This window comes from Podarcis pityusensis, assembly GCF_964106645.2.
Source record: "Podarcis pityusensis genome assembly, chromosome: 6".
NCBI classification, from domain to species: Eukaryota; Metazoa; Chordata; class Lepidosauria; order Squamata; family Lacertidae; genus Podarcis; species Podarcis pityusensis.
Window position 1 is genome coordinate 16,509,586 of NC_138030.1, and position 138,714 is coordinate 16,648,299.

Here is a 138,714-nt window from a genome sequence, read left to right on the forward strand (position 1 = left end):
CATCCAGTTTTTCACCAGCACCTCCTCACATCGCTTCTCTGGAGAGCTGTATCCATTCACTTCTCTGGTGGGTGGGCTTGGAAGCAGTTTTCTACCACCCCCACCCAAAAAACCCCACATTTCTTCTCCTTTCTTTCCATGCCGATGTTATCTGCAAGTAGGCAGAAGGAAAACAGAAAGAAAGCAAGGGAGTATTTTAATTTCTGGAATGCATGAGTCAGGCTGAGATCAGGCCAAGTCAGGTGGCACATTAAAGAGAAATGTCTGGATAATGAGTGCCGCAGAGGGTGGAATAAACCTCAAGCAAATAAAGGAAAATGAATATCCACCAGGGCAAATACAGCAGGGCAAAGCCCAGAGGAGGACATCCTGCTTAGCACAGGCAAGTTATGGACTGGTCTTATTAAAAGGAGACAAGGTGTATGGACCCAAGCATCTGGGCATTATATATATATATATATATATATATATATATATATATATATTTAAAATAATATTTATTAATAGTTTTCAGAATTATAAGAAGAAAAACATTAAAAAACATTAAAAAAACAACACTATAATAGACAAAAAGAAAAGAAAAAACACAAAAACCAATACAACAATACAGCAAAAAAAGAAAAAGAAAAAAGAAAACAACACAAATCCCAACTTACATATCTAAAACTTCCATTTGCTTGTTTCATTGACTTCCTCACACCTCCCTTTTTGTATTCTAGTTTAATTAGTTATTTCAGCAAATTCTTTCCATCTTTCTCAATTTTTGTTAAAAAATTCATCCTAACCTAATTTAATCTAATAATTAACTTAACAAATCCTTTCCATCTTTCCCCATATTCTATTATTCACATTACCTTAATTAATTTAACCTTATCTTACCCTAAAACACCTTAAAGCTTAAATCTTAGTTATCAAATATACATTACTCCTGATATTTCTGCTAAAGTCATATAGTTTCATTCCAACATTTTCCCTAATATTCATTAATTTTTTGCCAATTCCCCAATTAGAAAATTTTCTTTATAAATTTTCTTCCAATCTTCATCCAACGTCCCTTCTTCCTGGTCTCGGATCGTGTCAGTCCTTACTGCCCATTCCATCTAGTCCATCAACCTGGAAGCCTTATGTCCGAGGCCCTTAAGTCTCTTCCATGTCCCTTCTGCAATTCTTCTTCTTGTTGTTTATACTTGCCCTTTTCCTTGTCTTTTGTTGGTCTCTTTCTTAGTTTCTTTCCTTTCTCATTGAGGGGTAGGCCTCTGGGGGGTTCCAAGCCAGAATTGTCTCCATCTCCCTTCATCAAACCCACCCGTTCCCCACAGTCCCACTCCCCACAATCCTCAATATAGTCCAAAAAGTATTTAAAAGCATATTCCAAGGTCTCTCCATCGTTGGGAACCTCCTCAACTCCAGACTCCCCCTGGCCCACTCCAACTTCAATCTTCAATGACAGCGGCTCATACTCCTGTAGGGCCTCGGGACTCTCCATTTGTATTATTTGGGGTGCAACCGCATCCTCCTCCATTATCTTCTGCACTTGCCCAGTCAGTACAGATTCATAAGTTGGTCCCTGGATAATTTCTGTATCAATATTCCCTGTTTGCCCACAGTTATTAACTGCAACAGTCAAATCCATTTTCTCATTCATCAAGTCCATCTTCTCATGCATCTGTTCCAGCAGGGCACTTGTCTTGCATAAGGCAAGCACCCAGTCTTCTTTCCAACTCATCTTTAGTCAAGGTCAGAAAAGCCTGTTCCCACGGTCTTAATCTCACATCTGTTGAGCCCTCAAATGTACTGCAGCAACAATTTGACAAGCTCCCTCTAGAGGAGGCAATTTCTATTTGTATCCATTTTTTTTTAGGCAAGTCCAACAAAGGAAAATTACTTTCATTTTTCAGATATTTTTCAGATATTTTGTTTCTTTAGGATGCAAAAGGCAACATTGGAATCAGCTTGTTTCTTTTCTTTAGCTATTTGTCAAAATATCCCATTCACAGTCAATGAACCTCTCCAACAATTTCTGTCTCTGACACCCCGTTCCCAGGTTAGAGACGGTGGAAACTTATCCTTCTTCACTCCCTCTCCTGCTAGGGTTGAACAAAGTTCCCCCCCTTTTCTCCTGCTTCCAAGGGGGTTTCAGTAATTCTAAATGAAGAAAATTTAGACTTTTTTGACAGCTTTCCAGGCTTTAGCTTACAAAGTTTTCGCTTTAGTCTATATACGAAAAGCGGAAGGCAGACTTCCTGTTTTGAACTTTCCCGCTTCGTTACCAAATTAAGAAATTTCTTGATCCAATTTTCCGTTTCTACTCACGGGTACTTGTTTTAAATCCAATTGTCCACAGGAAAAAGTCAGCGCTCTCCGGCAATGGCTGTGCGGCTTCACTCCGTGAAAGTAGCAGTCAGTTCGCAGCACCGCACTTCTCACCCCACTTCGCTCCGGAGCCCCTAAATGGGATTCCCTGCGAGTAGGGGGGCGCTCCCGGTGCCCTGCCGAACCCCACGTTCCCAGGTTTCCTCCGCCTGGGATTTCTAGCGGGTCCCCACCTTCGCCGCGGCGGGAAGACCCAGTTTCCACGGAGCCCGTTCCTCCGGACGGAGGAACTCCGCCATTCACCGATGGCGCTGACCCGGAAGTCCAAGCACCTGGGCATTATAGAGTCAGTGGTGTTTCTCAGGCATCTAGTAAGAACAGACACAGATTTGCCAGTAATGAACTGAAACAAGTGAGGTCTATCATTAGCAAACTTTACAATAACAAGGTTTGGTTGGAAGGCACTTGAGGCCACCACCTTTCTGAAGGACTGAGTCTGGCCGGAGCCTGGATGGGTGACCACCTGAGAACCATGGATGGCATCCAGTGCACTTGCTTGGCATCTAAACCCATTCCTGATCCCCTCCCCTAACTTAAGCAGGGGTGGGGAACTTTGTTCAGCTTAAGGGCCACACTGGCCCTTGGACAGCCTTCCAGGGGCCACATGTCAGTGGAAGAAGAAGAAGAAGAAGAAGAAGAAGAAGAAGAAGAAGAAGAGTTTGGATTTGATATCCCGCTTTATCACTACCCTAGGGAGTCTCAAAGCAGCTAACATTCTCCTTTCCCTTCCTCCCCCACAACAAATACCCTGTGAGGTGAGTGAGGCTGAGAGATTTCAGAGAGGTGTGACTAGCCCAAGGTCACCCAGCAGCTGCATGTGGAGGAGCGGAGATGCGAACCCCAGATTACGAGTCCACCGCTCTTAGCCACTACACCACACTGGCTCTTTGGTGGGTCCTGGTGGGACCAGGGCTTTTTTTCAGCCAGAGCTTGGCTCCGGCATCTCTGGTGGGCAACATTGCCATTCTAAGAGAACAAGGGAGAAGTTCATGGTGAGCTCCAGCACCTCTTTTTCTAGAAAAATAGCACTGGGCAGGACCATAAATTGAAGCTGGTAGTGCAACAGATGTGATGCTTTGTACCATAGGCTACATTCCAGCCGTGCAATCAGCAGAGGTTCCACATTCTTCTCTATCCAGGCAAGCAAGAGGAATGATCCAAAACAAGCTTTCAGCCCACGTTAAAGATGCATGTAGCTGGTTCTTTGTGGTTGCTGCCTTTCCAGAAGAATGGTCGCCAGTTATCACATGCTAGCAGTATTGTACCCAGCATTACTCAGGAAATCTAAGAAACCAAAACATCAGAGCCGTTTTAAAAGGTTCGGCTCGCCATCTTGATTCAAAATGGTGGCCTATTGTATCCAAACAAGCTGCTCCTTGATCTCAGGAACCATCATGGAAAATTTGGTTACAATACCTTAAGAGCTGTCCCAGTTCATAGTGAACAAACAAACCACTTTCCAAAATATCTGGTTGGAGAAGATTCAGCAAAAATAATGAATAGAGGGTAATTGTCACATCTAAATATTTATTTTGCAATGCCAAAGGGGGGAGGGAAGAAAGGAAATCGTTCTGTGATTGTAATCTTTGCTGATCTTCAGTGTCCATTATTATTTATGACTTGAAGTGTACAAGAAACGCTAGTTATTGCCCTTTATAAAGATAATGTTTTATTACACTGGTTTGCCTATGAAAACATTGCTCATTATTCCTAATAATTCCTGGAGATCCAGGATGGCCTAAACCATGGGTAGGCAAACTAAGGCCCAGGGGCCAGATCCGGCCCAATAGCCTTCTAAATCTGGCCTGCAGGTGGTCCGGGAATCAGCATGTTTTTATATGGGTAGAATGTGTTCTTTTATTTAAAATGTATCTCTGGGTTATTTGTGGGGCCTGCCTGGTGTTTTTACATGAGTAGAATGTGTGCTTTTATTTAAAATGCATTTCTGGGTTATTTGTGGGGCATAGGAATTCATTCATTCTGTTTTTCAAAATATAGTCCAGCCCCCCACAAGATCTGAGGGACAGTGAACCGGCCCCCTGCTGAAAAAGTTTGCTGACCCCTAGAAATGCTGTGGGCCAAAGGTGGCTCTCCATGTTTCCCTTGGAACTCTCTTCAGCAATACCCTGTGTGTGTGTGTAACCCTTAACTTTTTATATCCTGCTTCCTTTTTATCCTTTCCACCTTTATCTTATGGATATGGCACTCAGTGTGATTTACATGCAAAATGTTCAAATTGGTTATTCTCAAAAGTCCTGAAGCTTTCCTCCTAGGGATAATAGGGATGGAGGTTCCGAAAAAGATGGTTCAACTATTTACGTAAGCAATAACAGCAGCCAGAATCCTGTGTGTGCAGAAATGGAAAGAATGAGAAGTACTAACCAAGGAGGAATTGCTTCAAAAGTTAATGGACTATGTGGAAATGGAGAAATTAACAGCAAAAATAAGAAATAAAAGAGATGAACTGTTCATGGAACTGTTGATGGAAAATGACATTTTCCATTTCAGACTATTTGAAGAGCTGCTACAGTCAAATGAAAATGTGGTCAGGGTTCGAATTATGAGCAGCAGGATGAAAACAATGATAAGTGAAATACAGTGGTACCTTGGGTTAAGAACTTAATTCGTTCTGGAGTCCGTTCTTAACCTGAAACTGTTCTTAACCTGAGGTACCACTTTAGCTAATGGGGCCTCTCGCTGCCACCGTGCGATTTCTGTTCTCATCCTGAAGCAAAGTTCTTAACCCGAGGTACTATTTCTGGGTTAGCGGAGTCTGTAACCTGAAACGTCTGTAACCTGAAGCATCTGTAACCCGAGGTTAGAGGATAATTGTATTAGATAAAAGTATGTTATATAAAGCAATAGTTATAAGGTGGGAATAAAAACATCACAGAGATAAGGGTGGGAAGTCAAAATATTAGAAAAAACATATATTGAAATTTAAGTAAATTTGTAAAGCTTGTGGAAATGAATAAAAAAAATCTTTTTTTTTTAAAAAAGGGAACTTGGTGTGATTTACCTCTGCACAAACATCTCCTTAAGTTGCATTCAGAGTACAAGGAGTGCATGATACCTGACTCTGCAGACTTTCATTTTACTCATACGGAGTTAACAGGCATCATCAACTCCAGAAAAGGGCGCTTGTAACTGAACAGGTTTGGGTGGCCCTGGAAGCCAGGAAGCAAAAATACTTGAGCAGGGACTCCACCCTCTCCATATGTGGCTAACCCAGTGTTTGCGCTATTTCGTACGGAAGATTGCCCAAGGCACAGCAAGGCACCTGTTGGCCTCTGGGAAGGACTTTTGTAAACTGCCAGCACCTCTTCCTGAACAGCTCCGAGAGAACTACGCAGCAGTGCCAGGGTCTTGGCGGAAAAGCATCCAGGGTAAGCTGTCCTTTTCTTTTTGTTGCTATGGTCTTCTCAGAGCTTTCAGGCTTGGAGCATTTCCTCCTCCTCCTCCTCTCTCCCCTGCCCCAAGGCATTTAGAAAGCTGAAGGATGGCCCTTCCTATGGGATTTTGCCAGTTTCTCGAGCTGCAAAACAGTGTTGTTTTGTTTGCCTGTCAACATGGCTGTGTGTGTGTGTGTGTGTGTGTGTGCTGTTCCTTCTTGCTTCTGCCTTAGAGTAGAATCATTCCTCCTCCCCTTGTTGAAATCAGATCTCTGATAGGGGATAAGGCCAGCTCAACTGCACAAGCAATCTCAGATTTCGTAAGGGTCGCAGAAGGAAGGTGGATAAAACGCAAGAGGTGTGCTTAAGGGTCCCTTGCAATGTCACAGAGAATCCAAAGCAGCAATGCTTTAGCTTAGGGCAGCCTACTTCATTCTCACAACAACCCTGTGAGGCAGATTAGGAGGGCGATGGGCTCAGGGGTCACTCTGTGAACTGAGATTCAAGCCTAGGACTCCCCAAGTCAGTTCCAACACTCTAGCTGCCACATCACACTGCTTCTCAGTGGGATATTGATGCGATCCCAGCTCAGGCATGGAAGATCACTTTGCCCAGTTACCATTTCCAGGCTACTCTACCTCACAGGGTTGTTGTAAGGAAAAAATGGACTAAGCTTCTTGCTTGGAGCCCCTTGGTGGAAGGTTGGGGTAAATGAAAATACAACCGGAGAGCTGTATACAGTTTGAAGTGACTTATATAGAACCGTAGCTGTATCTTCCTTCTCATTTTGGTATAGTCTCTGCATCTAAACATACAATAGTAAGTTTTATTGTGATGATGCAGCCAGGAATCCAATACATTGGAGTATTTCTGCTCATTATCATCTGAGTTTTGGACATGACTACCAAAGGTGATGGTGGTATTATATTATCACTATTTGTTATTGTTGTTTTAATTATATTTATTACACACCCTTAAATAGAAGGTCCCAGGTTAGGTCACGGCAAAATAATAATAAAAAAGCATTAAAGACAATTAAGTAAAATAGTAGTGGCAGCAGTTGTTCCTCTAGTTTTTACTTACACTGTGTGTAGCTTAGCTGGTGTAAGGTGTCATCTTTTTTAAAAAAGCATTTTCTTAATCATTTTCGCAACACTCTTCTAAGGTTGATTACTATCATTCCCATTTTATAAAAGGAAACTGAGGCTGAGAGAGAGAGACATTTCAAACGGAGTGAGTTCAGATTACGAGATGTTCCACGCTTTATAATGAGACACGGATAGGAACCTCACACACACCTTTTCACACTTTTGGAGTTTGCACAACTTGAGCATTATGCTGTCGACAACAGAATGCAGCTTGCATACTTCACCCTTTGCACAATACTCAGAAGTGTTGACAGAGGTTGCACAAATGGTTTTGCACATCTCCTCTTGCCACTGTATTGTAATGCACAAATCAACCCTGAATTCGGATTTGATTTGATTTCTTTCATTGAAAAGGGCTGGAGGGCTTCGTGAGAAAGGTTGGCTCTGTGGAGGAATGTAGTGCATTCTCATGAATTATATAAATACGTTGGCTAAGTATGCCATGTTTGGAACCAATTCACATGTTACAACTGGCTGCAAATTTCCTTTTTCTTCTCTCCTCTGGCTCATATTAGCAGCCACGGGTGGCACCAGCAGCCAGAATCCTTGGGCAGCTGCCAGGGCTCCACTTGCCCATTTACTACCTCTGGTGTAGTGTTGCTCTCAGGGCATTGTGGGAAATTAAAATGACAGATCACATTGCCTAGCTAGGTCAAGCCTGACCCTATGACCAGCTCTGGGTAACAATCTACTACCTGATGTCTCACAAAGTTATGGTGCAACACTGCATCAGATGCATTATGTGAGATTAAATTGGCACCTCACTCCCTACATCCAAGTGCTGCCTCTGCGAGGTAAGCCAGACATTGGGCCCCAGTGATGCACAGTGAATTCTGCTAGAGGGCATTCCAGCAATTGCCTGGTGCTGACCCTGCTTGCAACCTCTATGACTTTGCAATGTTGTGAATAGGCCAGGAAATTCCAGAGCATTGCAGCAGCAGTGTTCGTGACACATGGCACTTCCAGATTACCTGCTTACTGAGCGTTCACCCTGATTTGTGTTGAATAAATGTTGTCCACACTTTACAGTGTGTTTCCCCATCATTTTTCATATAGCAAAAAAAAAAAAAAAAAGTCTGATGGGGGGAGGCAGGTTTGTTGCACGAGATCACCAAATCTTTGTGCAACCTGAATTTGCCAGTAATGATGGAATCCCATCTGAAAATAGCAACGGTTTGGAAGTGCCCACAGTATTCTGACTTGCACATTACACTGGTCAGCCAAGTAAACCCTGCATACAAGCAAGCAAGAAACAGAGACAAGCAGGGGCAATGAACGTTATTAGTTAACAAGCCCTGATCCTTGCTTTTTCTGAAGAAAAGGAGGCATGACTAGAGATGTGGCAGGTGAAGAGGGGTTGCTTAACCCTTTCCACTGCCAGTCGTTTGTCTGCTCCAAATCATCCTCCCCTGATCCACTTCCCCCCTTTCAAAGTTCCCAGGGCCTGTTTGCCTGTTGAGTCCAGTGTGTGAGTTTCCCCCGTTAGGAGAATTCAGCACAGGGAATGAGCAGTCTGGAGGCTTGCCTTCAAGGCCAAGCAGAAATCGCAGAGGCTTCAAATAGGACGTGAGCTCAGCTGGGTGCCTGTTTGAATTGTTCAAGGGTGGTTCTTGTTTACTCCGAGTGACTAATCCCAGTCCCTTCCCTTAGCGGTCGGCTCTGAAGGAGGGAAATTGCTTTCAACACAGAGTAGAGACAGATAGAAAACTTTGCCCTCCAGATTTGTGGTGGGCACCACTTGGCACACATTTCCTGGGACCAGCAAGACAATTGCGGAAATGCCAAACCAGTGTTTCTACAGGTTGCCAACTCTTCTTTCCCCTCTGGTGTGTACACAGGCAGTAGCATCCGTCTACTGAGTGCCACTGCTAGCTGCGCAGCCGGATATTTGCTTAGCAATAAGTCACGTGTCTGACATATTTCACATGTTCCACATTTTTCCCCAGGCAGGTTGGCACCTAAGGCTTCTAGGCTCATGATCCAAACTTCATATTCCTGAATTTGGTGATGAAACTTCCTGCCTTTTACATTGTATTAGATATTGTATACATCATGCAGGGTTGCCCATTGCTGAGCAAACTTTGGGCTGCTGACTAACTCTAGTTTGCTTTGTAATGTTATGTACTTAAGCCTAGATTTTGGTTGTGGGTTTTTTTGTGTGTTTTTTGCAGGATTGAATATATTCTGCATTTGCCCAATTGTTGATTTTTGTCATTCTTGAATTTACTGACATGTTCTGCATTTTGTATATTTGTATTTCCAATGCTCTGTATTTTTATGATTTGAATGATTGCTGTAAGCCCCTTTGGGCCCCATTCACTGTGGGAAAGCGTCATATAAATAAACTTGTCCAATCAATCAATTAATCAAAGTGGATGATACTTGATGGTGGCAGTCTCATGCTTTTGCATGTAGGTCTGCCCCAATCATGTGCAAAGGCAGTGCAAATAAAAATACAAAGGTGAACAGTTTGCTGTGGGGTATTAAATTTTCCTGCCTTTCAGGTACTTTTTGAATTATTGCGAAAATCCCTTCCAAGTAAGATCTGCTTGACATTTTCATTGCACCTTTTAAGGGACCACACAATGTCTCTCTTGTTCGCTTCATTTTTAGTGAGTAGTTTGACTTGATTTATTGGGTGCTATCTTTCTTTCTTTGCATTTTCATAATGCTGTAACACCTAGGCTCCAACAAGTCCCAGGTTCAGTCTGTGGAATTTCTGGGTCAGGCTAGGAAAGATTCAGTCAGTGTAGGCAGTATTGAGTTAGACATACCAATGTCATAAGGCAGCTTTCTATGCCATTGGTAAAATACACGCTGTACATTAGGAGTGAGAGACCTCAGCCCTCCTGTCCTCTGTCCAGTTATTGGGGCTTTCCAGGCCACATGCCCGTACCAGCCCTGCTCTGCACATACTCAAGGGATTTTGACCTGGCTCTAGTCCTGCTCGCAGGCTTCTCACAGGCATCTGGTTGGTCCCTGTGAGAACAGGATGCTGGACAAGATGAGCATTTGGCCTGACTCTCCTTATCCCTTACGTTGTGAACATAATTTGCATGATGGAGGCCAGAGGTGTCATGCCTTGTCTCTACCACATGAGCAACAGATCTGGGTTTGAACAGGATAGGGTTAATGGTGTCAGAAGTACTGCTGGAGACTTCCTTAATGGGACATTTATTGTTAGGGGAACTGCAGATTAATGGCTAGGGATTTTCGTGTGATGTTGATTCCATGGGACTAAATTGTTGAACAATTGCTTATTGATAAAGCATCTGTAGTTTTTCAAATGGGAAGGGCAACAACTTCCCCACCCCAGCTAAGGATGATGTGATCTAGGTGTTTGTGTGTGAAAAGAGCAAGACTACATTTTGAAAAAGATGCTAAGACAGAGCTGAGTTTGGGCTCTGTAAGCTAACAGCATCTTGAGGTGCAGCCTGCCTCTCTCAAGAGGTCCTATGTGGGTGCAGTGGATTGCACAGGGGTAGAATAGATGCCCCTTTGGGTCCCTTCCAGGCGTACAATTCTATGAATCTATGGTTCTGTGACTTTCACTGTCTTATGGGGTATTTGTAAGTTAAGCTGTGCTTCCACCTGTGCTCTGCCAGTACATTTGTTAATACATGTAAATACTGCCTAATGCCAGTAAGCCTCCAGTAACCACCTCCCAAAGGTAATTTAAAACTGGGTAAACAGATGCATCTGAAACTTCTCAACGACTCAGAGAAGTGGTGGTGGTGTATGTGAGAATACGAACTACGGTTTAGTGTCTCTCACATCCCCATAGGGTCCTGCGAATACATCCCTGCTCTGAAGTGTGGCTAAAGGCTGCTCAGTCAACCCCATGTTTCCTAAATTCTGTATTTTCTCAAACACAGCATCCACTATGGGAAACACAATGTCCATGCAAAGGGAACCTGAAGACGACGAACCTGTTCACATAACAGCATATTCAGAGGTAAAAATCTGTAGATTTCTTTGTTCTGCTTTGTCTGGTCAAATTGTATTGAAAATGCACAAGCCAGGGGTCAGCAAACTTTTTCAGCAGGGGGCTGGTCCACTGTCCCTCAGACCTTGTTAGGGGCTGGACTATCTTTTGGAAAAATATATATGAATGAATTCCTATGCCCCACTACTCATGTAAAAACACCAGGCAAGCCCCACAAATAACCCAGAGATGAATTTTAAATAAAAGGGCACATTCTATTCATGTAAGAACACACTTATTCCCGGACCGTCTGTGGGCCAGATTGAGAAGGCAATTGGGCCGGATCTGGCCCCTGGGCCTTGGTTTGCCTACCCATGGCACAAACTGTGTCTCTGGCAGCCCCACACTACGCTTGTTGGGCTGAAAGAAATGAAGTCTGTATTTAGAGACTGGGAGGAGATGGTGACCCAACTATGCAGCATCTAAATTTTGCTTTTGTGTTTTGTACCGTGTCAGGAAATTGTAGGGTTATGTGCATGCCTGGATGGATGCCTCTACCTATAAAAACGGCCCATGTAAGGAAAAAGCTCCAGGATGGTGGTAGGGATGGGATACATCAAGCAAGGACTGTGAAGGGCAGCAGTGAACAGGGTGGATCTCTAGCTAAATGATGATTAGGTAAGCAAATAGAACACCAACCAGGGATAGACAAAGCTTTGTGGCTCAGAAGGATCAAGTCCCATGCTATTTGTTTGTCGAAATACCCAGATACAAATGGGAGTGATCCAAGCACAAAAGTAAATTTAAGAATTCCATAGCTGAGTCTCCTCCACCCACACATCTACTTCCAGGATGCAAACACACTAAACATTTAAAGCACACTTGAAGCACATTCTTTCCCTCAAAGCACTCTGGGCATTGTATAGTGGTAACTCGGTTCTCAAATGTAATCCATTCCGGAAGTCCGTTTGACCCCCGAAACGTTCGAAAACCAAGGTGCTGCTTCTGATTGGCTGCAAGAGCTTCCTGCAGTCAAGCGGAAGCTGTGTCTGATGTTTGGCTTCCGAAAAACGTTCGAAAACCGGAACACTTCCAGGTTTTCAGTGTTCGGGAGCTGATTTGTTTGTCAACTAAGCTGTTCGAGAACCAAGGTTCCACTGTAATTTGTTAAGGGTTGCCAGGAATTGTAACTCATTGAAGGGTGAACACCAGTGCCCAGAATTCTTTCATGCTTGAACATCTTAGGCTACTTTCCTCTTCCTTCCTCTACTCGCATTTTCTCATTCTTTCCCTGACTTCTAGTTTAATGGCAAGCCATGGTTTGTTGTTACACACCTGAGCCTGGAAAACTGGTTTGAGCAAAACATAGTTTGCCCAGTTCTGATGTAAAGGGCGTGATGGGAACAGGGAGAGGATAGAGGGAATGCATAAGCCCAAGGTAATAATGAACCACTCTCTTCTGAACCGAGTTAGGGTTTATTACTGCAGTGTTCAAAATTGTGCAAGGGTTTGTGGCCAAGCAGTTTCAACGACTAACCTTCAGTCTGATGCTCTAGGTTTCATCTGAACCTCCTGAAAACCTTAAGAATGGACCTGTCACAATCGCGACTGTACAGACTGTTCCTTCTGCAAATGGTGATGCAGGTATGTTCAGAGAAGGAAAGGCTGTCATGCCCATTTCTGGATGGGCCCCCCCAACTCCAGCTGATTTAAACAAGCCCCCTGTGCAAAGAGAAATCCACTCGCAAACATTTATGCAAATGTTCACTTCCTGGGTATAAAAACGTGCAAGATTTTAGGGGACAGTTGTTATGTAATCTGATATGAGAATGTGCCTTTGTGATGCACATTAGTGGGTCAACCTCTGCTAATCTAGGTGTTCAAACTCTTTGCTAGCTGCAATGGATAGAGTGTTCAGGACAGCTCTACGTGATTGCTACATATAATCCAGCCCTTGTTCTTGAACACATATGGGGACAATGGGTGTTTCTTAGTTATTTCACTTAGATCATTGTCTAGAAACAAAATACTTTTTATTCTATGTCATTCATCGGTTTGCCTCTTCCTATACTGATTGCAGTTCAGACCAATAAAAGATACGATCTCTTTGGCATTTCTCTCTGGCATTCCTTTTCACAGGAGACGTATGTAAATCATACAAATTAAGCAGACATTAATCATATTGGTATACAGTCCATACTATATGCTATAGTATATTATAGGCAAAGGCTGGGAGCCAGAAACAATGACAAGCCAGGAAGCTTTTATAAAACATGCATGAGATAAAACCATGTAAGACAAAACCACATCATTTATCACACCCCCGAGGAAACACCTGCCTGCTTAGTACGAGCTGTGTGGCTTCTGCGTGTCTAGTTTGCTGCATTTATGAAAGTGTGTGCTTAGGATCAAGGTATGGGAATCTATTTGCAAAACAGAGAGCTGCATATGTGTCATGCAGTGAATATTAATGCAGCTGGCCCTTAATGTGATCAAGTGATTCCACTTGGGGTCTGTAATGACTCACTTCCCAAAATGAGTGCAACTTTAGTCTAAAATCTAAAATCATCAGGAAAAGTGATAGGAAAAGAGAGAGGGACATGTTGCAAAACATAAAGTTGGACATGATTTGAGGGAAAGTTGATCATTGCCAGTAGACCGGAAAGGAGGGGTCTGGCCTAGCTGGTTTTGTTTTCCTTTGAAACTGTGTAATAGAAAAGCAAGGCAAAGTTTGAATTCTTCCAAACTCCTAGCCTATAAAGGGTTTGGATGCTTTTTGCTGTGGGCTTTAGGGCAATCTTCCAGTGTAATGATTGGGATGGGGACTGCAGAGCTTCCTGGTTGTGTCTGTGAACAGGTTATGGGATTACTACTGGATCTCATGAGCAGACAAATTTGTGTGGACTAATTTCTGCATAACATTCCCACAAACAGACCTCCAGGGGATTGTTTCAAAATGGCTGTCCATAATCTGATGGCACCAATCTACAAATGAACCCTATTCTCCATAGCCCTGCTTATATTTGATTTATTTATTGGTCACTTGACTCTTCTCTGTGTACAGTACATAGGTGGAGGTTCAGGCGCAGCACAAAAAGCAGATATGTCAATATCATATATAAGTTGTGGGTGTTAACTCAGAGTGATTAATGGTATTTGACTTCTTTCTCTGACTCATTCAAAAGTTGGCTTGTCTGCCAGACCATGCTCTCTGCAAAAGAGGATTGACATTTGCCCTTGCTTATGTCTGCCCATCTTGTGTGTATGCACACTCAAGGACAATGGGAGTGTCCCCCAACTTGTAACACAGAGGTCACCAACATGGTGCCCTTGAAGTCTTTCCCTGGTGTGTTTGAAACCTCTGAGCCCCTATGCCCTGGTCATGAGAGTGTTCTTGTGTTTGAGTCTTGCTCATGGGTTTCTTGCAGACATCTGGGTGGTCACTTTGGGAACAGGATGCTGTACTAGATGGGCTATTGAACTTATCCTGCAGGGCTCTCCTTATGTTCTGATGACAATGCCTATACTCTCCCACCCCCCTTGGAGAGATATGAAAAAGGAAATCAGAAGAGTGCTGTTCTTTCTGGAGCCAGTGTGGTGTAGTGGTTAAGAGCAATAGACTCGTAATCTGGGGAACCGGGTTCACTTCTCTGCTCCTCCACATGCAGCTGCTGGGTGACCTTGGGCCAGTCACACTTCTCTGAAGTCTCTCAGCCCCACTCACCTCACAGAGTGTTTGTTGTGGGGGAGGAAGGGAAAGGAGAATGTTAGCCGCTTTGAGACTCCCTAGGGTAGTGATAAAGCGGGATATCAAATCCAAACTCTTCTTCTTCTTTGTCACTTCCCATTTTACTTTATGTACTTTTCAAAGCTCAGATTAATTTTGCTGAATCCTACTGAATCCTACTGAGTGCACAGCACTCACTCAAAAATCCAAATGTGCCCATGGGCCCAAAAAGTTTGGTGACCCCAGTTGTGTAGCACAACAAGCAGAAACAGCCCAACACCTGGGGGTTGATAAGGCTCCTGTTTTTGTTTTCTGCTGGGACTGTAAAACAGGAAAAGCAAAAAAGCAAAAAACAAAAACAAAACAGGAGGGGATGTCAAGTAATTGTCAGAATACAGACAACAGGTGTGCAGGCTTGGTGGCATTTAACTTGTTTTGTGTTACAACCTGAACAAGTGCAGCTGTTCACATAAAGCTTCTCTGAAGATGGCAACGTTTATTTTAATGGAAATCTTGATTAAAAAGATAAGCACGTACTTCCCTCTGCCCCATGTCTGTATTAAATCAGAAGCATTTCTTTCATTAAGCAGCATGTTTTTGCAGCTGCTTGCTGTCTGTCCTATGGTGCCACATCCAGCACACATCATTCTGATGCATCACATTTTAGCTGAACCCCATTCCCAACAAGACACTTTGCTTATGTGGATAGTTGCTTCCAAGTTGTTGGGTCCCACACGGCATTCAAAACTGTGCATCTCTCAAGGCCTTCCTGTTATTTAACATCATAGCACAGGAAGTACTTTTACACACCTGCCCTATATGCTAAAAGTAAAATCATTCTCTATTGTTTCACACAAACACAAGGAGATGTCAGCAATATAGCAGTCACGCTTTATCCATGTTTGTATCTAGCCTTGCCCACAAACGAAAGTGGGGAAAAAGTTCTGCACTCCCTTTCTCAAAGGCAGTGGTGTGATATTTGGAGTTGCACCTTTGCTTCAAGTGCATGAAGCCATTTATATGCCTCTTAACATGTAGTCATGGCTGAAGGCTCAACTGTGTATTCAAAGCCCTATTCTGAGACGTTGGCCTAAATGCCATGGGTGCCCTTTCTGCCAGGGCAAATAAGTGAAGCCCTTTCTCACAAAAAACAAGCCTGGTCTTTCTGAAAAACTGGCACTTGTTTACTGTACTGGCATGCATAATTTAAGAAAACCATAAATCATTGCAAGATAATCTGAAATGTGCTAGATCTTGAATTTCAAGAAATGTTGCATTACTCTGTTAAGCTACTTACAAATTAAAAACAGGTGCTGGTCTGGTTAAGAGTCAAACAACAAGAACCCTGCTGAGAAAGTTAAGGTGTAGCATGTATCTATAAATAGATATTGATAGCTTCTATTCTGAGGTCTTTGGGAACCTCAAAGTGTTTTCCATGAGGCTCCCAGAAAGCCTTCTCTGCAGGGTAGGGCAGGGGCATCAGATGGGTGAGTTGGTGGGTAAGAAAGATGATGTCTCACTCTTACTCCCACTCCCCACACCATGCAAAGGAAAATTATATGGAGCAAACATAACCAGTCCCAGTTCACAATTACTCCATACACATTTATACCATTTGGAGATCAAGGTCAATAAGTGGCCAAGCTCCAGCGAGGCTTTCTAGATCCTCCTCATGAGCAAGAGAATGAAGTATTCACAAATAAAGTGCCCCATCAAAAAGTGATAAAGAACAATGTATCCCAGTGATGCCAAAGGAAACTATAGAGAAACAAAGACATCTTGCAGCACCATCAAATTTACAATTTCTGATTCTTTCTCTGTATCTTTCATCTTGTTGATACTTTCCCAGACTTCATAGCACCCTGGCTTGTGTGTATTTAGCAGCATATTTAGTAAATGGGTGGCAGTAAGTTTACCAATCTGCTAAAATAACAAAAGCAACCCAGATAGTCAATGTGTCCAAGCTATTCGTGTGTTCTGGTGGAGCTCCGGTGCCTGAAAAGTTGCCCTCTTCATCTGTGGACCCAGTGGAGGCTACCTGCTTTGTTATATGGCCTGATTCTGCAACTAAAATACCCAGCTTGTCATTTTTTAAAATTAAATTTGTATACCACCCTTCATCCGTGGTTCTCAGGGCAGTTCACATTATTATAATAGAAGCTGGGTCATATGAATAGGCTGAAAGCTATGTCTAGACCAGGGGTGGCTAACTTGGGAGCTTCCAGATGTTGTTAACTCCCATCATTTATCATACTGGCTGGGGCTGATGTGAGTCGGATGCCTCTTAGAGGTGGAACTGTATGTGTTCAGTGAAGATGCATTTCTAGCTAGATTCTGCTACACAGATGTGAATGGGGAGGAAAGCCAATATCTGTGATTCTCGTGGGGCAGTTAATTAGCTGGGTTTATTAGCCAATCCTGGATTGTTTGGACCAGCTGCAGAATATGCATCAAACATAAGTACTACTTGATGAAATTCAACCTTGGTGGGTCACAAGCTGTGCAGACATGTTCGTGCAACAGAGCTTGAAATGGAAAGTGGTGACTGTTAAATATCATGTGAATATTGCTCACGATCACTTTCTTTTCCATTTTGCTGATGGTTCTAGACATCCTGAAATAAGCCCCATTCCTATAATGCTTTACTAGTTCACAGCTGCAAAGGCACCATCACAGTGGGATCTTTCCATTTTCCTGCTTTGTCTTGTACACTTGGCTCATGTCTTTCCACAGCTGTTTAAGAAACGCATTTAGAAATGATTTTCATGTCTGTCTTGCCTCTGTGTAGTTTCTGAAATCAAAGGTATGTCAATCGACCGTGGCATGCTTTTATCTTTGTGCTTGATTTCACTTGCGTGAGTGAAAGGACGCCATTTTCAGGCTAGATCCTGCTGCCTTGTACATGCTGATTAATGAGAGCTTATGGCAGGTTTTTTGATCCATTGCTCTAGAACCAGAGTTGTCAAATTAAAGCCTCTCTAAGGAGGTTCAGGGATAGGACAACAGTGACTCAAGGGAGCTTGAGGATTGCAGGGATGGCCCCAGACCAAGGACAAGGTGCTATTAAGGATAACAGAGTGGTAGGAAGTCATGGTTCAGCCCTCCCCAGTCCTGGAACCTAGACTCTCTCTCTCCCTAGAGAAGGAGGAGAAAGAGTGGGATCCCTCAGCAGATTTCCGCACCACTAATGACCCTGAGGACCTTAACAATCTGGCCCCAGGACTACTTGGGTTCTTGGCTGGCCCTTGGATCTTCCCTTAGCACCCACCCCCAGGTTTACAAGGGCAGAAAAGAAAGAAAGTCCAGCTAGCTCAGGATTTCCCAAATTTGGGCCTCCAGTTGTTTTGGAACTACAATTCCCATTATCCCTGACCACTGGTCCTGCTAGCTAGGGATGATGGGAGTTGTAGTCCAAAAACAGTTGGAGACCCAAGTTTGAGGAACACTGAGCTAGCTGCATGTGAGCTACTTGGGAGGAGAGTGAAGCACATGTAACACCTCAAATCAGGACCTGGGCTAAGTGCTAGGAAAGGATGGAGCCTCCAGCAAATATGGCCTGCTCCACTGCTGATCAGCAGCAGCTGGCAGAGCAGGGCAGGTGTGGCTGTGTTGCTGACCTGACGGTCCAACTGGGAGAGTGGGTGGGCCAAGGCAGCAGAGAGTTCGGCACAGTGTGGGCCTGGTAGCAGGAGCATCAGATTCGCTCTGCCACCAGGCCTGTACCTGCCAAGCTCCCTGCTGCCTTGCCACCCACCCACCCTCCTTCCCTGTAAGCGTCCACGATGCACAGTGTTGGGAAGTCAGGAGAGCAACACAGCCACACCTGCACCACCTGACTGCTGCTGCTGAAGTGGCAGTTCCAAGCTCTAGAGCAAAAGACAGTGGAATGCAGGTTAGCAGTAGGCTACTTTAGGGGGTTAATGATATGCTGGTTGGCACACTCAGCTCTGCCATTCAAGGGAGGGGAATAGCCAAAGGTAAGGCTGGCTCTGATTTAAAGGCAGCATTGGAATAGTCACAGCAAATAAAATTCCTTCAGCTATTGTGCTTTGACGGGAGTTAACAATTAGATTATTCATTCTGCAATAAAAGAACAGGTTTTGTTGCATTTCCACATTGTTAATTCTCAGAAACTGTACCTTGAAACCTCACAATTTCCCTTTCCCTTTGAGGACAATTTTACACTGTTTCTGGCAAGGGGAATCTTGCCTTTACTTCTAGAAATCTCATCTTTCTCACAACAATGCAAATACTTATCAGATTTCTAAAGATTTCCATCCCCACATTTTCAGGAACTAGCTACACTCAACTCAAAGCATGCTCTGCTTTTGAATTCTCCAGCATGCAGTTTCTTATGTGGTTTCAGTTTCTAATGATTCAACAAAGAATAATAAGCGGGAAGCTACACTTTTGTAACTTTTGTCTTTAAAAACAAAAAAATAATTATGCCCGTTACCACACAGGGCATGCAGAGACAAAGCCTTTGACAAATCCAAATGATTAACAGTAGGTTCCTTCTAACCCTGTCATTCTATGCCATCATCAGGGAATGTGCTGGTGAAGCAGACCCCTGCATCTAGCAGGCTTGAACCCTTAACACATCAGCTGGTGAGTGGGGAGTTCTATCCTGCTCAATTGGCTGTATCTACCTGTCCCCCTACTGTGAGCAAACATACAAAGCCAAAATACAGTTCTGGGCTATTTAAAAGCCCTTTTGCAAACAGCCCCATGTTTTGGACATTCAAAGTGCAGCATGGGGCTGTTTGCAAAAGAGCTTTCAAACAACCTCCATGTTGCACTTTGAAGTCCCAACAGTTGGGGCTTCAAAGCACAGCATCACCTGCTGTTTCTAGGACACTCACCTTTCCAATTTAGCTCTCCAGAGGTAGGGAGATAAGGATCTGGCCAGCTGGCCAGGAAGAGTTCCTCACCCTTGCCCTATAGTTTAAGGGAGCATTCCAGTGTCATCAAAGCGTGGGCCATAAATAGTCAACAATGACAATACAGTGAGCTTCAGCAACCCATATTCCATGTGTAAGCAGATAGGCCAAAGCTCACACTTTGTAACGAGAATGACACGTACACACTGTGCTTGTTTAGCCATTGCAGTTTACAATCAGTCCATTAAATACACAGGCAGCTATGATTAATAGTGCATCTTTCCTGTCATGATGGATAATTGCTGTTTTCTTGTTTGTACTTGTAGTGGATGCAAGAGTGAGTGTTGTCCAGGATAATGTGGCCGTTTCTTCCCAGAAGACAATGGAGCTCAGCTCCAGCTCCGAGGCCAGTGGAAATAATCTTGGGAAGGAGGCCAAGGCGGCCCCACCAGCTGCCAAATCTCGTTTTGTCTTTGCATTTTCACGGCCTGTACCAGGACGTACCGAAGAGAAAGCAGCAAATGCATCGGCTGGATCGGCTCAGCTTGATGTCAGCTCAGAAGCACCCCAAGCGAACAAAGCCTTGAGTGAGAATGTGGACCTTCCTGCTGCAGCTGCGACAGAGGAAGCTTCAGATAAAAACCTAAGGGAAGAATCTCTCAGTGAAATTGAACTCACAGCACCAGGGAAGGCAGAGGAGGAGGATGCCGCTTTGTCCAAGCCCAAAGAGTTAAGCTTTTTCGACAGACTCTTCAAAGTGGAAAGGGGGAAAGACAAGATCAAAGCACAAGACCAAAGCCAAGGGGAGGTGAAGGAAGAGAATCCAGGTGTCATCATCACAGCAGAAGGAACTGCAGGATTACAAAGCACGCCAGAGAATGTCTTGCAGGGGAAGGCAAGTAAACAAAACAGGATGGTATAATTTGTTTCTAATTAAGTCTGTCTGGAGGTGGTTTTGTTTTTTTAATGGGACAAGATAGCATCACACTGTACAATGTGATAAGAAGCTAAATCCCCGTTGAGTGATATTGGTGGAACAGCCACCTGTTGGAGAGAAATAATAATCCACTGCAGCTGCAGTGTTAGCTCTGCAGCACAATTTGCTAACTACGAGCCCAGAAGCCAAATTTGGCCCACTGAGCATCATTGCCTGCTCCCCGCCCTAGTCTCACTGAATGGTAATTAAGGTGTGGTGACAATTTCAACTACCTGAAATATTTCATTCATAAGAAAAGTTGTGAAAATTGGAGACATTTCTACCAATGCTCTTCTTATGTTTTTGCGTTCTTATCTTCTTTGGGTTTGGTGTTCAAGATTCAGCCATTGGTCAACTTGTGGTGACCTTAGTGTGAGGCAGGTGCCACCAAATTTATGTATAGAGTTTCACCATGAAACTATATACACGCAGAAGGCAAGGTGAAACCAAAGTAGACTTCTTTCACTTTCCTAGAGCAATTTCTGGCTAATACTCTTGAGATTACAACAATTTCTACAGTTTAAATTCAGCCATGCATTTTGAACTAACCCCATCACCTGCTTGTAAAGAAGTAAACTCTATTTATTATGCAGGTTGCTCTTTAAAATAAAAGGTGGAATTACTACTAATAGGATTCTGTGAATCGGGGGGGGGGGTTTAAAATAATCTTTCTTGTACCCCACCTTTTTATTTTTATGTTGTGTTTTGTGTTTGCCTGCTGTTAAATTTTGAGCGTAAAGACCCAATAGCTTTTATTTCTAACAACATATATTTTGGATACGGCATACATAACCCCCAAACATTCTGATGGCTTAAAAAAAAAAAAACCACACACAACTTCTGGGGAATGAGAATCCTATGTGGCTTATTCCATTACTGAGAGTTACAGGGCTTCATTTATTGTTGTTACATTTAGCTCAAGATTATCCACCCTGTCTGGCAGTAGCTCTCCAAAGTCTCATGCCCTTCTATCAAAGGTCAAACTAAATAAGATGTGAATGATTAGATATCCCAACTTTTTTTTTCTTTTTTAAAGCACACACAAACCAAACTGGATTTCGGCTATGGTTGACCTTCATCCGATAACATTTTTCTTATAGGGAGCCATCTTATACCAACTCAGAACATTGATCCACCCAGCCTGGTATTGTCTACTCTGACTGACAGCAGTCATTTAGAATCTCAGAGGTCTTTCTATCACCAGGTCTTTTCCTAACCAGAGATGCCAGGATTGAACCTTGGGTCTTCTGTGTTTAATGTCAGTGATAGGACATAAGTACTTGTGTGTTTTCCATGTTAAGGCAAGTAGCACTTTCAGGGAAACAAGTGAGATTGGGAAAATGTTTTCCCCAGCTATGGCCCTGGTGCAATTCACACCACCCAAGCACATCTGCAATTGCAGGGGGCTGGACTAGATGACCCCCAGGGTCCCTTCCAACTCTACAATGCTATGAATTTGGAGAGTGAGGGAAGTTACATCCCTCTATGTTGGCCCTGAACCTCTGCAGAAAATTTAACTGATTACTCTCCTTTGTCTTTCTGGCATATCTCAGTTCTCTAGTTTAGCTGTTTACTGACATATACATCACACTTTTGTCACCATGCTATGGGACATAGGCATTCATTGTGCAAGAAAACTGCAAAGACCTAACCAGGCCACACTAGACGATATTCACTACTGTGTACAGCAAGAGGAGCCAACACGGAGTCCTCCAGATGTTGTTGGACTACAATTTCCATCATCATTGGCCATGCTGGCAGGAGCTGATGAGAGTTGTAGTCCAACAAAAATCTATACGCCACCACAGTGACTACCCCTATTGATTGGACGAAACAGCATTAGTAGTGGTTCATCCCATGGTTTGGGTTCGCAGTTAGTTTTTTATTGGTCCAGTTGGTAAAGTCAAGTTTTGTGGAATGAAGTGAGGCAGGTGGCTCAAGCAACAGATGTTGGGCAGCAGGAATGGTTGGCAATGTTTTGGAGCTCAGGACTGCATCCTCAAAGCTACCCTGAAGCCCTCTGGTGCAGTGAGTGAAGTTTGTATAGAAGTAAGATTCAGCTGTCACTTGTATAGAAGTAAGATTCAGCTGTCAATCTAGTCAAATTCTTTTCCTGTAATGAGAGGGATTCCATGTTGCCCTGTGCTTCAGGCAGCAAAATGTCCTGGGCATTTCTATAGCTCCTACTTACATATACCAAACCATGGGTTTTAACTGCATTCATGCAATTAATGTTTGCATTTTACTTTGGTCCTTATAGCACTAAAATTTTAAAGAAGGCATACAAAAGAGCAAAAGATAGCAACAGTGAATAATACCCAACATTATGTTTAGAATGGGCCCATTGACTTAGCTACATATCACCCAATTATTTTCCATGGATACATTCCAGAAACAGCAATATTTATTGGTAACTAGAAGCAGTCGGAGCCTAGGGTGCTTACTGCCAGGATACGGTTATTGAGATAATGTATAGGAAGCAGGGTTTGTTTGTTTGTTTGTTTGTTTGTTGAGAGTCTACTCAAAAAAACTGTGTGTAGAACTTGAAATTCCAAGTATTATAAAATGCTAATGATTTTTATTTTGCCATCAAGCTATAAGCTTTATGAGGCAGATCTTTACTTTTCCAGACATATCTTCTGAAATAAATGCAATCTGCAGCTCTTATTTGACTTCCCATTAATTCCAAAGTGGTTTATTTATACAAGTGTTCAGGTGGGCAGAATTAGGTTCAAATAAAAAGCTCAGTGGTAATCAACACACTTTCGATAAAATTGGTATCTTTGGCCTCTGACAGACGGCAGAAAGCCGAACGTCTGATTACTGTATACAGATGAGATATTTATACTGGAAGTCTAAATATTTGATTTAATCGTAATTTTCCAGATTTTGCTTCAGGCACACTTCACTCTTTAAGTAAGCCATGACTGATAGCTTCTGTGGGAGCTTAATCACTTCAAAGCTTTTTCCGCATGTCACAATGCCAACAAACAACAACTAACATTGCTGAGAGGGAGGCAAAGAGAGAGAGGGAGAGATGCCTCCATTTTAGATTCCAGTCCAGGAACTACACAGGCATTCTGTGTTTGGCTGAACCATGGCCTTATTTTCAAGCGCCACAAAACTACATTCAGGAAGCTGCATAATTAAAACAAGGGCAGGATTCATGAACCGATGAAGCGTTCGCTATTCAAGCCAAGGTAAATTATGTGACTGAAATGTTTCACTGAGTGAGCCGTGCTCTTCATGGGAACAAAAAAGGGCTTGGCAAGAATACAAGCTTTTCATATAGCTTCTCATTATACCCACCCAAAATGGCAGAGCTGGTGCTAACACATACACATTTTATAATAACCAGAATATTCTGTATGTACAAAAAATTAAATGGGTAGTGCTGACTCCCCCTCTTGCCATAGCTGTCAACCTTCCCTTTTTTTGCGGGAAATTCCCTTATTCCAGCGCCGTTTCCTGCTGCTTCCTGCTGCTATCCCAGATTGTTAGATATCCCGTAGACTGTCCCTGGGACAGGTGAGGCTGCTGGTCCCTTATTTTCAAATCCAAAAGTTGACAGCTATGCCTCTTGTACTATAGATTTTATAAACCCCCCCCCCAAAAAAATAGATCTAGATGATATAAAGGTAAAGGACCCCTGACAGTTAAGTTCAGTCGCGAATGACTCTGGGGTTGCGACACTTATCTCACTTTACTGGCCGAGGGAGCTGACGATAGTCTGCAGACTGTTTTTCTGGGTCATGTGGCCAGCATGACTAAGCCGTTTCTGGCGAAACCAGAGCAGCGCACAGAAACACCATTTATAGATGATATAGCTATAGATATATTACTGCAGGGCCAGACCATTAAGCAGAGTGACATGGCAGCCCCAGGGCACAGATACTGGAGGATGTGGATTGGTGGTGAGGTTTTGAAGTATGGAGCTGTATGAGCTATGTGGCCTGTTATGCACCCTCTAGATCAGGGGTGCCCAAAAATTTTTCAAAGAGGACCAGATTTGATGACGTGAACATTTGTGAGGGCCGACCAAACTTGTTGAGCTTTTAGCCCAGGACATATACTGCCAGGGGGCCAGATTAAATCGGCCGGCGGGGCGGATTAGGCCCCAGAAACGGACTTTGGACATGCCTGCTCCAAATGAACCCTCAGGTGTGGTGAAGGAGGATGCTCTGTTGCCAGTGCTGAAGTAAGGTTCAGCAGCCAATATGGTTGGATTTTTGTAACTGGGAGAGGTAGCCATCTTGTCTTTTGCCACAGGCATCAAAATGTCTCAGCAGCTCTGAAAGGACAAAGAGTGAAATGACCATCCTTAGACTAGCCATCTCTCTCTCTCTCTCTCTCTGTCTCTGTCTGTCTGTCTGTCTCTCTCTCTCTCTCTCTCAGAGCATTCCCATATCACCTGTTTGTTGAGCATTCATCCTGATTTGTTTTCAGGTAGATGAGACATTGCTGGTTGTTTACTGAGCATTCATTCGGATTTGCTTGTGGGGGTTAGATGACGCTGAATCGAAGCAAGTGTTATCCCACAATTTCTAGTTCATTTCTCCATCACTTTCCTTACTGTAGAAACTCTGGTCTTCGGGAGAAGCGGGTTTGTCGCACGAGCTCTCCTAACCAACCACTGTTGCGCAACCAGAATTTGCCAGTATGTGACTGAATCCCACTCCGTTGCATAGCTCTGTGGCCTTTCTTCAGCAGTTCAGCCAGGAATTTTATTTATCAGAAATGCTTATGAAACCAACAGATGTCTTATTTGTCATCAGCTTACCCCCAAAAGCCCAACCCACTCAGCACACAAATCTAAGCCTTTCTGTTCATAACTCTTTTAGGCCCCTGTTGTGTCAAAGTTACCACACAGAGAGAGATGTACAAACAAGCTTTTAGGCTTCCAGAATGCTCTCTGGCTTTTAGGGACAGCCTCTTTCTCCACATACATCTCCAGTTAGGGGCTGTCTTTAGAGATGTATGCATACTTTATATTATATATCTAGCCCTCTTCGGGCATTGTTAGCCTAGTGCTAAACATGTGAGGGAAGGACCAGTGTGTATGAGTGTGCCACCTCTACTGCTCGTTGCCATACTTGCACCTTCCAATTCATGGAAGGCAACTGAAACCACAATGGAGGGTGTCAGTGGAGCAAGGACACTGCCTTTGCTGCTAGGCTAATGCTTTGCCTGAAGAGGGCTCTTGTCTGTCTGTCTGTCTGTCTGTCTGTCTAATAAGGAGTTCCACGTTCTCTGTGTGTCAATTTCCCTATATAGTCTCCATAGCTAAGGGTGCGTATAAATGTTCATTCCTATGAGAGCCAGTGTGGGTTTTCCCCCCTCTTGTACTTACCTACTTCCCAATTGGTAGGAGGGCTATGGATCAGCAGCGGGTTCACCATGAGCACTTCTGAAGACACCCTAAGACGTAGGGCTATGCAGATGATGGATTAATGATACGGAAAGAGAAATTGGCTCAGTTCTGATTGACTCCCATTGAGAGATGGCAAAACCTGCTTCTCACTACAACCTCTAGGATCTCTGAGCTAGATTTACTTAACTATACAAGCAATAGCGGGGGTGGGAACGGGGACATGTGCACAACCCCTGAGCTCCTTGGAAGAATGGACTACAAATTTAATAGTAAGAATAACTCTCTGTACTTGCCTCTACCCTCCCTGGCCTGGCCTGGCAGTTTAATGTTTATTTATTTAATTAATCAAAATAAAGGAGGGAGATTTCTTCCTACATGGAAGGAAAAGGAGAATGTCAAAGTGATGCTAAAATGCTTGCTTTCCAATAAAGGTGCTGCCATACAAACAATTATTTCTATTGCAAAGCCACAGTTTTATTAGCTGACTCTTGCTACACATTCATTTATATCACAATATCACATTTTGATTCGCATCAAGTGCGGCACAATGACTGCAGGCTTTGCTTGCCTCATTTATATCTTTATCGTTATTGTTACGATGACGAAGAATGGTAAAATATGTGCACATTCTATACGGCACATTATTTTTTCTTGGAAAGCCTTCGCACTACTTTTTGGCAGCTGCTCTTGACCGCTGCATTAAGTTTCTTATTACACGACATTTCTAAACAACGTATTAGGACATTCCAAGCCAACTGATCTGTGTAACTTTTGGAGGTCAGCTTGCAAAATGGTAGGCGGGAGAGATTAAGCAGGCATTATCTTGTGCTTTCGCCTAATAAAACAGATTCATTTAACACATTGGATGCCAGCCGGAGAATGGGCCCTTTCTCCATGAACTTTCCATGAAGCTAAGAAGAACTTTTGTTATACTGCAATTCCATGCATGCAAAACTTCACACATATCAAGAATCTCTGTCCCCAACCCACAGCTGACCCACTCAGATGTATGTTTCCCTCTTAATAATATGTAAACCATTCTCTATAAATTCTTTATAAGAAGGGGAGGGAAGGAGAGAGGGCAGAACAGACTCAGCAATGTACCAAAGCAATATTACCTTTTTATTATTTTACAAATACTAAATAGATTCATAGTAGATTTGGCTTTATTATGTACCCCCTGCAATGCCTGAAGTTGCTCTTATATAGGGGCAAACATCCAAGCACACAAAAATAAAATAAAGTGTAAATATTTGGGATGTAGCAGTTGGATGCTGTCATTTGCAACAAGAACTAACAAGAAATAAAACTTACACAAATATTACACAAATACAAAGCTGGTTTTATCTAACTACTGGGTACCCTAAGGAGAAGCATAGGAACAAACGAAAAAATATGCATATTTCAAAAGGCCATCTGAACGTTATCATGATTTTGAAGGCATTATGATGTTTCTTAGTGCCAAACTGTGAATAAAATCTCCCACATCTTTAGAAGAGTTGGGCTGCATTCAGACAGCACTTAAATCCCTCTGATGTTTCCTTACCTGATAGTTTCCACATTTTATGTGATCTTTCACATGATGTAAAAACAACTTGGAATCTATTGGATGTTTAGCATGTTGTTTGCATGTTAATTGTTTCCAGAGACAAAGAAAAACAAGTTAATAACCTCATTATTAACTCAGAAAATTACAGGAAAGTTGCACTACAATTTTCTGAGGTGAAATTTGGGGTGGTATCCTAGCGTTTAAAATTTAGCATGACATGGAGGTATATCCATCAAAAGGCCGCAGTTCCATAATGCAACAGGTACCGCAGTTTAAAAGGAACACTAGGTCAGAAGCACTAGCGTTATAACCAGGAGAACCAACCCAGTAATCCCCACATCTGACTATCACCTTGATAGCGGCCTATTAGCCCACGTTCTGAGGGCACGTGATGGTTCCAAATTAAAGTTTCCCTGGCTAATACAGTGGCCATATATGCAAAAGAGGACAAGGCTGTTCACTTCTAATAGTTGGGTAGAATAGTTGGGTAGAATAGTTGGGTAGAAAAGGGAAAATTCGGCAAGTGTAGCTACACCTGCTTAAATTCCCTCTCCTACACAACTATTAAAAGCGTGGGAGTCCTGTCCTGCCTGCTGATGCTAATGGCGAGGAGGAGAGCTTACATGGTGAGAGACACATCATAAGACAAGCGTGCTGGATCACGCCAAAGGCCTATTATCTAGTCCAGCATCCTGGTCTCACAGTGGCCAGCCAGATGTCATGGGGAAGCCCAAAGATAGGACCTGAGTGCAACAGCACACTCCCTTCCTGTGGCTTCCAAAAACTGGGATTCAGGCACATGCAGGACTGCTTCCAACCATATAGGCTGGAAAGTAGCAATGTGAACATAGCCACTGAGTTCAGGAAGAGCATAGACATGTTCCCAGGGCTACCAGGTCCTTGTCTTCTTCTTCTTCTTCTTCTTCTTCTTCTTCTTCTTCTTCTTCTTCTTCTTCTTGTAATCTCTCTATTGCTTAAAGATTGAATTTTTACATAACATGCAGGTACAATGAGAAAAAGAAACCCCAGTCACCCCATAATGGATCTGGCAAAATACATTCTTCCGCAAGTGAACATGTGCATTTGGCAGGTTCCAGATGTCTTGTTGCAGTTAGAAAAGGTTATGAATGGATGCCTGGTCTTTGTCTTGAGATGGTGCTTGCTCCTTTAAGTGCACCGAGCCTATATCCATGCTGTTTTTTTGCTCCATTGATCCTCCACTCCTCTTGTCTGTCCTGGGAGAGATCATCAGGGGGTTTGGGCTGGGTGTTCATCAGTATGCAGATGATACCCAGCTCTACCTCTCTTTTAAATCAGAACCAGTGAAGGCGGTGAAGGTCCTGTGTGAGTGTCTGGAGGCGGTTGGAGGATGGATGGCGGCTAACAGATTGAGGCTGAATCCTGACAAGACAGAAGTACTGTTTTGGGGGGACAGGAGGCGGGCAGGTGTGGAGGACTCCCTGGTCCTGAATGGGGTAACTGTGCCCCTGAAGGACCAGGTGCACAGACTGGGAGTCATTTTGAACTCATAGCTATCCATGGAGGCGCAGGTCAATTCTGTGTCCAGGGCAGCTGTTTACCAGCTCCATCTGGTATGCAGGCTGAGACCCTACCTGCCCACAGACTTTCTTGCCAGAGTGGTGCATGCTCTAGTTATCTCTTGCTAGAACTACTGCAATGCACTCTATGTGGGGCTACCTTTGAAGGTGACTCAAAAACTACAACTAATCCAGAATGCGGCAGTTAGACTGGAGCAGCTGCCAAGGCCACATAACACCGGTCTTGAAAGACCTACATTGGTTCCCAGTACATTTCTGGGCACAATTCAAAGTGTTGGTGCTGCCTTTAAAGCCCTAAAAGGCCTTGGTCCAGTATACCTGAAGGAGCATCTCTACTCCCATCGTTCTGCCCGGACACTGAGATCCAGGGCCGGGGGCCTTCGGGCAGTTCCCTCGCTATGAGAAACCAGGCAGAGGGCCTTCTCGGTAGTGGCACCAGCCCTGTGGAACACCCTCCCAGCAGACGTCAAAGAGAAAAGCAACTACCAGACTTTTAGAAGACATCTGAAGGCAGCCCTGTTTAGGGAAGCTTTTAATGTTTGATGGTCTATTGTATTTTAATATTTTATTGGCAGCTGCCCAGAGTGGCTGGGGTAACCCAGCAAGATGGGTGGGGTATAAATAATAAATTATTATTATTATTATTATTATTATTATTATTATTATTCCTCTCTTACTGTGACCACCAGAAGCACAGGCACCAAGTGTGGGGAGCCATGGGAGCCAACCCCCCTAATTTTCAGTTAGAGGGTCAGGGGGCCCCCAAACTTGTTTGCCAGCCATGTGCTCATGCTGTGGGGCGTCCACACACACACCAGCATGTAGCATGCACGTGCAACATCAGCACGCTGCAGTGTACACCAACGTCATGCGCAAATGCCTTAATGATGTCGCACAGCCCTGGACCCCCTCAATCACAGAGGTAAGGTGGTGCATATGAGCAGAAGTCTAAGTCCCTGTCCCCACCACAGCAGGTGTGGGAGGGGTCTGGCAGTGCTTCTGGAGTATATTAAAGGGTTTGCAAGTATGTGTAGAGTAGAGCATCTGCCTTGCAAGTAGATGGTCCAAGATTTAATCTCCAGCATTTCCAGGTAGGCTGGAAAAGCCTCCCTGCCTGAATCCCTGGAGAGCCTCTGCCAGTCTGTGTAGACATTATTGGGCTGAATGGACCAAATGGTCTGACTCAGTACAAGGTAGATTTTAGCAATGTTACAAGCAGGCAAGAGAACCCCTTTCCTCATCTCTGAATGGCTGGAAGGTATGAAATCAATTCAGAATTGTCGGAAGGAGGAGGAGTGGGTGGATGCATAGCAGGTGCCAAAACTGAACTTTGGACTGTGTCTTGGCTTCTGTGCATCATGCCAATCAGCTGTACATTTCTTTGCACACCATTTGAAAGCAAGCTGCAATAAAGCAGGGTTGATCCTAGCCAAAACTGCCACTCTCCCTCCAGCCTACAGTTAGAGACAGAAGAAGGTTCTTAAAGAAAACAAATGTTTAAGGCCTGAGAAAATGTAATATAGTTTCTCCATGCTTATATACTAGAGGAAACCTCATTTAAAAATAATAATAACAGATTTGCCACAGGTTGTTTGGACTTCTTTGGTCAAGCATATATCTGCAGAGGTTGCACTTAATGGATGATTAAACTGTCTATGTTGTTGTTGTTTAGTCGTTTAGTCGTGTGAGACTCTTTGTGACCCCATGGACCAGAGCACGCCAGGCACTTCTGTCTTCCACTGCCTCCCGCAGTTTGGTCAAACTCATGCTGGTAGCTTCAAAAACACTATCCAACCATCTCGTCCTCTGTCATCCCCTTCTCCTTGTGCCCTCCATCTTTCCCAACATCAGGGTCTTTTCCAGGGAGTCTTCTCTTCTCATGAGGTGGCCAAAGTATTGGAGTCTCAGCTTCACGATCTGTCCTTCCAGTGAGCACTCAGGGATGATTTCCTTAAGAATGGATAGGTTTGTTCTTCTTGCAGTCCATGGGACTCTCAAGAGTCTCCTCCAGCACCATAATTCAAAAGCATCAATTCTTCGGCGATCAGCCTTCTTTATGGTCCAGCTCTCACTTCCATACATCACTACTGGGAAAACCATAGCTTTTACTATACGGACCTTTGTTGGCAAGGTGAACATCTCTACTTTTTAAGATGCTATCTAGGTTTGTCATTGCTTTTCTCCCAAGAAGCAGGTGTCTTTTGATTTCGTGGCTGCTGTCACTATCTGCAGTGATCATGGAGCCCAAGAAAGTAAAATCTCTCACTGCCTCCATTTCTTCCCCTTCTATTTGCCAGGAGGTGATGGGACCAGTGGCCATGATCTTCGTTTTTTTGATGTTGAGCTTCAGACCATATTTTGCGCTCTCCTCTTTCACCCTCAATAAAAGGTTCTTTAATTCCTCCTCACTTTCTGCCATCAAGGTTGTGTCATCTGCATATCTGAGGTTGTTGATATTTCTTCCGGCAATCTTAATTCCGGCTAGGGATTCATCCAGCCCAGCCTTTCGCATAATGAATTCTGCAAATCTGTCTATACATCCCATTAATTATATACTGAAAATACTAAAACAGCTTTCTCGGTTGTTCAGTTCTGTTCTTCTGAGAGCATTAGGGGAGACTGTTTTTGTACCCACTCTAAGGAAGCAAGTTCCTCCCATAACAAGGATCCTAAAATGAGCTTTATTCATTTACAATGCATTGTGTCTAAGCAGATGTAAGCACCATTTAGCTCAATGGGACTTAATCCCTAGAACCTGTTCTTAGGATCACAGCATTAGGGTACAATCCTATGCATGGGGAAGGCCACAGCTCAGTGGTGAGGTTTTTGTTATGCATGCAGAGGGTCCCAGATTCAATCCTCAATATCTCCATGTAGGGCTGAAAAACGTTTCCTTTCAGAAACTGTGGAGAGCCATTGCTAATCAACATGGACAATAAGAAGCTAGATAGACTAATGGCTTGGCACAGGAATCTCCTTGTGTTCCTTTTTACCCTGGGATAAGCCCCACTGATCACAGAGGGAACTACTTTGTGGTAGAGTAACTTGCCACTTTGTGGTAGAGTATTTTGCTATTAAGAGTGGAACCCAAAGAACACTTCAAGGGGAGTAAGTCCAATGGAAATCCCGAGTAATCGTGTTTAAGACTGCACTGCATGTCTGCCAGGATGAGAACAAGGATTTTGAAGAGAGTGTTTTGTGAACGTTCTTATGGCCTGTAGGCACGTGAGACCACCACCTTACTGAAGCTAGGTAGGTCTGATCTGTGTATGTGGACCACTTTGGGTTCCATAGTGGAAGAAATAGAAATGTAAGGAAATGCATTTGGGAATGCTCTGCCACTGTGTATATCTGATATATATATATATATAGAGAGAGAGAGAGAGAGAGAGAGAGAGAGAGAATTATATTTACTTTAAATAAACAAAGTAAATAAATACTTTAAATAAATAAATATTGCAGTATTGTCTACACTAACTGACAGCAGCTCTCCAGAATTTCAGTCAGGAGACTTTACCTGGAGATGCCAGGGTTGTACCTGAGACCTTCTTCACGCAAGGCAGATACTCTGCCACTGAGCTATGGTGTTCCAACCTTGAAGGTACATTCCCCTGAGCTCATCCGCTAATGGACTTCACCAGAGATTTAGAATCCTTGTCTTCTGATTCAAACTCCAGAGTGTCCCTCTCCTCAAGTAAGCAACATTGATTTTTTTTAGCTGGTTTTAAACAGATAAGCCAACAAACCTGAACTTGCACAATGTGTGTGTGTGTGTGTGTGTGTGTGTGTCTGCCTTCCTGGAAAAGGATAGTAAACTGAGCACGAGTAAACTGTATGTGGTGTGAACTGACAGTAAAGAATTCAGAGATCAAAGCCGCAGACATGTGTTGCTTGCTATTCAGTGTTCAGCTGCACTGAACAGAAACGGAGATTGCGTGCCATATGCAACCTGGCTTCTTGTATTTGCTATTCTCTCTGGTTTGGAACAATGTTCCCCCGGCCAACGGCAAATGCTGCATATATTAGATGGGGCTTGCATAAATGCCCAATTGTTCTGGATATGTAGGCTGAAGAAATATGGATGGAATTAGGATTGTGGCTCAGAGAGCAACATGATGCAAGTGGCAAACAGGCTACTTTTACAATCTTCTACTGGGCATTCAACAAGCGAGGAACTGACCAAATTGTGCTCCCTTTTTATACAGGACGTAATAGATGAGTGCAATCAAAACACTCTGCAGCCGGATTCAGCAGGTGTCAATTGCTTGGCTGCTGAGGATCTTGCTCAAGGAGACGTAAAGCCAGAGAACGTTAAGACAGCAGCAGCTGGGACAGACTATAACAACTCTGACTCTGTCATCATGAGTTTCTTTAAAACCTTGGTAAGATTTTTGCCATCACTTTATCTGAATGGAATTGGTGTATGTATGAATTGTTGTAAGATAAAATTGCTGCCCCGCGGTTACAGAGAGACATTTAGGAGGGAAGAGGTGCTTTGCATCACATGGGCAGCACAAACTAACACAGTCAAAGCTGCAAAGGTTCAGTACAACGTGAAATTATTGCAAACAATGTATGTGGGGCAGGGGATTCAATTTAGTGTGCATTTAAAGGGAAATTTATTTCATTTGCACATTGGGAAACACTACATGAATCAAACTGTCCTTTGACAGTTGCACTTCTCTGAATTTCGCAAGGCAGTTCTTCCTCCAAGCAATGTGTACAAAAATGCATACAGCAGTGAAAATACAAAAAATGCTTTTCAGACATGGGTATATTGGGCACAATTGCATACAAAAAGTGCAAATGGAGGAGAGGGGGATCACAAAACAAAAACAAAACTGCAAACTGATGTGGAAACATGGAGAACTGAACTTAAGACTAGAAAAACAAGAAAGTGAGGAAAAACCAAAACTGGTATATTCAATAGAATGAGTATCAATTGTTGTTGACCAAGGCAGAAAGTAATTTATTTGTCGTGTAGCTAGATGCAAAAAAATGATGGTAATTCAGCACTTGTAATAGATGTATAGGAGAGGGCATTTCTGTGGGTGTAGCTTATTATGCAAGCTACCCCTGTTGAAACTCCTACACAATTACCTAAGAAGCAGGAGCCCTGCCCTCTTTTGCATTTAGCTACTCTACCTGAATTTTAAAATGTCATTTAACTAGAAAAATATATCTTAAGTGTTCATGGGGATGTTTTATTCATTAGCTGTGAAGGTCAGATTAAAACCATTTGTTATTTTCTACTCAAGCATTTCCATGTAGGCACAACTAAAAGCTCATCTACACTTCCCTTTGCCCCACTGCTTTCCCCCGAGAAAATCCACGCTCTTTAGCACTGAATCAGAACAAATGGCAATTGGATTTTCTGCAGATTGTCATCTGTTCCGATTTAGTGCTAAAGAGCAGGTTTTCCAGGGGAAAGCAGTAGAGCAAAGGCAAAACCACTCTGAACAGTGTATAGAAAGCATGGGACAAATGGAACACTACTTGGACCTGTGCTTTCAAGGCACGGGAAAAGTGGAAGTGTGGACGACGCCTTGGAGAATTGTTCTGCTGTTGTGGAAGGAGAAGGAAAGCTATATTAACAGAGTAATCACAGGCATCTTTATTCAGAGAGAAGGTCCACTGAGCTCAATGGAACTTGTTTCCATTTACGGAGGACTGGGGACTCGTTATAGTTAAAGCTATGGTTTTCCCAGTAGTGATGTATGGAAGTGAGAGCTGGACCATAAAGAAGGCTGATCGCTGAAGAATTGATGCTTTTGAATTATGGTGCTGGAGGAGACTCTTGAGAGTCCCATGGACTGCAAAAAGATCAAACCTATCCATTCTTAAGGAAATCAGCCCTGAGTGTTCACTGGAAGTACAGATTGGGAAGCTGAGGCTCCAATACTTTGGCCACCTCATGAGAAGAGAAGGCTCCCTGGAAAAGACCCTGATGTTGAGAAAGATGGAGGGCACAAGGAGAAGGGGACGACAGAGGACGAGATGGTTGGATAGTGTTCTCGAAGCTACCAGCATGAGTTTGACCAAACTGCGGGAGGCAGTGGAAGACAGGAGTGCCTGGCGTGCTCTGGTCCATGGGGTCACAAAGATTCGGACATGACTAAATGACTAAACAACAACAAAGGGACTCGTTTAGGAATAAAAATGCATAGGGTTGTGTAATAAATCTAATAAAATATCTCTGCAATATGACAGGAAATGTTACCAAGGAACTTAAACTTTTCTAACATGCGCTTTGTCTTTGTCTGCTTTTTAAGTATTAGTCAATTTAGTTGTAGGCAGCATTTGCCACAAAAATATTGTGTTCAGAGTAGTGCACTAGTTAATCATGGGGTGGCCAGATGCAAAAGCAGATAGGGCTCTTAAAACACCAAGAAAGTGGCCTGGCTATTCCAACAATTGAATCCTTGCCGGATTCAAAAATTAGAAGGGACTTGGGCATACAGCCTAACCCTGTCCCTTCAAAACTCACAACAGTATGTTTATTTAGACATATGTCCCATTGAGGTCTGTGGGGCTTACTCCAAGGTCAGCTAGCAAAGGATTGCTATCAAACTTGGTCTAGGAAATCACTATTGCCTGTGATTGCTTAACTGCTGGTGAAACAAGCTTTGCAATATTTTTTTTTAAGCCTAACTAAATATACATGGCTAGAGGCAATGGAAAACTTGAAAAATTGTGTACAGTTATGGCCACTACAGCACTAAAAGAAGATCATCAAGCTAGAAAAGGACAACCAAAATGATCGAGGGGCTGGAGCAGCTGCAAGGGTACAACATTTGGGGCTATGCAGTTTTAGCAGGCAAAATGTGGTTAAGAGGGGACCTGATAGAGGTGTATATGTTAAGTTGTGGGTGAACATATCAGACGACACAGCGATTCTTCAAACAACTATTGTTATTCACAGGCCAGGCCAGAACTGAACTGAAGAGTTCAGTCAGCCTGCTTATATAGAGCCCCAGTACAACGTTACTGTAACAACTTTCTAAAACTATCCAATCATTGAATGTCACTTGCGATCCCTTATTTGCACAACTATCTACAGTATCCCCCTGCTAGCCCAGGGTGAGAACTTCAGTACATAACAGCATAACATTACACAAGGTATGGCGAGAGTGGACAAAGAAGTTTTTCTCCCTTTCTCACAATACTAGAACTTGGGGCCAATCATTGAAGCTGAATGGTGATGGGGGAATCAGAGCAGGCGAGAGAGAACACAACACATAGTTAAGACTATGGAATCGGATGTAGTGACGACTGCCCATTTGGATGGCTTTAAAAGCGGATTAGACAAATTCAGGGAGAATACAGTAAGGCTATCAGTGGCTACTAGACAATCCATTGCCTCTAGTAACAGGGTCAGCATGCCTCTAAATCCTAGTTGCTGGGGAGAGTTCTGTTGCACTCCTGCCTTGCCTTGCCCTGCTTGCAGGCTTGCAGAACCATCAGATTGGCTGCCGAGGGAACACTGAGCCAGACTGGCAGGCAGGCTTTGGCCTGACCCAACAGAGCACTTACGTTCTTGCATTCTTGGAACAGCATAACGGGAAAGAAGAGTGGGCACACCACAAGCCATGATGGCTCTATCATTTACAGCTAGGATTCTGTAACTGGGATTCCTGCATTGCAGAGAGCTGAGCTACAAAACCTTTTGGGTCCCTTCCAACTTTACAATCCTATGTGTCAGGTGCTGGTGTGGTTGCTCGAGAGCAAACAGGCAAGACTCCGACCTGTCTTTTCCAGGCTTTATTCTTAGTGCAAACTATTTACAGTGAAGAGCGTCGTAAGTTCATGTCTGGCTCAGTCACTAGCAGAATCTGGGAGTGGTCGGTCCTTGTACCTCCCCCAGCATAACAGTCGTGTGACCCCCCAACCTTCTCCTCCCCTCCCTGCGCCGAGTGGACGCTGGCAAAGGGGTACTTCCCTCCTCTCCGGTTTGCTCAGGTTCCGTGTTGAGGCTCTCCCTAGTATCCCCTGGTCCCACCACCTCCTCTCCACTGGAAGTGGGGCTTTCCTCCTCCTCGCCAGAAGAGGAATTGCTTCGCAAGATTTTCGGAGGTTCCCTATAACACAACTGCCCTTCCACTTCACGCCTCTGAGCTGATGGCAGTTCCCTGACACTATGGTTCCATCTTACCCCTTTCAGCTTTCTATGGGGGGAGGGTGCTCTACAATCTTGTCTTCATGCTGACAGGTGCCCATTTAATTTGCCTTTGAGGAACACTTCATAATCTCCCTAGGTAGCTTGTTCTAGCTTTGAATTACTTTTACAATTAGGCTGTTCTTTCCAGTGCTTAACACAAGTCTGTCTCTGCATTCAAACACCATTCGCCTTTGTCCAATCCTCCATAGAATTGGAAGGAACCACTAGGGTCATACAGTCCAACCCCCAGTAATGCAGGAATCTTTCGCCTAGCGTGTGGCTCAATCTCATGACCCTGAGATTAGGAATCTCATGTGCTGAGCTATCCCAGTTTAAAATTTGCACACTTAATGTTTTTCTTCCAGCTAAATTCTCATTCAATTCATGTCAAGAGTTTGGTCTGGTTTTGAATATTGCACATTTCATGGGTTGTTTTCTTTTCTTGAATTGAAAGGTATCTCCAAGCAAAGCAGATTCCAAGGGTGACACTGAGGACAAGGTGAGTGATTGGATCCTGGCAATATAAGTTCAATATAGACCCCTCCTCCCTTTTCTTGGGATACTTTTCTAAACTGGCTTAATGTGTACTTTGGGACTGGCTCACACATGCATGCACAACCCAACCTACATTGCAAATAATTGCATTTGATTTAATATCAGGCAATATGAAAGACTTGTGTTATTGGTTACTGCAATTTATTTATCTGACTTGCTTTTCATGCCACCTTTTTTTCAAGGTTCTCTGGGTAGCATACCAAATCACTGCCTTGTTTTATTTCTACAACAACCTTGTCATGTAGCTCACACTGAGATACAGTGACTAGCCCAAGGTCAACCTGATTCCTAGCTGAGTGGGGTTGCTACATTTTTAAGGACTATACCTGGGCAGAGGGTGTTTAGGTGCATGTCAATAATGTAAATTGGCAAATATCTATCTGAGAGTACCTCTTTCATATAGGTGCATGTGTGAGAAAACTAAGGTGTGCTACAACCCCCTGTTGCAGAGGGGTGTATGTCTGGGGAGTTGCTTTTTTCTGTTCAATGTATGAAATGGCCCTTAGAACTAATTTGTTGTTCGCCTGTTTCAGCACTTCTCTTACCAAGCTGGAGCCCCAGCCTATTAAGAACCCAGACTTTGATATTAAATATTTCTTTGGCAATTTGACACATTTGTGCAATTGGTTTTGAAAGCGTTCGTTGATGGCAGAAAACTAAATTCCGCATATAATGGTGCGTTTCTGCAATATGTAAATTTACCTTTTAATGTATAATGTTGTGTCTGAGCACATGCTTAATAACTGGGAGGTCTTTACCACTAGGTGGCACCAACTTTATTAGGAAGCTGGCTGTTCTTGGCCCCTAGATCATTTTCTGGAGAGTACAGTGGCCCACAAGACATCTGTCTTCTAGACAGTCCTAAGCAGGAAGTTAAACAGACTAAAGAAAAATCAGAAAGCTCCCTACAGCATATGACTATCCTTGGCAGAAGGACCAGTTTGCATAAGCAGCAGGAGACTCCCAGCTATAGTATATTGCTTCTGAGCAGCCTTTCTCAAGGAGCATCAGGATACCTGTGGCAAGCTCCCAGCTTGTTTTGGGGCTGCAGGACTTGGGACATTATGTAGGAAAAGGAAGCATCTTTTTGTGTCTGCCACCTTCTTGGTCCTGCATGATGAGAAGCAGTGGCTCAGGAGCATAGCTGTCAACGTTTCCCTTTTTTTAAGGGAAATTCCCTTATTACAAATAGGTTTCCTCACAAGAAAAGGGAAACATTGACAGCTATGCTAAGGAGTGCAGCACACATCATTCAAAACACGTATTCTAAGTTGCGTTCATCCAGGACTGCTGCAAAGCTCAGCATGTGCCTTTTATGCCTTTGCCAAATGTTCTGCGACACCCCAAAGATGTAGCTGTTTCTCAGCAGATGAATCAATATTTGAAAGAGTTCCATGAAGGCTGAAGGTTTGACTAGTGCACAGAATGGTGTGCTTAAGCAGTACTCGTTATAATAGTGATTTCCCCCCCTGCTGTATGATTTACCTTAACACAAGGGTAGGGGGCATTTTTATGTCCTAAAGGCCACGTTTCTTCATGGGCAGCCTTCTGGGAAACACATGACACTTGTATGTGGGGCCCAATGTAATGAAATAATAAAAAAAAAGGAGGCCAATAGATGTAACTCTTGAACTTATTCAGTGGGCTGCGTTCCAGCCACACCAAAGCCAGACGTTTCTTCAGAAATTCATCTCTCTCTGTTTTCCACCCAGGCAAACAAGAAACACTATCACAGTTCAAGGACACATTCCAGTCAGGCAAAAGCGCTGAGGAGCAGGGCTGCTAAGGGGGGTGACCAGGGAGGGGGCTGTATTAGAGGCTCAGCAGCCCAGCCTCAAGAATGTTTTGGGGGAGAGACAGTGAGATAATTCTTAAATAAGTGAAACGCAGAGTCCTTTACATTGGAGAGATGTGTAGATATGGGTACTATCTTATGACATTCTAGTGCATATAATTCTTCTCGTGCATAGGCACATTTACAAGTGTCACAAAAGATTTGTTCTGCACTTGTAAGCAATTGATTTTTGAGTGTGCAGAACCTGTTTTCTTGAACTCCCTGCCTGTTAATATTTGGCCTAGGTTGTACTCAACACTGCTAAAAAGCTTTTTTTTGTTAGGGTGAGTGCCTGTTGCTCAGTCCCTGCTCCTGCCAACCTAGCAGTTTGAAAGCACATCAAAGTGCAAGTAGATAAATAGGTACCGCTCCGGCAGGAAGGTAAACGGCATTTCCGTGCATTGCTCTGGTTTGCCAGAAGCGGCTTAGTCATGCTGGCCACATGACCCGGAAGCTGTATGCCGGCTCCCTTGGCCAATAAAGGAAGATGAGTGCCGCAACCCCAGAATCAGCCATGACTGGACTTAATGGTCAGGGGTCCCTTTACCTTTACACCAGGATGTGTGATTGTATTATGTACATTTGGGTTGTTTTTTTAAGAGAGCTGCTGATTTTTATCTGTATTTTGATACTGTTGTTACCTGCCCTTTTTAAAGGCTTTTTAAAAAAATGAGTATTTTACGCTGTTCTGCAAACCTCTGCCATAGAGATATTTCTTTGATTAAACGGTATATATATCTTGCTAAGTAAATAAATGTTGTGAGCGAAAGGACAACACAGCCTGCAGTGGAGACTCAGCTTTGAATGATGTCGCCCAAAAGGGATCTCAAACAGGCCTTGGCGGGCAGCTTTCTGAGAAGACGGCAGCCGATTCCCACGTGAAAGGCACCAAGAAAAAGAAGCCAGACAGCCCCAGATTAGGACACAGTACATTTAGCAAACTGTTTAGGCATAAGGTTGGTACTGGAGACTAACAAAAATGGAACCCTGAATGGCAGCAGATGAGTCTTCGCATTGTTGACGCAGAATGAAAAACTGCAAGGATCAGACTCCCTGAAGGGCAAAATCTGGCTTAGTGGGGAGGGAGAAAGAAGGCGTCTTGAGCGTTTTAGAGTCTGGAAATCTACTCCTTAAGCAACATCTGTGAATTCAGGGTTCAGGAAGGAAAACCCTCTAACCAATTCATATTGACCATTTCCCATGTTGTGTTAATAACTCCCTCTCACTAACAATGCCCGTGCTGCCTGTAACCTGAGGTTCGATCTGACAAACAATGAAGTCAAAAAGAGACTATTAAAATTACACCTGACCTGCATGTAAAGCGTTCAGAGAATTTCACGTGCCATTATATTAACGATCCTGCAACAGGTAGGTGGCCCAGTGGTTGTGCTATTTGTGGTGTCTCTTTCTAGCAGTCTTGAAGAAGCTCCAGAAAGCTACTGGACCAGCACTGTAAAACTGAAATATAGAATAACAGAATTCGATATAACTCCCATCAGTGAAAGGGGGAAATGTGAATGTGCGCTCCACTCGTAAGAAGCATTCCACACCATAGCGGCCACTTGCGCTTCCAGTGACAATGATGGATCCAAGAGTACCCTCAAGCTACAATCTTGCTCCTTTAGGATAACTCTTCAGATAACTGTAGACAGCTGGTTCCCTGCAACTCCCTCACACTTGTAGAGCAAAGCAGTAGCTGCAAGTCAGCAGTAAAGACCCAGAATGAATGCATGGCTAATTTTGAAGAATTGTAGGATTTGTATTAGTACAGAATCATAGCCAAAATCACGTCAACGTATTATTATTCAATATTAAGTATCAATATTTCTGTTTGGAGGAAAAGAATGGGAGCATTCTATCCTGAGGAATGCATATAGACAAAGAGCCTTGAACTGTGGATGGAAAATGAAGTTAATTTCTGAGTTCAGAAATTCCACTCAGACACCCACATGGAATTTTTGGGAGTAGAGGGGATTACATAATAAGTGCATAGATTTGGAATAGAATGGTAGTGGGAAAGGCACTTAGAATGCTTTGAAATGAAAATATCGTATCGGTTGCTGTATTTGAAAAGGAAAGATCCACACATTCACCTGAAGGGGGATGAGCTATAGAAGTTGTAACTACAAGATCCTATTTAGGGTCAAGAGAAGAGTTCTGAGGCTCCAGCCCTAACCATGCTTAAAAATAAATAAATCTCAGGTAGTTCAAGGGTAAGTATGTCTGAGTAGACACGAGGATCAAGCTGGGGAAAGGCTGCTTCATAGTACGTTTTGGTAATTAAATATATACATTGATAGATGCATGCTCACACATCAGCAAGATGTGCATCTTGTCACAGAGGGAGATGTGCAAACTTCATGCTGAAATTTATAAAGTGGCACAGTGAACAGGAGCTGCCAGACTTGCTTCCTGTTGTCCCTGTACCTCATATCTTCTAAAGCCAGCACATGCTTCCTTAAAGCCATGGTCACCTTCTGAACCAGGGGAACATTGTTTTTCAGTTCTTAATGTTAATACTAATTTCAACCAAAAGTATGTTTTCTAAAAAAAAAACACCCGAAATAACATAAATACTAATAGCTGGATACAAGTTCATTGGTGCATTGGGATTAAATGAGGAGGTCATTATTGTATACAGTGGTACCTCGGGTTAAGTACTTAATTCGTTCCGGAGGTCTGTTCTTAACCTGAAACTGTTCTTAACCTGAAGCACCACTTTAGCTAATGGGGCCTCCTGCTGCTGCCGCACCACCGGAGCACGATTTCTGTTCTCATCCTGAAGCAAAGTTCTTAACCTGAAACACTATTTCTGGGTTAGCGGAGTCTGTAACCTGAAGCGTATGTAACCCAAGGTACCACTGTATGAGAAATTTACAATGGAAGTTATGAATGCATACTATGTTTTCAAAAATGGTCACTTTCACTAGGAATTTATGGTGGAACAGGAACAATTGCAATGACAGTCACTTTGAACAACAACAAAATGTCTAAGCACTCTTTTTAATAACAAGAATGCAAAGCTGAAAATGAAAGAACTGCAGTTAAAATATTATGTTCATTTTTCGCATGGTCTAGTCCTTCCCCTGCCCACCCCCCTAATATTCTTAAGAGGGTCTCTTCTCCAGTCTTCAGAGAGTAGCTGGAAGTGGGAAGGCAGAAAAAGGTCCTCCTTTCCTTCCACTCTGCAGTTTTAATCTGAAATCTTAGGCGCAGTACTGCACCCAGAGCTCAGAAACTGCTTGTGTTAATGAAATCCCCTGTCGCAGAATGCACCTAAAACAATGGGAGTTTTGAACACTTTTCCAAGTTATAGGGTTTCATCATATCTACCATAAGCCAAACTGATCGTGTGACTCTATCTCTGTTCATAATCACAGGTACTGAGTTGTATGGAATGACAAAGCCCCAAATGACTTGTGTATGTGTATTTCCTCTTCTTTTAGGCAAAGAAAGATGCCCAGCAGGCAGCAAATACCAAAGTGAGTAACACTGTTGAAAAGCATTCATGAGTTTCCAGTTGCAAATAACATTTCTACAAGTTTCAGATTAATAGAGAGCTAACAGTCTCGTACCTGGCATTTCTCAGGAATTTTTTTCCAACAAACTTAAAAAAAATCAGTGCCATTTTGAAACTAGTGGTTAAAATCAGTGCAGAACAGTTCAGCCCACCATCTTGATTCAAAATGGCATCCAGTTGTATCAAAATAGACAAAAACTTGCTCTTTGATCTCAGGATCCACCATGTAGAATTTGGTTACGATATCTTAAGTGTCCAAATGTATAGAGAGCAATCATGTGCCCAAAATGTGACTTTAAAAGTCATTTCCTATAAAAGTCATTTTCTTTTCGCCCATGCTATAATCCAGCCTTCCAGAACTGGTACTCTTCAGATGTTTTGTACTACAGTTCTCAGCAGTATCAGCCGGTGCTGCCATGCTGGCTCGTGCTGGTGGGAATTGTAATCCAAAACATCTTTGTTGTTTAGTCGTGTCCAACTCTTCGTGACCCCATGGACCAGAGCATGCCAGGCCCTCCTGTCTTCCACTGCCTCCCGCAGTTTGGTCAAACTCGTGCTGGTAGTTTTGAGAACACTATCCAACCATCTCATCCTCTGTCATCCCCTTCTCCTTGTGCCCTCCATCTTTCCCAACATCAGGGGCTTTTCCAGGGAGTCTTCTCTTCTCATGAGGTGGCCAAAGTATTGGAGCCTCAGCTTCACGATCTGTCCTTCCAGTGAGCACTCAGGGCTGATTTCCTTCAGAACGGATAGGTTTGATCTTCTTGCAGTCCATGGGACTCTCAAGAGTCTCCTCCAGCACCATAATTCAAAAGCATCAATTCTTCGGTGATCAGCCTTCTTTATGGTCCAGCTTTCACTTCCATACATCACTACTGGGAAAACCATAGCTTTTAGAGGGCACTAAATTGGGGAAGGCTGCCATAATGCACGGGGTATGCATAAAAATGTAGGAATTGATGCTCTTTCATAAGCTATAGTTGTGCCATGTTATCTTGTCTCTTTCCCCCCATCCTTATTATTCCCCCCCACTTTTTGAAAACACATTCAGCACACATTACGCTCCCCATCCAAGAATCCTGAGAACTGCAGTTTCTCCATCACAGAACTACAGTTCCCAGCACCGTTAAGAAACTATTGTTCCCACGGTTCTTTGGGGGAAGCCGTGTGCTTTAAATGTGTGTTGAGCTTGAGCTTAATGTCTGGTGTGGGCCAACACCGCCCCATTCTGCAAATCTTTAAATGGCCCTTTGTCTATTTACAAATTCTTGTGTATGTTTCCAGATCGCTGAGCAGCCTGTAATCACTGCTACCGTGACATCGGAAGCAAACGTCGCTCCACCACAGGAGAGTCCAGCCGCAAAGCAGAACACAAGGGCTCCTGACCCTCCTGCGCCACAACCAGCCACAGCGACAGTGGTTGTCACCAACGAAACTCCAAAAGAAATAATAATAACAAAGGAGAGATCTTCTTCTACTCCTACACCCCTAAGTAAATTCTTTCGAAAAAAGGTACATGTGGATTTTCTGGATAGTCGTTTTCATTTCTGGTCATATTGCAGCTAGATTTATTTATAGGAGTTTTTTTCATATATCTCACGATAGGTCCTGGGTTGACCCAGTGTTGAGAGGTTTCTTAGAACGGATGATGCCACAGCAAAGCCAGATTAAATGCAGGTTTTCCATGGGAGAGTCTTTATTTATTTACTTGCACATATCAATGACTTCAAAAATCCAAAAATTGCTCATTGGGCAGCAGAGCTAAAGAAAATAACCGCTCATTTGTCTTATATGCATGCCCTGTCCATTTCTCAAAAGCTCAAAGCAACCTGCAATATAATAGCAACTTGAAACATCAAACGTCGCTTTTATTTGTGCTAGATTTAATTACAGCCAATCTCTTCAAACATACCTCTATTAACACATCAGCTGAGGTATCCCTATCAGCAAAAGTAACTGTCATCAGCAAATGAGAGCCTAATCAGTAGCAGGGGTACCATCAATACAACATTATGTTTTTGGTAAGCCATAAAATAGCCAGTCAGTTAGGCTTCCTGGGTGACTGGATATTTTCCTTGAACCCAGACGTGCCTGGAATTTCCTCCCAGGATACAACTGTTATCACTAGTGAAACTAAACCCACTGCATCAACATAGCATGAGAGACAGTACGCATTTGGGCTACAGCTGTAGCAGCACTGGCTGTAATATGATTGCACACTATACTGTTTTAAAAAAAAAAGAAGTCCCAGGAGATTGCTTCTGCTCTGCCTTATTGAAGATGTATTCTGCTTTGGGAAGAGAACAAACTCCTACAGCTAGATAACTGGTTACATCTGGTGAGCTGGAAGACCAAATGTAACTGCCAATGGCATCAGTGCAACAGCTAATGCCATATGCTAATAAAATTTACATCAATGGGGATGCAGTTTGACAAGCACCACATCAATATTTGTTGTTTTGGAATGGTTAAAGGGCTTTCTTTGAACGGTGCCATTGGATTTTAATGTCCATACTGTATTTTATTTCATAGCTGTGATTTAAGGTATTCTGTCTTTCGCTCATCTTTTGTTGCAATATAGCAATGCTGCATTACATTTTATACTAAGAATAAAATAAAAGTTGAAGATGACATGGTGACCATATCACAGCCGCTAATAATGGTGCTGGTTCTTTTTAAGGTTGTGTATTTTGTTGATTCCTGATTTATTATTTGTTCTAACTGTCTTGTCAGTAAATTGCATCAGTTGAGGACCCCTCCAGACTTTTTGTGGGTGTTCATTAGTGGTGAATTTATACTGGACAGTCTACTTTATTAGTTGTTGGGAGATGCTGCTGCAATGTTGGGAAGGAGTCTGAAGGGGTACACTTGTGCTATGGCACAGCAAATTATGACCAGCAAACATTTGTGGTAGGGAATGTTACAGGGTTTCAGGAGGAAGTTGGGGAGATGCACTGTTTGGAAATGCATCAGTACGTTTGCCCCACTGAAAGCAGGATTGCAAATAATCGCCCCGATACCACCATCAGCACAAATAATCATGAATTCACAGAAAATGGATGTCTGGAGAGGTCCTGAGTTTCTATTACTACTGTTAATAACACGACAGGCTAAGTAGCTAATGGTTACTTCACTCTTGAATTTAAGCGTGAAACTGGACATTGTGATGCAAACAATGGGCTGCTGGCAAGAAAAGCAGCTCTGTGTTCAGTTTTCTACTTTTTCCTTGTGACTATTTTGCTAATCTTGCCCACATGCTTGACAACATAGCTTTATGGGTTTCCCCAACTGTGCTCCACATAACTGACTGCCCCCTGGTCAGCAGCAGGATAGCACATTATGTTGGTCAATACCATGGGAAATTTCACTTCACGCTACCAAGGAGAAATGGGAGAACTGGATCACAGACTGCCACCTTTCAGCAACAACTCTCTGCTGCCTAACATTCAGTTCCTCCCCAACATCTAATGTTAAGGGTTACCACACCAGTGAGTAAACAGGCAATAGGGATTTCATAGCCTACCTCCTTGGCATTTTGTTAACCACAGTGTTGCAGAAATTCCACCATTGCCATGCCAAAAGTGGACTGAGCAGCGATATTTACAGATACCATGGGCATGTGAATGTGAGCTTTGTCCATACATACAAGGAAATCACTTTTACTCTTGCTATACTATACCACTTCACGCTGCAGGTCGGTGGGATGGCATGTCTGAAGTTTCCCTTACATAAAAATAAATGCCATGCATGTAGAAATGTAGCATACCAGGGGAAAAGGTTCTAATTTTCCACCTGGCATGCTAATTTTATTTGGGAAGGGATCTGATGGTCTGTTTGTTTAAGTCATTTGTGGACTATCAACTGATCTCAAAGTGGTTTTATATCACTGAAGCAATTTGTTAGCTTTTATAAGCAGCCAAATATATTCAGGAAGTTACTAGAAAGGATTTTCTCCAAGGAAACTCTAAAATCTAGTTGTGTTTCACAGAAGGTGGGAGTGGCATCCAGGGTGCAAAAATCCAACCTGTTTCCTATAAAAATCTGTCTCTTTAAGTTTGAAATAAATGTTCAGCCTTCTGAGATGATGGCTCTTATTCCCGTAAGTGATTATGAATTTCTAAAATAGGCCATCTTAATTTATCTAAATGCATTCCGCTGTTCCTTAACATTTGTTACAAATAACCTGCAGACTTCAACAGATGACATCGAGGTGATAAACACGGAGAGGATCGAAGCATCTCCCCAAGCCCCAGCTAAAGTTGAAAGCAGAAGTCAGGAAGCAGCAGAAGTAAAGTCCAAAGGAGATGAGAAGCCCAGCAAAACTAAGGATCTGAGGAAATTATTTAAATTGGTAAGAGGGGTATTTTTGAATCTGTATGGGAGGAGGTATAAAGTATGACCTAGAAGGGATTAATTTGTAAAGTATTTGAAATAGCCAAACAGAGTAGTTAGAGTACCGCAACATTTGCTGGTGGCCTATGGCGGAGCAACACCTCTCATGATCTCACCTCATGAGGTGAGCACGTACATCTGCTCCTTCAGCAAGGTCTCCTTCATGATCTGACCAGTTCACCTCTCTTCCTTACTCCCACCCCCTGCAACAGGCATTATATTAGAAACAGTCAGACCTATAGAGTAAACTCACCACCTCCATAAGTCATACAACAGATAATGGGCACTTCGAAGTTCCAGACAGGTGTGTATTGTGGAACCAAAACTCTTCATACATGCAAGTTTCTTGCATTCAGTATGACACTGCCAGCATCAAAATGCCAATGTATAATTTCCTCCCATTTAACCCACATTTACCCTGATTTCTGGAGAACCTTAAGGCCATTCCCTCTTCTAAATGTTTGTTGATTTTTCACCCCATACACTCAGTCAAACAGCACCCACCAGTGAACTCTAACAGGACCTGCCCAAAGTTGTCTGCCTTCAGAATTGCAGCAAGCCTATAAAGAACACTCGAGGAAATGAGAAGTCTTGACATTTGCCCAAAATTGACATGTTTAAGGGGCTCCATAGATTGGAAAGAGGGAGGTATGCATTATCTGGATTGGATTCATTTGAAAAAAGTTCACAAGTGTAAAAACAGAGTTAGGGGATAAAGAATCTAGCTAGCATTGCCTGTTAAAGTCCTCCGTAACCACAGTACTACAGAAACATGGTAAGAAGAAATGCATCTAACCCTTTGTTATTCTAGCCAGTCAGAGGTGACGCAGTAGTAGTTGCTCCAGAAGAGGTAAATGGGCAAGCCCCTGATGCCCAAGTAAGTGTATGGATTCAATCTTCTCTTGGTGATGGGTTCAGCTGGTATCTACTTCTGGAGTCTTACTTTGCTGTTTCTTCTTCTTTCATGGCAGCAAAACTCATCTGTCCATTGAGCATGTTTTGTTCAGCCTCTGACCAATTGTGTTCCATGCTTTACTTTCTTCAAATTTTCAGCTGAATTTGGGACTGCTGGGTTTAAAAACTGTCACTATTGCCTTTGGAAACAAATCTCTGTATCAAAATCAATTTAATTTTGCAATCAAAACTAAAATTAATAAATTGTTTGGGTTTTTAAATAACCAGAACCAGATTTATCAAAAGCACTGCAAGCATATATCCAATAGTTCATAGGTGTATGCATTTTATACATTTCTAAAGAACCTCTAACATCATTTTAAGCTATCAGATCTTTACAAAAATTCAACGTAAGGATAAAGTAAGACAATTCTGTCTTATCTGTATGTTTGTTCTCAAGTTTGTCTTAAAACACTCCCTATGTTCTTATTTTTATGTGTAGTGCATGTCAGTCTGGCATCTGTGTAAAGTTCTTAATACTGTATCAAGTCCATTCACTTCATATTAACTTTCCGTAGTTTCTTCTACAGTAGTGAAATAATACATTTAAAAGTTAATGGGCTGTATCCAACACTGCTGTTCTGCTCACACAGCAGATTTTCACTTATGCAGAACTTCGCTCTCCTTTCCTTTCAGCCCCTGATCACCCTCAATAACTGTTCCAGAGGGTTGGGGGACTTCCAGAGCAGATTTGGGGTGGAGGGCATCGCAGGAAGAGAAGAGGAAGGTCCTATCTTGCAAGTGGAACTCATGTTCCATTGCAAAAGTGAACTTCCAACTAGTATATTAATTTACTGCATTTAATTAAAGGTTAGCTCTTTATCTTGCAACCAGTGATTATAAGTACCTTTGCTTCTTTTTACCAGTTATGTACTGTTAAAACCTTTGCCACCATTAATACATAATGAAGTAGAAATGGCTGTACTGCAGTCTTCATATACTGGATCAAATTATTTGAGATTTAGTACCTAATGTGGACAGGACAGGCAGCAGACTGATAGCTTTCATTTGTGAAATGTGGATACTCCTTGCTGTCCGTTGTGAACCACAAAACACAGGCCTATTGCTGAAGTCTGTGAGCTAGCAGAGGCTTATCTTTTGGGGGCTCAGGGGTCCCATTGGCCCATCGCAACCCCTCCAGGGGCAACATGACATTGGAAGATGCACCCAGTGTGTGGGGTGTGTAAGCTCTCTGGATGAAGGACTGACTGCCCATGAACCATATATAAGCCACTGTGAGCTCTTTGCAGGAAAATAAGTGTAACAAATAAACATCCCTTCTCAGTTTGCACTTGGTAAATAGGGGACACTTACTTTTCTTTACGATGTTTGGTGTGGGCATTGCACTGGTTGTTATCAATTCATTTAGCTGACCGTCCCTTTCAGTAAGCCTTGAGGCCTTACATTATAACACTGTACATATGCAATGTGCCTACAACACTCCACCGTTGCTAAGGGAACAGTTCCCTATCAGCTCCATTTAACTTCATGGTGGTGGCAACAGTATAGAGCCCTGAAAGAAGAGGGGAGAGGTCACCGCACAGCAAAAAAACGTTCAGAAGCAGGCTGTTTGCCTCACCACTCCGGAGCACTGCCAGTGCAAGGGTCCATTTGTCCTCTGGTGGGGGCATCCCCTCTTTGGATGCTCTGCTATCACTTTCCTGATCTTTACCAAAATGCAGTCCATCAAAGGTCGAAGAGTTTGATTGATTCAGGTCTCGAGTCAATTAAAATCTCTGGGGCAGACGTGAGTAGAATTCGTCGGGAAAACTATGATCCCGTTAATCTGGTTTTCCTTTCTCAAGAAATGCGAGCTGCCTACAAGCTGAGACAGATTGTTGGGTCTGGATCAGCTGTTAGGAAGGGGAGTGATACAGTTCATTATTTACAGCTTTCCTTTTCTATTTCCCTGTGTTCTTTCCTTCAACATTAAAATGTGCCAAATTTGCTGCTTTGAAACATGCTGATATTCTTCCTGATTCAAAGATAAGATGATATCCTGAACATGCTCTTTCCACTTAGCTCAAGGGCAACCTTTTCTTGACACCACCATTTGTTCTTCACAGTCAGCTGAAACTTGTGAAGAGAAGGAATGGGATGATCTTAGAAATCACAGGGTGGTTGCAGTGGGGTTGCATTTTAAAAAATGCAGAGCTCCTGTGTTTTTCACAGTTTCACGGCAGGTGGAAACGGGGGAAAAACCAATTCTATCCTCATAACTGTACATCCTTAGTAATTGCTAGAGGCTCACATACTTCCTTTAGTGCTTCCCCACCCCACCTTTCCTTTATGTCAGTCCCTCAGTTTTTAGTTCAAACCAGCCATGAATAGCTTGTGTAGACATAATGGCCCAGTCTGCATGGAACACTAAACCAGATCATGGCTTAATGCGAATGAGCAGGCATGTGGGTTCCTGGAGAGAACTGCTTTGCTTCTTCGCTGGTCCTGCTGCTGCCCCGCTGCAGAGAGCCAAGCCATGGTTTGGCTTAGTGTTACATCCTAACCCAGGCTCATTGTTTAACTAGCAGACAAACCAGGAACTGAAGCCAAAATTTGTTCTATGGCTTACTGCTCATAGTTTGCTTGTAGGCATGAAGCCATGGTACAGTCAGCCATCCCTAGCCTTTAGTCATGGTTTGTTGTAACCATGGTGGACAATGATGCACCTAAGCTAACCTTTGTTTCAAATACTGGGCTTGTGTTATCACAGTGGTTAACGGTGTGGCTGATAAGAACTGTAGGTATTGGGAGAAATTGAAGAGCTACAGGGAGAAGAAGGGAAGAGCTACAGTGAGGGCAGGAGTGCCAGCATGGCCCCGCGACCATGGTTGCCATGCAGTGTGCATGACCATGGCACCAAAATTTGTAGGTGCCCGGCCCCTTCATGGGGAATTTTGTAGGTGCTCCCAGGGAGTTGGCAACTATGAGTGGGGCTCTCTGCAATCAAGCAGCCCACACCTACATCTCTTAAATATGGTTTGAGTCTTGAGCAAGGCACTGCTTGTGCACCAGCCTAGACAATAAAGTAGGGATGTTTGAAAAGAAACAGCATGGGAACTTTCTTCATGCAGACTCCAGAAGCTGATTCTGCAATCTGTAAATGTTATTATGTCAGAGGTATGGATTCAGAGGTTTCATACACCAAGGCACGCTGCCTGAGCAAATTAAAGAGTTTTATGTTAACCCACAGGTTGCCTATAAACCCTGAAAATATCATGACCTGTGACTTTCAGCCACCTTTAAAGCATGTGTGTGGCTTCCAGATGTGTAGCTTGGGCATAACATCCCAGATTCACAATAATGGCTAAAGGCAGGGAAAGGGGTGCATATTATTTCGTTTCACTTTGTAATCTAACATTGCCGTTCACTTCCTCTTTCTTTTAAACAAACTGTAGCATTTTGTTGTGAACCTTTTTGAACTTTGTCCATATCCTGTTCTTATTTCACTCCCTTTACTATAGTGAACTGTCTTGTAATTGTTGTTACTTTAGAAACAACAATAATAATATTTTAAAAATGAATGAATGTAAGAAGTCATGTTTTCTCCATTTGCAATTCCATGCAGAATTTTCTATGGCATTGGACTACCTTGACCAAATCATGGCTTGTCAATCTTCTGGTGGAGTATTGTAATTTTACACTGTGGAAATTTGTCCGTGCAATCTTTCTCTTCTGTAGCCCAGTGTTATTTATTTGTTATCTTGATCTTTCAAATCTTTCTCTGTCTCTGTCTCCCATCTTTTGGTTTCATGCTTCATGGCTTGGGAAGAGAACACTGTTACTGCTTTGTTGTAATGTTGTTGTTGCATGCATGCATGAGAAAACATTGTGTCTCTAGGGTTGTGTTTAGATGGTAACTTCCTAGGCTCCAGATTATAGATCCTATTATTATGCAAATTATACCTGATGACATTTCCTCCTCTGCATAACTATGAAAGGTGCAGGAGCCCTGATCTTCTTTGCATCTAGCCAGCCTAGCTGCCAACATGAGAAACTGCATTATACCAAGTCAGGCCAGCAATCTATATAGTTCAGTACTGACTACACTGATTGACAGTGGCTCTGCAGGATTTGAGAAAGGGGTTCTCCAAGCCTCACCTGGAGATGCCAGGGATTTAACTAGGGCCTTTTGCATGCAAATAAAGTGGTCCCATTAGGGATTCCAAATTTTAGGGTTAATGTTAAGTACGAACCCTATGTTTGATTAATGTTAAGTACAAACCCTATGTTTGATGTATCAATTACTCATTTTGTGGGTGCTGCGAAATGTGGGGTTTTCGCTGCAAAACAACTGCAGAGGTTTGGCACAGGTTTGGGGGGATTCCAAATTTGGGGGTTCATAGTTCATGTCCAGTACGAACCCTGTGTTTGATGTATCAGTTACTCAGATTGTGGGGTGCTGCAAAACACAGGGTTTTCGCTGCAAAACAACTGCAAAACTTTGGCACAGGTTTGGAGGGGATCCTAAATTTTGGGGTTTGTACTTAATTTTCAAAAAGAAACTGCCCTGTCACAAAAAGGGGGGTACCTTTTTGTTTTAGGAAACTGTGGCAGTTATTGCAGTGTTAAGCAGTACACCATGCAAATCCCACGTTCATCTGCAGCTGGTTCCAGTCAATTGGGTGAGCGGCATTGATTTAAACAGCCCATGTGTCTTGCCATGTGGTTCAAATATTGCCGCAGCCTTGAAGTCACTAAGCAGCCTTCAGCAAACTGCTACCTCTTAGCCTCAGAACTCCATCTATAATATGGGAGTGGCAGTCACCCTGGGCTGATTTAGAGGATTGTTGTAACTACTACCAAGGTTATATTTGTGGCGTGCTTTGGACACTCTCTAAAAACATGTTAGGAAACGCTGTTTGTGGGATGCCTGAATAAGATCCATCTAGACATGGCCCTAACTTAAGTGCCTTCCTCAATTTTTTATTATGCATGGAGAAATATAAAAACAACAGACATGTGTAAAAAGAAATGCTTTGCAGAAAGCCGCTTGTGCATTTTCCTCCACGAGAGTAGTCCCACAACTGTAAAAAGGGCAACTTGTGTGTGAGAGGGGGGGGAGGGTGGCAGGCTGAACATTATGATGTGCAGCCCGATCCTATGCATGTGCAGGGAGAAGTAAGCCCTACCATGGCTCTTATTTCCACATTAAGTGTGCATAGGATTGCAGCAAATAGATTTTCCACCATTTGGGTTGCATGTGCATTGGAGGCGAAGTAGTTTTAATTTTAAATAAACTGGGGGGCCTCCTGCCAAATGCATTTCTTTCTTTCTTTCTTTCTTTTAAAAAATAACTGCTGTTTGAAACTGCTTTAGACACTGGACTTCAAAGACAGGCCCTTGACCCAGGCTGAGAACAGAGAACCTGTAGCTGAGAGGAGCCAAGAGAGTTCAACAGAGAAGCAGCAAGGAAACAAACAGGAAGCCAAAGACCAGCCAGACTCCACAGAGCAACAAACAGCCGAGACAGACTCCCTTCAGAATGGAGGGGAAGCTGCGAAGGAAAACACTGTGAAGAGGATAGAGAAGAGACAGTCATTCGGAGGGTTTTTTAAGGGCCTTGTACGTTACCTTTCATTTTTCTTTAGCAATCCTGATGTAGCCACCATTCTGGGAAGCTTTCGTGTATAAGCATGTTGGGTCTTAGCCTCCAAATCTGTTCCCAGGAGTTCACTTGTGTGCCACAGTTTGTCAATTGGGGTTGTTATGCGTTTGGTAAAGAGCAGGGCCAGTGCTAAATTTGAGAGGGGCTGGGCAAGGAGCCTTCTGCTTAGGCATGGACAAATCTCTCAATTTTGGTTTCTCATTTTTCCAAACTTATATTCAGTTCTCCATATTTCCATAGCAGTTTTCAACTTTTTTCTTTTTTAAGTCCACTGCAAAAAAAAAATATCTGGGTTTTCTCCTAATCTATACACTTTTGTGTGCAATTTTGCCTTATATACACATTTTTGCAAACAATTTTCCTACTATGATGCATTGTTGCATGGTGTTTCTGCATTTTAGTACACATTCCCCTTTCTATACATTTTTGTAAACAATTTTTGGTTGGAGAACTGAATTGCAAAATTCAGAAAAGTCTCGATTTTGATGGATAATTGTGTTATGGTTCATGCATTGTTTGGAGACATACAAATTAGATTTTTTTTGCACTAAAATTGCATTAAAATTGCATTAAAATGCAAGTAAGGTAAATTTCTCCCTACTACTCCTTCCTCCTTCCACCCCAACCCAGTGCCACCCCTGGTGGTCTCCTAACCTTGTCCGGTGGCAACAGCAATGGGGTGGCACTTAGTCCAGTATTGAATAGAGAAACACTGGGTAAAAAGGCTGATTCAACAGCCGCCACCATCATACATTTCCTGTGAATCTTGGACTGTGAACCTGACTGCCTGTTTTACAACTTTTCTTCTGCTGGATCAATCCCACTTCTGACCCTTTCCCATCTCCTGTTCATATATGTGTCATGTCTTCTAGATTGTGAGCCTTTGGGCAGGACACTTTGTGCTTTATTTTTTTTCCAATTGCTAATCATTTAGCAGAGGGCACTAAATTAACAATAGCAATACATATGTGTATATACTGAAAGCACTTTTACTTCATCTCTTCCAACTGCTTGCTCTAAGGAAAGTAAAAGGAATAAGCAGAGACTCCTGGAACTTCTTGGGGCAACTGCTAATAACATCATTTATTTGAGCCTACCTTATACATGTGAACGCTAATGGTGATTTATTTTTTTTAACAATATATGTACGTAGGGTTAAAACTTTTAGAACTGGCAAATCTACACTGGTCTAAGCTCTTCTTGCCCACCAGATCACATAAGGCCCCACAACATACTGGCTTTCTGCATGAATAATTCAAACCACATGAAGGTTATCTTATGAATGACATTAAATGCAAAATAAACTTTCCCAAGACATGAGCTTTCAGATGCTATAGCCAGGACTGTATGTTTTCTGTGATTCTGCACAAGCACAGAGAAAGTGCAAAATGGGATCACTGGGTGCATAACCTTGTCTTTCTTTTCTTAAAAACCCAAGTTTCTAGTCCTTTTGCTTACCAACCTTAAGTTGCAAGCATGCAAGCAGTTTCTGACTCAAGAGGTGCTGAATAAGATTTCCAGTAGTCTAGGTGTGCTATTTCAAAATCCTAGCTCCTCCCCATAACTTACTAGTTATGGACATATTACAGGTTTTCTTTTGATACTGTTTTTGTTTTACTCAGCATTGTGCAGAATTGTTTTTAAGTGAAAATTTACACACAGCCTATTTCACTGTCTGTATAAAATGGGCTATAAGCTTAGTAAGAATGTAAGTGGAAAACGCCTATGTGAGGCTCCAACATAATCAGCATTTTAGCATCTTCATCAATATCTTTACATCTCTCTCTCTCTGTTTTTTTTCCCCGTCAACAGAGCCCCAAACGGATGTCCGATGCCGAAGTACAAACAGATCCAGTATCAATTGTGCCTTTTGTGAAACCCAAGTAATGAATACACCGAACCAAATGACGGATTGTTGGATCTCCGCCATCATTTCTCCCCACCCATGCAGTGTAAAAAAGGAGACTTGCTTCGGTTCATTTCTCTTCCCTTCCACCCCCTTGCTTCATATGGTTGTTGCCAAACAATAGCTGTGCTAGGCTCAACAAAGACTGGTGTACATTCTGGATTTCTTCAGAAAGTTTTCTTCAAATAGGCTAACTCAAAGGTCGCAGAAAAGCAGTGGAAAAACTCTTAGAGTTGAGGACAGCTCAGCTGCTGGGAAGGTTAATGGGGAGGGAAAAGACAAGAGAGTCGTGTCAGTCCAAGGGGTAGGGAGAGCGATATTGACTATGGCCACCAAAATAAAAATCCTCACTGCATAAAAGCTCACCATTCTTAGGGCAAAGCCAGATGTTACTTTAATAGCTCTATTATCAACCACATCTGTGTATGTGTGCATTTTAAAATTGAATACCAGGGGCATGTGGGGAGGGGAGGTTTATCCCTCCTTCCCAGCTACAATGCTGATTAAAATTAACCAAAAGGAGCGTCTTCTCCCACTCTGTCAAAGCTAATTGCTGTTAGTGGAGGGCAATTTTTGTCAGGATTGCATCTGGGAAGAGAATTGTTAAGGTTCCCTTTCCTTCATGCTGCAGTCCCTATGAAAATTGGGGAGGCGGGGCAAGCACGTGCCTGGTCTTGAGTTTTTCAAAACAAGATGTGGTTGCTAATTAGAGCATTAAAGTAATGCTTGGTTTCGACCGGAGACTTCTGCTCCCACATCTGGCTCTGTCATGCCATCTTATGGCAGGGTCTCTCCCCCCCCCCCATACTCTGTCTCTGGGCAGCCTCACTGAACCAAGACATATGTCTCTGATGACCAGATCTTAATGTGCATGCCTTTGTCCAGGGCTGAGCCCAGCAGATTAATCCACTTCACATCCCCTGCAAGGGGAAAGCAAAATTATGAGAGTCTCTTATTACCCCCAGCTGCAATAAACATGTTGGGCAGTTAATTAGAGCTTCCAAATTTAGTGCACCCAGTTAGCATATTCATAATTTGTATCTTCATTGCTTTTTTCCTTACATTGTGTTTTCCTGGTTTGCGGGCTGATCACAGCCTTAACCGTGCCTTATCCCAAGCCTGTATTCCAAGCCCTCCCTGCATGTGTACCTATGCAGATAAGGTCTACTTGTATGTGTACCTATGTGTACCTGTGCAGATGTCTACTTGTTAACAATCTTTACAGCACATCATACCATTTTAATCTGGACTGATTAGAATAACAGTGAGCACGCAGCAGTGTTGCAGTCAAGTGGTGTAGAATCCTTCCTTGTCATAAGCGTGGAGAATAGCACAGACTAAATTGGTCAGGAAGATGGTGTTCAAAGCACAACGTTTGTGTTAGCCAGCAAAACTGCAACCTGAAGGTTCAGATCTTCCCAGTTGTCTATCTCTGAACATGGGGAAGTTATCTTATACTTTGTGAGACCATTGCTCCATCTAGCTGGCCTCCTCTAAATGGTCGCAGCCCTCCAAGATCTCAGGTCTTTCCCATCCCAATATGTGAGATTGAATCTGTCACCTACAATATTGCAAAGTATGAGTTCTCTCACTGTGCTGTTGCTCCTTTCGATTGCCTGTGGTTACTCTAGGAATCAAAATCAGTTTTGTAGATGTATGGTCAGGTGAGATAGACAACCTTTTAAGACGAGGCAGTCTTCTTACACCTCTCTGTAACCTGGTGCAGATATAATGGGCATGGTTAGCATTTGTTGCTAACCCTGGTTCTATCCTTTGCAGTGAAAAGATCTAGTTTTCCTAGTTATGCTCTATAACCAGAGAATAGCTCAGTTCAGTTAATCAGTCTCAGCTTCATAAATATGTGGTTTCATAATCTGTGGTTTATGAAGCCTGAAACAATTGTCCAATGTATATAGGGAGAACCTGTTGCCTTAACCGTGGTTTGGTCATTACAGATGCAGTACATAACCACAGCTAATGCAAACTATGGTTTGCAAACACACTTCAGTCCATAGTTTCCCACCCTATTTTCCAGGCAACTCTTAATGATCATCTAATTAATCAGATGCAGTGCTTAACCATGGTTAAGAAAACAAACCACAGTTAAGTGTTATGTCTGCATAGGGTAAAGTGGAAGATGGAATGATTATTCTAACAAACAAGGTAAGAAAACATTCTAAGCCTACAATTCTAAGCAAAATACAATTACTCAGAATTAAGATTTATTGAACAGTAAACATTGCATTGGGTTGCACAGCGTAATAAGGGTCCTGTTTAAAATAATTATAGTTAGATGGAGGTGATAAGAAGGATTCTGTTTTTGTGGCAAAATTATGTGGAGGGTGGAAGAATAAGTATAAAGCTTTTAAAATCATCATTTGATAAATTGAACATTGACAAGATTTTTTTTAAAAAAAGTTTGTGGTTATAAGTGCCAAGGTCATATAACTCAACTTTTAAGAGTGTGCTTCAAATTGATTTTCAAGTTATTAATATTGAAAAGGCTGAAATGTACAGGACTTCTAACTCATTCTCATCTATTTTCTTCCTTGATGTAATAAAATGGGGGGAAATTAGCTTTTGAAAAGAAAGTGATTAAAGTATTAACAAAAAGGCAGCACAATGGAGCCCTTTATATCACTAACTCAAGGGATGTATTTACTTTTGTTATTAATTTTTTTCTTATCATTAAAGAAAAGCACTTCAGTTTTACAGAAACATTTTTTAGTTTATGCCTGTAACTAAACCTAATTCCTTAAATGAAAACTATACCAGATTATAAGACTGAACAAAATTTTGCCTGCTTCAAAAAGATCATATGAGATGCAAGTTTAATAGTGTTCGTGGAAAATTCAGATATGTGTGTTACTGTAAAAGCAAGGAAGAATAAGACTAATGATATAAACTAGCACCTGAATTCTAAATAGTTGTATATTTTGATTTTCTTCTGATTCAATAAACATTCCTGAAGAGAACCCATTTGCATTTTTAGTGTTTCAACTGAAAGTCATCATTCATGGTCACAGTTATTTTAAATCTGATATGGAGTTGATGGAAGAAGAAGATTATACAATACAGTGGTACCTCGGGTTACATACGCTTCAGGTTACATATGCTTCAGGTTATAGACTCCCCTAACCCAGAAATAGTACCTCGGGTTAAGAACTTTGCTTCAGGATGAGAACAGAAATTGTACTCTGGCGGCGCGGCGGCAGCAGGAGGCCCCATTAGCTAAAGTGGTGCTTCAGGTTAAGAACAGTTTCAGGTTAAGAACGGACCTCCAGAACGAATTAAGTACTCAACCCGAGGTAACACAGTAGTATTTTAAAAGTGAATGGATGTGTTCCTGGAGATTAACCACCACACAGACTGTTTATATACATTGTACCTAAGTCAGTTTTTGCATATCCCATTTCTACTAAACTGAATGGGACAGGGTGGTGGAACACCGTATCAGCTAATACACACATTAGCCACAATCTAGCATAGACCCTAGAGCTTGCTAGTTGAGGAAAACAGAGCCATTGCTTAGATCCAGGGCACACATTTGCATGCATAATACATACTCACCCAATTTTGCATGTCAGTGCACATGCAAGTTTTAAGCAAATCTGTGTGCTCTTTCTTGGCAATGTGTAAGTGGCCCCCCTACGGTACTATATGCAAGGCTACTTTACCCTGCCAGTTACTGGTGTTTGGTAAATATAGTCTGGTAAGGTAAAAAGTAAAGGTAAAGGACCCCTGTACGGTCAAGTTCAGTCAAAGGCACTCAGCTTGCTTTCAGGCCGAGGCAGCTGGCATTTGTCCACAGACAGCTTCATGGGTCATGTGGCCAGCATGACTAAACCACTTCTGGCACAACGTGACGGAAGCCAGAGTGCACGGAAATGCTGCTTACCTTCCCGCCACAGCGGTGCCTATTTATTTACTTGCACTGGCATGCTTTTGAACTGCTAGGTTGGCAGGAACTGGGACAGAGCAACGGGAGCTCACTCCGTCGCAGGGATTTGAACCACCAACCTTCTGATCGGCAACCCCACGAGGCTCAGTGGTTTAGAAAAGATAAAGATTTAAGATAAAGATTTATTACTCATGGTAAATAAAGCCATTCCAAGTCTAAGTTTTAAATGTGACCAATATGGATCCAAGAAGTTAACACCAGTACATGCTAACTCATACTGACTGAACTTGCAGAAGAAGCAGGAAGGAAATAAAGCCTGAATAGACTATCTGCTCATGTTGCCTCTTATTCACCTTTCTTCTAAACTAAGAAATCCCAAATGCTGTAACCCAGGGGTGACCGACTCCCAAAAGACTGTGATCTGCTCACAGAATTAAAGATTGGCAGTGATCCACACCCTTTTGGGGGGAGGGGGGTTTCAGGTCAAAGTTGTTGAGCTTTTTTTAGGGGAGCCAGTGATCTACCAGTGATCTAGCAGAGACATCCAGTGATCTATCGGTAGATCATGATCTACCAGTTTGACATGCCTGCTGTAACCTTTCCTCTTGGGGGAATCACTCTATCCCCTTTTATCATTTTGGCTTACCTGTTCTGAACTTTTCCCAACTCTACAATATTATTTTTGAGGTGAGACAACCAGGGCTAGTATAAGCTACTACAAGAACTTCAAACCTAGCCCGGTACCACACAATTGGTAGCAAAATAATTTTAATACCAAAAGTATGTCTCGCAAGGGGAGAGGAATGACCATGTTCTCTGTATTTTGGAGGGCTTTTTGTTTTGTTTTTGTTTTTTGCAGGGGGAGTTGACAAGTGTGTTGGGTCATTTCATTTCACTTGTATCCTGTCCTTCCTTCTCCTGCACTAACTGTAGTTGATGCGGTTCCCTTTAAAGCAAGAATCATCTGACTTCGTGAACAGCAATTAACAAGCATTAAGTGAATTGGGAAACGACTCCCAAGCAATTTCTACAGCACTTGAAAGAAGACATGTGTGCTTTCCTTTCACCCTTCATCTCTTCCACACACTGGAGCAATTGCAGGGCAGTTTTTTTCCACCTAGTGCATCTTCAGCTCCAGATGTGCTTGAGCGCAACTGAAATCTGAGCCTCGCTTTATAGTGCTACACAATTTGTCGCACCACAGAACCTCAGTCAGGCCAGTGGAGTGGGGGAATTCAGTTTTCCATAACAATGAAATAAAATGCTCCTGGCTCTCCCTGTGACCTCTGTGATGTTTCTGAAGGATACCTTCAGTTTTATTAGGTTAGTTCGTGAACTTAAGCACAGATACATGGATGCAAAGTAACTTTTAAATCAAGGAGACTGCTTAGAGAAGCATGACTGCGAACATCTGTCCTAAGAAGGAGGAAGGGACTGCATGAACAATTCAGAATTGGCTCTCGCAAGAGGTAGAGAAGGTCGCCAATTTGCATTGCTTTAAAAGATTAGACAAATTCAGGGAGGACAGAGCTTTCAGCAGCTACTAGTTAGAATGGTTATGCTCTGCCGCCACTGTGGGAAGTTGTATGCCTCCCGGGTGAATACCAGTTGTTGGGATTCACAAGTAGGGAGAGCACATGTCCTGCTTGCAGGCTTTCCATGGGCATCTGGTTGACCGCTGTGAGAAAAAGAATACTGGACTAAATGGGCCTTTGCTAAAAGGGAAGTTGAGGCTTTTGTACAAAGTAAGTTGATTAGAAAGGAAAAGTAGATTGGAAAGAATTTGAGAGGAGATCTTTCAGGTAAGGCAGAGAATGCTGTCCAGGAAATGGTGGGAGGGAAGTCAGAAGGAAGAAAATGAAAAGGAGCTTTGGCTATCATAACATAAAGCAAATTTAAAGAGTGAAAGGAGTGGAGATGCAGGCCAACCTGAAAAAGGGCAGCGCAAGACAGAAAATAATGGAAAGTTTGATTGGGATACAAGATACATTCAGGCTGGCGCTGTGCTCATGACACTCGTGCACGCTACATGATGTGTCACATGCACGGTGTTCACGTGACACATCAGCAAATCTCCCCTCCTTGAAAATTTGGGGGGCCCTTGGCTCCTCTGCCCTCCTTAGATGGCACTCCTGCCAGCATTGCAGTGATACTTGGGCCCTGTTGCAAAGATTAGGGACGGACAAATTGGTTTCTCTCCATTTCTCATTATTCCAATCTTAAATTCTGTTGTCCACATTTCTACATCAGTTTGCAATTTCTTTTTTTAAGGTTTCATTAAAATTCATCACACTTTTAGTGCAAATTCCCCCTAAAATACACATGTTTGTATGCCATCTTGCCTAATAGATGGAATTTTGCAAGCGATTTTCCCCAATAGAGTGCATTCTTGTAAGTAATTTTCACTAACACATATACATTTTTATCCATACTTTCCCCAAATATGTGCATCTTGTACGCATAATTTGGCTGGAAAACTGCATTGTAAAATCTGGTGAAGTGCAAATCTTGAAGGATAGCTGCATATTGGTTTGTACCTTGTTTTGGTAAATGAGAATTAGGAAGGTCTGCCTTTCAATGCGGACTGAACCAAATGTCTACCCCATCCCTAAAAGAGATATACCGTGACACAGGATTGGTTTGCTAACTGCTATAAATCCCAATACTTCAGCTTAATTAGCTCATGTGTTTGCCTTCAATTGTGTTGGAAATGAATAGAAAAGAACACAAGAATAAATGTTCTCTTCTGTACTTCCTGTTTCTGTTAAAATTCTAACACAAACCTTTTCCCAGATGACTCAGGATGCATTTTTCACTAGAAATTACATTTCTGGCTCACCCTGATTTTGATTCACAAGAAAGTGGGTGTTCCAATTACATGTAGCTTACTCCGAACAGTTGTCCCTCTCAATATTTCTGTATGGTATTTGATTGGGTTTCCAGCTCTCCACCTTAAAATGGATCTCAATGATGTATAATACCAGTCTTGTCCAAACACTTGCAGAAACACAAAAGTAAAAACCCCAGCGAACCTCTAATTCCACTGAGAACCAGTGTAACAAAGTAGAAAAGTTTTTTGGAATATGGGCAGGAAAGCTCTGGGCTGCTGCTTGAACAGAACTGATGACTAACCATAAATAGAGCAAAAAACATGGCCTAAAGTAACTTTCCCTTCTCACTGCCTTCAGCCCGCAAAGTAGATGCTATCTGATACCACATCTTTGCTCTGTCTTAACGACAACAACAATAAAGAGATGCAGCGATGTTGTTTATGGCGAACATAAGATGCCCACCCGGAATCCCGTTTCCTGCCCTGGCCACCAGATGGCAGAAGTCCACAAGGGGGTTGTTGTTGTTTAGTCATTTAGTTGTGTCCGACTCTTCGTGACCCCATGGACCAGAGCACGCCGCTGCCTCCTGCAGTTTGGTCAAACTCATGCTGGTAGCTTTGAGAACACTGTCCAACCATCTCGTCCTCTGTCGTCCCCTTCTCCTTGTACCCTCCATCTTTCCCAGCATCAGGCTCTTTTCCAGGGAGTCTTCTCTTCTCATGAGGTGGCCAAAGTACTGGCGCCTCAGCTTCAGGATCTGTCCTTCCAGTGAGCAAGTGGGACATGAGGGCAATTAGATCAGACACTGAGCGAGTGCTCCCTCCTCTGTCTTTCAGCCAGCCAGCTAGCCAATCCTTCTTTAAGAATGCTCCATTCCGTTTGCCTGCAGGATCAGACAATTGGCCCATCTATCCTAGATGGTTTCTTTCCAATATCTCAGGAAGCAAGAGGATTTCCCCATCAACTGCTACCTGCAGCCCCCCCCCCCCCCGTACTCACCAACGCAGAGTGCCAGCACCTCTTTATTTCCAGAGCAACCATATTGTGCCCCCCACCCTCTTATTAATATATGAGTACTGGCACCTCTTTTTTTACACACACCCCCAAAAGCACTGGCCACCTGAGATCCTTTTCTCTAGTGTGGTATATTGCACACTGTTGGTAACATAAATTATATTTCCCTAGTAAATTTCTGCCCAGAAGAGCAAGCACCCTTTTTGACTTTAAATCAAAGCAGGGCAGGCTGTTGCAGAGGAAATTAATTCAGCACACAGTAGGTGGATAACAGGTTTGAATTGTATTTTCACTCCATTGTGTTTAATTATATTTTTATGATTATATTTAATGTATTGTTTATGTAAGCCAGCCAGACTACAAATGTGGAATAATGAGATATAAACATTATTTACTTACTGAAGCAATGAGTGATACTCAGCATGTATGGGATGGGGGGTGATGCTTCGTGTGAGAACAGGTGTGCCACAAGTATACAGTATCCCTATTTTCACCTTGTCCCTTATGCACGTGCTGCTTGCATACTGGCCAAAGCACTAAAAAAAGATAAAGGTAAAGGACCCCTGATGGTTAAGTCCAGTCAAAGGCGACTATGGAGTGCGGTGCTCATCTCGTTTTTCAGGCTGAGGGAGCTGACGTTTGTCCGCAGACAGCTTTCCAGGCCATAGACAGCTTTCCAGGTCATGAGGCCAGCATGATTAAACCACTTCTGGTGCAACAGAACACCGTGACGAATGCCAGAGTGCATGGAAACGCCATTTACCTTCACGCCACAGTGGCACCTATTTATCTACTTACACTAGTGTGCTTTTGAACTGCTAGGTTGGCAGAAGCTGGGACAGAGCAACGGGAGCTTATCCTGTCACGGGGATTCGAACCGCTGACCTTCTGGTTGGCAAGCCCAAGAGACTCGGTGGTTTAGACCACAGCACCACCTGTGTCCCAAAGCCAAAAGCACTGCAACCATCTGGAGAAGCCTTCCTGACGATCCCAGTTATGTCATATTCATTTACTTCCTTTTAGCACAATGACACCAGTAATTTGGAGTCCCATGAGGGGAAAAGGTGGCGTAAAAATAAACAGAACAACAACAAAATTTGGAGCACTGTTCCTATGGAAATCTACCTACAATCCCGATATTTCACCACTTGCTGAAAATGTATTTGTTTCACCAAGTATTGGCCAGATTCCATATTGGTCTTTTGTTCTGTATTTTATGATTTGATAATTTCATGATTTTTTAGAAGCTTATGGTATTTAATGATTTCATTGTGCAGCAACATGAATCTTTTGTATGCTCTTATAAACAAATAAAATAAAATAGGTGGAATTTTGGGGAATACACTGTTGCTTTCTGCTGCTTGAAGGGATCCTTTTTCTTCTGCAGATGCAGATTTTTGAAAACATACATACAATTAATTATGTGTTCATGACACAGAAAGATAAACACAAAAAGAAAAGATAGTCATGTTGCTCATAAGAAAAATGTCTTACCTCCACATTAGGGGTAAACAGTTATTAGCCCAACCAAAGTGTTATAAAACTCTGCCCATAATAGCCTTTTCCTCCTCATTACAGTCATGGATCCTGATATATAAGAGCCAGCATCCATAAAATATGCATGGGCCGCCTATGACTATCTCACAATGTCTTGCGACAAAGCACATTTTCGCCTCTTTCCTTTGATTAAAAAAAAAACCCTACTCCTGCTCTATGAACTTTAAACTATAATACATCAATTGTACACGCCTCTCTCTCTCATTGCTTTGGCTCAAGGAGTGGCTGACAAGGGCATTGTAAACCAGCTGGTGCTTAGTGTTTCCATTTAAATAGGTTTCAGAGTGAGCTGCCAAAACTGTAAAGACGTTCTGCTTTGTGCGGAGGAAAAGAAAGCAACTTGGACGATATCTCAGTTCCATTTTTCTAGAAACTTCTGTCTCACCATCTTTAAATGTACAGAGAGAAAGAGAGAGGTGTTAGCACAAGGCCTGCTAACAATTGTCCTTACTAATACTGCGATTATAAGTTGCCAGGTTTTGCCCGGTTTCATTAACAAAGATCCTTCAACAATTGCTTCACATCACTTCCACCCTCCAGTTTCTTCCTGCTTTCCCCCCACACAGAGACTCCCTTCCAGAGTTTTAACCTTCCATGACCAGTAGAGGGGGCCTTGCTCTAATTTCTGGAGACCTTGATCAATAATAGCTCTTTTTTTCTCTCTCTTTTTCAGAAAGCATGCAGGAACACTGTGGAAATGCAATTATTGTGTCTTCGTCGGATAGTTTCTGAAATATACTCAGAGTCGCAAAGTGATTTCATGCTCTTTATTCAGCTCATAGTGGTGAGGAGGAATGAATGAAAGTCCCCTCAAAGTATCTGCTTTATATACATTATTTACACAATGGGCTACACATGATTGGCTAATTCTGGAATTCTACTGTAAGCCAATCAGGTTGTGGATTCACTTATATCTGGAGCATGATTGGGTGGTTCCTGCCAACCAATCATACTGCTGCATTGTTCTAGGACCAATCAGACTGCTGCATTCTGAATCCTATTGTTCTAGGACCAATCAGACTGCTGCAGTTTGGATCCTGTTCAACTCAGTACATAACTCCTCTAAGTTCCAGTCCTGCCCGGGAGGTCGCATTCATAGTCCTCAAGGTACGCCGGCAGCCTACATGTGCGTTGCGGCCTGGGGTGTTCCCTGGTCCGGGGTTCAGGTTCTGGCTCATGTTCCAAGGATGCTGGCTGTGATGGGCCTGTTTGGTCTGGCGCAACCGGCTCGCTCAGTCGTGGTTCTGGTTCCGGTGTCCTTTCGGCCTCGCGGGTCCTCTCTGTATTTACTGATTCTGCCTCTCCTGCTGGCCCCTCCTGTTCTATGGGCCTCACTGCCCCTCTGTTCCCTTGGGACTCCTCTGACCTGTCCTCCTCCTGGTTTTCTCCCGTGAATCATCGCCGTATCTGGTCGCAGTGGCGGCGCCAGCATTGCCCCCCATCCGTTAGCACCTCGTATGACACGGGGCCAGTGACCCTGGTGACTGTGGCGGGTACCCATGCTGGGCCTGCCCCAAAATTCTTTGCGTACACTGGGTCCTGGGCCTCGAAGGTCCGGGGGTTCCTGCCTTCCCCCACCATACCTCCATCAAGTTGCCTTGGTGCATTGGGCCCCGGGACCTGGGGCTCTTGGAGTGGTCATCTGATGCCTGGCGTCGGGTGGGCCGAGCTCGACACACCCGGGCGATGTGTCCCGATTTTCTGCACTGCCTGCACTCTGCGTTGCGGAAACGGCAGGTCCTCCTCTCGTGATTTTCCCCGCAGCTTGCGCAGTTCCCTCCTTCTTGTCGAGGCAGCTGTGGTATGTGGGCTGCTTGAGTGCGCTGCTGTACTTGGTGCACCTCCTCCCTGTCAGATCCTGAGTCGTCGGTGAGGTCTTCGTGGTGGACCCTCGGTTGGGATGGCAGGCTCGGCCGTGCCTCTTGCGTCGACCTCTTGGCAGCTTCCGTTGCCAGGGCCTCCTCCAGAGCGACCTGGAACGTTAGGTCCTTCTTAGCGTAGAGGCGTCGTTGCAGCTTCTCATCCTTCAGGCCACCGACGAGGCGGTCACGAAGCATGTTCTCCAGCTCTGAGAAGTTGCAGAACCGGGCGGCTTGGCGGAGAGAGGTCACAAACCCAGTTATGGTTTCCCCAGGGGCTTGCCGCTTTGCGTAGAAGGCATTTCGACAAGCCACCACTGAGGGCTGAGGCGAAAAGTGCCCCTTCAGCTGTTCCATTATTGTTTTGTATGGAACAGTAGCAACGTCTTCAGGTGCAAGGAGAGCCCGGGCGATTTCAAACGTCTCCTCTCCGCAGATGCTGAAGAATATTGCCCTCTTCTTGGCGTCATCTTCATCGGTGACCCCTTTGGCTTCTAGGAGGAAGGTGAAACGGGAGGCGTACGCTTCCCAGTCTCCAGATGCTGGGTTGAATGGCGAGAAGCTGCTGTCGGTTGCCATTCTGAGTTCCTTGTGTCCCGGAGCTGAAGCCTGGATACACGGTGCGAGGCAGCGGTGCGGCAGGTGGCGGTGCTGCGGTGCTGTGTGTGGCGGTCAGCTCAGCGGGATCCCACCTTCGTCACCAGTGAAATATACTCAGAGTCGCAAAGTGATTTCATGCTCTTTATTCAGCTCATAGTGGTGAGGAGGAATGAATGAAAGTCCCCTCAAAGTATCTGCTTTATATACATTATTTACACAATGGGCTACACATGATTGGCTAATTCTGGAATTCTACTGTAAGCCAATCAGGTTGTGGATTCACTTATATCTGGAGCATGATTGGGTGGTTCCTGCCAACCAATCATACTGCTGCATTGTTCTAGGACCAATCAGACTGCTGCATTCTGAATCCTATTGTTCTAGGACCAATCAGACTGCTGCAGTTTGGATCCTATTGTTCTAGGACCAGTCAGACTGCTGCAGTTTGGATCCTATTCAACTCAGTACATAACAGTTTCCCTTCCAGAAACAAGCTCAATGCAACTTCTTTTTTTGGTCAGTTTGCTACAAAAGCCAGTACACAACCTTTTCTTCTTTCTTTCTTTTTGGCCAATTTGCAGCAGAGGCAAAGAACCGTAAGACGAGAGAGCTGAGGGAGCCCCATCAGCAGTGAGTCCCTGACCGCAGCTGTAGCAGTGGTTCTCAAACTTTTTTCTCTGGGCCATACTTTCAGAATAAACATTTGCTTGCATCACAATGAATTTTTTTTATTGGTAAGAAATACATTGGAAATATATTAGAAAACAAAAAGAAACAATTCTCATCAGTGTTTGATTTATAATATAGAACACAACTACTTTATAATATGATCATGAGACATCCAGAAAGTATATAACAACGCAGCTACATAAGAACATGAATCATTTCCAAAATATAATTATAAACAAGCCTCTTACATATGTCCCTTAAATATGTATACAAATTCAATGAGAGGTGAATTGGCTTTTGCTGGGTCCCCTCATTTATATTAGGTTTAATTTGAGAACAAACTCCCATCTCCTCATCAACACAAAGAAGCCTTTCCCTTTTCTGATCTTTCGTATTTGTCATAGTAGAAAATCGCCATTCACTACAATAAGTCGTGGAAAACTGTAGAAGAATAGCCAGTGCTCTTGAATATCTACCCATATCCTGCAAATAAATATACTGATCTGATACTATACTATACCGAAACGTTTAAATGTTTCTATGATTGTCCTTGAATCTTCCTGCCACACTTGCCATTCTCTCCTGCCACGCTGAGAACCACTGTGCTATACTGCGATGTACTCTGTCTTCTGCTTAAATCATAGCAATTAGTTATAATCTAGACAAACATATTAACACACATAGATTTTTATGCAAACCAGTATCTTCTTTTTCTCTTCTTTGTTGGAGAATGCATTTCCTACTTCTTTTGGTGATGCCTATGTGGACGCAGGTGGCGCTGTGGGTTAAACCACAGAGCCTAGGGCTTGCCGATCAGAAGGTCGGCGGTTCGAATCCCCGTGACGGGGTGAGCTCCCATTGCTCGGTCCCTGCTCCTGCCAACCTAGCAGTTCGAAAGCACGTCAAAGTGCATGTAGATAAATAGGTACCACTCTGGCGGGAAGGTAAATGGCATTTCCATGTGCTACTCTGGTTCGCCAGAAGCGGCTTAGTCATGCTGGCCACATGACCCAGAAGCTGTACACCGGCTCCCTCGGCCAGTAAAGCGAGATGAGCGCCGCAACCCCAGAGTCAGTCACGACTGGACCCAATGGTCAGGGGTCCCTTTACCTTTACCTTTTATGTGGCCACTCTATCCTTGGCTGGCTTCTGTGAGTCCACCTCTGTGGAACCAACTTTCTTGGACCCCCTTTGCTGGTAATCCAAAGGAGTACTAAGCAGCCCCCATTGCAAGAATCCAATATATGGAGTCTACTGGCTGACTTGGAGGAAACAGGCTGATGCAGTTTGTTAGAGTGGCCCATGCCAATCCCCTCACCCCCATTTTAGAACCAGTCCTACCACCTCCACCCCCAGAATGCCTTTGCAACTTTATTATCTTACAAAAATCACGGGATGAAGGTACATTTAATATAGAGATGGGCAGGTTACTTAACGCTTTAAGTGTCATGAGTAAGGTGCTTTAAACTGAAAAGCAAGGAACAAGGGGAGGCTAACCTAAAGCATGGTGGATGACCAAATCACAGTCTCATTGGTTGGTATTTACGTCTGTCTTTCAGAGCAAAGTTGGGTGCAGCGGGGCTTGTTCTCTGAAAGGAAAAACACAAAGTCCCTTGTTTTTCTATCAAGAAAAGCAGCTGGGTTGTCTGTTTTCCCCAGTCGGTTTCTCACTCTGCAATAAAGCACTCTATGGTTTGCACCTCATTGTGGGCCAAACTATGGCTTAGTGGGCCGGTGCAAATGTGCTGCCTCTCAGGGAGGAGCTCTCACCGACTTTGCTCCTTCCTGGTCCTTTTAGCTCACTAGCTAAGCCAAGGTTAGTGTGTCGTCCAAAGCAGGGATCGTGGTTAAGCTCTTTCCTTCTTAACCATGAACTGTAGCCAAGAACAAACATTAGCTGCAGCCTCGTAGCTATAGGAATCTCCAGCTGCTTCAGTGTTACCTTCTAAGGCCTCGGAAAGACTATTTAGGTTACAATGTAATGTTGCCAAATCCTTTGATCCCGATAAAAGTAAAGGGGGAAGAGACGAGAGGGAGTGGGGAAAGGAAGCCCTATCTGTGGAGGCAGGAAATATCAGCCTTTATTTGTTTATGGGTTTTGCCACACCGTTTTTGAAAAATTACAACAGAGAGACTTTCACTATGATGCCTTTCCTGGAAATCAGTTTAGGTTTTGTTGCAAGTAGTTACATGACTATGTACTATTTTCACGGAAGTTGCCCAGTGGAAAAAAAAATTCTTCTGGGCAATTTCCTCCAGCTGATAAACTCTCCCCCCCCCCCCACCACCACCATTGGTAGGGTGGCAAGTTACACAAAAATGAGGAAATGCATCACACACAAAAAAGAGAATGCAGACTTGCCTAAAATTAGCAGTTGCTAATGTACAGGTGCAGAATTAGAAGCCATTACTAAAATTCAAACAGAAATACAATAGTGGGAAAGACTGCGGCCAGGTGTGCTGTGTGCCTGCTCAGTCTGCTGCCCAGGTGATAACAGCTGAAGGCCAACTCCAAGGCCCTTCCTGTTCTTATTTCTTAGGGCTCTTTGTCTTTAAAAACAGACACGTGCCTCATCCACACAACACATTTGAAGAACTCTTATACCACTTTTGACACTCATGGCTCCCCCTGCAAAGAATCCTGGGAACTGTAGTTTGTTAAGGTTGCTGGGAATTGTAGCTCTGTGAAGGGGGTCTCCTAACAACTCTCAGCACCCTTTACAAACCACACTTCCTGGGATTTTTTGGGGGGTGGGGGGTGGGGAGCCATGAGTGTGAAAGTGACATAATGGCACTTTAAATGTAGAGCGGGTGTGGCCTTGGACTTGGCAGTTCTTCAAACACAGCCCTTTTCAGGGCTCCTTCCAAAGGAGCAGCCAGCCATGCTGTACAAGAAGGAATAATGGAAGACCATTCCATTGGCCTGCTTTGACTTAGTTGCATTGCTTGTATTCAGTTTTGGAAAAGAAAGGAAGCAACCTATATACTAATAGTAAACTTAAATTCCTCAAGTGTTGATCTATTTGTAGTACTAGTAGTAGTAATAATAATAATAATAATAATAATAATAATAATAATTCGTTATTTATACCCTGCCAATCTGGCTGGGTTTCCCTAGCCACTCTGGGGGGCTCCCAACTGAATAACAACAACAACAACAACAACAACAACAACAACAACAACAATAATAATAATATAAAGCGATAAAACATTAAAAAACCCCAAACCCTTCCCTAAACAGGGCTGCCTTCAGACGTCTTCTAAAAGTTAGAAAGTTGTTTACAGTCATACCTCTTTTTACATTTGGTTCAGGTTACCTTCTTTCAGGATACGTCCTGCGGTAACCCGGAAGTAATGGAACAGGTTACTTCTGGGTTTCGCCACTCACGCATGTGCAGATGCTCAAAATGACATCACACGTATGCGCAGAAGCAGCAAATTGCAACCAGCGCACACGCAGACGCAGGTTGTGTTCTGCTCATGTTGCGAACAGGACTCCGGAACGGATCCCATTCGCAACCAGAGGTACCACTGTATTTCCTTGAGATCTGATGGGAGGGTGTTCCACAGGGCAGGCGCCACTACCGAGAAGGCCCTCTGCCTGGTTCCCTGTAACCTTACTTCTCGCAGTGAGGGAACCGCCAGAAAGCCCTCGGTGCTGGACCTCAGTGTCTGGGCTGAACGATGGGGGTGGAGACACTCTACCAACATGCAAGAGAGGTGTTACCAAGCTGCACGGAATTCCAAGATTTAAAGAATCATAGAACTGTAGAGTTGAAGGGGCCCAAGGGGTCTTCTGGTCCAACCCTCTGAAATGCAGTAGAACAAAGCTTTAGACATAAAATCCTTAAGTGCAGCAAAAAACAACAACCCCCAAAACCCAACCCAGTAAGGACTGAGAATGATAGTGGCTGTGGAATGCAGATGGAATGTTGTGGGAAGAGGGAGGGGAGAATGGAGCATCCCTGAAGATGGCATCTCTGGAAGCTGGAAGGGAAGCATCCTGCACTGTTACATTTTCATACAGGTCCCCTTGTATCCACAGAATAAACAAACTTTTTATTCTGCCTATTGTTCCCACACCCCTTTTCTCTCACCCTGGGCTCTGAGACTTAGTTGAGAGGGGATGGAGATGGCCTGATGGTCAGGGAGAGGAAATGGAGGATGAAGGAAGGGTTTAGCACACCTCCTTTCACCCACCATTTTCCCATGCAGAACTCTGCATTTTCCTACCCACACACTTTTACAGATATTTGGAAATGTGCACATGAAGGTCAGTGTCTGTTATGTTCACATAATGTAGTTCTCTTGCTAAAAATAGTCTATAGGGTTTCTGGTTAGTGTGGAATTCCCATGGTTCAGGTGCTTACTGAGAACGCAAAATGCCAATTCTAGCTGTTCCCTTCCAGCTTTCTTCCTTCTAATCTTGTGGGACCTAGCTAAGGTGCTGTTTCATACATGTAAAGCCCTTACATGGACCAAGCTTTCTCCCTGCACCATTCAATCCATGAACTGGGCCCTACTGTGTATCTCACAACCTGTAGAAGTATCAGGAGACAGGTATTGCCAGTTTGCTTCCAGAGATTCAAGGAACTCACATGAGTGTTTAAAACCCTAAACAGCTTAAAAGGTAAAGGTAAAGGGACCCCTGACCATTAGGTCCAGTCGTGAACGACTCTGGGGTTGCGGCGCTCATCTTGCTTTATTGGCCCAGGGAGCTTCCGGGTCATGTGGCCAGCATCACTAAGCCGCTTCTGGCGAACCAGAGCAGCACACGGAAACACCGTTTACCTTCCTGCCGGAGCGGTACCTATTTATCTACTTGCATTTTTCTGTGCTTTCGAACTGCTAGGTTGGCAGGAGCAGGGACCGAGCAACGGCAGCTCACCCCGTTGCGGGGATTCAAACCACCGACCTTCTGATCGGTAAGCCCTAGGCTCTGTGCCAACAGCTTAGCCCCCCTGAAAGACCACATCCTTTCCTACAGACCCTCCTGAGTACTTAGATCAGCAGAGGGGGCTCTCTGGGTGGTCCTGCCACCCTTGGAAGTTCACAGGGTGGTGGCTCAGAAGAAGTTATACTCTGTGGCAGCACCTAGGCTCTGGAACTTCCTCAGCAGAGGAAGATCTCACAGGCCGTGCTGGTGCTATGTACACAGACACAGAGAGAGTTTTATTGATTTTTACCTTTGTATGTGTCATTGATGTTTTAGAATTAGTTTTGAAAACCTGGTAGAAAGGTGACTCAGAAATGTATCCATAAAGAAATAAGCCAGCCAGCTGAGGCCTTGTGTAATGCTAGAAAATTACAGCCATTGTTTCAGGCTGAAGCCTTCTTGGTGTGTTTAGTGTATAGATCCGAGGACGTGTGCAACATGCTTTGTATCATGAAAGATGGGGGAAGATGAAAAGGAAAACGAGTGGAAATGTTGACAATAGATATCAAAAGAGTCTTGAAACAAAAGCCAGAAGAACAATCAGAGCCTTTCTCCCTGCCGCAGGAGGTATTCCTCTATTGTTGAAGTATCACCTTGAAAGCATTCCATTACCAGCACACGCCTAAATGCATAGAGGCAGACACGGGCGATTCTTCCAACATGACATTTTATGGGTTGTTTCTTGCCATGAGTCACCCCGGGTAAGTTCACCGGTTTTAGCTGTTTGTACCACACCTGTGGTTTTTATTTACCATTGCTAAATTTGCGGCAAGTATCGCTGTCACTACCTGATAAGCTGTTAAAGGGTTTGCTACATCATTTGCAGAGGTTACGCAAGTAGAACTTGTGAGCTGGCATTTGAGCATGCTTGATCCAATTTGGCTGCTGGGATGGTGTATGCAAATGTACTTGCCTCATGAAATGAGGATGGATGCAGGCAGTTATCCATTGGTGACTTAGCTTGGTAGACAAACATACAGAGAAGTGCTGAGCTAATCGTCTGCCCACCTACGTGGAAGAGAAGAATTTTACCACTATCCTGCCTCCAATAACATATGTTAGGGTGCAGCCAAGGTCACCTCCTCGAAAAGGAAGTTGCCTTATAAGGAATTGGACCATTGCTTCATCCAGCTCAGCAGTGTCTCCACCAACTGAGAGTGGCTTTCCAGGATTTCAGACAGAGGTCTCTTCCAGCTCATTGAGCCTTGGACCTTCTGCATGCAATTCTCTACCAGTGAACTACAGTTCAAAGACAGCGTTCCCAAGTGTGTGCATGCATGCATGCAGTGTTAGCAAGTGGTCAGCTGGCGTGCCTCTACTCCTGCAGCAAAACAAGTCTTACATGACTCAGATTTCTTCCACTTCTGTTACCAAACACTTACACAGCACAAGATCGACCCACTTTATACTTTGGTTCGTTTCCTCTCCATTTGCATTACTCATCCCCCCTCCTGAATGCTTATACCCTAAATACTTCTGGATAGTCCTCATATCCTCTCTTAGTCACTGTGTCATCAGTTTATATGACCCCAATTCCAGCCTCTTTGCTTGCAAATCAAATCCCAGAGGTATAAATCTGCTCCTGCTTTCCAAATCATCCACCACCACTCTGTTTACCAGTAGAGGCATTTGGTTTTCTGGTCCTGTAAGGCAAGTAAATGCATTTTGGTGAGTGGGCAGGAAGATCAGGGCAAAGATGGAGAGGAACCTTTTGCAGCATCAAGTCCACATTCCCTCATGGGCAACCATCCACAAGCTGCATGCCAGTGGTGGGTGGGGCCAAATGCAAAAGTGGGCAGGGCTAAAGTCAAAAGTGGGTGGAGCAAAGGCTCTTGCTACATTCCGGCCATGCATAAGTTAGAGGTTTCTATACACTCACCCACACAGGTCTCCAGGAAAACAAGAGGTAGTATTACTATTTAAAGACACATTCCTGCCAGGCAAACACAGGACCAGTAAGGGTTGTGGCCTGAGGACAGGGGGTGTGGCCCAGCAGTGTGGCCACAGTGGGGAACACATTGTGTGTGCCTCCCCAGTCTGCTGTCATGGTTCCAACTACTGATATTTTGACTACTGTATGTTTTCAGTTTTTTGATAGATTTTATTGTAATTGCATTAAGTATTTCTGTTGTGTCTGTAAGTCATTTTTTTATGAGTAAAGTGACTAATGAATAATGAGAAAGATGTGCAGCCTCAAGCTCCTCACTTCCCTTTCTTAGGATTCTCTACCTTTCAACAAGACTTGGACCAGGCAGCCTTCAAACAGAGGGCTGCCCTCTGTAAAGCAGGAAACTTCGCCACCCCATCAATCCCTGTCTCAAAGGGCCATTCCCCTAAAAAGAGAGAGTTCCTCAAATGGCTGCTTTTCTTACGATACTTCCTCTCTCTCTGAACCAACCCACTCTGTAGCTATGGAATTGTGGCTTACTTATCTCACCGCAGCTGACTGCCTGTGGTTAGATGCATGTGAGAATCAGCTTTGGCAGTGCTAATATGTAGCGTAAAGATTCAATGCTGACCTCAACCGACAACATGAAAAGAGAAGTCCTCATTCTCACAATGCATTCATCTATTTAGTTACACTTCTATTCCATCTTTTTCTCCAGTGAGGCAGTGTACAAAAGTCTCCCACGCCTCCATTTTATTCTCTGAACATCTATGTGATGAAGGATAGGCCGAAAGGTCACCCAGCGAGGTTCACAACAGAGGGGGGGGGATTTGAACTTGAGTTTCCTCAGCTCAGCCCACTGCTCTAACCAGTACACCACACTGTCTGTAGTACAGAAATGATAATGTCTCTGGGTTATTTATTTGATATTATAATGCATATACCAGCCTTCTTCCTAAGGTCGCGGGATGGGTTGCATCAATAACAACAGAAACAAATTACAAACCCGAAGTCTGGATGCAGCTGTTTTTCCCTGTAGTATATTCAAGACCTGATCCAGTGGATCAGGGAGAACTTATTTCCCTGTAATTATCACCCCTGCTAGATCAGGGCAATTGCTTGTTAATTACTGGTCTACTTTTTAAAAATATTGCATCACCGCTATTGACCACAGTTACAAGAAAGCCTGGTATCTTTCCCAGACTGTGAGTCTATAAATTACTGATTACTCTCTCACGGTTTAGCAGAAATAGTAGTGCTTTGTGGGGAGGGCCCCAGGGCCTTAAAAGAGGTTTGAATATTACCAAGCTGGTTTACAGGAAGTCTAGATTTGGGTTGGAACTGCCATGCACAGAGGAATTTGAAACAAGACACACACACAGAGAGAGAGAGAGAGGGGGGGGGATCAGTCACAAACCTACACTTCTGAAAACCATCATTGGAAAGTTCCTGTTCCCTTCTTCCCCCTTGCAGCTCACTACTTTTCAGTTAATAATTGGTGTTCTCTGCCTGTCTGACCTTCTGCTTTGAAAGATTTAAAGCTAATTTGCTTCATCCCAAGTCGCTGTTCTACTTGTTAGAAAAGTTATAAAACAGAGAGCCTTCCTTCTTGCATACTCTCCCGTCCGTTCTTATGGATTATGTGCATTCCCACATTGTCCTTGTATACGTGATGTGCAGCCAGCACTGCAATCTGCTCTATGTATAATATTTCAGGACAGGGACAGCTCTATCAATGTTAATGAGATTAATGGTTTGCAAGGACCAAAATATTGTGCTAGCTAAATAGGAATGTTGGGTGGATTAGCAAAAAAGTGGGAAGGGAGAAAGCAGGGTCAGCTGTGCAATGCAAAAAAGGATGGGATGCACACCCCCCACACACACCCCAGGGATATGTCTAAATGCAAATATCCTGTGCATCTCCCCATTTGCAATTCTGCCCTTTGAACAATACACAAGAGCTGAAACTCCCCCTGCTGCTCTCTCTATCTCGCCTCTTCTAAGCATACTCATTGGATGTTTCCAGACCATGTTTATTGATGGATGCCTGCTCATGTATGCAAATAGTACCAGGATCAAAATCCCAGCCTGCATCCCCCCCACTCTGGTTTAATCTAAATATTTTAAAGCATTGGTAAACTGCTTTTAAGAACAAACAAACCAAAACTCTGATAGGTATACAAAAATGCAACATAAACACAATAAAATAGTGTCCTAAACACCAGTTTTAAAAAACCAGAGATACAACATCAGTTAGGCTTGCATTATAAAAATATGAATTCAAGGATAGTAGTCTAGTCTTAGGGACGCGGGTGGCGTTGTGGGTTAAACCACAGAGCCTAGGATTTGCCGATCAGAAGTTTGGCGGTTCGAATCCCTGCGACAGGGTGAGCTCCTGCTGCTCGGTCCCTGCTCCTGCCAAGCTAGCAGTTCGAAAGCACGTCAAAGTGCAAGTAGATAAATAGGTACCACTCCAGCGGGAAGGTAAACGGTGTTTCCATGCGCTGCTCTGGTTCGCCAGAAGCGGCTTAGTCATGCTGGCCACATGACCCGGAAGCTGTATGCCGGCTCCCTCGGCCAGTAAAGCGAGATGAGCGCCGCAACCCCAGAGTCAGCCACAACTGGACCTAATGGTCAGGGGTCCCTTTACCTTTATCTTTAGTCTAGTCTTATGGGTCGTGGAAAGCATGGACAAAAAGAGATGCCCAAAGTAATAGATGGCTGGTGCTTCACTTACGGTAGAGAGAAGGGCAACAGAGAACACAGGGGAACTTGCAGAAAATATCTAGTTTTGAGTCACCAGAATTTACCCTTTCTGGGACAAATCTGGTAAGGTGTTGTTGCTCTTGATTTTTAGTATCTGTTGCCAGGAACCCATTTGCAAGACTGAGCTCTCATCTAGAAGCACATGCATTTCCTCAACAACTGCTTCCTTCTAACACATGAAACTACCTGCAGCAGCAGGTGGAAATTCAGACCATACCAAGGATGCACCCCCCCAGGAGGTGGAGGGGGGGGTAATTCTATACTTGTTGGCATAGGCAGGGCTGGCTGGTATGCTTAAACAGTTGGCTTCAGTAGAGCACCACAGATTTAAATTACTTGTGTTTAGCTCCAGTTCCCCCATGTGTGAGTCTCTGTAGTGCAATACATTATAAGGGGATTGTGGCAAGTTGGTTGCTTTGTTTCTGATTTCCCCAATCTAATAGTTTGTCTGGAGACAGGAACAGAAATGCACAGCGGTCCCTCTCTCGAAAATACAGCTATTGTCGGCCGCAGTGTGAAGCACAGAAGAGGAAATGCAAAGGAGAACCAGCACACTGAAGTTTTAGAGAGTTTCTAATAGATTTCCAAATGGCAGGAAATTAACAGGCTTTCCATGAACATCTGTTCTACCTCAGGCTCAAAAGGTGGAAGGTAAATGCTATCTTGTTAAATTCAACAGCAGGCAAGGGTAAGCTTATTCCTCAGCCTCCATACAAAGGTTTTCAGATTTCACCTATTAGTGACTTATGTTATAGGGCAGCAGAATGCTGCATTCTCTTTTTATTCTTTATTTACTTGTGGTACCATCTATTAGGGACACGGGTGGCGCTGTGGGTTAAACCAGAGAGTCTAGGACTTGCTGATCAGAAGGGTGGCGGTTCGAATCCCCGCGACGGGGTGAGCTCCCGTTATTTGGTCCCTGCTCCTGCCAACCTAGCAGTTCGAAAGCACGTCAAAGTGCAAGTAGATAAATAGGTACCGCTCCGGCGTGAAGGTAACGGCATTTCCGTGTGCTGCTCTGGTTCGCCAGAAGCGGCTTAGTCATGCTGGCCACATGACCTGGAAGCTGTACGCCGGTTCCCTGGACCAATAAAGTGAGATGAGCACCGCAACCCCAGAGTCGGCCACGACTGGACCTAATGGTCAGGGGTCCCTTTACCTTTACCTTTACTGTTAATTAATATACACTGCCAGGGCCAGCCTGGCCATGAGGCTTTGGTAAGGCAGTCACTTCAGGTGGCAGGCTGGGAGGGACAGCAGATCTGGGGCCCAAGGAATGTGCCACTCGCCATTTCCTGCGCTCGTTGTCCACCGCCACCAGCAACCACTGCTGCCACCACCTGCTCCTCTCCAGCGTCATGTTTTCTCTCCCAGCTTCAGCACACCAGGGTTTCCCCAGTGGCAAGGGGGCAGCAGCGGCAAAGAAGAAATCAGGTGGCACCATTTTTAGATTTGCTTCAAGCAGCAAAACGTCTCAGGTTGGCCCTGTACACTACTCCAAAAGATGACGAACTGATAGAGGTTGGGAACAACTGCATTAGAGCTTAGAGCAAATGGCTTAAATATCATATATAGATCTGAACAACTACTAGCCACATTTTGGCTACAGGTTTCCAGTTTAAACAGATGACTGTATGCATGTTTATGTCCAGGAGAACGCAGATCTCTTACGTACAGCAGGGGTTCCTCTGGAAATGCGGTGGTGTGGTGCTTCGATCGAAATCAGATCAGAAATGGTAGCCAGCAATTACTGCATGAATGAAGCTTCTCTGCAATCTCTGGGAACGGCAAAACAATTAGTGCACTGCTAATTAACACTAATGTTTTAAAATATCTAGCCCCTACATCTCATGACAAAAATGCACACATTAACCTTGTAATGAGGTTGTGCATTGTGGCTCTGATAGGATTTGGAAATGGGAATCAGATCACTTCCTCCTCCCAGTTATAAAAATGCACATTATTCTCAGAGGAATAGCTATGTTTAGTGCTTTTTTTCTACCAAAAAAAAAAAAATGTTTAGTGGTACTCTCATTTTCCTACTCATATTGAAATACTGCCCCTCAATGGGGCCAAACTTAGATTCATAAAATGTTTAGGGGTATGTGTCCCCCCAGAAAAAAAGCACTGGCTATGTTAGTCTGTTTCTGCAACAAAAGCAACATTTGAATCTTTTAGCAATTTATAGGCCATCTCCAACTTGGTTTCCTCCAGAGGTTTTGGACTACAACTCCCATCTGCCCACACTGACTTGAGCTCCTTGGAAGAAAGGAATGAATGAATGAATGAATGAATGATGCTACTGTGTTCTGTCCAGACTGTGGTCTGGACTGAGGTATGGAGGATTCCACCCGGGTCTGAATTCTGTAAGCTTCTGTGGTTACATAATGCTATCACTGACAATGAGTCAACCAGACTCTGCATTACTACTGAATCATCCTGATACAAGGGGAAATATTTATATGCAAACACATTACACACTTATTTCCACTCAAAGTGGTAGATTGCATCTCTTTTTGAAAAGGTGAGTGTGTGGGGAGAAAATTGTCATCTCTTTCTTAGGATATGTCGGAGCATACATCCCAACTGGGGCTGAAAGAAATTAAGAAGATCCCAGCTAATCTTCAGCCCCATCAATGTGCCTCAAGGCATCTTCCATCAAGGTTCATCTTTTCAACAGGTCCATGGTGCTATGCAGTAGTTACTCTTGCATTGTAAACTACAAGAAAAATGCAACTGACTTTCCATTCTAACAGGGATTTTACACTTCTTTGTGTACATCCTGCTGTGTGCAATTCACACCAGTGGGTGTGATGTAGCTGCGGTGGATGGAGCCATTTGAAGCTGAGAACACATTTGTTATAATCCTTGTGATGGGTACCAATTTGTGACTCCATTTCTTAAAACGAATCTTTTAATTAGCAGTGATGCAACACACACACACACATGGCAGAGAGACAGAGAGAGAGTGCGCATCATAAGACTGTGGTGGCATGGTTTTAAGGTTCACAATTTGAACTTGTCACTGTCTGTGTCAAAACCCCACTCTTTTAAAAAGATGAAAGTGTAGCACTAAAGCATTTACAAATGTGGTGGTTTCACTACTATTTTTCTTGGCAGGGGGAAGGAACTTTCTGCAGTCTAAGAAAAACAGAAGAACTGCAAAGAAAATTCTGGATGCTGATGACTGGATGACAGCGTTATCAGGATGCCCCATAAAAAGTGAGGGACCAAAGCGCTTTGTTGTTGTTGTGGAAAAGGGTGCGGGAAACTCTTTCTGGAGATGTTTGTGGGAAACAATTCTTGCCTCTCAGGGGCAGAGCCTGGGTGAGTTGGAGAGTGGGGATGAAAGGTATTAAGCTGTTCAAACGCCACAGAATAGGCATCTGTTGGCACAGAATGGGGCTTCTCAGAGTGTGAGGGACAGAGTGGGCAGCACCAGGAAAGAGATGGGGAAGTGTTCAACTAAGTTTTACTCACCAACCCCGCCTTCTCTCCCACAACCCCCTTCACCAAAGCAACCCTCTTCTTTTACTCCTCACCAAAGCCATCTTTCTTGCCAAAGCCACCTACCCCTTTCCTTTATACCTCGCCAAAGGCACTTCCTCCCCTTAGTCCTTGACCTCTGCAGCTCACCTTAGCTGCCCACAAGCCTGGTTTGCCCAACCACTTACTCATTCACCAGGGTGAGCCACTCACTTGCCTGCCTGCGCCTCCATTTCTCCTCCTTGTCGGCTTCCCTCACACTACAGTGGTACCTCGGGTTACAGACGCTTCAGATTACAGACTCTGCTAACCCAGAAATAGTACCTCAAGTTAAGAACTTTGCTTCAGGATGAGAACAGAAATTGTGCTCCGGCAGCGCGGCGGCAGCAGGAGGCCCCATTAGCTAAAGTGGTGCTTCAGGTTAAGAACAGTTTCAGGTTAAGAACGGACCTCCGGAACAAATTAAGTACTTAAGCCGAGGTACCACTGTAATGCCATTCTTCATAAGACACTAAAATACTAAAAGTCTCATGCTCTACCAACTGAGCTATCCCAAATAGCGTAACGCTGTATTTTAAAACTGGGGTTTAGAATCATTAATCTATTTATTTCTGAATACCCCAGTAATCAAAACTGGTGAGATTTTATTATTCTGGGCAAATAGTTACAGTGGTACCTCAGGTTACAGACGCTTCAGGTTACAGACTCCGCTGACCCAGAAATAGTACCTCGGGTTAAGAACTTTGCTTCAGGATGAGAACAGAAATCACTCGGCGGTGGCACAGCGGCAGCGGGAGGCCCCATTAGCTAAAGTGGTGCTTCAGGTTAAGAACAGTTTCAGCTGAAGAGCGGACCTCCAGAACGAATTAAGTTCTTAACCCGAAGTACCACTGTACTTTGACTTGAGTGTGCCGGCACCCTCTCCAGCAGCAGCGTGACAATTACAAATATGGTATGGGCTTATCTGCACTTAGCTTTTTCCCCAAGCATTTCCATTTGCTCTGGTTGAGCTTAAAAGAGCGGGTTTTTCACTTTTCTGGGGAGAAAAGTAAGAGCGGGTAAGCCCAGAGACAAGTACTTTTAAATCCAGTTTTACGGAGCAGCCTACACTGAAATGATTATAATACCCAAATCCTTATATTGTGAGTTGCATTGCATGGTATGATATTTTCCAGACTGTATTTCAGCAAAGTATAGATGCCAATGTAGCATGCAGTTGGATGCTTAATAATTAGGCCAATTTTAGCAAAGGTAAATCAATGTTACGACCAACAGCTCGAGACTGACATTTTAATGAAAGGTCAAAACATCTGTAGATTAATGAAACTATGAAAAGCACAATTTATCATTTTTGGATTGTACATGCTAGGTATTTTCAGTGCAAATTGATATGCAGATCAAACACACAAACACAAAAGGCTATCTCATATTAAATATATGAAATAAAGCTGGTACACGGGCTGCCTGGCATTTTATTCTCTGTCATTTTTATTTTTTTTAAATAGAGGTAATTTTCTTTCAGCATAATATATTCTGACTTCCTAATACATGTATATGTGACTGTTTTAACGATTCTTATTTATTTAGATATTTATAAACCACACTTCCATTTAAAAAAATAATGCAGCAAGGCAGAGTACATCCTATAATATTACAGTAACAGCAATAAAATGGCAGTAAAGCATCAATGAACACCAGCCGGTAAAAATAACTTCACACTGTAAAACCTGGTCTGAATTACGAACCGCAATATATGTATGCAATTGTTTTATATATGTTGTTATTGAATGCCGAGATCGCTTTGAGATGCATCATAGGAAGCAATACATAAATGAAATAAACAAGTGTAAAAATGATAATAATATTATCCACTAAGGCCATGACCAAGACAAAGGGCTGGATCCAGATTTCACTTTCCGTGGACAGATGGGCTCCGTATGTCCCCATAAGGCTTTTAATCCAGCAGAAGAATTCTGTTGGAAGCGTAGGAGGATTTCCCATTTTTTCCCCAATCCCTGCAGACCCCAACACCATCTCCCACACTGATCTGGAGTATTCCTTAAGTGGCAACAGTCACCTTCCCCTCTCCAGGGAAGAAACATCCCCTGAACAGAACTCTGCTCCCCACTGGCAGAAGGCACATCTAGATCCAACACAAAATTTAGTTTTGATTGCTGTCTATTCTAATGTTTGTATTAAACCCATGCATAGCGCACTCTCTCATTTAAATCAACAAGAGTTAGTGCTTAACTTTATTTGCATCGTGCTCTAAAAGACTGCAGTGATACATACGCCTACTTTACCGGCACTTACTCACGAGTAAACTAGCTTAGGATAGTGCTGCATATGACTAAAATAGGAACGACTACAAAGGAGTTAAAACATTTATTACTTATTCATTTTTTCCGCTTTTTAAAAAGTCTCAAAGCAACTTACAATAGATGGAAGTAGATAAAGGTTTTTTATTGATCTAGTAAATACTGGAAAAAGAGGTAGTGTCATTTTTTTATTTGGATGCCCTTTAAAATATGAGCGTTCCAATGTTGTTGTTGTTTTTTTTTTTAAAATAATAATAAATGAGGAGGGCTTTTTCATGAATGTAATTAGCCATTGAATGCATAGTCTAATTAAGGGGAAAAGAAGCTCTTAAGCTGCAGATAATTACACTTGAGTAACTTCACACAAAGGAGGAAGCTGTGGTTGTGTTCAAGAGGATTATTCCAGTGAGTTCACTTGGTGTAACAGCTAAGCTCAAAGTCTACAAACATACTTTTGATTTGCATCTAAGGTGCCTTAAAGATCAGCAGCAATTTGTAAAAACTTCAGAGTGATGAAATATTACATGGATGCTTTCTCACCTCCAGCCCGTCAAAATATCTCTTTGTGCTTTGCAGCTGCGTCCTGACTGCAGGTGTCTCCTGGATATTGTTACAGCAGACAGTGGTGTTCCATCAGGGCAATTAGGCCAGATGTCCAGAGCAACACACAGCAGAATGGGCAGGAGTGGCCTCAATGCAAGAGGGCTGGCTTGCCCCATTTTGAAGCATTGCTGGTCACTGAGTAAGACCATGTCAGAACGCCTGTGCTCAGAGATCTACACTGGATGCTAATTTGCAAGTACAGTGGTACCTCGGGTTAAGTACTTAATTCGTCCCAGAGGTCCGTTCTTAACCTGAAACTGTTCTTAACCTGAAGCACCACTTTAGCTAATGGGGCCTCCCGCTGCTGCCGTGCCGCCAGAGCACGATTTCTGTTCTCATCCTGAAGCAAAGTTCTTAACCTGAAGCACTATTTCTGGGTTAGCGGAGTCTGTAACCTGAAGCGTATGTAACCTGAGGTACCACTATAGGCCCTTAACAGTTTGGGGCCAGTTTCATACCCTCCAACATTTCTCCGATAAAATAGGGACAGCCATTCTGAGCACCTTCCAACATACGCATATAAAAAACATAATAAAACATTAAACATCAAAAAAAAAAAAAAAACCTTCCCTATACAGGACTGCCTTCAGATGTCTTCTAAGAGCTGTATACAGTGGTACCTCGGGTTACATACGCTTCAGGTTACATACGCTTCAGGTTACACACTCCGCTGACCCTGAAATAGTGCTTCAGGTTAAGAACTTTGCTTCAGGATAAGAATAGAAATCGTGCTCCAGCGGCGCAGCAGCAGCGGGAGGCCCCATTAGCTAAAGTGGTGCTTCAGGTTAAGAACAGCTTCAGGTTAAGTACAGACCTCCGGAACGAATTAAGTACTTAACCTGAGGTACCACTGTAGTTACTTATCTCTTTGGCTCAGGCACCATGTAACCACTTATCTTCCAACATTTCTCTAATGGTTACTGTAAATCCAGGACTGTCCCTGGAAAATGGAGACACTTGGTAGGTCTGTAGTTCACCTATGAGATCACCTTACCCCATATAGGCCCACTTGACTGCTTTGACCTGCAAAGCTGGCCACATACTACTTGTTCCGTATGTCTAAGAAATCAGTATTTTAATGCAGAAGCACCTACACTTTGGAACATCAGGGAGGCGCCATTGCTGTACTCCTTTTGGAGCCTGCGTAAATCATGTTTGTTTAGGCAAGCCTGCCTGGACGTGCAGAATGTGCTTTAAGCTATTTTTAACTTACGGTTGATTTTATTTGTCTTTGATTGTTTTTAAACACCTGTTTTAAACAATACCTTATTAATAATTTTGATATTTTTTTGTAAAGCGCTTCGAAGTTTTATTGCAATCAAGTGGAATATAAAACTTGTTGCATAAGTACCATCAAAAGAGAGCAAGACATGGAAGACCATTAAGACCAGAACATATAATCACGTAGCTGTGCTAGCGGGGAACATAGGATTCTGTGCCCCAACTGATGCTGTATCCCAGGGGTTGTTGACCTGGTCCCTACCACCCACTAGTGGTAGGGTTTCAGGATTCTAGGTGGATGGTAAGGGGTTCTACAGCACAAGCTGAATCCTCCTTCCATCAAGCACTGGTGTGCAGTAAGGAAATTTTACCATCAAGAAAGATGTACTAGTGGGTGGTACGTATAAATTAGAGGGACGCAGGTGGTGCTGTGCTCTAAACCACTGAGCCTCCTGGGCTTGCCAATCAGAAGATCGGCGGTTCGAATCCCTGGGTGAGTTCCCATTGCTCGGTCCCAGCTCCAGCCAACCTAGCAGTTCAAAAGCACGCCAAAAAGTTCAAGTAGATAAATAGGTACCACTCCGGCGGGAAGGTAAACAGCGTTAACGTGCGCTGCTCTGGTTTTGGTGTTCCGTTGTTCCAGAAGCAGCTTAGTCATGCCGGTCACCTGACCTGGAAAAACTGTCTGCGGACAAACGCCGGCTCCCTCGGCCTGTAAAGCGAGATGAGCGCCGCAACCCAGAGTCATCTGTGACTGGACTTAATGCTCAGGGGTCCTTTACCTTTACCTTTTAGGTATAAAAAGGTTGACTACCCCTTCTGTATCCAGAGGGAAAGGGATAAACTCTCCACTTTTCTCAACGCAGTGAGAGTAAGCACAAATGCAAAATTGAAGTATCCAATTATAATCTTTCTCCTTAGATAAAATCTATGGTTTGTGCTTCCACCTGATTACTTAGACTATGTGTGATGAGCCCCTTAGAACTGGAGCTTCAAATTTCATTAACGACGTTTGGTAAAATAAGCTGCGTACGAAATGCCACCTGCTGCTGGCTGAGAGGCTTTCAAATGTACCTCACTTGTGTGCAAGAGGTTTCGGATGTTTAGATGAGCATTGAGCTCTTCATAATCTCTGTGCAGTTTATGCAGAGGGAGTATTGTGGTTGTTCCAGTCTGCCTGAGTCCAGCACTGAATAAAATGATGGCAACCCTGATCTTTTAAATAATAATAAAAAAAGAAAATTGAGATAAACAAATGACATCATTCTGTGTGTGGATGTGGGGCTTATTTATAAGTAGTAAGCGGGGAACAATGCTTTCAGATTCAGTATGTATAAGAACATGCTACCTATTCCTCTCTAAAAGAAAGTAAGGAATCTTACTGAATTAGTTCTGGTACAGTGGTACCTCGGGTTAAGAACTTAATTCATTCCGGAGGTCCGTTCTTAACCTGAAACTGTTCTTAACCTGAAGCACCACTTTAGCTAATGGGGCCTCCCGCTGCCACTGCACCGCCACTGCACGATTTCTGTTCTCATCCTGAAGCAAAATTCTTAACCCGAGGTAATATTTCTGGGTTAGCGGAGTCTGTAACCTGAAGCGTCTGTGGCCTGAAGCGTATGTAACCCGAGGTACCACTGTATTTCTGCAGGTCTGAGAAAGAAGCAAGCCCTTAGGTCATTTCAGCTAAGCCTGATCCTATACATGTTTGTGCAAGAAGTAGCTGCCATTGAGTTTAATTATTTTCATGCAAAAGTTTGCAAGCGATTGCAGAATGATTGACTTGTTTCAAGCCAATATTGTAATTCTTGGCAAATCCTTGTGAGCAGTAAGGGAATAATGGAATAGTATATCTTGGCAGATGGCATAGCTGGCTGGCTGGCTGCAGCACTGTGTTATAGATCCCGCATGTTCTTCACTAAACTCAGGTTATTATCAGCTCTTTGTAACCCCAGATCAGCTTGCAGCAGTGCAGATTTCTGCTTCTTCATTCAGGAAGTGGGCCGTCGTCTAGAGAGACTCTTTCAGGTTTGGGGTGTGTGTATATTTGTGTGTGTGTCCCTAAACATGCAAAAAGGAAGTCAGGTTAAATACCTCTTGGTTTCTACAGTTCTGCAAACTAGTGTTAAGAAAATGCAACAGGTATTTCTTGTACCGCAACACTTCAGGACTGAGAAAAAGCTTTAATTCCTTCCATTTACTACTATTTCTAAGCCGCTGTTCAGAACCGTAGCTTTCCCAAGACAGTTTGCATGAATAACAAATCCAGAGTTTTATCAATATCCAACATTAAAAACAAACAATTCCATTTACATTAAAATGAGCCAATTTAAGTGAGGGCCATATCTAGCATCTCCCAGGTTCATTCTCTGCCATGTCCAGGTTGGCTGGGAATATCCCATGTCTAAAATCCTGGAGACTCAACTGCCTGTTGGTGCAGACCAAGGGTAGAGAACATCAGGTCCAAGGGCCAAATGCATCCCTCTGCCTGGCCTGGGGAACCCTCCTTAGGCCACACCCCCTTTTCTCAGGCCACACCCTGTCCACCATTGACACGTGGCCATTAGAACGTTGACCAGAAGGGAATATGATTCTTAGGCTGAAAAGAGATTCCTCATTCATGATGTGGAAGCACGGAGCTAGGGCCCCTTTTATAGTGAATTCATTATGATTTGTGCACATGATTGTATCAAGGTGGCTATATACGTATGCGTTCCTATTTGCCCCTGCAAAAGGTTTGGGGCAGGTACACCAGTTCATTTACAGTTACTGCATGCCCCATAACTTCCTGCTGAAATCCCGTGTCATATCATAAATGTTGGGCTGGGTTTTTTTGTCCCACTTTTGTCATACTACAGCACAATAATTGCCTTGTAGATGGCAGTAATGTGGTAACATTGTAGAAGAATTGCATAACAATTAATACAATGGAATGCTGTGTGGGTGGCCCAGCATAAATCCACTATTATTGCATCAAAGTCATGCTGTAGCTGGGGAAAAGATCTGCAGAACAAAAGTAAAAAATCCACCAGTCTAGTGGTCCCCTAGGTAGACCAATTGTTGATTCCGTATGAGGCACATAGCTGTCAACTTTCAGAATTGAAAATAAGGGATCAGCAGCCTCAAAAATAGGGGATCAGCAGCCTCACCTGTCCCAGGGACAGTCTACGGGATATCTAACAATCCGGGATAGCAGCGGGAAGCAGTGGGAAACGGCACTGGAATAAGGGAATTTCCCTCAAAAAAGGGAAGGTTGACAGCTATGATGAGGCAGCTTCTGATGTCCCTTCCTAGTTTACCAGCTACTCCTTTCTTCCATTTAAGCACAAAGCTGCAGGTTTTAAGGCACTGCCTGAAAGTCAAAGCAATCGCGTTTTCTGTTCTGGATTTCCCCTCCATGCATTTCTCCTATTAATCTTTAATAAAAAAAAAACAGAAAGAAAGAAAGAAAGAAAGAAAGAAAGAAAGAAAGAAAGAAAATCCAATCAAATGGCAGAACAGCCATCTCTCCCAAGGCCATAGACCAAAGCAGGACAAAAGCAGAAGAAGAAAAACAAAATGAAACATGCATATCGTACTACAAATGCTAAAACCTGACTTTCCTATAAATTCATATGCATGCATTAGGAAACAATGAGAGAAAGAAATAATTGCAGGTATAGGACTTAAGAAATTTACCAGACAGACTGGAGACAGCTTATCTCTTTGATCAACAGATACCGGTTTTAAATCGCAGTTTATCAAGCTATATTGGAGACATTTACGCTACATGAAGAATGCAAAAAGTATTTTATTCTATCCATTTTGGGGGTGGGGTGGGGGAAAGTGAGCGGGTAGGAAAATGAAAATGTGGGTTTCTTTTCCCCCCTTGAATGCAAGATTATGCAGTATGTGCTACATCCTCTGAGTCCTTTCATTACTCAACATGATATTGAATAACTGGCAGGGGGTGGAGAGAAAGAGAGTGAGTTAATGAACGGAGGTAACAATCTTTCTTGGGCGTTTCTGCAAAACACACATGAGCAATTTTGATAGCTGTTAGCATAAGCATCCAGTTCATCCAGTTTCTTCAAATAATTCATGTATACTAGATGTTTTGTGAGGAATGCCTTCTCATTTGCTGAATTGCCCATTTATGGCCACTAGCCCTACCAGAAACATACTGAGTATCCCATTAGGCCAAATAAGATATTTATCACCTCAAAATCTGTACCACTAAGGAAAACAACATGACAGGTTTATTGATCCATGCCTTCCATTGTGACAATCTATCTTCTCCCCACAAGTCTCAGATGTTCTGTTCTCTTTTGGGGGACCCACCCACCTGTTTGGCAGTCAGAAGGGGCAACAGCATCACTCTTTCATGCTGATTTCTCCACAGGTGACCGATGGATCCAGCAGGGCTGGGTGGAGGGACACTTCTACCAGTGGAGGCTGGACCATTAAGGCAAACCCCAGTCTGTCCTCAGCTATCCCTCAACCTGCCTGCCTTCTTACAGCCAGTCCACCTACAGTTGACCTCCGTGCCTTCCATGCCTCCAGACCTAGCTGGCCCCAGCCTCCACTGAGCTCTGCCCAATTCAAGCCCCCCAGGGCAGAGCAAAGAGGGTTTGGCTTGCTTTGTTAAATCTGTGAAGGGTGGTGGGGAAGGCACATGCAGGTAAAGGCAGACACTCGAACATGATAGCGCCCTGCAAAACACACCCATTTCACACACTGGTGAGGCTCGTTTTGAACTTCTGATCAATGGGATTGTACAACAATTAGGAGGAATTCAATATAGCGCTAAGCAGGTTGCGCCGTCAAGACAAGCAATTCTGCTGCACTGATGGATTGCCCTCTCCTCCCACTGCATGCTATTTGGGGGGGGGGGGTTCTTCTATCCCACCCCAGCCAATTTGGGGGGTTGGGGGGCGGGGAAAGGAAGGAAAGATCTATTGAGGTAGCAGAAGTCATTGCTTGGGCTTCCACTGGTGGGGCTCCTTAGCTGAACTGCACCCATTATTTTTTTCCTAGCCTATCTTTAACTCAAGTAACACATTATTGGATTTTAAAACACTGCAGGTGAGCCATTCCAGAGTAAACAATTACAGCAACTGCAGCAGACCTTTTAGTAATGTGTAATGCTTTGGATAGATGGAGCTTCAGCGCTGAACCTTGAGATGACAACTGAGATGTTTAACGCATGCCCTATTTTCGTTTGTGATTTCCTAGCAATGCTGCCACGGCCTGTGCCACTCTACACAGAGGTAAGTCCCATTGAGTTCAGTGGGGTTTAATCCATGCACAAAATTGCAACCTAAATATTTCATAGAATCAGTGCTGGTAAAAGGTAAAGGACCTCCTGGACAGTTACATAAGTCCAGCTATAGGGTGGGTGGTGCTGTAGTCAAAACCACTGAGCCTCTTGGGCTTGCCGACTGGAAGGTCGGCAGTTCAAATCCGCGTGATGGGGTGAGCTCCTATTGCTCTGTCCCAGCTTCTCCAACCTAGCAGTTTGAAAGCACACTAGTGCAAGTAGATAAATAGGCACTGCTGCAGCGGGAATGGAAATGGTGTTTCCGTGTGCTCTGGCTTCTGTCACGGTGTTCCGTTGCACCAGAAACGGTTTAGTCATGCTGATCACAAGACCCGAAAGCTGTCTGTGGACAAATACACACCGCTACACAGTACCAGCACCTTTCTCCTCCCCCCTTGCATCTCCTGTCCCAAAACCGCCCTCATTTTTTCAACACTTTCATAACTGCAAAAAGTCCATTTCTTTTTTAAAAAGTAGATTTGTTGTGCTAGGTTGACATCTTATTTTAATTCACTTTTATAGCAGAAGTCTAAATATCCTAGAGTGCGCTTGAATTGCTTCTGCAAAATACCGCCAGTCTGGGGGTGCTCTTAGGCTTTTCATTTGATTTCCAGGTAGGTGTACGATTCCACCCTAAGGGTGCTTCCTGGTGATCTGTTTATTTAACATTAGTCCTGATTTGTCAGCTGGGAGATTCAATGATGTGGGCTATTTGATGAGCATTCCTTCTGAGCCATTTGCAGGGAGGTTAGATGACGTTGTCAATGCAAGCATTATCCCACACTTCTTGGTGCATTTCTTGGTCGCTTTCCTTACTGCAAAAAGCCCAATCATTTGATCGCCTTGCCCTTAAGTGCAGCTTGATATGAAAACAGGAGCATGTGATTATGCCCCCCTCCATGCTGTGAAATGATTCATTTGCTGCTTTCAAGATCTCAAGCTGTTCAAAAAGTCACAAAAGCAAGCCAGGCAGTTCCAATGTTTCTGTATTTGTGATCGGCTGGCAGCCCCACCAGTAAGTGTGTTATATTTGCAGCCTCAATAAATGAGGTGGAAAAATGCGGCCCTACCAGCTCCACCCTCCACCATATTCATTTGTTTCTGTTCTAGTCACTTTGCAGTTTTTTGTTTTGCTTAGTTTAGATTTAGCTCTTCTCTAGAATTTATAAAGCAATGTTAAGCACACTTGTATGCGTTAGAGACTTAAAATGCAGCGAGGTCATTTCCCCCCTGCTGCTTTTGAGTTGCATTTGCACAATGTGCATACATCAGAGAGGGGGTGGGGATGTCTTTCATCCAACACACATGGCCAGTTTTGTTTTTTCCCCCCATGGACCCCCCCAGCTCCTATTCATGAAGCTGTCATCTGCGCTTGCATGCTCATCTGCACATGTGCAGTAGCTGTCCCAAATGCGGACTCCTGGCTTAAGTATAAAATGAATTTAGCTTAAGTTTTCTAGTTGGATTGAAGTTGATTTTGGGGAAAACGCACCAAACAGCAATATTTCTCAAGAAAGGATTGGTTTGATGCACTTTGTGGCGTCTGTATGCACTTCAAGAACTAAAAATGGGAGCACACTGGATATGGAATAAATGGTAATGTGCACATAAAGGTAAAGGTAAAGGGACCCTGACCGTTAGGTCCAGTCGCGGACGACTATGGGGTTGCGGTGCTCATCTCACTTTATTGGCCGAGGGAGACGGCATACAGCTTCCGGGTCATCCAGGTTTTGCTTCTGGCAAAACCAGAGCAGCACACGGAAACGCCGTTTACCTTCCCGCCGGAGTGGTACCTATTTATCTACTTGCACTTTGATGTGCTTTCGAACTGCTAGGTAGGCAGGAGCTGGGACTTAACAACAGGAGCTCCTGTCAAGTGGAGATTCGAACCGCCGACCTTCTGAACGGCAAGCCCTAGGCTTTGTGTTTTAACCCACAGCGCCACCTGCGTCCCAATGTGCACATACCCTAGAGCAAAAGGAACCACAGCCATTTAGTGCTGGCCACTTCTCAAGAACTTATCCTGCTGTGAGATAAACTTTGCAAGAGGCCAGTTGAAAGTTAGCCTGGATCAAGATTTACAAATTCTAAAATATATCACACCCTCCCTTGGAAATAGCATACAATATTAGTTAGGGTGTGTATTATGTGTGTTTTAGTTTTATGACGTATGCCTGTAGGAGTGGGATCTGAACAAATGCAAGTATTGAAATCCCTGACCTAGATTTCTTGGCTTAAATTTTCCACATGGATGAGGGTGTGGACCGCTGGGTTACGGAGTGCTGACAGTAGGCAGGAAACTATGAAGAGTGAAGCAGCTTAAATTTACTATTACAGGATTTTGAAATGTTGGCAGGCGTGAGTAATATAGCCTAAAATGCCCTGGTTTCACCTTAAAGATTAATTTGGGTTGTTTTATTCTCCTCTGAAGCCTCACCCTGCTACAAACTTTTCTTTTAATGCACTTAAATAATATGCAAAACATGCATATTCACAAGGCAGATCTTTATCTTTGATCTCTGTGGTCTGTAAACCTTCTGCCTTATTTCTTTAAACCATACCTGTTGTTAGCGGCAAAACTTGCTGTATCTGTAATGAATTCTTTCCAGGACGTGCAATTACTGTGTGCAAGGATGTCTGCCCACAGTTCAAAGCAAATTGTTACTCACTACAGTGTAGTAAAAAAAACCCCATAAGCTCAGGGGGTTGGCTCCTCTTTTACTGTGTAGGTTGATCTGCTGTCCTACTTGCTACTGTCTTGATTTTGCCCACTAGTTGGCTCCTTATCTAAAGCAAGCTGATTACACTCTCATTTTAGAGAGGAAGCAAGAAAGGAACTGATTCAGTGCTTAGATGAAAAAGAGAACCGTGGCTTTAAAAGGGTGGTGCTGTAAAAGCAAGTGTTTTTTAAACAAAGAAAACCTAAATTCCTCAAACTAAATACCAAGATTTTATATGAAAACAGAAAATCCCAATCTAGACTGTGTACACACTCCCATTTACTTTGTATTCAGTGATTTCCCCACTTCTGGTTTGGGAAAGTAGTGTACACATGCTAGCCACAATCCATATCTACCCTGTCATTTCCTTATGAAATGCTGTGTTTTGATCCAAATAGAGAAAAAGAACATCTTAGTTGCATTTTAAGACAGTAATGTGCACACAGCCTCAGTTATCACCTAGTGATTATGTCATAGTGTTAGGGTCCAATGTGCAGTAGATGGGTCATATTTACATTTCCATTTGTCTGATAAATCAGGTCTGGCAATTTATATTTGCAATAAGCACCCCTTCCCCCCCCCCCCAATACATAGCGAAACTTAATTTTACCTAAACGATAAGGATTTCATGCAAAATATTTCATCCTTCAACTTTATTCTGACACCGAAGCTGAGTCATCTGTAGCTGTAACCAGGGATTATACAGTGAAGGGGGGGGTATTCAACTAAGTTTTACTGAGAGTAGACTTGTTGAAATTAACGAACATAACAAGTTAGGCCCATTAATTTCGATAGGTTTACCCTGTGAAGGACTTAGTTGCTTACTATCCTGTGTTTGTAATAGCTAATCTCTCCCCCTTACCTCTCAAAAAACCAAACACCAGCTCTGTCGAAGATTTGCTGAAACAAAACCCACAATCTTACATGCAGCTGAATCAATGTGTAGTATTTATTAGCCAAATGGCACCTTGCCAGGATTCTGGGCACTCTACTCTCGTAACCTATTTAGATTTATAAAGGTTGCCCTTATGGGATTCATAGCTAACAAAAAGAAAGCCTCAGCAAACCGGAAAGCATTTGTATTTCTTGGTATTACTGGGGATTTGGAAATGGGTGGGTTTGTTCCTCCCTTCCATGAAGACATTAGCCCGTTTAAAAAAGTCTATCGTTGCAAGAAGACAAATGATGAGAGGCTATAAAAATTGCACACGGTATTTGTGTGCTGCCTTCTGCATTCCTGGATAAGAACCGTCCCATCCAATGAACTGGCACCACCTTTGCTCACTCTTTGCTACGGGACACGTTGCACTCACTGGGGGCCTCTCCCGCCTTTGCCATTCTTTGAATCACAGCCAGGAATTAACAGCAAGATGTGGTTAACCTAATTGAGTCTTGCTTTCGAGCTTTTGAGCCTCAGATTTGTTTACTGTGGAAAGAACAACTGGCTGTGTACACTGTACACTTCGAATAATTTTATAACTCCCTGCTGTGTAAACCAGCAAGCAACACTGTCAGGAGTTAAGGCAACCTTACACTAGTAGGTCAAAAATTAGAGTTTGAAAGCTTTCTGAAAAAGTTAAAGAGGCACATCTTCCTTTCCAACCTTAAACAGGATTGCCAAACCACCTCCATCAAAACAATATCCTCAACTCCACACACATTAATCTGAAGTGGTTTAATTATTTTACTTGCAACAGCAGACAAATTTCAAATAGCTTGATGCTGGAAAAGCACAACAACAACAGCAGCAGCTTCCATCAGAGGATGTCACATTAAAATTTGGGGCAGCCTAAGTTAAAATGGATAAGATCTCAACTCAGTTGAAATTGATATCAAAGCCTAAAACAGAGAGTCCTGAAAAGAAGCGGTTTCTATTCTTAACTGGCACTGACTCTTTGAAATCCTTTGGTTAACAGCTTCTAAAACATAGTGGCATATTTTAGCATACTTTGTAGTTAATTTTCATTTGTAATATTTTATTTTTTGAGGTTTAGAGGAAATTATGTTTAGTGGTTTACTATGTTTTACAACATGGAATTTTTCTTGTATTTTATATTGAAGCTAAAGATGATGGTCTGTTTGTTTGTTAATTGTCTTATAGAACATGAAAATTTTTAGGGGTGCATGTATTTTTTAAAATTTATGATGTTTTGACCTTTGTTAAATATGATGTTTAAATATAAACTGTCCACATTAAAAAAAATTATTAACAATGTTTATTTCCCTAACAAAAAATGCACATCTATGAGGTACACGCAGAGATTTTTTTCAGGAGGAACTCACCTCTCAGGTAAGTGTCATTGCAATTCTAAGAGAAGGAGGGTCAGGCAAAAATACTTGCACAACTCTATCACCTAACAGAAGGGAATCTAGACAAAACATTAATCATATGATGCATACTTGGGCAGCAATATGCTCCAAAGACAGTAATGCTTTTGCAATGTAAAATATGTGCACATTTCAACATTTACACCACACCTTTATATAATTAAAATCATAATCAGATGGGGCTTACAAATAAAAATACAAAATTAAAAACAACCATAAAAATATCACAAAATAAGCAGTCGTAAACATAAAAAAGCATCATGAAGGGTGTGTGTTTTTGCTAAACGTTAGCATTAAAAAAACCTATAAAGTTATGGCACAATGGTACATCTCACCAATGTTATTAAATAAGGGAAATGGAAGCTAAGTACCCACGTGCTGGAAATGCCCCAAACAGGAAGAGATTGTTGCATGGCGAGGCCCCACGCCCCACCCCCTTTCTTAGATAATGAAACACACGGACACCAATATTTTGGGTTAATGGGATAAATAAGGCCACAACTTCATTGGTTACAGGTGTGAGGTATTGTCTTAGGCCAGGGGTCAGCAACCTTTTCCAGCCGTGGGCTGGTCCACCGTCCCTCAGACCACGTGGTGGGCCAAACTATATTTTTTGGGGGGGGGGATGAATGAATTCCTCTCTCCTCCCCCCCCCCCGTAGGCTTTGGTGGGACTTGCAGTGGAAGAAGAGGGAAGAAAGTCCTTTTGTGCAAGAGGAAAACCTTCCTCTTCCACTGACAGGACTCCTCAGGTGGATCCCGCTCGATACAAGGGTTATTCAAAAGAAGAATACGATGTGAAACATTCCAACTGCAATTAATCAAGATCCATGCTAGGCATAGGCAAACTCGGCCCTCCAGATGTTTTGGGACTACAACTCCCATCATCCCTGACCACAGGTCCTGTTAGGTAGGGATGATGGGAGTTGTAATCCCAAAACAGCTGGAGGGCCGAATTTGCCTATGCCTGATCCATACCATCATGTGGGCAGGGGCTAATTGGAGATAAAAGATTCTTATCACGCTACAAGTGTTAACAGCACAATCTTTACCATGTCTAATCAGAAATAAATTCAGTGGGGCTTGTACCTAGGTAAATGGGGTTAGAACTCACCATTAAGATGGTGTTCATGGAAGACAATATTACAGTGGTACCTTGGTTTACGAACTTAATCCATTCCAGAAGTCTGTTCTTAAACCAAAGCATTCTTAAACCAAGGAGTGCTTTCCCATAGCAGCGGGGGACTCGATTTACAAATGGAACACACTCACCAGGAAGCAAAACATGTTCTTATTCCAAGACAAAGTTCACAAACCAAAACGCCTACTTCCAGGTTTGCAGCATTCTTAATCCAAGTTGTTCATAAACTAAGCTGTTCTTAAACCAAGGTACCACTGTACTTGGCTAGGTCGCCAAGGAAGCAGCAGCAGTAGCCTTAAATAGCTTATCATTGCCAGGATCTGTTCTATTTATGTGAATATAGCACCACTGCAGGTGTTAATGCAATCATTTCAGCAATGCTAAGCAAATTAATCACTAACCTGCTATTGCAAAAGGTGTGTCAATTTAACATACATCTCACTGGCTGTAATTTTTGAATCTATTGCCATTCTACTACAAGCTTACAATTCTGTCCTCCATGCATCCATAGTGGGCTGGACTCCACAAAACTTTATGACACTGTTGAGATGTTTGTCTCTAAGGTGCCACAAGCCTCTCTGCTGTTGCTTTTTGATAAAAGTGCAGTAAGAAAAAAATGTGGGAATTTGTCTTAATGGCTAAACTCACACATTTTGTAAGATTAAAAGAAAAAAGGCAGCAAAAAGATACACTGATCACAAACCAGTCTGTTTTAATTAATTACTGTACGACGCCTCTGACAAATGCAATATGGTTTTTCAAGCAAAAATTCATAGTGATTTAAGATCTTCTATTCATAGGTTAAAGGACTTTCTGTTAAATTGTGTTATTTTAGTATTGTAGATTTTTTTCTGATACGCATTTGTTTATGCTCAATATAATTTGTGTATATTTTCAGTTTTTGAATTTAATTCATTAATTTTAAATTTAATAGAAAAGGAGAGGGGGGAAATTTCAGGATCATTAAAGTCCAGTTGCACGACGGCAGGCTAAAAACATGATCAAAGACATTCTCTCTTGGGAGCAGTACAAAGATTGGAACTGTACAATCTTAAGAGCCTTTTAAAAACTGGGCAAAATAAACACCTCCGCTTAAAATTTGTACTATGCACCATAAGAAAATGCAATGAAATCAATTAACTCTGAGCCATGTACAGTTTGGGCTGTTGGCTGGTCTAAAAAAGTACTGGAAGTAAAGATTACCCAAAATCAATACTGACATTTCTAGTAATGATAAGATGCCACCCTTTTTTCTTTTCTTTTTAGCTCCATAGTCATCTAAATAACAACAGCAAATCAGGGGTCATTATTAAGGGAGCATAACTTGTAGGAACCAGTTAATTTGTTTCCTTCACCCATTTAAGAGTTACTGAATAACCCTTTTTTGCTTTCAGAATCTGTAAAGCTTGATGTTTTGTTTTTCTTTCAAAAAATAATAATAGCAGTCATAAGATGAAGCACAAATTTTGGTGATGCAGTAGCTGCCTTTGCTTGCACTGTTAACAAATGGAGATGCAAATATTGTCTTCCCATCTTGGCTCCTGGAGAGGCAGTTCCATTGATATGCTAATAGAGTCTTTTCTCAGATTCCTGTGACCCAAGACTGTAGAAGCTTCAGCACTGAGTATGACCCAAGGAAGATATCACTTCTATATGGAAATTAGATATTTTTCATGATTATGGATTAGGAAACGGGCGGGTGGGAGCCAAACCTTTATAAAACACTGGATTGATCAAAAGATGCTTTTGAGGTCAAGTAATAAAAAATATTTATTTATTCAGTTCTCAGTCCTTGGCCAAAACGCCTCGAGCAACTAGCCATAAAAAGTACAGTGAAACTTTATCACATGAGACACTAATAAAATGAATGTTTTTCATGATTGTGTCAGTATTTCTGATTGAATCAATAGCTTGGAAAAGCTTGTTGCAATCTTAGAACCTGGCAGCTGAGATGCAGAAAGTAAAACAAAATGTAAGAAGAATAAAAGTGAAACAGAAGTGCCTTTTTAAATTTTGGTTTACACTTTTAAGCACATTTTCATGTTGTCACTGCTAATCAATACTAAACAATTCCATTCCATTCTATTTACTCTTCCCCTCATCTTATTTAATAGGTTTAAGAGTGCAAGAACTCTTTCAAGGCAACCAGGCTAGATAGCTTTAAAAACACCAACTCAACCACACAGACTAATGACAGATTACAACAATTTACCAGATAAAGCCTTAAGAAATTGGATAGGTGGGCAGTCTCTTGTATTACCATAATGGTCTTTGTTACTCTTTTAGCCTGCTTTAGTTTTTCCACCTTAATATTGGGTGATTTATTATAATTATTTTGCAGCTAAACTGTAGGAGATTGAAGGTTAATCATACTAAGAGGAGACCCATTGAAATAAATGGATTTAAGTAATTTTAAGGCCTTTGATTTCCATGGGCCAAACTCTGGACATGACTAACTTCAGATCTCACCCTGTTTCATGTTACAAACAAGCAATTGTAAACTGCTCTGAGAATTTTATTAAAAGGTTTTATATGTGGGGTGTGTGGGTGTGGGTGTACACACACACACACACACACACACAAGCAGAATGTCATGCGGAAATGGCTGGGTTTCTTATTTGTTTTGTTTTTCGGAAGGAGGATGTCAGGGAGCCGGCTGCGTATATAGGGAGGGAATGTATCACAAAATCCAATGCTTATTCTTATGGAAGCGGCCTGAGCATTACTTGCATATTTATTGATTTTTTTATCAAAATAAAACAAAGGAATAAATAAATGTAAATTTAAAAACATATTTCAACATCTTGAAATAAATGTGGAAGAAGAAACACATACATCTGGGTTTTGCTTTTCCTTCCAAAGGATGTCAACAAGAATAAATGTCTACCACGGTGTTGTTATTGTTTTATCGTTTTCCCAACTGCCTTTGAAAAGTGTGTAAAACAACAATAGCACAACTACAATTCAAATTGCTAGAAATCTCAAACAAGGGGTTTTGCCTTCTCTCCCTTTTCACCTTTGTTTATCTTTTGTCTCCACTTCCACAGCAGATAAATCATAGCTACAATGAACACATAGGTTCAAGTCTAGTGGTGGACATGCTTTCTGTATATACAATAACATGCAATTGTTATATAAGCAGTTGATGATTTAATGTAATTATCTATAACCTGCTTTTTTGTTGCTAATTCATGATTTTACAACAACAACAATAACCCCACTAAGTTATATTTAAAAATACAAACACGAGATTTTGCGCACATCTCTACTTGTTGTATTTTCTTTGATCTAATATGTTACTTAGAGCAAACTTCAGCAGTTGAGTGAGGGAAAATATTTGTATTTGCTCCTCAGCAAATCAGCTACTTGCATTGTAGGAGAAAAAGATCAGCTCTCAACCCAAAAGAAAAAGGCATTCATATCAAGTTTCTCTATAAATATGATCAAAGAGCTAATGAGGGACTTCCTTAGCAATATACTGCCATTGCAGGAGAGGTTGGGCGGGAGGAGCCCCCCCCCCCCCCACACATGGGATGCAGCCATTATATAAGCCTGACAACCCACTAGAGGGAATACTCTCCAGGGATTGCTATGAAAAGAGAAAGGGGATGCATTTTAAAAGTGTGTGTGTGTAATTATTTATTTTTTCAATCCTCATCATATGGAAATCTTAATGCAGCTTAGACAAAGCCTGAAATACTGATCAGTTCTTCCTGAAAGCTATTTTTAAGCAGAATTTGCATACTGCTCTGCAACAATGCCCAAGCTTGGCAGTGACAAAAGCCGTACTTGAGTGATGCACACACAGATGCCACACAAGGGGCCCTTTTGAAATGTGACATCCTGGAATGCACATGCCAAAAAACGGGGTTTCACTTTTGGGGAGAAGAACTCAGAGGAAATCCAGCTTAAAGAACATTAAGCATCCCACCCTTCTTCCCTTGGCTTTCTTTTTTGTTGGGTCTCCTTAAACAAGGCAGTCTTTTTAGGCACTCGGGGTGCTTAAAAACAGTCGCCATTTATCCATTTCCTACACTTTTCATGTAGGATTCAATTAAATTCCAGCTGTAGTTGATCAGGAGGTCTTGTGCAACAAGCCTGCTTGCCCAAAAAAGGACACAGACTTTTTGAGATAAGGAAAATGATGGGAAGATACACTAGATTCTAGAAAGATAACACTTGCTTTGACGCAACACCTCCTGCACACAAATCGGAGTGTTCGTTCTGAGTATTCAGAGCGTTCACTCAACAAACTGGGCATCTGGAAGTGTCAAAGATCTCACTATAAATGTACATTTAAAAAAGCAAGTAAGATGGTGTGCATGTGTGAGAGACATGGGAAGAGCAAAGGAAGAACAGTGTGTCCTGCATATGCCTATACATCAATGAGGGGTGGGGAGAGAAAGGCACACTGACTTGAATTTGTTGTTGTTCTTTAGTCGTTTAGTCGTATCCGACTCTTCATGACCCCATGGACCACAGCACGCCAGGCACTCCTGTCTTCCACTGCCTCCTGCAGTTTGGTCAAACTCATGCTGGTAGCTTCGAGAACACTGTCCAACCATCTCGTCCTCTGTCGTCCCCTTCTCCTTGTGCCCTCAGTCTTTCCCAACATCAGTGTCTTTTTCCAGGGAGTCTTCTCTTCTCATGAGGTGGCGAAAGTATTGGAGTCTCAGCTTCACGATCTGTCCTTCCAGTGAGCCCTCAGGGCTGATTTCCTTCAGAATGGATCGGTTTTATCTTCTTGCAGTCCATGGGACTCTCAAGAGTCTCCTCCAGCACCATAATTCAAAAGCATCAATTCTTTGGCGATCAGCCTTCTTTATGGTCCAGCTCTCACTTCCATACATCACTACTGGGAAAACCATAGCTTTAACTATACGGACCTTTGTTGGCAAGGTGATGTCTCTGCTTTTTAAGACTTGAAATACCCAAGAATAATTCTGTTCCGACAACACATTGCGAAAAATAGTTTATAAATCTGAGCTCTTCCAGGTATTGTTCCGTACGTTCCTGAAAGCCAACCTGAACATCATCCCACTTACATTGCCACATAGAATCACATAATTTTAGAGTTGGAAAGACCCCAAGGATCATCTAGTCCAACCCTCTGCAATGCAAAAATCTTTTGCTTGATGTGGAACTTGAACCCATGACCCTGAGATTAAGAGCCTCATATTCTACCAACTGAGCTATCCCACACAGGAGTGACTTACTTCTTCAGTATCGCTTGCTAGCTCCCACGTTTAGGCTTTTCGCACATCTGCAGAGACCATCATGCAGAATCCCTTATACCTGGGTCAAGATGTGAAACTATAAGGTGGGGTAAAGGGGGGGGGGGAAACCCTCACTCATCACTTCTAGATGATCTCTTTGTTGAGCATTCATCGCATTAACTATGGCCCTGCCCTCCCTGCACTGACATTTCATAGTTAAATCTCTTGCCACGGTAAGAGAGGGTGCAGAAGCCCAATATTTGGCTTCAGCATGTCTGAACAACACGCTGGGACAGTGTGTCTCATGACATAATATCAGGAGAGTCCATGGCAAATAGAGGAAGCTGGAGTATCTACTGCATTCATTATGATTAATGGCACCGGAGCACAGACAGTTAAAAACAACAACACGTGCTAGACCTAGAAGTAATTAAAAGTTTTAAAGCATTAGGTGTTCAAGAAGGATCTGTCAATTTAAAACAGGGAGAGCAACCTGACTTGGAAGTGAACGATGAACAGAATTGTCAGTTCCACCGATTGTCACTGCAGTTCCATGTGTCAAAATCACTGGTGACATTTGGGTGTGAAGGATCCTGCACATTAATCCCAGTCATGTATGCATTTGTTTGCTGAATTCATATCCCACCCTTCCTCACAAACAATCACAAAAGTGATGCAAACAATAGTAACCGCTAAATAGTAATGTTAAAACTTTAAAAAGCTTTTACATCCCACAATAATAAGTCAACCCTAACCTCACCTCCTCATGAGTACTCCCTACAAAATACCTCCTGGACAAAGAGGTAAGTTTTGTAGGAGGTGCCTAAAACTTACCAGAGTCAGCACCAGTTTTGATTGTGGGTGGAGAGCACTCCAAAGCCAGGCTACCACCATGGAAAGGCCTTCGCCTGTGTAGCTGAACAATGTACATTGTCCAGGGATGGAACCACAGAAGAACTTAAAGCCCAGGCAGGATGAAGAAGAAGAGTTTGGATTTGATATCCCACTTTATCACTACCCGAAGGAGTCTCAAAGCGGCTAACATTCTCCTTTCCCTTCCTCCCCCACAACAAACACTCTGTGAGGTGAGTGAGGCTGAGAGACTTCAGAGAAGTGTGACTGGCCCAAGGTCACCCAGCAGCTGCATGTGGAGGAGCGGAGACGCGAACCCGGTTCCCCAGATTACGGGTCTATCGCTCTTAACCACTACACCACACTGGCTCTCTATAATAATACAGGGAGAGGCATTTCTTCATATACCTTGGTCCTAAGCCACTTAGGGACTTACATAATATTACTCACACCAAAGAACATTGTGTTAAGAATGTAAGAAGAATCTTGCTGGATCGGGTCAAAGGAGCACCAGGTCCAGCTTCCTGTTCTCACAGTGGCCAACCAGATACTTAAGGAATTCACTTAAGCAGAATCTGAGTTCAACACTCTTTAAAATGTATTTTAATGTAGTATCTTTGTTGGAAGCCGCCCAGAGTGGCTGGGAAAGCCCAGCCAGATGGGCGGGGTACAAATAATAGATTATTATATTATTATTATTATAAAAACAGTTATTATGTAGTAGGCTAAGCCAGTCAAGAGTCTGGCAGCCCCTTTCTGCACCAGCTGCAACTTCTGAATAGTCTTCAAGGGCAGCCCCATCACAGTGCATTATAGTAATCTAACCAGGTTATGGGAGCAAGGAACCTTATGGCCTCTGTGTATATGTATTTCTGTGTACAGTATATGTGTTAGTGCCTTCTTCTCCAATGAAACTGATTTGCATGCTTCCTTTTAACCTAGCAGAGGCAAAAGAAAGTATTGTACCAAATATAGCTAGTTTGGAAATGAAAAGGTTGCCACCAATACTAGTCCCACTCAGAGATAATGGACATTACTAACTTAGGTTCAATAATTCCTACTCTCAGTAGGAATATCATTGGCTATAACCCAAAACATTTTGCATGGGCCTTAGTGTTATTTTACTTTTAACCCAACTTGCCAATAGTGACTAGTACAAGTATTTAAAAGATTAACAGTGCATCCCTCAGCATGTTTACTTGTGCCTAGTTTAATCACTATACCACCCAGACTTGCTGTCCTTTATGAAAATTTCCAACTGTGATATCAGTACATTCACCCTAGGGAATAGATGCCTGACTTGCTTGTTCTGTTCTGTTCTTTTCCTGTACTGAAGTTCAGGGCGATTTTTAGTGTAGTTTCTTTCTTAATGTTGACTAATGTCTTTCTTCTGTTTCCCACTTCCTCCTTTGATGGCACACGGATGTCATAGAATTGCTAAAGGAACTTCAGCCACTAAAGTATTTCTGTGTCTGTGTGCTACTTCAATAACTGTTTTGCTCACAGATTTTATCTCTCAGCTTGAATGCACATGGCCCACAAGGCAATGCATTGGCCCTTTTATTTTTTTTAAGATTCTGGGTTGTTGTTTTTTACTCTCCCTATCCCACCCACTATGTCCTCACCCCTTCTAGTTAATGTTTGACTTGTGATCGTGTGCATGATATCTGATCCCGTTTCACTTTTTAAATCAGTGAAAAGCGATCCAGTTTCAAATTCACTTTCAAGTTGCATTGCACTTCCTCTGTTCTATAAATCATGCTATTGCTTTTAAACTTTTGATTAATAGCTACATTTGCCACCTTTTTTACTGACCCTGCTCCTGCGCTATTAACAGCAATCTAGCACACAGAAATTGATTTTATGTAGCATTTCCCTACTTCCACGAGAAAAGCACCCACAAAATGCTTCCTGCACCCACTTATTTATTCGGGTCTGGCTGCTGCTAAAAACACAGGAGCAGGACTAATTAAATGATATTTTTTAAAGCGTCAACCTTAAAAAAACATTTTTAAAGGGCCAACCTCCCCCCCCCCCCTTCACATCTTCTTTTACCCTGTGCACTTACAATATTTTATATAAAGGGTCAACCTAATAAACATTGCCAGTGTGATACAACAGAGGCAGTATCTGGTGTAGTAGTCAAAGTGTAGTAGTCAGTATCTGGTGAAATCCCCACTCTGCTAGGACATTTTGGAGTTTGTATTCATATCATACATGTACAGCACACAACTTCCCTAAATAACCCTGGGAACTGTAGCTTACCCCTCAGAGCTACAATTCCCAGCACCCTTAAGCAAAGCGAGGAGAAAACCTGGTATGGGCACTGAAACTGTTATGTTAGCACTGGTCAAAAATTCATTTTGGATAGTCTTAGAGCAGGCGTGGCAATTGGAGTTGTCATGGTGAGCACCTGAACTTCAGAATCTGCACACATTTAAAGCACTTTGATACCATTTTAAACAGTCACGGCTTCCCCCAAATAATTCTGGGAGCTGTTGTTGGTTAAGGATACTGAGAGTTGTTAGGAGACCTCCAGTCCCCTCCTCACAAAGCCACAATTCTCAGAGGGGTTTAACTGCCAATCCCTCTTCCCAGGGAACTCTGGATTCAGACCAATATAACGCCTCCCTCTTTCCAAGTCTCCTGAATTACAGATATTCAGTGTTTTGCTATTCCAATTTAATTAATATTACCACCATACAAGATAGAATATCAGTTCTTGCCTTCTCTCAAATGTTCCCCTTTCCTCAAATGCATCCCTAAAGGGTTGTCTTCTGAGCAAGAAACATATGGAAGCCGTATACCACACCTCAAGCTGATGAAGTCACTATCCGATTATGAGCATTTAGGCTGGGAATGAAAGACATGGTTGACAGAGAATTGCTCATGAAGTCTTCCCTTTTAATAAGCTGGTGCGGGATGCTGTACAGAGGCCTTGGCATCAGCATGACTGATCATTTTTGAACTGGAGGAGGCCATTTTTTCTCATCTCCTCTCTCTCCCATATCTTTTTGTTGTTGTTGTTGTTGTATAACGCTTTCTCTCAGGGAAAGGGTGAGGGAAGCCAATAGAAACGATATGAGATTATATGCTTCTCCTTTCACGGGTCACCTCAAGAATATGGAAACTGAAGTTTTTTTGGGGAGGCTAATTAGATCCATTTTCCTCCAATAGAGAAGAGAGACCCAGCTGATAAGCTTTTCCCTGCAATGTTTCATAGCAAAATTGACAGATTGAGAAGTCCTATTTATTATCACTTTTATTTAAAGCCTTTTGACCCTGATGGTTAACCACAAAAGGCTTACAGAATGACTGACGTGTGATTAGTAAAAACAAAACAGTCCCTACACCTCAGGGTTACTGTCTGAAAGGTGGGGGGGACTTTCACACTTGTGGGATCTACTTCATTATTTCTTCTACTATAAGGTTACCAGATGTCCCCGTTTCCTGGGGACAGCCCCCGGATTTACAAATCAGTCCCCATACAAAATCTATTGAAGTTGAAAAGTGTCCCCGGATTCATTGAAAAAAATCTGGTAACCTTATTCTGCTAGGGTCCTGACAGTGCCAGGTGCAAATAATGGCTCGGCTGGGTGGATGTTACAGGTAGGTAGCCGTGTTGGTCTGCCATAGCCAAAACAAAATAAAAAAAAATTCCTTCCAGTATCACCTTAGAGACCAACTAAGTTTTTTATTGGTATGAGCTTTCGTGTGCATGCACACTTCTTCAGATATTATCATACCAAAGCTCATATCAATAACAAACTTAGTTGGTCTCTAAGGTGCTACTGGAAGGAATTTTTTTATTTTGGGTGGATGTTGTTGTTGTTGTTCCACTTTATATTTCAACAGAAATCTCAGAGTGGTTCACATCTCCAGTCAATAATAAGCTATACTACCGTTAATTATTATTTCCACATTTCAAGTAATTAAGCAATAGTATCTCAAAAGAATGTGCAAAAGTAAAAGAATGGTATATCAGTAAAATAACGGATGCCACTAAAGAAAATCATGGGCAAAACATCAAAACACACCAAGATAACAGCATCAAAATGCAATCTTGGAAAAGAATAAACATCACCTGACAAAAAGGCCTCACATGTAGTATCACCACAATCATTCACATGACACAATCTAAGAACACAACTCCCACATGCCCAGTGTCTGAGAATGAGGGGGCCGGGGACCTTTGTACACATGCCCAGTCCAGGAATTTGCAATCAGTACCATAACAAAACTCCCTACATGAAGATCCCCTCCTGGTTTATCCTTCCCATCCACCCCCACACTGTTATTTTTCAGGATGTGTGCGTGTCTGAGTAGTATATATTCAACATTTGGGAGTCAGATGCCGTTACCTATTTATTTCAAAACGTACCAGTAGATCCTGATCTAAAAGACATGAAACAAAAGTAGAAAATGAATGGGGAGAGGAAACAAACTCAGGCACCATCCATTCTTTAAAAAGTCACACGGGGATACTTCTGGTTTGCTCTTTTTAAATGACACACAATGTACCGAGGCCGAGATCTAGTTATTGAACCATCTCATCTGCCCAATTTTATACGCTGCCTTGTTCTTCCCTGTAGTCTCTCTCTCTCTCCTCAGTCCTTTCAAAGGTTATTCCTTCTGCTGGGCTGGCTCCAGGAAGATTCGGAGAGATCAGATTTCTTTGTTCTAGCCCAACAGTTCAGAGAAGTGAAACGGCCTCCCCCATGTAGGGATGTAAATGCAATTTAGTGAGAAGTTGTAAAACAGGCCAGGCGGGTTTCAGCTTCAAGCCTGGAGAGTTTAGCTTTATTTACTTTACAGCTTTCCTCTGCTGCTGGTTATACTAGAGTGACTTCATTAAGTGAAGGTAGTTACTTAATCACGCAACTCATACTGTCAGTGTCCTTTTCAGCTTCGTGCCATCTCTTTTATTCAAAGTGCTGAGCCCGTTCCCTCCCAAACACTGTTATTGCTCTGCCTGCCATTTTATATGAACAAAATGCCTCTTTGATCCCCCAGCAGTCTATGTTTCAGATTGAAATGAGGCTGAATTGGAAGAGAACCTAGGAACAGAGGAAGCTTTCTTATATCAAGACAGACCACTGGTACATCAGGTATGGGTCAATATTGTCTACACTGACTGGCAGCCACTCTTCAGGCTTTCAGGAAGGGAACATTCCCAACCTTACCTGGAAATGCTGGGGATTCAATGCTGGACCTTAATAATAATAATAATAATAATAATAATAATAATAATAATTTTATTATTCATATGCAACCCGTTGACTGGGTTGCCCCAGCCACTAGAGTGCCTCCAAAACAGCTGTTCTACCATTGAGCAACATAGGGGAAAATAAAAAGCTATCCTAATACCAGAGGTCAAGGTGAACCGTTTGTTACTTCACAGAAGTTCTTAAATGACAAGATGCAAAAAGCAAGAAGCAAATGATCTCCTTGGGGATGATTAAATCAACGGTCAGCTTAGATGCTTCATCCACGTTTTGGCTCCCTACCCTTACCCAACATGTGGCCCCAGAAGCAAATGTGGTTCTTATGATGCAAAATTATGTCTATCCCTTTTTCCTGGCATAGCACATACTTGGACCTTCATTAATTAAATCACTCTCTCTTTGCCATGGGCAAATCTGTCTGTCTGTCTGTCTGTCTGTCTGTCTCTCTCTCTCTCTCTCTCTCTCTCTCAGCTTAACCTACCTTGAAGGGTTATTGTGATGTTAAACTGCTCTGATTTCCTTTGAGGAAGGGCATAATAAACAGATAACGACTGATGCCTCGTGCTCCAAACTCTTGGTAGATATTTCTCAAGACTTGCCGTTTTTCCACAGTTGTACCAGTTCTGCTGAGCAAAACCAGTTACACAGAAAGCTGCAAAGCTGCGGTTCTATTTTCCAGAGAATAGGTAAAGTGGACACTTGCAAATCTTCGAGCTGTTTCGTGGGGGTGTAGCAAACCTGAGCTGGCCCCCTCTCTCTATTTTTTTGCTTTATTTCTGGAATTTGTCTGAACTTTGCAAATGTTACCAAAAATATACAAATCAGAACAATGTGTGTGCACTTTGCCTCGAGAAATGCACTGACAGCCTATATTGTGTGATGATCACTGATTGACTCAGAGAGGGAATATCTCCATGGGAACAGATGCATGCCTCATTTTCAGCAGGCAGAATCCACAGTCCTGCCTATAATTTGTTTACAACATGAAGTGCAGTGGAGGAACACAGCAAGGGCTTTCTATACCTATTCCCTGGTATATAATCTTCTCCTGGATTTTAAACAAACCTTAATAGTTTGTGCTTTCAACAAGCAGAGGAAAACCAGGATGCAACAAACATTTTATTATTTATTCATTCTGGGGTGGGTATTAAGCATCATTTAAAGATGATGCATTACCTTGGTGGGCAGGGTGGGTGGGGAAGATCGTGCCATTGTTCCAGACTTTAAAATATATGCAATTTCTAGCTACAATTCTATGCATGTTTACCAAGGAGTAAATCCCACTGAATTTGGTAATGCTACCTGTGAGTCATTATTTATAGACCTGGGCGGTGCAGGAGATGGAGGTGATCCAATCAAGATCACAGCCCAGGTTGGGAAGATCAATGCCTAAGTATTAAAACTCGGATCTTATGTAGACCAGCTGCTTATAATGTCGGTGTGGAATGTTGCTCATCAAGTACGTGAACACTGCAGCTATTGTACCCTAAGCAGGCCGACTGAACCCTAGATAATCGGCATGTAACCTTCTCTATTAATAGTGCAGACAGATATGTGAATTAGCTGAATGCCGCGGACATATGCCATGCATTAACTCAAAGGCCTTACAATCCTCATAACAACTCGGGTAACGATTATGCCAGTAATTATTCTTTAGAACTTGATAACATCAGAGGAGTAAAAGAACAGGGTGGGGGAGGGAGATCAATAAATGATTTGTCGAGCCGATGAATAATCAGTCACATAATAACAAGCTGTTAAGGCTGAACTTTGTGGGTTATTTGGCCTCTAAAACGTATAGGTTTTGATATTTAACAGCTGCTGGTCTGCCCTTATTTTTCTCTATTTCAACTCAGCAACACCCTACTAAAGAAAACACAACCTGAATCATAAACCTGCCATGATTTGCATTTCAGCACAACTTGTTAAAATATCTTGCCTGGCGTTTCCTGGAACTCAGAGGATGCTGGATCGCAGTAGCCAAAGTAATATTGGTGGTAGTAATAGCAGATAATTACTGGTAGAAGTATTAGTATTGAATGTAGTTGTTCTGATCTTATTCAGAAAGTCTTTCAGCAAAACAAGATGGTGTGGACGACCCATGGTAGTCATCACCCATGAATTCCCCATGCTATATTTTTATAATTTTCATATTATTAAGTTATTTAGATCCTTTCTTACCACGTAATATACAAGCATTGTACAGAAAACTAAAGCAACAACAGATGGCTTAACAAATGTTACAAAAATACAGTTACATGCACAAATGCTGAATGAAAACCAATTACTGATAAATATAAACCAATATCGGTTCCTTCTCTTTCTTTCACTGTCCCTTCTCCGCCTCCTGGCTCTCACCCAAGACTCTGCCCATTGACCCTGGTTCTTACAAACTTACAGACTATCCCAAAAAGAGGAGGGTTCCTGGAAACTGATGGCATCACCTAGCTCAGTACTGATGGCATCACCTAGCTCAGTACTGTGCACACTTATTGGCAGCAGGTCTCCAGGTTAGGCAGGACATTCTTCCAGTCCCTCCTGGAAGTGCCGATGATTGAACCTGGAACTTTCTGCATCCGAAGAAGATGCTCCACCACTGAGCTATGGCCCTTCCCCTCCAATCACAGCTGTTCTACCCACTTCTCCTCCAGCTGCTATTTAAATATACAGTGATGTATTCAATTGGATTTTAGATATGCCTGAAATATATACAGTGGTACCTTGGGTTACATACGCTTCAGGTTACATACGCTTCAGGTTACAGACTCTGCTAACCCAGAAATATTACCTCGGGTTAAGAACTTTGCTTCAGGATGAGAACAGAAATCGTGCTCCGGTGGTGCGGCAGCAGTGGGAGGCCCCATTAGCTAAAGTGGTGCTTCAGGTTAAGAACAGTTTCAGGTTAAGAACAGAACTCCGGAACGAATTAACCCGAGATACCACTGTACTGGAAATGCTCTCTAAAAACAACAACATGTAAATGCATAATGTGGGACCCACTGCTAGTCTTCCACAGAACAGACCAACTGTAGACATGGCTAAGGTTCATTAATTTCAATGTGTTTACTCTGTATAGGATTAGGATTAGATAGAACCCTATATATTCTCCATTATATAAGACCCTATAAATACTTCTACACAGTATTTGTATGATGAATACCAATAAATAATCAATTTCATCCCCCAAAGGTCCGCTCCTCCATTGTCTCCCAAGACAGACGGATGCGAATAATAGAAAATATTTGTAAATCTATAAATATCCTACAAAAGCTTATGGAAGCATTATGTGCAGATATAAATTCCTGTTTTTATTTTGTTACAACAACATGAAATCTACCCCAGTGCCAGCAATCTCCTGATTCTCACTTCTTTGGATATAGAATTTAGATGCCCAGGTGTGTCATACATGAACTTCACATATGTGTGAAGAACAATCCTGGCTATCTATCCCTGCCCCTCCAAGGCCCTTAAAACTAAGTCGTACAGAATTGTCTCCACTCTCAGCAAAGCTGCAAGAAAACACTGAGCTAACCTCAGTTGGCTAAGCATTTGGCTGAACTCTCTTTAGGACAAATGAGGAATATGCTGCTTATTTTGCAAAACAACAGGAGCTACTTTATCTTTCTTGGATAAGCCTTCATTTCCCCCCACCTCCAAAGGAAAGAAGAAGTTATTCTTGTACAGTACAATGTATGACTCAACTTCTGGCCTTTTTGGAAAGAAAGAGACATTACAACACTGGAAGAGGAAAGAAATGTTCAGATTCAGAGAACTCAAGCCCTGGAAGCAGAGCAGAGGTCGGAAGTAAAGCTGGAAAAGTGGCCAAACCTGTTTGGGAGGGTGTTAGGCAGCCTGACAGTCAGTCAGTAGCACAGAACAAACTGACCTGGAATACCAAAAATACAGAAAAGGAAAATCAATAAAAGATTGCATGCTGGAGGTGGGGTGGGGACACCAAAAAAGCCCTCTAAATCCCCAGCAACATTACCGTGTAGTTTTATTTGCAAGTTATGTGCAAATACAAAAATTTTGGAACTTTCTTTTGAAGCTTTGTGTGAGCATGCCTTTTCTTTCAAAGAGTGCAAAACAGGGTGTGTACCTTATTCCTCCTTAATCATGTTGGATGGTATTTTTAGGGCTAAAACTGAAGGCATTACAATTCGACCTGAGAAGTGGGGCTTGCAACAAAATGTTGCAGAATGGACTGCTCCAATTGGGTGTCTCATTCAGCCAGCCATGCCCTCCACCAGGACACTTCATTCCATTCCACCTTCATTCCATTCCTTGTCTGTGAGCTATCTGCTTCTGGATACCTAACCATCTACACTCACCCCTGAATTTCAGAATTAGAAGGAATTTTTGCTGCAGATCTGTGTGTTGTAACAGCAAAAGGAACGAAACTCTCCTCTAACCATGAATCACCTCCCTATACTCTTTCATCTCCAAACTTTTTCCTCCTAGAAATTCATCGACTTCTGACAGTTGAGTGAAGGAATACAGTGGTACCTCGGGTTACATACGCTTCAGGTTACATACGCTTCAGGTTACAGACTCCGCTAACCCAGAAATAGTGCTTCAGGTTAAGAACTTTGCTTCAGGATAAGAACAGAAATCGGGCTCCAGCGGCGCGGCAGCAGCAGGAGGCCCCATTAGCTAAAGTGGTGCTTCAGGTTAATAACAGTTTCAGGTTAAGTATGGACCTCCGGAACGAATTAAGTACTTAACCTGAGGTACCACTGTATGTCAAAGAGAGATGGGGTGGGAGATTCTGCATCCCTCCTCTTCTTTTTACTTGCTTACAGGAAATATTCTGGATGCTCCAAATCCTGCACCTACTTGCTGAGTATATAGCAGGGGTCAGAAAACCTGATCAGGAGGGGGCCGGTCCACTGTCCCTCAGACCTTGTGGAGGGCTACACCCCCCCTCCCAAAATGACCCCCCCACCGCCACCACTCACGCAGGAGTCTGCAGGGTGCAGAGCCCATACCACTGGCCTGGGCAGCGGAGGCAGCCTCTCCACCGCTTCCTCCCGCTCGGCTCTTGGCCATACACGGCTGCCTCAGCGGGAAGAGGTGTTGCCCAGAGGCGTCCACAGCTTCGGATTGGCTGCAGGAGCTTCCTTCAGCCAATCCAAAGCTGCACCAGTGTCGCCACCTGCCCAGAGGTGCCCACGACATCAGATTGGCTGCGGGAGCATCCTGCAGCCAATTCGAAGCCGTGCTAGCATCGCAGAAGTCAGACACCGTGCTGGTTTAGGGTCCACTGGCCAGATTTATGAGCCCGGTGTGCTGCATCCGGCCCCCGGGCCATAGTTTGCCCCCACCCCTGGTATACAGTGTAGGTGGCAGGGTCTTCTTGATGATAGCACCTTGGCTCCCTCAGACAATTCATGATTAGATTTTAACCACTTGGCCCCCAGCCTTACAAATGTTGGCTAAAACTCTTATGTATGCATATGCTTTTGCTGGGTGTGTTGTTGCTGCTGCTTCTCTCTCTCTCTCTCTCTCTCTCTCTCACACACACACACACACACACACACACAATTACTGTTTTACCATTCTTCTGTGCTGCTTTGGGTGTGTTTGGGACTGTCTGTCTCCTCGGAGGGTTTTCTGCTGGTTTCCTCACTGCGAGAAGCAAAGTTACAGGGAACCAGGAAGAGCGCCCTCCCTGTGGAAAGCCCTGCCTTCAGATGTCAAGGAGATAAAGAATTACACAACTTTTAGAAGACAGCTGAAGGCAGCCCTGTATCAGGCCTTGATGCTTTTATTATGTTTTTAGATATGCTGTAAGTCACCCAGAGTGGCTGGGAAGCCCAGCCAGATGGGTGAGGTATATATCAATAATAATAATAACAATATCATCTATCTATATATAGATAGATAGATCAGATGGTTAGAGCATGGTGCTGATAATACCAAGGTTGCAGGTTCGATGCTCATATGAGACAGCTGCATATTCCTGCATTGCAGGGGGCTGGACTAGATGATCCTCAGGGTCCCTTCCAACTCTATGATTCTGTCACCCAGAGCAGCACGATAAATTTTGCCACCTGAACTACAGTCACCCTTTGGCTTACATCTTCTTTATCTTCTGCCAGCAGCAATGTTCTCCACCTCTTCCCTCCCAGTCTTGCTTATGAAGGACTAGAGGTCCTGCTCTCAGCCATACTTAAAATTTAGCAGGTGGTTAGTGATTGAAAGATGTATGAAACTGACCTGAGTAATCCTGAACGGTGTTATTGCATTTAATGTGTTTATTTTTATTGTAAGATGCTTTGAGTTTATTTTGTAAAAGGAAAGCCGGTATGCATTGTTCAGCTGCTCAAGCTGAATGGGGAGGGTCTGTACTTCAAAAGAGTTTCTGGGGAGCTGCAGCAAGAGAAGGCTGTTGCTGTGAAGCTCTCCTTGTGGCCTTTTCTAGAAGCATCTCCTAGGCCACTGTGGGAAACAGGCTTTTATCATTAGTTCATATTGACCTTTAGTCTGATCCAACGGTGCTCTTCTTATGCAACCATTTGTAAACCACTCTGAACTGCTTGGGAGAAGAGTGGGCTATAATTATAACAAATACATACTCTTGCTTTCTCCTAGGCATCTGGAATGGCTGCATCAAGGGACAGACAACTGCTCAGAAGCCAAGCATATTTTAATGCTGGGTTGGGTAGAAGTAGGTAGATCAGATGCTATGATTGCTGGCTATAAGGCAAGACTTTTTGCTACCCAATTGCTTTATAACAATGACAATCAAGACTAGCACTATGTTTGTTCTGCCATGACTTGGGCAAACATTCACCAATGTAGGTTTCTAGGCATGTGTTCACATGGCAAAAGCATGTGCTCGTCACATAGCCTGTATCACTTTTTTAACTTGACAATAAAAAGATACTTTGATGACTGGCAATAAGATTATCCAATCTGAAGAGGAAATGGGTTGCTCAATTGTGGGTTTTTGTTTTGTTGTTTGGATCACTTACCTAAGCCCTCTGAAAATACATCACCATGTGTAATCAGTCCCATGTTTTGCAAGACATATTTTCTGCATAGACTCATTTCTCTCTGACACGTGCTGGTGAACATGGTCTGTAATCCTAACCATGTCTACTCAGAAATCCCATTGAATTCAATGGGACTTACTCCCAGGTAAGTGTGGTTCTTTACCCAGAAACCCCCTTGAACTCAATAAATTTACTTTTGAGTAGAGAGGTACAAGATTGCATTGTTAAGAACATAGGAAAATTTTGCATGTGTGTATACTTGAATCTTCTTTAAGGGAGTGAGACATAATTTGTATTTCTGAAGATTACCAGCTCTTTCCCCCTTTGAGGGGAAAAACCATAGCTCAGAGGGAGAGCATCTGTATTGCATGTACAAGGTCCCAGGGTAGGGCTGAGCAAGAACTCTGTGTATAATACCAAAGCACTGCTGCCAGTCAGTGTAGACAATACTTAACTAAATGGACCAGTGGTCTGATTCAGTATTCCTATGCTTCTAGGAAAGGATCCCATCCTCAGACACAGTATTTGGACTTTCCGTTTGAGGAAACAAGAAATCATTACATGGTCTCAGCATTAGTCCAAAGCACAGGATACACAATTCATAAATCTATAACCAGGTGTCTAACATTTCGTTCCTTGACACACCCATCCTGCTCTACTTTTGAAGCGTGGGGCAGGACTTTTCATTCACACAGATCTCGTCCCAGTTGAGAAGATGGTGCTTGCAATTGTTTGCTCCTGTGGGTGGGCTGTTTGCACTGGTGCAGACAGTGGCATGTCTTTGATGATGCCCTCTACCTCTCCCTCCACCTCTGGTTCAGCTGGTGGTATTCAATTCTAGTACTGCTCAGAGTAGATCCATTTCAGTGTGTCTGCTCTGGGTAAAACTTACCGTATTTTTTGCTCTATAAGACTCACTTTTTCCTTCCTAAAAAGTAAGGGGAAATGTGTGTGCGTCTTATGGAGCGAATGCAGGCTGCGCAGCTATCCCAGAAGCCAGAACAGCAAGAGGGATTGCTGCTTTCACTGCACAGCGATCCCTCTTGCTGTTCTGGCTTCTGAGATTCAGAATATTTTTTTCTTGTTTTCCTCCTCCAAGAACTAGGTGGTGAGTCTGGTGAGTCTTATAGAGCGAAAAATACGGTAATTGAATACAACCCATTGTAGCTGAAGAACATGAGTTCTATTTGTAGTGTTATACCAGGGGTAGTCAATATGGTGACATCCACATTTTGGATTACAACTTCCATTAGCCAGCATGGTCAGAACGAAAATTGTAGTTCATAAAATCTGGAGGGTGCAACATTGGCTATCCCTGGGCTATACCATAGTCAACACTAGATGTTGCACTCAATTTTGCATGAGTCAATTCAATTTGCATGAGTCAATCAATTTGCATGAATCAATTTGTATGCTGATGGTAAGACAGATGTGTATATCCATTTTACATTTTCTGATTCTAATTGTTTCTCATTTAATTGTTTTTAAAGTCTCTTCTAGCCTTTTTTTTGGGGGGGGGGTAAAAAAAGTAACCAAGAACTGCAAGAAATAAATAAGTAAGTAATCAGGGGAATTAGAGTCAGAAACGAAACCCAGGCATTGTGTGGTGAGCCAGTGTGGTGTAGTGGTTAAGAGCAGTAGACTCGTAATCTGGTGAACCGGGTTCGCGTCTCCTCTCCTCCACATGCAGCTGCTGTTTGACCTTGGGCCAGTCACACTTCTTTGAAGTCTCTCAGCCCCACTCACCTCACAGAGTGTTTGTTGTGGGGGAGGAAGGGAAAGGAGAATGTTAGCCGCTTTGAGACTCCTGAAGGGGAGTGAAAGGCGGGATATCAAATCCAAACTCCTCTTCTTCTTCTTCTTCTTCTTCTTCTTCTTCTTCTTCTTCTTCTGTTCTTTTCCCAAGGTCAAAGCTTATCCATGTGTGTGCTTGTAGTAAGCCCTTTTGTTTACCCGAATTTTTGTTTCAATATTTAAATTCCCGGTGAAGACGACTGTGTGTTCAATTCAGCTGATGAAGCAATTAAAAAAAAAAAAGTATTAAAATGCATTTCAAAGTCCTCTTGTTCGGGAATTTATGGCTCAGAATTTATTGCCTGCGAACAGGCCAGCGCCATGCCAGATCACCAAATCTGTAAATAATTCAAATTACTGTTATTGAAGAAAGAATATATGTGGCAAGTACAATATTCACAAATGCATAAAAATCCAAAGTCCAGCTATGAAAATCAAAAGTCATGGTATGAGCATAAGAATAGCCCTTTTGGATCAGACCAGTGACCCATCTGGTCCAGCATCCTGTTCCCATAGTAGATAACCAGATGCATATAGAAAAACCACAAGCAGGATCTGAGCATTCTCCCTTTTTACTGTTTCCAGCAACTGGAATTCATAAGCATACTGCCTCCAGCAGCGGAATGTGGCAATCTTTTGTAATATGGTGACCTGCAAGCCCAAAATTTGGCACCCCCAAATGGATCTTCTCAATTACTATATGGATCTTCTCAGTTTTGTATCCCCCTCAGTGCTGTGTGGTGCCATACACAGTGGCTGAAATATTTCTTTTCCTTACCTGCACTGATGATAGTCATTGTTTGGATGGGAGGCTTTTATCCATTTCCACAGTCACACAATCAATCAATCAGCAGCTGAAAACGGACTTCCAGAACAGATTAAGTTTGGCGCTTTTGCTATTTATTTTGCGTTTTTGAGGCTTTTTCAGTTAATTTGTTTTTGTGACTGCTGAAATGGATAAAAGCCTCCCATCCAAACAATGACTATCATCAGTGCAAGTAAGGGGGGGAATTATTTTAATTTTTATCATCTACAATACTGTCTTATTTATTTTATAGTACAGTACATTGATTATTGCTTTCATTTTATGGAAAGTGTGCCTTGGTTTTGGAACACTTTGGTTTTGGAACAGACTTCCAGAACGGGTTAAGTTTGAGAACCAAGGTACCACTGTATTCTAAACACACCACAGTCTCCATTAGCTTTCATTCCAAGGAAACTGATCTCTGGATAGGCACAGGAATACCTGAAGTGTTTTACTGCTCAGACATTGGGGTGTTCACAACAGGATATTGTTTGGCACTTGCAAAGTGTGACTTCCACAGATCAAAGTGGGCGTACACGGGGTAAAAAGATTCCTCAAGTAAACAGGCTCAGGCTGTTATGGGATTTATATCCAAACCTTGCGTTTGACCTCAGCATTTTTATTCTACCCTCCTTTGTAGGGTAACAGTAAGTAAAGGTAAAGGGACCCCTGACCATTAGGTCCAGTCGTGGCCGACTCTGGGGTTGCGGCGCTCATCTCACTTTATTGGCCGAGGGAGCCGGCGTACAGCTTCCGGGTCATGTGGCCAGCATGACTAAGCCGCTTCTGGCGAACCAGAGCAGCACATGGAAACGCCGTTTACCTTCCCGCCGGAGCGGTACCTATTTTTCTACTTGCACTTTGATGTGTTTTCGAACTGCTAGGTTGGCAGGAGCTGGGACCGAGCAACGGGAGCTCACCCCGTCACGGGGATTTGAACTGCTGACCTTCTGATCGGCAAGTCCTAGGCTCTGTGGTTTAACCCACAGCACCACCCGCGTCCCAACAAATCAGGAACAGGCCATATTTTATTTCTTTCATCGGAGCCACAAAATTATTAAACTCTTTTTTTATATATATTGTAAACTTCCCAGAAAACTTCTTGTCATAGGGCAGCCTACAAATGCAAAAATATCTGAACCAGCTCACAGAAAAGAAATAATGGACAAACAAGGCAGGATACTAAACTGGCCACTTGAAGGTATGTCTTGGGTGGGGTATAGTAGAACCACTTCCTCCCTATCATCTGATAACATTGATTCTGCTGCTGATTTAAGTATTAAAAAATAAAACAAAACTTCAAGAGGCAAGTTAGGATCCAAGACAATGTCACTTATACAATACTAGGTTTTTTTCTGGGTGATGGGGACAAGGATTGTATGAAATGGTGATTGGCTAATCATTAGTTACTAATATGAACAGTGCTGACCTTTAGACTCTGGATTACTTGGTCTGTTAGATGTGTGGCGTTAATGATGGACTCTTGGAATTGCTGCCTGTATCGTAATGGTGATCCAGAGACTTCCTATGGAGGTCTGAAGCTGAATTTGCAGTCTTAACACGGGATTACAGAAGTTTATCAACCTGCTTTTTTCAAATAAGTTACAAAATGAAATGCCTGAACATATATATGGGTTTTTAGCATTCTGCATTGTAACTGCAAGAATGCAGGCAAATGGTTTCGAGAATCCCAACTAGCAAAGTCAAATTCAAATTTTGTAGAATTACAAAACAATACTTCACACAGTCTGCAACATAAGAAAAACGACCACATGCAACCAGTAGAAATTAGGACCAACTTCTTTTTTAAAAAAACTCCATTAAAAAAAGTTCCAGTTGATTTATTATTTACCTAGGTAATTTATATGCTGCTTATATTTAAACAAAACTCTTAAGCAGCTTACAACATAGGTTAATACATCTTAAATAAATAACAAAACAAAACAAAAAACACCAGAAAAATTCTACATTCTACAACACAATTAACCACTAAATAGGGCATCCTCTTTGATGCCAAAATAAACACTAGACGTAAAAACTAGCCACAAAAATAAAAGGAAAATTCATAATGAACATAGTTAGCAAGTGAAATATCACAAATAAAAATAAAATAAGTAGAAAATTCAACCTTCCATAATAGACAATCACTTCCCAACCATCATATGTCAATCAATCATACCGTTAAACAAACCAGACCAATTAAATTTCCAACCCTCTATGTAGCAGTAAACACAATGTAATCTAACTGCAGCTGGATCGTGGCCATAGGCTTAGGACCTTGACCATAAGATACTTGGCCACAGGCCCGGTTTGGTTGCTTTTCCAGGTTCACTAATCAAATGCAACATTTTAAACATGAAACTCAAAATTGAAAGTTTCATTCCGAAACTCAGCTGCTTTGTGGATATGTATCTACTTATCCCAAAACTCATCAGCCTTATTAGTTGCACATGGCATTCTGTTGCACTGGAGACCCTTTTTGCCAGTCTAAACAAAGGCAACAATCCTACATGCTGTTACTCATGCAGCAGTTCCATTGCTTCTAGCAGACCGTATAGGTGAAAAACAATCTGAAGGACAGCAGCCCAAACATACAACATCCTGAAATGCTTTGACTCCGCTCAAGACCTCCATTTACCCTTCCCTGCATCAGTAGCAGCCGGGTTACATCCTCAATAAATTCATACAAATGTGGTGATACAAAGTGAAACGCAGCCCAAATTTCCCAGATCCATAAATATTTTAATCTAAAGCAGTTCCTCTTGGCATGAAATGTCACAATAAAATGCCTTCCGTTCAGCTTAGTTTTATTACAATTATGCACTGTCTAAGCTTTTAGCAAAAGTAAATTAAAAGCAGCACCATGGAGGGTGGAGTAATGGATGCACGCTTATTAAACAGTAACAGGAAAAGCTTGTGGCAAGAAAACAGGAGGGACACAATCCAGCCAAAGTTTACACACATCTAACTCTTGTTGATATTAATAGGGGGAGAGTTCAGAATATGAACATAGACAGAGTCAGACCATTGGTCAATCTGGCTCGCTACTGTCTACACCAGTGATGGCCAAACTTGGCCCTCCAGCTCTTTCGGGACTACAACTCCCATCATCCCTAGCTAACAGGACCACTGGTCAGGGATGATGAGAATTGTAGTCCCAAAACAGCTGGAGGGCCAAGTATGGCCACCACTGGTCTACACTGATTGGCAGCAGCTATCCGGGGCTCAGGCAGAGTCTCTCCCACCCCTACCTGGAGATTCCAGGGATCGAGCCCAGGACCTTTTGCATGCAAAGCAGATGCCCTAATATTGATCTATGACCTTTCCCCTAGGTTTAAGGTGGTCCTTGAGAGGGCATCCCAGGCCCATAGAACAGAGCCAGTTCCCTTCTCTCTGGATGGAGAAGGGTAGCTGATGGGTCTCAAACTCTCAGTGAGTTAGGGACATCCCCTGCCTGTGAAGGCAGGATCCAGCAGATTGAGCAGATGAGACTAATAGTGGGTCCAACGGTCAACAAGGCAGTTTCTGCATGTGCTGTGGAGGGAAGTGGGGGCGATGGGGCTTGTCAACCTGGAAAGGTAGCCTATCTGGGAGAAAGGAAACTCTGATCGTCAACCTCCACTACCTTGGGAGAGGAAAAGGCTGAGGAGTAAAGCCTACACAAATCCAGAGTGGAGTCCGCAAGATGGTTGGATGGTGACTTGTATGCAGTGTTTGAAACTTCCATTGTTCTAGGCACATTTTGTGATGGGGAACATTAGTGCAAGCAGTTTCTGAGTTCTGAGAGCAGTGCTGCACCTAAGATTTCAGAGTACAGAATGGAAGGAAAGGAGGACCTTTTTCCACCTCCCCACTTCCAGCTACCCTCTGAAGACTAGAGAAGAAGCCCTCTTAAGAATATTAGGGGGGTGGGCAGGGGAAGGACTAGACCATGTGAAAAATGAACTTCATGTTTTAGTTGCAGTTCATTCATTTCCAGCTTTTTATTCTTGTTATAAAAAAGCACGTCAAGACATTTCATTGTTGTGCCCATAACCTAGGTTTAAGGTGCCATTTAGCTCCTAGCTTTCATATCTCAGTTTCTAACACTGCTTGTATGCCTCCTTCCAGCAACTCCTAGAGCCAAGTTGGTGACAAGTGTATTGCTCTGCTTTCCTTTGGACCACATTAGTGAGGCCGAGAGTGAGGTCATGTTGTCTGGGCAGCCCAGGACCTCCATAAACACTCCATACTTCGCCCAATGGAGGTCACTTAGGTGCTGATAATGCAGCAGTTTGACTTCACCCCAGGAGGCACACTCCATTGTCTCTCAAGACAGATGGATGCAAACAAGAAGGATGGAAAAGAAGGTTTGCAGCTGTGGAAACCTCCATCTACTGGATCCAAAGATCTACTAGATCCAAAGATATTCCCCTAACACACACACACACAGAGATAGGAGGAGGAGTACATATATATACTTTCCCTTCCCACTGTGATCAACAGAAGGGGAAATAATCTCAGTCACTGAGAGGTCATATTTGCCCATCAGTTGGGCAGCATGATGTACCCAGTTTTTAAGGGGTAATCCATTCAAGAGCTCAATCAGGCATTTTTTTGGTAGCCTAGTGTTGTCCATCTGTTGAACTCTAAACCAGTAACAGAGAATTCTTTTATCTATTTGGCTCTCTATGCTCAACATGTGAGTTTCCAACCTGACCATGGTAGATTGCACGACTTTGGGTAAACCTAAAAGAACTCTTAAAAAATAATTCTGTGGGGGTTCCAAACCAGAGACCTTTGAGGTACCCCAAACCTCTGCACCATATAAAATCTGGGCCATTGTTTTTGCTTTATACACAGATAGAGCTGGGTTGACCAGATTTCCACCTTTACAGGCAGCGAATTTCAGAATAGCTTTTGCTGATTTAAAGGTTTGCAATTTAATATTGGATAGCTGTATATTCCAAGATGCCGTTTCTGAATAAATCAATCCCAGATATTTAAACGTATTTACTTGGTTTATGATGTGTTCATCCAGGTGCCAAACATGCTTTTTAGGGCGCTTCCCAAATACAATGACCTGCGTCTTATCATAGTTTATAGATAAAGCATTCCTCGTGAAATATGAGCTTAATTTTGCAAGCAGCCATCTCAGGCCCACCTGGGTTCTAGATACAAGTACTAGGTCATCAGCATACATTAATACTGAGAGTTTTTGGTTGAGAATTGTGACAGGGGCAAACTGTAGGCCCTCCAGTTCTTTAACTATGTCATTAATATAAAAATTAAACAGGAAAGGTGCCAAAATGCATCCCTGTTTGACTCCAGTAATGGTCTTAATTCTAGTGGTGAGATGGCCAGCCAGATCCACCTTTACTTGTATTGATGTGTCAGTATATGTTTTGATGAGAAATAATAGACAGAGATCTATATTTGTCTTTTCCAATAATAATAAATAATAAAAACCAATGGAAGAGAGAGAGCAAAAAAGCAAAAACACTTCCCACGTACCTTATATGCTGGCATGAGGCTAACAGGGCTTTGGCCACTGATGGCTATGGTCTACCTCCACGGATAGTAGTGGTGTGCTTCTGGAAACCGGTCTCTGGAAACCACAGGAGGGGTTGACCTCAGCTCCTGCTGGCGCGTTCCCCATAGGCATTGTGAGAACAGGATGCTGGACTAGATGGGCCACTGGTCTGACCCAGCAGGGCTCTTCTTATGGATTTGGTGGTTTGTCCAGCTTCAATAGTCTCACTGCTTCTGGATAGCTCTGCCTCTCACACATGGAAAACAGTAGGATTTTGGCATGCTGCGCAATTAATTTTGGCTGGATCAAACCTTAGTTATTTCCTGTGGCATCTAATCATCTAAAACAAATCCTTATGACAGCTGGTCATCTCACACAAGAAGGCACACACAGCATATAAAAAATAGAAAGAGAGGTCATGGGGTGACTTTGAGTTAATCTCTCTCTGTGTCTCTGCCTAACCTATCTCAGAGGACTGTTACCTTGATCTCTTAGTAAAAGTAGGAGAAAAACATAATACAGTCATACCTCGGGTTGAAGTAGCTTTGGGATGAATATTTTCGGATTGCGCTCTGCGGCGACCCAGAAGTAACGGAGTGCGTTACTTCCAGGTTTTGCCGCTCGTGCATGTGCAGGTGCTCAAAATGACATCACGCGCATGCGCGGAAGCGGCGAAGGATTGGCCATGGTATCTTTCATGATAAGATGGTTCACATTATATGCTGTTGCTCAATTCAGAAAACAAGGGATGATGAGAATAAGGGAGGGGAGTGGGACAATGTTCACTCGCCCCACTCCTGCTGTATCCCACAATGGCCCCTCCCCAAGAATGTCTAGATTCGTCTGTGATGGGGCATGACTGAAGAATGTGCATAGGCTGTCCCCCTGGCTGCATTTCAATGATGTGTTTCCAAAGCAAGAAGCTATTTGAAGGACAACTGAGCTTTCTTCCTCGTCACATCCTATTGCCGTGCTCTTCTACATCATGCACAGCAGCTCCACTCTCTCTCAGCTCCTCCACAACTTGTTATGTCGGGTTAGCCTCAGAGTCTGAAATGAGATGCAAAGCAGTAAATCTCCAATGGCAGAACACAACAATGTCTTATTAACCCCTCTCCTGCCTTTTTATGCACGTGCAGAAGAACACCAGAGCCAAAGCTATGCATACTGTGTGCTTTTAAAAGAATTTTAAAAGAATTTGGTATCCAAATTCTACACACAAATAAGCTTAATTTCCTATGGATTTGCTGATGGTGCGAGGACTGAGCATGCTAAACCATCTGCTCCCAGCCACTGATAATCTTATATTGATCCTTTCCTCATAGATTTGCAGAGCCATTGCCATGTGCTTTCAGTCAAATGCTCAGAGTCGTAAGGATTTTCCCCTCTCTGAAATACAAATGCTCCAGTAGTTATATTCTGTGCCCACTGCTGCATTCCACACCTCTGCACTTCTGCTGCAAAAAGACAGGTCAGTTCACAACATTCTGTTTCTGGTGTTTTATTGCAGCTTTTTTCTGCCACAGACTCTTGCTTCCCCAATGCTACCACATTATTGCTGTCCAGCTTAGCACAGCAAAAGCAGGAGAAAACCAAACCAGAACATTTGTAGTATAAAAAACAAACAAGATTTGGGTAGGAAGTTACAGGATACACACTGATTGGAGATGAAATAGTGTCAGTGGCGGAGGAAGGGGGTGGGGGGGTCTGCACCATATGCCATCTCTGAGGGGGGGACAAGAAGCCACCCCGTGGGGTGCACCCCACCACCAGGACTGTGCCGCCGCTGCTGCAAGTGGAGGATTCCGCCACCGCTGCAGCCACGAGTGGAGGACTGCGCCATCGTTGCTGTGGCCACGAGCGGAGGATCCCGCCGCTGTCCGTACGGTGCTCAAGTGGCGCCATCGGTACTGGTGCCATGTGTGCACCATACGTAGCAGCGCTGCACATGCGCCACCGGGTGGTTTGCCTTGCCCCGCCCCTGTGGGCAGTTTGCCCCGCCCCTCCGGGTGCCAGAGAGCCTTCCTTCACCCCTGAGTAGTGTGACCCTTGCTGGCACAAGCAGTATTGAAAGTGGGATTGCATGTGATCACCCTGATAGCATCACAATCGTCATGAATGCACCACAAAAAGGATGTCTGTGATGAGAAATTGGGACAGCATGTTTCCAATTTCTGCGAATCTGTTCTTCTCCCAGAAGAAACTGAGCAACCAAAACCCTGTAAATCAACCAAATCTGGAATACAAACAAAAATGCAGTGAAAATGTTTTTATTTTATTTTATTTTGAGCAGTGCTTCACTCAAGCTCCCTGAAATGGTACCACTTTCTAAATGAATTACCACCACCAGAGAAAAAGGGTGAGGTCAGAGGCAAAAGCGAGTGGAGCAACAAATGTAAATTTCACCTTTGTACACTGGGCTTGCTTGTACACACACCCTTCTTTACTCTCCCATCCAGGGAAGCAAGAGACGTTATCGGAGCTCAAGGACACATTCCAGCCAGGCATAAACACCCGGGAAAGGCACAAAGCATGGCCAATGAGAGTGTGTGGCCTGGGAAAATTCTGGAGGACCAGACCGAAGGGTGTAGAAACCACATTTGAGCTGGGCCTAAAGTCCCCCACCTCTAATCTACTTGATATTCATGTTTGCAAACTAGGATTTCCGCATTCATGCTTCATCACTTGTAGTACATCCTTAAAAAACAGCCCAGAGCCTTGGCTGCATAAAGTTCTGATAACCCATATTTTGTTGATTCATTGCAGCTATTCTACATTTCCTTAATGGCTGTGTACACACCATACATTTAAATCGCACTCTCCCCCCAAGAATCCTGGGAACTGTGGTTTGTTAATGGTTCTGGAAACTGTGGCTCTGTGAGGAGTAAACTACAGTTTCCAGCATTCTTGGAGTGGATGGGTGCTTTAAATGCATAGTGGATATGCAGCCATTTCCATGTTTAAGAAAGACTAGCAGCCATTTATCCAGTGTCTAGCCACGTCCACAGAGCCTAGGATTTGCTGATCAGAAGGTCGGCAGTTCGAATCCCCTCGACGGGGTGAGCTCCCGTTGCTCGGTCCCAGCTCCTGCCAACCTACCAGTTTGAAAGCACGTCAAAGTGCAAGTAGATAAATAGGTACCGCTCTGGCGGGAAGGTAAATGGCGTTTCCGTGTGCTGCTCTGGTTCGCCAGAAGCGGCTTAGTCATGCTGGCCACATGACCCAGAAGCTGTCTGCGGACAAACGCCGGCTCCCTCGGCCTATAGAGCGAGATGAGCGCGCAACCCCAGAGTCAGTCACGACTGGACCTAATGGTCAGGGGTCCCTTTACCTTTACCTTTGGACACGTCCACTTGGCAAAAGGAGGGTCTACAGTACCCTGCCAAGTGGTGATGAGCTTCTCTGGATTCCCAATTCAGTGCAAAAGTGCTGTAAGATTTTCCTCTCCTTCCGGCAGCAAAATAGGTGAGGGGCCGCATCTATCTACATGGTAGAACATATGATCTGCATGAAGAAAGGCCCAAAATCAATTCTCCACATCTTCAATTTCATGGATGCTTTAGCTGAGATTCCTGTATTATAGGGGGCTGGATTAGATGACCCTTGTGTCTCTTCCAACTCTGCAATTCTATGGTTCTATGATTCTAATTTTAAACACACACCCCTTTGGGTAGCAGGGCTGGGAATGTTGCCTGAAATCTTAGGATGCAGCTATCAGAGAAGATGGGCTAGATTAGGCCGAGTAATCCAATCACAGCTTCATGGGTTCATATGAATGGATTATACACACAGCATTTTAAATTGGCTAATGATCACTTGTAGTCACCCAGTGGTCTACAGGAATATGGTGTCATCCTCACTTTAAAGTACAGAACACTATGCTTGAAGTATAAAGTTTAAGCATGTTGTACTTCTAATGTCTGGGTGTTGTGACATCCCTTGTAACCTGATACCATAAGATCAGTGTTAACTATTACTCATTCTGTGTAATGTTCCCGATCCTCCCACGTAAGGGGCAGAGGCACACTGGGGAAAGTGTTGGCTATGGGCATGTCCATGTGACTGTGGTTTATAAGCCTTTAGCATGTGCTTAGATTAAGTCCATCACAGCTGAGCTCTTGACAAATGACTCCTTAATGACAGCTTGCCACACCCCTTAGAACTGGTTTTTAAGATGTAATCTTCAACAGAACAAGACAGATTGCCTGCTAGAGTATTTGACTGAGTTATGCAAAGCAGCAGGAAGCACACAGCATCAACCTGAAGCAGTCTTAAGTCATCAGTTCAGCTGCCAGGAATCATGGCAATCTTTGTTATAAAACGCATTAAGAAAACGGTGTTGAAAATTCTTATATTCTATGGAATTGTAAGTCCCTTGCAGGAAAGCTGTGACCATTATAGCAATTTAAATATGCAATTTAATACAGGCACATCTATCCTAAGATGACTACATCATATGTTTAAGAGGGACAATGCCTATTTCTTACTATGAACTGGATAGTGAGCAAAAACTAGTATTTAACACTGGGTCATCTCCACCTTAATCTCTTTGGATGCCAAAGTATCACCTATCCTAAGAACTGAGCTTTGCTAGCTTCAACTTTGAAAATGTTAGTATTTTGAAAGCAAGATTAATGAAGACACATACGTATATACGACATCTTAATATGAAATTTGGGGTAGTAAGGAAAGTGTATGTGGTAAGATTATTTCTTACGTTATTTATCCCACTGGTCCTCCGAGGAGTTGAACACAACACACAGGGTTTGCTCCATTACTGTCACAACCACCCTGTAAGGTGGGTTAGGTTTAGAGAGTGCCTGGCTCAAGGTCACCCAGGAAGCTTCATGGCAGGGCCAGAATTTGAACTCAGGACCTCCCCAACCTTAGTCCCGCACTCTAGCCATTACAACACACTGGATCAAGTTTGAGCTGAAGCTAACAATTCAAAAAAAGGGCTTGTGTCACCAGAACTCCTAGACACAGCTTGTTTATTTGGGCTTCCCATTATAAACAAAAACATTTCTCAAACACTTAGCCATTCAGGAGGAAACTGCCAACAACAGAATGTGTGTCAAACTCTGCAGCTTCTGGAAAGAACAGTCAGTTCGTTTTTGTTTCGCAATCCCCATATAAAGGAGGACTGTGTTGTTGACAGCGGGAGAGGATGAGGCAAGCAAAGAGCTGGAGATCCAAGATTCATGGTTGCAGCCGCAAGATCAAAGGGAGATGGGGCCTGAATCTGACCTTTTTCAATCGAACAAACCTACAAGCCAAATCTTTGGGTTTTTAAATATTTTTTTAAAATTAGTTTTCCAATATAACCCCAATAATAGCCAAATTATAACAACAACAAATCTTTGGCTTCGGGTCTCTTTTATTTCTTCCACTCATTACTTCCCCCTTTGTCCACAAACTGCTGCATCATTTCGGCCCCTAGCAGAAACTGAGTTCCGGAGAAGCTGACCCTTTGCTTTTGGCCGCAAAACCTGCTTTCATTTTCAAAACTAGGAATGGAGCCAAGTGTGTTGTTTGCGCTTGCTCGCTGCTGCTGCTGCTGCTGCTGCTTCTGGAATGGTGACTCATCACATTTTGTCAGTCCAGCAAACAGTAATGCATTCTAATGAGACAGTAGTGTATTTTAGCAAATGCAAGGCAGAGGGAGGTAATGGAATGTGGCTCAGTGAAACGCGGGACAATGGATCGATGGTGATCTCTGGGTACAGGATGACTAACCATCCTGTCATCCTGATGCCACTGTGCAGAGATACTGTCATATCAAAGCTGTTATGAATCCAAGAAGTTTCAGGGTTTAACGTATCAGTGAGATGTCTAAAGCTGAAGACAGGTGTGGAGGTGGAGAGGTGGGCGGCTTATTTGGAAACCGGTTGCATAAAGGCCACCGAAAACTGAAACCCTGAGAGTCGATCAAGCAAGGGCAGCTCTACCATTAGGCGAAGTGAGGCATCTGCCTCGGGCAGCAGATTTTGGGTGTCATGAAAAGGTAGCAAATGATTATTTGTTTCTAACTGATAAAGAAAGGGAGAGGTGCTTGTGGGACATTCTTCCTCAGGTGCCTGTATTGGGTATTTTGCACCTTGAGATGGTGAGGGAACAGGACACCATTTGCTGCTCTTCCTTAGACGGCAAAATGTCTTGGAGGAGTGTGATTTGAGAAGGAAGGAGCCAAGGGTCCTACTGATTCCTGCACTGGATGAGGTTGGACTAGATGACCCTTGGGTTCCTTCCAACTCTACCATCCTATGATTCTATGCTACCCTGTGCCCAAGGGCCCCCTTAAACCTGGAACTGGCCTTCGCTAATACATTGGGGGCGGTGCAGGGGGCCAATCCATATACAGTGAACCAGACCCAGGAAATCCTGCTGGCATCCCTGGTGTGCACCATACATTTAAAGCACATTCAAAACACACACCCTGAATAATTCTGGAAAATGTAGTTTGTTCAGGGTGCTAGGAACTGCAGCTCCCTGAGGGATAAACTAGAGTTCCCATGATAGGTTAGGGTGTGTGTACTTTGAAAGCATTTTAAATTTATGTGTATGCAACCAGAGTCAGACCATTAGCCCATCTACCTTGGAACTGCCTACTCCAGGGTTAGACAACATGGTGTTTTTCAGATGTGGTTGGACTCCCAGCTCCTACCAGCCTGAACCAATATGGCCAGTGGTCAGGGATGCTGTGAGTTGGCATCCCAGTACGTTTCCAAGCACAATTCAAAGTGTTGGTGCTGACCTTTAAAGCGTCTCCACCCCCATTGTTCAGCCCGGACACTGAGATCCAGCGCCGAGGGCCTTCTGGCGGTTCCCTCATTGCGAGAAGTAAGGTTACAGGGAACCAGGCAGAGGGCCTTCTCGGTAGTAGCGCCTGCCCTGTGGAACGCCCTCCCAGCAGATGTCAAGGCAATAAACAACATTCCCAGCTCTACCTGGAAATCCTGGGGACTGAATGTGGGACCTTCTGCACACAAAGTCGTTGATCTGCAACTGAGGCACAACCCATCCGCTTAAGTTCTTAAAACAGGAAATTATTTGATATCCTGCTTTATACTCTTGCTTAACTTAACAGAATGTATTCCCTCCACCCCGTATGATGTCCTTTATAAAATCCCTTTCTTATTGACTTGGTAGTTATAAAAATGCTCTTGGCAAAAAAATATGCTCAGAACAAAGCAACAGCAGCATGCACACACCTACAAGCAGTTTCGCCTCTGCTTGTTTTGGAATCGTCATAAGCACTTCTTTTTATGAAGACCAAAGTGCAAATACCTCCACACTATTGCTGCCTTGCGACAAATATCCAAACATTCTTGTGTGTGAAGGTTCTCAAAAGACTGGCCATTCTGCAGTTAATGTGTTTTTAATAATGAAAAGAACCCCCTCCATGCCCAGGCAGCTGGCTCATGGACTTAGGAACAACAGTATGGTGTCAGCACATTTGGAAACAGCCACAACCGAAAGGCTAATTGAGTGTTAGGAGGAAAATCATATATATACACACATACACAGAGGAAATGCCTGCTAGATATTTGAGTAGAAGAAGAATTAGGCTTTAATTCTAGTATTAATATGCTTGGCTCAAATCGTGCTCGTTACACAGTCCTGCCAGGACAAAGAATTTACTTGACTGCAGTTACTTAGACCAGCTTTCTCTGATCTGGTCCCCTGCAGATGTTTTAGACTACAACTCCCATCAGCCCCAGCTAGCACAGACTGAGGCAGCGCCACTAGAGACAAAACAGAAGATACCGCCCCCTCCTCCTGGACTCTCTCTGTGTTATTTAAGTGACCTTACTAACATGGGCTACCTAGAGACCTGCACTATGAGTTTAGCTCCAAACTACACAATGCCTGGTCACATCTAACATATCTGGGTTTGTTTTGCTTTCTTTTGTTAAAATAAGTATCTGGGTTGGGGGAAGGAGAGATTTGAACTGCAGTGGGTGAGAAGGGGAGGGTTAATTCTGGAGAGCCAGTGTGGTGTAGTGGTTAAGAGCGGTAGACTTGTAATCTGGGGAACTGGGTTCGTGTCTCCGCTCCTCCACATGCAGCTGCTGGGTGACCTTGGGCTAGTCACACTTCTTTGAAGTCTCTCAGCCCCACTCACCTCACAGAGTGTTTGTTGTGGGGGAGGAAGGGAAAGGAGAATGTTAGCCGCTTTGAGACTCCTTCGGGTAGTGATAAAGCGGGATATCAAATCCAAACTCCTCTTCTTTTACCTTGTGCTACGGTCCCAAGAAAAACCACTCCACCTCCCAAAATTGCTTTTTTTGTTGCAAGTGGCAAAAGTGTTGCAAGCTCCTTCCCGCTGCCAGCATTCCCAGTGAATTGTTTAGTTATACACAGTAGAGCCACAATTTACACATTTAACTTGTATGCATTCAGCTTTATGCACTTGGCAAAGGAATTAAGAAGGAGGCAGAAGTCCATGGGTGGGGGGAGAGAGAGACTTTGGTAATCTCATGCACCATTGCACCCAATGTGTTTTGACTATGCACGATTTTGGCTTTATGTGCTTATTTCTGGAATGCAACACCTGCACAAGCTGAGAGTCTACTGCATTAGACTCATGTTTCCAGAGCCCCTGGTATTCATCAAATGCAACAATTCAGTTAAAAGGTTTAAAAATGAAAACCATAAAAGAAATGGATCCATGGAAGAGGCATTAAAGGGAAGGGAAAGAAGAAGAGAATGGTTGAAAGACCAATTTTTAAAAATAATACCAGCAAAGAAATTATAAATTATCTTTATAGACTTGGGCTGGCTATATAACATCTTACATATGCACCAATTTTTCTCTGCTTGGCTGGAGAAAATCTCTTCTCTACATTTATATGTTTTAGAGGTCAGATTTACTACTGTACTTTAATTACCTGGGGCACCTCCAGACATCCTTTTTATCGCACGTTTGATGATTTGTGCTTCTGATGGTATAGGCAACTGCAAAATGGACATACTGCTTTGTTTCCAATCAGTGCACATCCTTTAACAACCTGCTGAATATTCTATGCCACAAATGTTCTCTCTCTCTGTGTGTGTCCTGCTTTCATCATCATCATCATCATAATCATTTTTATTTGTATGCCGCCTTTCCAGAGTTAAAAAAACAATGCTCAAGGCAGCCTACAGCATAACAAGATTTACATAATTACAGAAGTCATAAACAATAAATAAACCACATCAAAAAAATACACAACCAAATGGGAAACAATTTCCACATAAATCAAAATCTAAAACTAATACTGTAATACAGCATTAATATCACAGTTTAAAATGACATAGGTAAAAAATAACAGCAATTTAAAACAGGAAGAAGAACAAAACAGAGCCCTCTCTGCCCAGCAGCAACAGCGGCAGCAGCAGTCCTTTATAGAGCCCATCAGGCCCCACCTCAGGCCTGATGTTGAGTGACAGAACTGGGGCCCTCAGGCGCTGAGCAGGGGAGTCCTCCTGGGTGGTTGCTGCAGCAGCAGTTCTTATAGGCCTGTCAGGCCCCACCCTGGGCCAGGTGGTGAGTGGCAGGACTGGGGTCCTCAAACGCTGAGCAGGGGAGTTATAGTGCAAGTGGGTCCCTCCAGAAGGCAAACATGCATCTATATTTTTATTTAAGAGGATTTATATACTGCTTAAAAGGGACGCAGGTGGCGCTGTGGGTTAAACCACAGAGCCTAGGACTTGCTGATCAGAAGGTCGGCAGTTCGAATCCCCGCGACGGGGTGACCTCCCGTTGCTCTAGTGGGAAGGTAAACGGTGTTTCCGTGCGCTGCTCTGGTTCGCCAGAAGCGGCTTAGTCATGCTGGCCACATGACCCGGAAGCTGTACACCGGCTCCCTCGGCCAGTAAAGCGAGATGAGTGCCACAACCCCAGAGTCGGTCACGACTGGACCAAATGGTCAGGGGTCCCTTTACCTTTATACTGCTTAATCATCAAATCCCAAAGTGGTTTACGCTGTGGAAGATTACAGAACAATTCCAGTGTGGTACAGTGGTTAGAATGCTGGACTAGAGACCATGACTTGGTCATGAAGCTCACTGGGTGTCATTGGGCCAGTCAATCACTCTCAGCCCTACCTACCTCACAGTGTTGTTGTGGGAATTAAATGAGGATGGGGAGAACCATGTACGCCACCTTAAACGCCTTCGAGAAAAATGGTTGGATGTTAATGCAATAAATAAAAATAAACTAAACAAATAAAGTGGAAGGAAGTGTGGACTGGTATAAATCCACCACTACTGCACTATGATTGTGTCAATGATGTGTTGCAGAATACACCTGCCCCAAAAAACCCACCAGTCTGGAAGGGGCCCCTGCAGCAGATGAAGTGGATGAAATAAACAAATGGGATTCAGAGCCTGCTGGAGCAAGAGATCTGTGGACTTGAAAGCGCCCCTGCCTGATGCTACAAGGAGGGACGAAAACCGCTGTTTTCAACCTATGAGATGTGAAACCAGCTAGGAAATGAGATTAGCCCTGCATCCTGGAGAAATCCAGCCAGTGTGTGAATTTTCACAGCACTTCCGGAAGGCCTTAAGCAATCTTTAATATCTAATGGGGGGTTCTTCCTCCCTTCCCCTCCTATTCTAACTTCCTTAGTTCCTTAATAGGTTACAGAAAAGCCATTTACCAAAGTCCCTGTATCTGGTTCGGCAGATGGGTTTCTCGTTTCCTTAAGGTTTTCATTAGGCTCCCCATATTTTATGTCACTCTCTCACACGCAGGTGCTTAAGCTGTGATCCTCCCCACCACACACACACCAACACACCTCCACCCCCCACCCCCACAATTAGGCTTGTGTTCCCTTTTCTCAAGGCATCATCCATATGGCCATAATCTAGGGGATCAGGTGAACTCAGAGAACAGCCAGTCTCCACAAGAGAAACAGGCAGGTGCTGCAGCTAAATGCTGGGCTGCGCACCTGAGATGAAGGTAACTAGGCAGAGCTATTGGGCAGAGCACCTGTGCCAGGTGCAACCTGGACAAGGGCACAAAATGAACACCCAGACTCCTATAATATATAAACAGTTGTGCTCTTCTGTTTTTAAGAAAGAATAATGTAACTAGTGTGTGGCTTTTGGGATGGAATAATTAGGCACGTTTTCAAGTTAAAAGGCATACAGAGCTGATTCCTCAGAGGCTAAGTGAGGGCAACAGACCAGAGACCCACCCCATGCCTGTCATCTAACATAGTACAAAACACCTTCAGACACTGAGGGGGGGGGGGCGGAAATTAGAAGTATAGCCAGCTGCTGATCTAATAGCAGCAGGATTTTTTTTAAAACACACACACACAATTCCCTTTGAGCAGGAGCAGTCTACCTGATAAACAAGAACTTTTCAATGCATAGACATGTGACTGTTTTGAAGCTCCACAGCCATTCTTAATATCTGTGAGGTGTGTCAGCACACATACATGTTTATGGCCTCAGGATATGATCTGAAGGAACTGTATATTAGGACTGGGTCTGCTCAGTGTCTGGGTGAGAAATCACCCGGAGATCCTTCATATTCTCCCCTAAGTTCTATGGAAGGAATATGCAGTTCCATAAAACTGTTCATTTGGCATCCTGCTGCGAGATGAGCAATTTATTTTCGCTGAGCGGAAATGATGAATGTCACAAGACAGAATCTTCTATTTGTAAATATTTTCAAACAAGATTAAAGGAGAAGAGGTTATTACAACTGCGTTGGATCTCACTTCTTAAATAAAAAAAATATCTGTTTTGAACAAAAGCAAACTCTTTATTTAAAAAAAAAATCTTCTTTACAGTTTAAGAGACTTGGCAAATTGGTTGACAGTCATTTGGCAAAACAACATCCATTTAGAAAAGCTGTGACAACTGGTAACTTCCATATGGTGCAAGTAGACTCTCTTAATATAGGACATATGCCCTGTTGCCTTAGTTCGTTCATTTCAATGAAGAACAACACTAGAAGCCTATAGGTGCTGGTTCATTATGGCAGATAGAGTGCTGCTCCATCAACCTTGGCACTCCCTGGCTATGTGCACACCATACATTTAAAGCACATCCCGCCAATAATGAATCCTGGGTGTAGGGATATCGCGGAGTGGACAGTGGGGTCTGCCTGCACGCGTGACCTTGGGATGCAGGGCAAACTCCCCCTCAGACAAGCCACGGCTGTCGGAACATCGTCCCCTCTGTCTGACCTTTTGCAGTCTCAGTAGTTTGCAGTGTCCTGTCTGTAACCTGTGTCCCTGAGACCTTTTGTCTCCTTCGTCATACACTGCGCAAGGGGAAAATGACGCGGTGGAAACAGGTGCCAAAATAACTTTGTACCACCCCACGATCTCAGGACCGAAGATGTGTAAAGGTCACAGCCCAAAATGTATCTGCCTAGCTTGCATATTTGTCTCAATAAAAGGAGGCTCCACAGGACTGGTCAGCAGCTCGCATGCAGCCCACCTGTGCGCAGCTCACATGATGATCAACACCTGTCTTGTGCCTTCCCTTCACCTGGGAACTGTAATTTACCACTCACAGAGCTATAATTCCCAGCACCCGCAACAAACTACAGTTCCCAGGATTCTTTGGGGAGGGGGCAAATGTGCTACAGCTGTATGGTATGTATGCAACCTTAAAGCAGGCAGGTTACCAGTCAATAGTTTGCTTTCTGCCATCTGGTTCTTCATAATTCTCAGGGATCCCACTGCCTTCCTAAGACCAGATGAAAATGTCTTTCCAAAACATTCAAGGTGACTAAAAAACACTAAGACTTAATAACTTCAAATAAGAAACAGAGCAGTAAAACCCATGAAAATAAAGCCAAAAGAACACCAATAAAAACCTATCAATCCAATCAGCAGATGGATTCTCCCAAGGGCTTCATGATAATGTCAAACATATGGGTAGAAGATGGAACCCCATGGCACCCCATCAGCCAAAGACTCTGGAGTGTGTGACTAGGCTTAGTTGCAGGAATCATGGGTTTTCACTTTAGGATTCTTTTCTGTTCCTCAGTTGTTGCATCCTGTGTTCTGGATTACAGAGGCTGATCCTTTTGAGGCTCTCGGGTAGACAGTCCTGGCATTTGACTCCCTTTACCATCAGGATTATTCTTTTGTTAGCTCAAAAAAGTCTGCTTGGTTTCTCCCCCTGCTATCTCTAAATCTCAGATACTCTGAAAGAAGACCTTACTTTAGGAAGTGTAGGATGCAGAACACTTCAGTGGTAGACATGCAAATCACATATCTATACACCAGTTAATATGATATGCAAAATCCCTAACACAGAGGTTAAACTCTGCATGCAGAGTTCCTTCTTCTTGCAAAATTCTTTCTGCCTGTTAAATGCCTTGATTGTGAGCAGGAAAATCTCAGCTGCTAAGTTCCTTTATGTGGGAGTTGCTCTCAGCTGTTATAGCAGTTTCAGTTATACTTTCATGGTGAATCATTTGCTTCTGAAGCTTGCAGTAAGTCACGCAATTCCCCAGACTCTTATTTTCACACTAGCTTTATAATGCGGGGGGGGGGGGGGATCGCTTGCAGCAATATTCGTGGCATAAAGCCATAAAGTGATCAAAAGACATAAGTTAGTGTTTACACACACTTGTAAAGTCTTGCTTCCCATTCTTTTTGTCCCTTTCTCTAGATCAGGGACAGGTAATTGGATCTGGTCAGAGGGCCGGATCCAGAAGTGGCCAACGCTCTGTTGGCCGTTTTGACAGGTGCACAGCACTGCCCATCTGTCAATCACCTGACAGAGCAAGATGCCAGGTGACTGTAACTGCAATCCGCAGCTGCAAAGGAAGAGTCATAACACAGGATGAAAGCTGACAATTCTGCCCTCTTGCAGGGCCACTGTCGCTTTCAAAGAGCTCTTTCACAAGTGACAGTAGGATGGCGCTAAAGGTTTGTGCTCTCATTTACTCAGCAGTAAACCTTTCCTCCCCTTGATTCTGAAGCCAGTTAGTAAACTGACTATAACAATTTCCTTTTTAAAAAACTTAAAGAAAGCTTAATAGAATATGCAGTGTCACACTGGATCTTGTTGTGTTTATTATAAAATCAATGCCACTCAGTGCAACATTCTGCGGGAACATCTGGGTGGGAAGTTATAGGTAAGATGGTAGGAAAATCCAGTGCATTCTAGAGCTCATAAACACACTCTGGAAACATTTTCACAAAAAGCACAGCCAAACTCTAGGCACATAAAAAATGAGTGCAGCAAAACAAGACTGGTGAGCTACAAAGGGCTCAGAACAGAAAATCAAGTTTGTCCCTGGAGAAAGAGGAACAGCTGGAGTGCAGAATAGTGTTTTCTCATACATAATCCTAATCAAAAGTCTGTGCACAAACTTGTGAGCTAGAAACGAAGTATCCAAATGGGAGCCCACGATTTGCCTGGATCAGGGCCAGGGTCCTTTGCCATGAAGCACCAAGGGTGATCCACACATGGAAACTGGTTTCTAAAGTCTTTCCAACCGCAACCTGAAACTCGTTTTGCATGCACCTAGCATGATCTAATCTGATTGTGATCTAATCTAATTAACCCTGAAGTGCGTGCTGTACTAAAGGTTATACAGAAACTTCATCATATTCAGGAAAAGAAGTGACTGGTGCTTCTGACTTATTAAGAATATGTTTCTTCAGCACCTTTGGTGGGTTTCATGGTTTCACTTCCCCAACTCTTCACCCGCCTCACTCTTTTGCTTTTTGCATGCATGCAGGTGCAACAACCCTAAGAATTCCAAGGAACATGTCAGTGGATCCTAATAAAGGTATTTACCCATTGCTACTGGCTTTCTTTTGGAGCCTCATGGGCAAAAGAGACACACACACACACACACACACACACACACACACACATCCTGCAGTGAATATGCTGACATTAATACTACTAAATCAACAATAGCTATTTTAGGGAAAGGGTGGTAGCTCAGTCTCAAGAGCATCCGCTATGTATGCAGAATGTCCTGGGGAGGCGGGGGGGGGGGTTGTTCCTGAATTAGCTTCTCAGTTCCAGGTGATGATTAGCACTGGCAGAGCAGAGTCTGTGTATTCCTGGATAGACACTACAATTTTACAGAAAGCAGGCTGGCAACTCTTCAACTCCCCAAACCCAAATAACATTTTGAAAGGTCCTTTAAAAAGAAAAACGAATGAGGAAGGAGAAATAAGATTACACCACTTTAGCCCAGTGCTCAAGTTCAGCTTTTCAACCACAAGACACTAAATTCCCAACCCTCTGATATTCTTAGCATAAAGGAAATACTTTGCCTCCAAACTAATAATGCAGTATGAGAGCTGACGATTCTGCCTTCTTGCAGAGCCATTCTCAGTTCCAAAGTGTTTTTTCACAAGTGACCCCTTTGTAG

The 138,714-nt window shown here is 43.1% G+C and overlaps 1 protein-coding gene and 1 long non-coding RNA gene across 6 annotated transcripts; one reads left to right on the plus strand and one right to left on the minus strand.

Annotated features, from left to right (window-relative positions):
• The first annotated feature begins 5,606 nt into the window (after positions 1-5,606).
• BCAS1 (brain enriched myelin associated protein 1) lies at positions 5,607-58,799 on the plus strand. 5 transcript variants are annotated; one of them, XM_081011210.1, is made up of 13 exons: positions 5,607-5,759; positions 10,789-10,868; positions 12,395-12,482; positions 19,772-20,340; positions 33,106-33,282; positions 37,513-37,557; positions 40,269-40,403; positions 42,894-42,929; positions 44,252-44,479; positions 47,157-47,318; positions 48,171-48,236; positions 53,630-53,875; positions 55,731-58,799. In XM_081011210.1, exons 2-13 carry the CDS (start codon positions 10,797-10,799, stop codon positions 55,803-55,805), a joined length of 1,899 nt encoding a protein of 632 aa, XP_080867336.1. In that variant the 5' UTR covers positions 5,607-5,759; positions 10,789-10,796; the 3' UTR covers positions 55,806-58,799. The 5 variants fall into 5 exon arrangements, with proteins under 5 accessions (XP_080867336.1, XP_080867338.1, XP_080867339.1 ...); XM_081011212.1 differs by lacking the exon at positions 48,171-48,236; XM_081011213.1 differs by lacking the exon at positions 40,269-40,403.
• A 23,530-nt stretch (positions 58,800-82,329) lies between these two features.
• On the minus strand, positions 82,330-113,873 carry LOC308480326. The gene is made up of 3 exons (XR_013988043.1): positions 113,810-113,873; positions 112,082-112,139; positions 82,330-82,367 (listed from the first exon to the last, which is right to left on the minus strand). It is a non-coding gene; the product is annotated as an uncharacterized lncRNA (long non-coding RNA).
• Positions 113,874-138,714: the final 24,841 nt, after the last annotated feature.

What these genes read in the sequence shown, in the direction of transcription:
- BCAS1 (XM_081011210.1), top strand. Translation starts at nt 10,797, where the DNA reads ATGGGAAACACAATGTCCATGCAAAGGGAACCTGAAGACGACGAACCT. An exon ending in AGCAGGCAGCAAATACCAAA is followed by an intron (nt 42,930 to 44,251) that starts GTGAGTAACACT and finishes GTATGTTTCCAG; the next exon opens with ATCGCTGAGCAGCCTGTAAT. An exon ending in TGAGGAAATTATTTAAATTG is followed by an intron (nt 47,319 to 48,170) that starts GTAAGAGGGGTA and finishes TTGTTATTCTAG; the next exon opens with CCAGTCAGAGGTGACGCAGT.